Raw genomic sequence first — 142,264 nt, forward strand, 5'->3', positions numbered from 1 at the left:
TTGCTTTAAGCCAATTGATTAATGTGTTCTACTGCAAGTGTGGAAGTTATCCTCTCCCAGTGCTGTGTGTAGGGTTACATGATTGGTAATGTCAATCCTTCAGTTAATTGTTTTATCTTTCCTTTTCATGAGTATATCCTGAAAAACTCATACTTTCTTTGGAATGGACTGAGGTAACTGTATTAATCTCATTATTGTGGAGTGTGTGCATCTACTGACAGCATAAACACTGTGCTAGCTCCTGCACTGTGCAATGCCATGCATCCAAACACAAGTATTAATTTTCACTTGTGTGTGAAGAGAAACCAATAAGCCATTTAACCCACCTACTTACTAGGACTCCCTCCATAACTTGGAATACTCCTGACCAGGGTTGCCAAGTCCACCAAAAAAAAAAAAGTTTGAAGTCTTCAGATTTTTTATTAAGCTCCAAATCTCAGGTTGTCACTGACATTTGAAGCAAACAAGCGAGGAGAAGCGCATGTGAAGTCATTTACTACCAATACAGCATATAGACAGGCAACACACTTAAAGGAAAACACCAGATCCACAGCTCTGATACATCAGCCAACAGGTGTCTGTGTTGGCCAATTGGTCTCTGGTTCCAGCAGGTGATGGTGAAGCAGCATGACCCTCTGGCCAGAGTTTAAAAGTCTGCCAATTTGAGCCCATCATGTAATATTGGATTTGTTTAATGTAAAAGTACTTATTACGCTAATTAGCAATAGACACAACAGGTTAATTAAATCACAGCAGGAACGGTAAATCTATTCAGTAACACATTGTTAGCACATACCAACTTTTCATTTATTTTCTTTCTTTTCATTCTGCTTTATATTGTCCTAGTCAGCTTTGATATGGGTCCATAGCATACCTGAAACCACTGGACACAAAACATGGCATCAGCTTATCACAATTTAGCAGTTCACATACTCTCTGTGTCTTTGCATGGTGGGAGAAAACCAGAGTCGAACCAACCAAGAATTTAACCCACAACCCCAGACCACCCTGAGCACCACACGTTACCTTCAGCACCACTATTCTGCTCATGCATACCAATTTTGCCTTACGCCTTTATTCTCATATCCTACATGATTAACTAAAGCCGAAGCTGTACAAAAATATCTCCTGACATTCTACTATTTTAATGGACCGGAAAACACTAATTGAGCCAATCTTATGATTGTTGAAAAACCTATTACTCTGATGATTATCATCATATTAAATGCCTTATTACAACAGTTAACCTGCTGACCCTGCTGAGGGACTGACTTTACAATAAGATGCTGAAGGAGAAGCACGGACACATGGACACATTGTGTCTATGTATGTTTGTGGAGGAATTAAACAGGTAATAAAAATCAGTGGCCTTGAGTTAGTTCTAACTCTAACTCTAATGTGTTCACATGTCCATGCATTTGAGTTAGTTGATATTACACATACATCTAGTCCATACACACTTGTGCAAGTACAACATATATTACTGTATATATTTTGCCAAGTAAGTTAGACTTATAAGTCAATATGATATACTGTACCTAAAATGTTTCATTTTATAATATTATGAGCTTGCCTATTTAGCTTATTTGTATATTTTAGATATTTTATATGATTGTAAATACTAAGTTAGTGTTTAATATCTGAATTAGTGTCTTACTTTTGCCAGATAAATTAGCTAATTTCAGGCACAACAAAATGTGTATTTAATACAATTATCTGATAATTATGTTTTTATAAAAAAAAAATCTTTATCCCATTTTCTGCTCAATTTGGACTTCCAATTATCCAACCTTGTATTTGGGGAGGTGAATACTAGCACATTCCTCCTTCAATACATATGAAGTCAGCCACTGTCTTTTTTTTTTTTTTTTCAAATGAACAAAGGAAAGCGTAGCAACTCAGCTCTGATACTACAGCTAACAGATGCCTGTGCTGACTAACATCACATTAAGAGTGATGTGGGGAGAGAGCACCATCTATCCACCCAAAGAGAGTAAGGCAAATCATGCTGTGTCAGACTCCAGCTGCTGATGGCAAGCAGCATGATGCAAGCAGTGCCTTACACCCTGCTAAGTTTGCTTTTTTAGCTTGTTTTAGCTGGTAGTCCTGGCAAAAACATACACTATACTAGAAAGGTAGCTGGTTAACCAGCTCTTGACCAGCCTAGTGTTTGTTTAATTAGATTTTGTTTATGCTGTGTTTATGCTGGTCACCACTGTGACCAACCTTGAACATGCCGGTTGACACGCGTGTTTTTGTTTGTAGTTTTGTTAGTTACATTTTTACATTTTCATAACATGAATGTTCATCTAGCTGGGAATGTTAACTTTTTATTTTTTTTTATTTTATTTCTAATTTTTCCCCTTTTCTCCCCAATTTGCACAGCCAAATACCCAACCCACTTATTAGGACTCCCCCTATCACTAGTAATGCCCCAACACACCAGGAGGGTGAAGACTAACACATGCTTCCTCCGATACATGTGAAGCAAGCCACCGCTTCTTTTCAAGCTGCTGCTGATGCAGCATTGCCGAGCAGCATCACAGCACAGCGCGTTCGGAGGAAAGCGCAGCGACTCAGTTCTGATACTTTAGCTCACAGATGCCCAGTGCTGTGGACATCACCCTAGGAGTGATGTGGGGAGAGAGCGCCATCTACCCACGGGAATGTTAACTTTTAACTGTTATGAAAACTATTATTATGATGCTCATTTTTAGAATGCTTTCTGAAACATTATTTCTATAACATTATAGGTTAACCTTTCTGGAACCTTTTCAAAACATTGCCAAATGTTCTTATAACGTTCTCTGTTAGCTAAGATGCTAATAGACAAGCTAAACTAACTCCAACAAAAAAGACCCTATGTTCTGCAAAAAACAGCTAAACTGGTCAACCAGGCAAACTAAATAGACCTGCTTAATTTTTTTTTATTAAGGAAGTTTAAGTATTTTTTTTACTTACTGGGTATTTTTTTTGCAGTGTACATTTCAACTTTAAGTAAATATTAAATAATATGTTCACAAACCGTAGTAGAATTGCAGATCACAGAGGACCATCTGCTTTTTTGGACCTCTCAGACTTCATAGAGAAGAAAACTGCCTACACTTAATTTCAGTACATAAAAACGCCAAAGTGTAAAGGAAGTATGCAAATGTTTGAAGGCTGTTTTTCATTTGACTAAGTGCTCTTCTCTGTCGTTTCTCTGTTCCTCTCTTGTAGCAGAGACGTGATCACGCACGTAAGTAGTGACCTGTGGTGACCTGTAGTGATGCTTAGGCCAAGTGACTACAGAATAATTGACCTAATCACATGCTATTATTAACTGCAGCAATTAAGGTGGAATTATTAGGCTTAAGTAATAAAGGTGAGGCCGTGGCACTCGCTTCGCTCACCAGATCAGAGTATAAAAACCACATCTTTGATTCAAAATTTCTGAAACATCTTCTGGGTCTTCTGCTCATTCACTCATTCAACAGGCAGCATCAGAAGCTCAACAAGCAGTAAGTAACAAGGAATTATTCTTCTGGAATAAGGTGTTATTAGTTTTTTGCTGGTAGTTGGTTTCAGGTGTGTTAAGCTGGTCTTAAAATCTGGAAATCCATGGTAAAATTGATCACATATTGGAAAGCTAGCTGGTTAATCAGCTCTTAAGCAGTCTAGCATATGTTGCTTTTGATTTTGGTCACTCTGGTCAATCATTTTGGCCATGCTTGGTCAGTCAAGTTAATTTTGTTATTTAGTCAGCAAGACAATTAGCTTGATTTTGTTGGCCAACCAGGTTAGACAAGCTTGACCACACTGGTTGTCTAGCTTGCTCAAGCTTATCATGTTTGAAGACAAGCTAAACCATCTCAATTTAAACAAAGGCACATTAAATGCTGGTCAGGAGCTAAACGGATTATCCAGTCAAGCTGTAAGTAAGTACATTTATGTAGATAAAGATGTCATCAAGTCTGTACTAAGTCATTGTGTAATCTTCAATTTAAGAAGTCATTAATAACTCTTGTTCTGAATCCTGCAGCTATGTCCGGGCCCACACTGTACGTTTCCTTGCTGTGCCTTCTCTCAGTCGCCTCAGCCTGCTACATCTCTAACTGCCCAATAGGTGGCAAGAGATCCCTGATAGAGGCTCCAGCTCGTAAGGTAAGATATAGAATGTGTGACCTATAGTACATTTTACCATCAAATACCATCAGAAAACCACATACTGCATGTGATTCCACTGTTCCTAAACTGGGTTTGTAGACTAGATGTAGAGTCCTTGGGAAAAATCTTATATTGATGTAGAAATTATGTGAATGTTCTTTTACTTTTAAAAGGTTCTGTAAAGCACCATCAGCTGAGATGACTGATCTTTGGGTCAGTAGCTCTAAAAGAGCTTTTAAGAGACTAATGTTTTCTCCAAACAAACTTGCAGGAGAGAAATACAGCTAAAATGTGAACTTTTCCCAGCTAAAAATGCTTTGTTAGTAATTTTGTTACATTTTGACTTGACAATGCCCATGGACATTTCTAGAACATTTTAATTTAACTTTACATTCAATCCTTTATACGTTATATTATTATTATTATTGTAAATTTAGGGCATATTTTACTGTATGTAAAATTAAATGCTCCGATTTTTAGGTTTGGAAAACATTTTATAACACATTTGTTAAATATTAAATCTTATTAAGTTTTCATTTTTCAACTGTATTGTATTGCATTTGTTTCTTTAGATGTTTTCCTAATGTTATGAAAGTTAATGTATTTGTCTAACTGGTAATGTTGCATATGAAATGTAATAATAATGTACTATAATAAACATTCCTAAAACCTTATTTATGTAACATTACAGCTTAAAATTCTTGGAAACTTAAAAAAAAAAACATTCCTGAATGTTCCTCTGCTAGCTGGGTTTGGGGTTACAGAGGGGCAGTTTGAGAATCACTGCTTTTAGGTTAGGAAACAAAAGATATTCTAATCAGCCTGGATAAGGTGATCAAATCCTATGTTACATTTTTTTCTACCACCTTTTGAAACTTGCCATACAATGCCATTTTTTAAAAATTGTATAGGAAATTTAATTACATTGTGTAGCAGGTAAACTATTCCAATCCTTTAACTATACTTGTATCTTTATACCACAAATGAAATAGGTAAATATATCAAGGGTATATCTGACCATGGTCTTAAAGCATGGGCTGAAATGTCATGTGTTTAATTAAAAATAAAGATGTCTATTTTTGCTACAGAGCTGATGGGCTATTTGATTTTTGGTTGCACCTCATCTAAAAAGTTGGATGAAACACCTTATTTCTTTTTTTTTAATATCACAAAATATCACACATGTAATTCACATGTAATTGGTTACAGGTTACACCTGTAAGTAATTCTGTCACAATTTTAATTCATATATGATGCAGTGAATTGTACTTTATTTTATAGCATCATAGTTATTCCTGTAAAATACTACTATTTTAAAAATCGAATTGCTCTCCCCCTGCAGTGTATGCCGTGTGGTCCTGGAGACAGGGGCCGCTGCTTTGGCCCCAGTATCTGCTGTGCTGCAGAGCTGGGCTGTTACGTGGGTTCTCCGGAGGCGGCGAGCTGCGTGGAGGAGAACTACCTGCCCAGCCCGTGTGAGAGTGGAGGGAAGGCGTGTGGATCTGAGGGAGGACGCTGTGCTGCCCCGGGAATCTGCTGTCACTCAGGTGAGTGTGTGTTCATCAGGTGACTGAGATAAGGAGAGCTGTCTTTTACAACTTCTTAGAAAGCTGATTTGCTGCAACAGTTACACATTAAATTGCTGGTACAGAATGAGTGAGGTGATTTTTTTTATATAGGCTATTTCAGCCATGATTGTGCTACTGAAATGAAATGAGCTTGTATAATTAAAACTGTTAAAATGCCATGTAGCAGTAGTTTCTGAATGTAGTTTGGCACAGCTACTATTGGGTCATATACCATAAATAAGCTACATAATATCAGTCTTAAAAAAAGTGTATCACCAAAATAAAGAAGAAAAAGTGTTGACTATGCAAAATTATATAGAGTTTATACCTTATGATTTTGAATAATTGTACTTAAGTATTTATTAAGTATTATTAAACTAAAATTATCTATATTTCTACTTAATTACATAAAAAAAAATAATGTTGCTTTCATATATTTTCATTTTGGCCTTACTTGTTTTAAATCTCAAAGACCAGGAGGTCTACTTCTTTTGGATTAGGATGTATTGCTTGCATCAGACCACCATCCAAATGCTGTTTTTAGGTAAAATTGTGCTCTTAATTTCTATATTAAATTGGCCTTGCTCATTTTACCTGCAGGTACCAGTCAAATTTTTTTTCAACATTTAGTTTTCATATAATTTTGTATATTTAATTTTAATTAAAAAGATTAATTTAACTGTCAACACTATATTTATCTCGGCTAAGATCAACTAAGATTTTAACACACACATACAACACCACTTAAACATTTGGAAATTCAGTGTTTTTTCATTGTAGATTAATACTAAAGTCAAGCAAAGTATGAGGGAAAACATATGGAATTATTTAGTGAACAAAAAGTGTTAAACAAACTAGAATATGTTTGAAATATTTTTTTAGATTCTTCAAAGTAGCACCTCTTGCTAAGATAACAGATTTGCACATCTTGGCTGGATTTTCTCAGTCAGTTTTATGAGGTAGAGTCACCTGGAATGGCTTTTTCAGTTAACAGCTGTTTTGAACTTGTTAAGAGTTAATTACTTAAAATTATTGTCCTCTTAATGTATTTGAGGGCATTTGTTATGAAGTTGTGAAAAGATAGAGTTGGTATACAGTGAATAGCGCCATTTGACTAATGTTTTAATCCATTTCATAGGAAAAACTACTCAACTAAGTAGTGTTAGAAACCATCAAAGAGACCATCAAACTTTATGATGAAACTGGCACTCATCAGGACCGCCCCAGGAAAGAAATAGCAAGAGTTATGAAAGAGCAAGAATTAGTGCAATGCTAATTAGTGAAAGCTATTAAGCTTTGAGCATGCTAAGCTAAACTGGCTAGCAACATTAGCTATTTTTGTGCAAAATTAAAGACGTTTTAGATATTTGGCTATGCTTGGGGTATGCAGACAATTTGTGACAATGTTTTTTGACAAACAAAGTTACATCTAAACCAGTGATAACAGCAGCAACAGCAGCAGCTATATAGCATGTGCTTTATAGACATTTCTATTGTTCATTTTTATAGACTACAGTATATGATAGTATTAGAGAATCTGTGAGCAACTTCTGTTCGACATTTACAATAAGTGTGTGCTAATTGCTAACTGGTGTAAAGTATTCAGCTTTCAGATTGCTAAGCTAAATGTGCTAGCAGAGGCTGTAATTGAGAGAAGTGGAAAATATGTGACTATGATTTTGTCCAATTTATTTGTATATTTGATAAATTTATAAAGTTTTATTTTTTTATGGTATTTTTAAAAGGTCCTATTTTTTTGTATTTACGTATACAATTTATTCATCTATATTGAATGTGGGTTTAAAATTTGTGTTTTTCTTTTATTTATTTATTTTTCTTATTTTTTTCCTAATTATTTCTAATTTCTTATTAAATATTGTAAAAATAATGGTTAACTGATTGATTGATTGATTGATTGATTGATTGATTTGTTTAACAGAGGGTTGCAGTACCGATCAGACATGTTTGGCAGAAGATGAAGCTGAACCAGAGAATAATGAGGGTCTTGGTGGAGAGGTCCTGATGAAGCTCCTGCACCTGGCCAGACAGCACCCCTCCAGCAGAAACCACCAGTAAACCTTTGAGGAGCACTGGACTGGATTAGTGTGATCTTCACATTACTGAAGCACTGGCTCTCACGCAATGTAATGCACTCCCCTTTGACTTGACTTTCTATCAAACGTAGCTAGAATGCATGTTATGTACTGTATAATTGTGAGCACATAACATGTGTTCTGAACTTTAAGGCACTGGCTGCTAGCGTACTCTTGGAATATGGTTCTGTGTTGATAATAAACGTAGAGAAGGGATCATACTGCTGTCTGTCATCAATATCGGCCGTTTTTATCTGTGTTCCTACCTGCTTTTGATATGATGTCATTTAATCTCATGGTGGTAAAGTGATAAGCAGGACGGTCATGTCACAATTCCAATATAATTGATGAGGTCGGGCCTTTGGAGTTTTATCTCCTGAACACTTTTATCTCTTTTAATGCTTACTGAAGTGTTGAGACACACAGTTCGTCTTAGAGAGCTGACTGCTCATAATCATTGTAAACAAGGCAATTGATTCAGTAATATCTCACATTTACATACATTTACAAAGAACTACTTTATCTACTCATAACATTCATTTTAAGCCAGTGAAAAAAAGCTATCAATACCCCTGAGCTAAGATGCAAATCAGTAGACATACAAAACCAGTCATTATGAGATTTGTTTAGAGCAAGTTTAGATTTATTTAACTGCTTATCAGAGACATTAAAGGTTTTTTAAAGCTTCATTTGAAGACCACATGTGACTCCAAAGCAAAATAAGCTTAAGCCAATTAGACAAACTTGTGTGCCTGTGTCTTGTTTCTGGTAAGGCCATGCAATGACGAATTGATAATAGGCATTGATTGAGCGGAGATACCCTTAGATCAGAGTCCGAACGTTCACTTACATCAGTCTGAAGAAGCACACACTGTTAGCCTCATAGCACTCTTAGCACATGATCTTGGTCATAGAGTAGGCTAATTAGGCTACTACAGCTGTTAATATAGGGTAGCAGCTATTGACTGAGATGAAGTCTCCTAGTAGAATACTGTATGATGTACAGTATGATGTAAATCATATTCAGCTTAAGAAATTAACAATGATTATTATACACACAAATTGGTGTACTATAAAAATATGTGGAATATTCATTGATATTTTAAAAGTTTAAAAGCCATAAAATTATTACGAAAGATGTGGGAGGCTCTGTACATTATGAGGTGTTTTCTTGTGAATGTGGTGTTCATGTTAATGCATTCAAACCATTGACAGAAAAAAAAAATTCTAACAGAAATCACTCCTAAAGCCCTATCCAGACGGCATTAGTTTCTCAGGGGAACGTCTGTGAAAAATATTTCACACTTCTACTCAGTGACAAAACTGTTGCATCCGGAATACATTTGAAAAAACAGGAGGACCAGTGAGTTTTTCGGCTTTCTCGGTCACATGACATCGCGATCAGTAGCTCCTCCATTTCCGCTCACTTTTGTGTTTATGTGGATCGCCATGGAGACAGGACTAAAATTATCGCAGGACCACAGAGTTTAGTGAAAAACAGTAGGCAATGCAGCCTGTAATTTTCTCAGAGGACGTCTGAGAAAAACACGTATCTACAGCAATCTTTAACTTTTTAATGAGACAAATGGCAAAAAGTCATGGGAGACAATACTAGTTCCTGTCTCATGATATGTGGTATGTCAGTGTAAGTGTGCATATTAATGACAGTACAAATTACTTATCTTTAGGGAGAGTTTTGTGAAAACATTTTGTAAAATGTAACTTTACCTCAGTGGTGACAGGAATCAGATGTAAAACTAATACATCAAGAAAAACAAAACACCTACACCATGCAATACACAATCCAACAGAATACAGCATGAAGACAAGACAATAAATGCTCTTTTACCTTTAATCATTCACACTTGCTAAAGAAACAGAGTAAGGAGGTGATGAGATTATAGAGCAATAAAAAGTGATTTCAAGCTCTGCTCAGTGATTCATATCAGTTCATTGCCCATCAACACATAATCCAGCACCAACAAATTGAATTCAACATGCTACCTGGTTCTTAAGTTCCAACTGTAATTAAAACATGTGTTATAATAATCTGTTTAATTATTAACGATGAATAAGTACAGAGAACTGATTAAAGGTTTAAATTAAAGCTAAAGCAAGTTGAAACTATCAGCATCAGGACAAATGTATGTCTTGATCAGTTTACCCACAGAACCACATTTACTCTACAAAATGCTCATGTTCATTATGCATGAGTCATTATAAAAATACTGTGCCATTAATATTTTGTAATCTTTTTACTATTCATCATATTTATTAGACTTTAGACACAGAAATCATTTTTTTTAGCCTAATCACTTTTTATTTAATTTACTTAAATTACTAAAAATCCTAAAAACTTAAAAAAATGTGTTAATCAGTTAAAAGAATCATTCAGTTTTACAAAGTGAAAGTTTGCATTTCCATGTAGGCTATATATGTACAGTAATAATGTGTTTTAAACAGGGTAAATCAATGAAAGTACAATATATTGTTGCACAGTGTTCATATGAAATTTAAACAACTATGCCGTGGACACAAAATAATGACAGATTATACTGATATTGATCTGTAAACTGACAAGCAACTTTTGCAAGGGTCAGCAAGGGCAGAGAGCATCTCCGCCCCCTGTGGTTAATCATTACAGAGCTATAGAAACAATATAAAAAGCATTTGAGGCCGTCAGTCTTCTCCTCTCGTGTGGTCTCTTGTCACAATGTCCTTCTCTGGAAAATATCAGCTGGACAGCCAGGATGGCTTTGTGCCTTTCATGAAGGCTATTGGTAAGTGTGCTGAAAAAAATGCTTTAAATTCAAGCAGAAGTAATGCAGGAATTGGTGGATTGATGGTAATGGTTTCTCCATTGCTATTTGGGAGAAACACTGTTGAATTTAATTGAACTGATTTGTGATTATATCTGACGTTCATTGGATCCTGGATGAATGCTGTAGTTTGGTGATCTCACACCTAAACACAGCACCCATCCAAGATCCAATGAACATCAGATGCCATCACAAAGTAGTTCAATTGAATTCAACTGTGTGTCTCCAAATAGCAATGCAGAAACTGGTGGACTAGGAAATGATTGCTATTTTTAGAGATGCACATTGGAATTCAATTGATCTGATTTGTGATGGCATCTGATGATCATTGGATTATTGAATCCTGATATCAGTATAGTTTTAAACACTAGGAGAGGAGTTCTCAGACAGGAATTACATCTAGTCTTGGACTGAACAGCATTTTGAAAGCTCAATCCCAATCCCAATGTCTGGGAAACTGATTCAAGATATTGGTTTCCAGTTTCCCCAGTTCTCCAGTGACTGCTTTGTCTTATGCTTTATTTTATCAGAAATGTTATGTTCTAGAAATTTAATTGCATTGCTTTGGACTTCTTGCAGGTCTTCCCGATGACCTCATCGAGAAAGGCAAGGACATCAAGAGCACCTCAGAGATCGAGCAGAATGGAGACCACTTTAAAGTGACTGTGACCACAGGGACCAAAGTCCTGGTCAACTCCTTTACTGTGGGCCAGGAGGCTGATCTCGAGACCCTGACTGGAGAGAAGATCAAGGCAAGGCTGCTATCTTTCTGAAGGACCTTTGTCCTTTTTACACTGCTTAATGCTCTCAAAGATCAGGGCCTAATTTTTCAAACACGCCTTAGCAGTGAGAATATCTTATCATAGAGAAAGAGTGCTCCTCTTGACCACCTAAGAATCATCTCTGTGCAAAGAAGCTTTTGGGATAAAGAGCATATCATGCATCCAAAGAACAAATCAGAATCGTTTCATGTTTATAAACTAACAAAGGACCTCTTACTCTACATTTTAAGCAGTAGTTATTGGATATTTATAATTATTGTATTAAGTGTTGCTATTACTGTCAATAATACTGGACAATAGTTTTAATGCACTGTATTACATAACATATATTATTTATACTATCAAATAACAATCATAACAATAATACTAAAAGTGTCTTTTATCTTTGTTTTTTTTTTATTTCCAGTCTGTGGTGATGAAAGAGGGCAACAAGCTGAAGGTCACTCTGAAGGGCATTGAGTCAGTCACAGAGCTTGTTGATGGCAACACACTTGTCAACGTGAGTAAAAACTGGAGATATCTACAGCTAAATTCTTTAATGGCTATTAATAAATGAGGGGTGTCCAGATACGGCCTTGTGGGCCTAGGACTAACACAGAGATCCTAAAGAACCTTCAGTGAATATTTCTTTAAGAAGCATTTTTGTGGATAAAATGACTAAGTGTACTGAAAAGGTTTGTTACAAATTCTGGTTCTTTCACATTTCTATTACAAACCTGGAGTAGGATTCACGAAAGTGTCTTCAGAATTTTTTTCCTAAGGAAAAAAAATGTAAGAATTTTCCAATTTTTCATTAAATTATTTTTTCATTAAAAAAAATCTAAAATTCTGACGAACTGCTATTCTCAAAAAAGTTATTATTATTTTTTAAATATTCTTATATTATATAACCTTGCAATAGTTATATAATATAAACTTTTTAGACTGTAAGGGTTGGTTTCCCCAGGCAGGAATTGAGCCTAGTCCTAGACCACATATCGCTTTCTATGTAGTATCTCTATTTACATTGCTGGACAGTCTAGGAATAGGCCTAAGGCAGCAGTATGTGGATAAGCATTGTCATGTTGGAATAGTGCACTGGAGTGTGCATTAAGAAAAGGTAGGGCCACTGCTTGCAGGACCTCATTAATCCTTATCCAGGAAATCAGCCCTAAGGGGCAGTCTATTGAAAGGAAAATATAATCTATGACTAGGCTTAATCCCTCCCTGTCCAGGAAACCAGTCCTAAGGATTTAGAAGGTACACCTATAAAACAATCAGTTCAAATAGTCAAATTGCCAGATTTAATGTCTAATTTTAGAAGATTAAAAGTGAAGATTGTCTTAAAGTACTATAAGTGTCTACATAAAGAAAATTTACTTCTAGCTTTTTTGTACTGAAAATATTTAAAGGCTTTTAGTTCTATTCTTTTTTCAATTATTTTACTTTACACTGCACAGATTTACAGAATTGAATAACAAAATGTCTAAATACTAATTTGTTGTTCATGATAAGCTACGAAATACAGCATAAAATATCATGCTATAAATGACATAAGCAAAAAAAGGATTTAAAAAACATTCTCAGAAAGGAATTAAGTCTTTATTGTGATTATCTTAAGATTTTTTGTAAGTTTTCTTAGGAAAGACTTTGTGAGTCTGGTCCCTGGTTATTTATAAAAATCAAAAGTGGTTCTTCCAAATCAATGTAGCATCTTTATTTTTGCATGTTCATAAGTGTGGAGCTGGTACACTTTTAGATGATCGTGTTGTTTGCTTTATTGAAGTTCAATTTGACCAAAAGATGGTGCTGTGGTTTCCTTTGCAGACCCTGACTCTGGGAAACATCATCTACAAGAGGACCAGCAAGCGTGTGTGAGGAGACTGTATAATAAGGAAACAAATGAATTGGGAAAAACTGTAAAAATTGTAATAAAAAATCATTTTTACACGCTTTTGTACAATTATGTCATAATTTACTTTGGTTGTGTCATTCATGAATTCAGTTATTTATTAATTCATTAACTTATACATTAATTTATTAATAGCTTTCAGAACTGAATTAGATTAACATGTTTAACGCCTTTAAGAAAAACAGTTTTAAGCATCAGTATTTAAATGCAAACATTTATTTTAATATTTATTAAAAAACAAGAAACAGTACATTCAGATCTAAAAATAGGACCTAAAACAGTGCTACGCATTTATTGATACTTTGGAAAATTAAAAATAAAAACCCCCAAAAACTGTCCCAGGTAGGTTAAAGCAGCTGTCAGTTGCACTAGAAGCTGATCTCACAGTGATGAAATCTGGAGTTGATGATAAATAGAGTGTGGTGGAGTGGGAACTGTGTGAGGTCACTTTTTGCGGAACAGGCTCTTGATGCCCTCCTCCACTGGTTCTGCCATCATCTTCATGGGCTGGTTCTTTAGCGCTGCCTCCCGCATGGAGTGATAGACATACTCGTTCTGCTTAAACATGCGCAGCTCCATCTCTGTCTGCATGCGCATCGCCTGAGACAGAAAAACATATTTTTTAGGCTGAATTTTAGACAGAATCCTAGTTTTGATAATTAAAATAGATTCAAATTCTAAATAAAATAGATAGATTCTAAAATAGATAGATATTAAATAGATTCTAAAATAAAATAGACGAAACATGTTTGATGTCTGAAGTTTGCTTTTCTAGTATTTCTCTGAAACATCATTTTTACAATCAATGTTTTTTTTACAGTTATTATTACTAAAAAAGCTCATTTTGGGCATATATGTGACATTTTACCCGAGTCTCAAAACAGCACATATACAGCTCTGGAAAAATTATTCTGAAATTAGTTTCTCTGATTTTTCTATTTATAGGTATATGTAAAAAAAACATTGTTGTTTTATTCTATAAACTATGGACAACATTTCTCCCAAATTCCAAATACAAATATTGTCATTTAGAGCACTTATTTGCAGAAAGTAAGAAATGACTGAAATAACAAAAAAACTAGAGCTTTCAGACCTCAAATACTGCAAAGAAAACAAGTTCATATTCATAAAGTTTTAAGAGTTCAGAAATCAATATTTGGTGGAAAAACCCTGGTTTTTAATCACAGTTTTCATGCATCTTGGCATGTTCTCCTCCACCAGTCTTACACACTGCTTTTGGATAACTTTATGCCTGCACTCCTGGTGCAAAAATTCAAGCAGTTTAGCTTGGTTTGAAGGCTTGTAATCATCCATCTTCCTCTTGATTATATTCCAGAGGTTTTCAATTTGGTAAAATTGAAAAGAAAAAGAAACTAATCATTTTTAAGTGGTCTCTTATTTTTTCCCAGAGCTGTATGTATTTAAAAAAAACTTATAATAATTATAATTATATAATAATAATAATTTTTTTACACATATGACATGCCAAAAGTCATTGGACAGGAACTAGTCCATCCATCTGGCGCCCACTATCAGGCTCCCCTTAAACTCAGATCATTCACACCACCTTGCCGTGAGCACACTAGTCAGTTTTGAACCTCACTCACAAGATAACACCTTACAACGTATACAGGTATGGGTGTTCCCAAGCTATTTCCTTAAATAACACTTCATGATCAGTTTACATATTGCTATCCCTTGACTTTGGCCATGTCGTATGAAAGCTAAAGGATATGTGTGTGGGTCTCCTGCATTGAATGATAATCATAACCAGTTTTCTCTTCGCATGGACAATTCTAGCCAGATGCCACCAGTCACAATCATTACCACCCAATCTGCTAACCTGACTGTCCACTGTTGGCTTAACAGTGTTCCGAGTCACTTACAAGAAAACACCTCACAACTTACACAGAAGTGGAAGATCTGTCAATTTACATACCTCTATCCCATGACTTTTGGCATATCATTGTAATAGGCTGTACACTACTGTGCTATGAGCTTACCTCAAGGTCTTTAACGATAGGATGTGTTGGCCCATGGGTGACCATCAGAATAGCATAAGCTTTGCAGATCATGCCGTGTCCCACTTCTATGAGTCCGGCCTGCCAGTGTGTCACTCCTGCCCTCATTGTAGCCATTCCCAGCTGAGCGTTGTTCGGATGGTACAGCTTCCTGTTTCAGGGGTGTGAGACCATCTCGTAAAAAAGACCTTTTTTTAAAGGTGTGTGAAAGTTCACGTGGTTCACTCACAGTCATTCATTGACTAACAAATAAAGACTGACACTCACATGTATCCATCTACCATCTTGTGAGCAAAGTCAGCTGCCTCCTCGAAGAACTGAAGGTAGGAGAGGACTTCACTGAGCGTGCTCCACATCCTCAGCTGGTATATGTGTGTGTCAGCTAGAACATTCTCCTGCTTCTTCACACACTCGCGGCAGATCTTTACTACCTACACCAAGTGTGACAGAAAGAGAACATCAGGGTTTCGTCTAAAAACTGTAAATATAACAAAATAAGTGGAAATACATATATATTTGTATGAAATATGAAATATATAATAATATTATACAAGAAACAAGCTGTGGCTGAAGGTGGAAACCTGTTAAGCCATTTCACAATATCACAATATCACACCACTTTTTTGTTTTTCTGGTATATGTCAGGGGGGGTGCGGGAAGGACGAGGAGGCGGATGCAAACGCAAACTATACACAAATTTATTAACAAAGACAATAAACAAAAACTAAACTCAAGACAAGATACAGGAAGAGAAAGGACTACTGGAACTAACATAAATAAATTACAAAACAGAAAACAAAGAAACAGCAACCTGACTGCATGAAACACACACACAAGACCAGACAACCACATGCTCAAACACACAGGCTTAAATACACACAAGGGGAATGGAAAACACCTGTGAACACTGATGAAGGGGCGGAGCTACAAATAGAAACAGGTGGGAGCACTAAAGACATGGGCGGAGACAAGGGGAGAGCCATGTGCACATGGCTTTGAATACAAACAAAAGAAGGGAAGAACATGGAGGCTGACAGGGACAGGACAAGGACGTGATAGTATAATTCTTTCCAAGTTTCATGGGCCTATGATGACAGCAGTTAAGATGAGATAAGTGAGCCCCAGCACTCCAAAAAGTGAAAGCTAAAGTGAAAGCTTGTTTTTTTAATGCTTTCAGTGGTTTATCTCTGATAGGCTAAACATGTTTAAATATTAGAATGTACAATATAATAATTCAACTGAATTTAAGTGTGCTAGACAACTACTGTATGTATGTATGTATATCAGCTAATTAATGGTACAGAATAATAGAAGATATGATGAGACAGTGGGGTCTGGTGTGATCACCTACAGCTTTCTGCTGTACTCTGTTTTTAAATTAGACTACATAATGCACAATGTAACATGTAAACTAAACAGAGATGTACAAGATTGTAAATTGATGAAAATACAGTTTAAATAAAGATTCCTGTGGAAGAAAGATATCTAATTCCCTAAACAACCTTTAAATAAAATTTACTTTTTTGATAATGGACATCTGTACTTGTCTCTTCATTGTACTGTGGAAATATAATATGAGTGAAACATAATATGGTCAGTTAAAATACCTCATTGTAGTTTCCATCTAAACGGGCCTTCTCCATATTCTGCAGCATCTCCTTACTGTATTCTGTTACTTCCTTTACTTTATCTTCTGGCACCTTTAAAGAAAAGAGAATAGTGAGACATAGAGTGTATATTCTAAAAAAGCAAAGAAAAAGAGTTCCTTGTTTTTGAGTTAGGTTCCTCTGATAATTATTAACATGTGTGTAGATATTTGAATTAATAAATGTTTATTTTATGATGATTGGATGAATCATGGAACCCTGAATTCCACAAAGATTTATATATTTTGTATAAATGCATTAAATACACTAAATTGATATTTGGAGTAGAGACAAACAATAAGCCAGATCTTTCTTAAAAAAAATTGATAGCACTTCCTGTTAACCCTGGATTCATAATGCATTATTCCTTTCATTATGAAACTTCTTTATTATATTATGTTATGTATTTTGATGAGAGTGCATACATTATTATACAAATGGATAATGTAAGCATTATATTATGTATATGATATGTATGCTACATAATGCATTATAAATGCATTTATAATGCATTATGAATAAACTTTCCGATTGCTGCCAGTTTGCTGCATTTTTTTCTTTCATCCCTAGTGAAGAACCTAATCTAATGTACTGTACATGCAATATATCAACAGCAGTTCACTCTCCTGCTTTTATAAATGTCTCGACAAGTAGACAGGTAACACGATCTGCACTCTGTTGACTGGCAGGCCTCAAACAGCCTGGGATCCTGTTCCTCGTCTAATGAATCAGCTGCTACAACAGAATAACACTACGGTGTCTAAATATAGCCCCCCGCACAAAGGCTCCTGGACCCAAGCCCCACAGGGCTGTAAATAGCTCAGCGAGTGCTGATACCAGGCCTTTCCCCCTCTTTCAGCCTGGGAGGTCAATATGCATTTGCTCAGCTGGGGCTCTGGAACATTAATGCATGGAAGGTCCTGTACCGTGTACTAATGAGCGCAATTTGGCTCACAGAGCATCCTGACTCCATCTGAATGACACACGCATCCATACAGTCACGCTTTACTAGGAAGAAAATAAGGAAACTGCAGCTTATTTACATGTATGAGAACATTATGTCCTGTAGCTCTGGTTCTAATGATAAAAAATATGAATCTACACCTTGACATATATGTTTATATATATATATACAATATATATATATATATATATATATATATATATATATATAAAACGCTCTAACACCACGTGTGCACCATTATAAGCTACTGTTAAATATAAGTGAATATTCATACAAGCTCTGAATGTAGACATACATTCATTTCCTTTTTCACTATTATTGTGTTGAATGTTGTTGTATCTAAAATCACTTTATATTGGGTACCACAGAAATTTAAACTATTAACTATTTCTGTGTGACAAGATATTAAACTGTATGTGCTTAATTAATTACTATTATATGTAATCAATTACAGTTACATTTGATTTACATTCTGTCTCAATAGCTTAAAGCCTGTAAAGTTTTTTAATCATTTAATTTAATGTGCCGCATAATAATACAACAAAATGCTTTTAAGGTATAAACAGTATGTCATAGATTTTTGAAGGGTTAATAACTAAATAGACTGTTCTAAAGGTCTGCTGTTTAAGGTGTTAACCAATTAACATTTAACATTCTGCTTAACCTTCTGGGCCCTATCTTGCACCTTGTGCAAGGCACGCTGCAATGCTCATTGCTATTTTGCACCCCGCAAACCATCTATTTTCACACATTTTTATTGCACCTAGGTGTTCAGGTAAATATCTGGCTTATTGCTGTCTTATCAATGGAAAACACAGGTGCGCCACTGACTGAAGAAACCTAGGCAACAGTCAACAATCAGACAGTCATTCCTATCTTGGCAACGCACATACACCCCCACTCATTATACACACAAAAACATGCCGCAGTGTGCAAACCTAACTTTTACATCAACAATAAACAGAATAAAAAAATACAATAAAATTGCTGTTCCTGTAAATGATCTGCTGCTGATTGGTTTATTTCACGTTTTGCCCAAAAGAAACCCATGATTAATTTAGAAAATTGCTACATGCCTTCTGCATACCTTTTCCGTCGTTATGATGGCAAAGACACATTGACACACCCTAAATAAAGCTGGGCAATGGCCATTTGGAGACCTATCGATTGCTAAGATAGGTCCCTATATCTAAAATTTATCCTGATTGTGTCATCTTTACTAATTTCTTGTATCACATTGCAAACCAGTGCTGACTCATAGCATACCACAACAAATTAAATCAATCAAATGCCAAAATTTCATTGTAAATACAGTCATAAAAGTAAAAATGTATTCTCTCATCTTAAACATTTGGTAGAGAAGTATATTTTAAAAACTGTGTTTTCATCAGTGCCCCATACAAATAAAATTGTATTCTAAAATTGAAGCGTTCAATATGTTTTTTTAATGTGTCTAATATTTTTTTAAGAGGTTTGATAAAGTTATATGCTGTATAAATATATATATATATCCTGTATAAAGCATTAAAAGATAAATAACATCATTCTGTTCACCTTAACACCTTCCACCTCTGCACCGGCCATCTTCAGGTCATCTTTGATTTTGTTGGTGCAGTGTTCACAGGTACAGTCGAAGAAGTACTGCTGCTTCAGCATGCGTTTGCGGTCTTCTGACAGGTTCAAGAAGTCCACGTAGGCCACGGTCAACTCCTCTCCCTCGCTGATTTTACCCAAAGCTCTGAGCTCAATTCTGTGACAGAAAAAACAAGGCAGGTGATGTCCAGGTACAGCCCAGGCATACAGTGTACAGTAAGTGCAGGTCAATCCTGATCTCTTTAAAGAGTTTAAATGAAACTGTTTTTTTAATTGCTGATCACGGATCGGTATCAGATATCAATATCTATTATCCATGATCCCATTCAGTGCAGTCCCCTCAGATCAAGTAAGTAGAAAAGTAACACTCAGACATTCAGATATTTTAATAATCATACAGAATTCCGATCACCATGAGATGAGTGAGTTCTGCACGCCAGTCAAACAACTTTTGTATATTGACCTGTAGGGAAATCACAAGTTCATATATACAAGGTCTTGACTTGATCTGACATTAGTGGAGAAGAAGTAAGTAGAGGTAGGTCTTGTGAAAGAGTGTTCTTTCAGATTCATTTAGCAAAAAGAAGGAATTGTGCTCCAAACAAGTAACAAGGCCACATATAACACATACACATAGACACACACATGGGGACACTTATATATAAATACAGCATGGCCAGGACCTACTGTTCTAGGATTAAGTGATGGTTAAAGATGAGCGGTGAGAGAAAAGACAATGAAAAGACAATCGACCAACCACCCAGTGGCGTTAGCCATCCTAGTTGAATTAATTAGCCTGTGTAAGGTATGTTTAAGCAAAATGTAAAGTTATTTAATTCTGCAGTGCTGTCTTTTTGCTTTTTTCTGAACTAGATTTTAAACTTTATTTATTTAATTAACAGGGACAATACACATTAATTTCATAATGTAAATTTTGAGATTTAGCCAACAGGCTTATTTTAAGCTGAAGTCCCTGGGGACATAAAAGACTAATGGGCTGTAAAAAAAAAAAAGTGACACATTTTGTCTGGTTGAAATTGGTAAAGATATCTAATTTGGTCTAAAGTGACATGCAATTCTATTGCTGGTTATCTAAAGATGGCTGCATTTGGGTAGCTGATTGGCACAATGTGGGATTAAAGAGGTCATGGTGAAAACAGGAGATAAGACGAAGAGATTGGCTGGTGAGTTGAGGCTAAATAGACCCACCTCTTCTGAGTGTGATACAATGTATTGACAGCCGAATGACTGAAACACAAAGCAAGAAGCACATTGCAGGAACCAACCATAGAATGCCTTCTTAGAAAACCCTCATTTAAAAAGTATGCTTCACCTTTCTCCACAAAAAGATTTTAAAAGACTTTCCATTGACTAGACATTTATAGCATTTGTCTAATGCGATGGTAATTACACACACAGGTAGAGCAGGGGTCATAACACCCACCCAGAGAGAGCAAAGCCAATTTTACTCTCTTAAAATTGCATAACTTTTAATTGAACTTTGTATATCTTAAACATCAATTTAACACTTAGATAGCTGTGCCACTCGAGAACAAATGGAATTTAATCTTTTACAGACTGGATCTTACTCAAAACGTTGTGAGAGCCTCACCAACCCCAAATTAACAATCAAATATGGCTTCACTACACTTCAACGGTAGTAATAGCAGTAGAATCATGAAGTTTATCATCACTTCTTTTTATAAGTGTGTCATTAAATTAGTCGTACATACAGTACTGTCCAACTTTTATCTGTGTTCATGTTTACAAAATGTTTAGAGGCACAAAATAGCTCTGACAGCCAACATCTAGGCTGTTTTTTTGTTTTAAAAGAAATCAAATATGTATGGGTATAGGCTAATACTACATTTGTATCATTATAAATTATATGATACAAATATATATCATGCCAGCTCTACTTTAAAAATAAACTTTACATTTTAAAGCTAAGCTTTTATTTTAAAATGCATTTATAATGCTTGAATTACAAGATCTACATACATTATAAAGAAGTACAACTTGTACGCATTTGCTTATATTTTGGTTTTAAGGAAACATTATGAATAGGCAAGCATGACACAGCTAAAACAGGCTCCAGTCTGCACATGACTTAAGTAGGCCTCAGAGTTTCAGATGGTTTATATATATATATTTACCACATGAGCCATTTACTCAGCTCTAAACAAGGTTTCCTGGTAGCTTTCGCCTCACCTTTCACATCAGTCTATTCCTCCCTCAGTCTTTCACTTCAGGTTCTTACTTCCCTCAGCCATTAACTGCCTCAACCCTCACATTCACATCCATCTGCTTTTTACCTGCACTCTTTCTCGCACTTTTCATCTACCACAGACACTTTTAAACTTAAAGAATTTAAAGCACTGTTGGTCGGACTTACTTGCCGTTGTTGAGGATGACAGTGCAGTTAGGCCAGCAGTCATGGTTGACCAGACAAAGGTTGGGGAACAGACCAACTCCAACTGCCTGAAGACCCTTCTGATCACTCACCATGAAGCCGTTGCAGTTGATCTGTCAAGTAATGGACAGGAAATGTCATGATTTTTCATTTATAAAAAAAATCATATTTGGAACTATAGATAAAGACAGATAGAGCCAACACTAAAACTATAAAAAGCATGAAAATTATGAAAAGAATGTTAGCCTTATGTACCACTCCCATGATGTGTGAGATTCTTTCCACAGTGTGTTGCTTGCTAGTTCTGGGCCAAAAGTCCAGGAAGTTGTGGATGTCCACTTTGAGTTCCTTCAGGTCATCCTCAGGCATATCAGAGATGTGGTCCTCCAAGTCTTCCAGTGTGGTGAGCTGCATGTCTGAGATGACACCTCCTTCTTTGTCGAGGCGCCACATAATACGAGCAGCGAGGCTGAATAGAAGCAACAAGGCAGCACATTAGAAATTACTGTGAATTATACAGTATATATCAGTGGTTCTTAAACTTTTAAAATTATATACTACTATGACCAAACTATGGTAAACTTCTGGGAAAAGTACTGGGAATATTGTGTGGGCCTTCTCTGCTTTTGCAATCTGCAATTTTTTGATTATTAAGCCTTGTCAATGTAGCACGACTATTAAAATCTCAGAAAGTTAGAGACGGAGGGAAATAACAGTTAAGAGTGTGAGATGTGTGGGTTGACGTAGTGAACTACACTCTACACCATATCCCATTAAACCTTAGTAGAACCTTTAAATAATTAGAAATGAATACATGTGGTCATGCATAAACCATGAGGGAATATTGGAGTCCCACATGGTTCTATTCAAGTGCCTATGAGATTCATAATAATTATTATAAAAGAGCTGTAGTTGTGAGAGTAGGCTAATGGACTAAAGTAGACCATGTCATACATACAGGATCTATTAAGTTAAGCATTGAAACATAAACAAATGAGAATGTGTACCGGCAAGATGTGGGTTAAAATGTTTCTCTATTTGAAACTAGCTTCACTTTGCATTGAAGTGAAGAATATAAAATGAAATAAACCAAAATACAATTGCATGCTCTTATATCTAAAACTCAAAATGCTGTTTTAAAGATGCAACGTTTTGTTGTGACAGCAAAGTTGCATGATTTATGCAGTAAAGAGGGACCTCTCAATTCTATTCAGCCTTTCCTATTTCTGCATTCCCATTCATCCCTTCCCTTCCTCCTTCCCTTTTCCCATCACACCCTCCTGCAAGTCTTCAGGCGCTCACCGGATGTTTTCATTGGGCACTTTGCCATAGCTCTTAATGGCGGCACACTCCTGTTTGTGTTCCTCCCAGGCCGCACGCTGACATGTGCGGTCGCAGTACTGCGCAAAGCGGCACTGACCACACCGCTGCAGCTTCGGCTGCCGGCGGAAACAGCAGTGACAGACATTCGCTGCAAGACTGGCAGGATGAAAGAGAGAGAGAAAAAAAGAGAAAACAGAGAATAAGAGATTTACTTTGCAGCAAAATCCTGATTTATTTAAATAATTTGCAATCATTGTGCAATTATTCTTGCATTTATATATTTCAGCCACTTCTTTGTAGAGTTAAAGAATACATTGTTAGTATCTCCAGTAGTCTATGGTTCAGCTCAAAGAAAAATGCTGGCAAAGCCCAGTTAAAGTGACCCTTTAACAACATTTCCAGGGTTAATGGCTCATTAACTTACTTGTGACTCACTTGTATGGTGTAACACTGCATGTTCACCACTGCCAACCAGGCTTTACGGCTAAATTGGGGCCATAATTCAGTTCCAGCTGCCAACAGCAGCTCTACAGTACTCTACTGATATTCTGTAGGTTTATGAGGTAACTGTAGTTACTATTCTACTACAATATATCCTTAAAAAGAATGATTTCATATTGCTGAGTCATATTTATGTTCATGTATAAATAATTTATTTTTAATTATTTTAGTATACATACTTAGGTATAATAACAAACCAGTGTTATTTTTAATGCTGCTATTTCTATTATTGCACATTATACTAATAAAGTAATTATCAACATATCAGAAATATATTATAAACATATATTGCCCTTAACTTACAGAAATAAATATAACTAATAATAATTTATAGTTACTGTGCAGATTTTAAAGTATATTTTATTTTTATAGTTGATTGCTGAAGGCTGTGGGTGAGGTTTATTTTTCTGTGGTAAGGAAATGATGGTATGGGGTTTTTGGAGCGCAGGGCGCAGGGTGATCTGATTCAGCTCTGTGTGCGTGCCAGTGACAGGTGAATTTCGACCTTCTTTTACAGGATCAATCGCGCAATTTGTTTTCCGCCGCCAAGATAGAAACACGCCAGAAATGTACCTGAATACACCTCGTTTCCAGACCACCAGGCCCATCGGCCTTAATATATTTCAAAAGTCCATTGCTATTTTAAGGACTTGTGTAAAAACAGACTGTTGATGGGTGTACGATGGCAACGCGCCCCATGTATTACGTCACCACATAGAGGTAACCTAGCAACAATGTATTTTCTCCTCCTCTTAAACTCTTCTTTTTTTTTAGCAATTTCTAGGCAAGCCGTCAATTGCGTATGGCGCAGCTAGATTTAGGGCGTCAGTGTGTTTTTGGTATCATGATAGCGCTAAACAGCTCGAAATGTGCAAAAGGCATGAACTAATTCTTGTAATTAATCATGGGGTGTTTTGGGTGTAATGAGAAATAAACCAATCAGAGTGTCAGTTGCCATTCCCTTTATGAGACAGGTAGGCTCTGACTTTGGCGGTTAGTATCTTAGCAGCACTTTTGTGGCGCTTTTATGCGTCTCAGCAGAGGATACAGGATCTGCATGTCCAAGCTGTGAAGGTTGATTTAAACTTTGACATAAAATTTTTTGATACAGAATCCCATCCATCTGGCACCCATCAGACCTCGCTCAAGTTCTGATAATTTATGTCTCCTTGCCATGGGCACACACTGACCAGTGTTCAACCTCACTCACACGATAATACCTCACAACCTATTCACGTAGAGCAGGGGTGTCCAAACTTTTTTTGTTGGGGGCCAGAAGGAGAAATTTATTTGAAGTCACGGGCCACACTCTGTAATAAAACAAATAATGAAATAGACCACTTTAAATAATAATAATAAAAAAAATCCTGATTATTTCATTTACACACAATTTTACTTGACTAAATGTCTTTATCTTTGACAGTGTTGTGTAAACTAAGATTTTTCAAATAGATTTTTCTGCGCTAGAAATGCCCACCCTCTCCACTTTTAGGCTCTTTGGCCCGTTTTTCTGCGCTAGAAATGTGCACCCTCTCCGCTTTTAGACTCTTGTTTTGCCCCGTTTTTCTGCGCTAGAAATGCGCACTCTCTCCGCTTTTAGTTTCTTTGGCCCGTTTTTCTGCGCTAGAAATGCGCACCCTCTCCGCTTTTAGACTCTTTTGCCCCATTTTTATGCGCTAGAAATACGCACTCTCTCCGCTTTTAGACTTTTTGCCCCGTTTTTCTGCGCTAGAAATGCGCCCTCTCTCCGCTTTTACACTCTTTTGCCCCATTTTTCTGCGCTAAAAATGCGCACTCTCTCCGACTCTTTGGCCCGTTTCTGACACCTAGCGTTCAAACTTTGAATCTCACATTATAAAAACCTGCTTAACAGCGGGCCAACTTTCATTCTATTTCTGAAACACCTCGCAGGCCGTTCCAAAAAAGGAAACGGGCCGCAGTTTGGACACCCCTGGTATAATACATCTATTTTAAAGAATTATGTATTTATGTTTTTACTTTACTTATAATACAATTTTACACTATACCTGTATATAAAATCAGGTAAAGGTAGTTTTCCCAGGGCAGGAAAAATAATCAGTGCTTGTGTTTCTGACATCTAACATTATGTTAGATCAGCAAAATAAATGTAAAAATCAAGCATTTTATGAATCTTAAATTAAACTAAATCCCACAGTGCTCCAGTCTGAGATTTAGAATTTAGAATGTTTGTTTACGTCATATGGTATGTGGTGATGTGGCATTAAAAGTGCATTCCAGAACTTTATGACATCACTGCTCAGTCGTTTATTTGTGGAGTAGCACGTTTTTTGTGTGAGAACTGCTGGATTAAGAACATAATAAAAGAAACAATGAGAGGTAGAAAGAGAAAATTTGTGAAAGACTGTTGCAATGAGAGATCTACAGCACCACCTAATGTAAGTAAGAGAAAGCATTCAACAGAATAGAGAAATTATTGGTTATGTGAGTTTACAACAAATCTGCTAATTATTCTCTCATTTAAAAACAGCCCAAAAGGAAGAGAAGTGTGTCACCATCCAAAGAAAGGGAGAAAGCAGCATTTACAATCCTGTCATTGTCACCTGAAATGGTAAGATGCTTTTGGTAATTACAGTAAAAGCAGGGTTTAAAGGAACAGTTTATTGACGTATCATGTTTTCATTAGTTATGTTTAATGCCCACTGTTTGATAGTTGTATTAGCCTGTACTGCTCCTGCAAAAAATGTTATCTATCTAATGTTAGCAAGCTTGGTAAGCTATCTAACTAAATTTCTTTTATGATGGATGATAAAAAAACACACACTCTTTCACACAATAAACAAGAATGACACACATACACATATAGTACATACAATAATGTTAGCTAGTCAATCCGCAACTATACTGTTATTCTGCATAAACATTATTATTATTATAGCCGCTTTCTTCGCTGTTGTATACAGCTTTTTGATCGGACATATGTTTTTTTGCCTATTGAAAATGAATGGGGAGAATTTGCACGCCCGTGTATGTCACAATTTTTAAGATACGAATACCAAATTCGGATGTATAAAACATATCGTGTTCTTTCTGAAAATATACTGTACAAACCGATACAATACTTTCTGTTCCCTGCTCTCCAATACTGTGTGTGTATGGAGGAGCTATTTAATAAAGCAGCTATCGGTCAAAAGAAGGACAGCCCAGCGTCCATAGCCGAGCCATGTTTGCATGTACACATTATAACCCGATTTATGCAAATACATCACTTAGTACCGCCAGAGCACTGTAACAAAGTGTGCACCTATGTATTGTGTCTATCTTGTTAAGCACTTAACACACAAAAGAATGTAAAGTTATGAAAATTACAGATAAAAACTTTATTTATTTCAATTCTTGATATTTGTAATTGTAATTGCAGCGAAATTGATGAGGTAATGAAGCCTACCCTTTTGGGATGCTTCTTGTACCACTAATTGTACCAATTGTACCACTGCTTTAATGCTTTTTGAACAACATAAACCTATATTATCATTTTCCATAATCCAACATTCTCATCCCCAGATCCAGGAGATCCTCTTTAATCTCTCTGCAACAGATGTGGTTTCTTTTGGATCCACTTGCCGTTATTTTCACGAGCTGAGCCTGGGCCAGGCAGTGTGGAAGAGACTGTACTGGAGGAAATTCATTGGCCCAGCTCCAGAAGTCAATTGGAGGAGGTTCACCATCCTGAGGAGTGAGTATGAATGCGATTTGGGTTCATTGCTTTACAGAGTAGCGACGATAATAAATGGTAATCATGTCAATCACGTGAATTGTCTCATCCCTGTTGTACATAGGGAGCCAGGGCCTTGCCATGCAGCGCCTGAAAAAAGGTGTGCATCGTATTGGATTGCATCAGCAGTGTGCCAGGGCTCCGCGGCCAACAGGGGTCCAGCTGTTCAACAGTGCCCTGGCATTGGGCTTCCGTAGGGTTGAGGCCATTCTTGACCAAACCCTGCTTTGGGACTACAATGGCACTATCTTTGTGCTCTTCACCCCCGCAGGAAGAGCGTCATGGTCAAATCCATACAGCTTCTCAGTACTGTGCTACCAAGCCATAGATGTAAGTGTGTATTGGTACTAGGTGTACTAGGTGTATTCCCATCCTGATTAATATAATTATGGTTTGAATATGCAGAGATAAATATGGTAAAATTACCATTAATAATTCCTGTACTGACTTGTGGGATATGCCTGTGTGGTGTCCTTCATTGAATGTGGATGTAATTTCTGCAAGAGTAGCCACCAGTCCCGATCGTTACCACCCACTGCACTTTTTGCTGTGCGTGGTAATTTCAGCCTTTTATGACATATTCCTTGTGCACACGTGACACTGTGGATCGAGGATCCACCAACACTCTTATACAGGTGTGGACACTCCAAGGCTCTCCATCCATCCCCTGACGTAACACTTAAGAAACAATTTACTTTGTGCTATCCCATGACTTTTGGCATGTCAGTGCAGATGTTTACCACAGAAAAAAGGCTCATTGCTTTTTCAAAAGTTCTTCTTTTTCTTCATTATCTTATCTATTGTTTTGCTTCTCTCTCCAAGGGGGCTCTACTAAATCATGACCTAATTTTTCATATATTAATCAACATGTTTTTAATACACATTTCATTCCAAGACCCTCAAGAATGATCTAATTCCAGTCACAGTAACAATATCCTGTTTTCAAATATGCACTTTCTCTCTCTCTTCTTTGTCCCCTAGTTTGATGTGGACCCTCGCTGGAACCACAACCTCCGCCAGTACATCTATGTGCTAACGCTGAGAGAGAGCAGTGGCAAACCTCCAGAGTCTGTGGGAGACCCAGGCTCTGTTGGTGACACTGTGGAGGTGTACAAGTGCGACACCCATGAAAAAAATTGTTTTATGTCTTTCCACTCTACTTTATCCTTCACACAGCTCAGACTGAGTGGGTCAGAGAACCATCGCTTACTCCTGCTGCTGACAGGTCAGTTTCAGGGTGCATGACAGAATATATTCTCTGTTCTTTCTATAGTGACTGTAGAAAGACTCAGAAAAAACAGGTTTCAGAATGATGTGCTCAATCTGCTTGTCCCATCAAGGAATGAATGAATGAATGAAGTCACACTTACACACACACTATTGAGAAACAACAAGCCAATCGCACACAGCATACTCTCAACCAGAACCGACCGTCCTCGTGGAGGACTGCATTGGGCAATGAGCAAAAATACCATGCTGCCTCAAATAATTTTCTGCTCGTTTGTAAAAATGCACTTTATAAAATATTTACATTACTTCAGGTACTTTACACTGCACCGTAAACTCAATGAAGGCAGACTGAGACTTTAATGACTCTAATAGGCTTTCCTAATGAGTAAATGTGTTTAACTATGCCTCTGTTTTTTGCAGTGCACACACTCTGGTTGTAAATTTGCCAACATTGCAGACAATTTTGGCTTAATTTCCAAAGAACCTAAGGGAATGGAATCATGTTTTATACATTTTTTTCCTCACAGCATGCATGTCAAAGTAGTGTAAATGTCAGTCACTTTGATTAAAGTGATCTATTTAATGTAGCTTTCTTTTAGTCCTGCTAATCAGTTTACTTTATTGATGTCTTTTTTTCAGAGGATGGAAAACCGTATTCAATGCATGTAAATGAAACTAGGTACCGCAGGCCGATCTCCTACACCACAGAGCTGACTCCAAAGACACTTTCCTGTCAACTGCCAAACCTTCCAGTCAAACAGCTCCACACCAGTTCAAACAGCACTGTGTATATTAAAGGTAAGGTCATGCACTCCTCAACATAGTAACAAAAATGCTGTGGGCTATTACATATTACATTTTTTTACGTCATGTGTTATTAGAAAATGACAGCACACAAATGTGCATGTAGGTAAAACTTCACATCAAATGATGTTAACATTGTAATCATTTTATCAGAATCGACCGAAGGCTTTACATTTTCGATCCACCAACATAATAGTAAAATTAAATTTAAATAAGTTAATTCACCACTACAATCACAGTTTCTCTGATCTTCTCCAAAGTTACATGCAGTTAGCAGCATGCCAGGCATGAAGTATCGACAAAAACCCTTTTATTCCTTCATGCTATATATTGTTGCTTTGAAGGCCTAACAGTGGTTATTTATTACTTGTGAATTTCAGAGGTGGAGGAACCGCAGCCCCTGTCTGTCCCAGCTGACTTGCATTGGACTGATTAGGCAGCCAGCTGGGACAGGTATAAAAACCTTTAAAATAGGCAGAATGGACCCAAAACTGTGTTAAAACATACCCGACTAGAGCCCCACTGGGCTATCATTATGCTCCTTTGAGTCTGTTTGTTTGGGTGTGGCGGAGGGCATTTTTTCTAAATAAAGGTACATTTAAGTTCATATACTCCCTGTGTCTGTGTACCGGTATCTCTGTGTTTCCTGACTGCCGGGTAATGATGGCCACACCCTTATCCTCAGGGTCGCTGTCACACACTGTACATGTAGACTATATTCAAGCTACAACTACAGTACCTGAAATACAACAATTTTGCTTACCATTGTGTTTTTTTGTATAACTTCATGCATTGATGCAAAATAATCTATTTTCTATATTGACAATCTTGTCCCTTCTGTTTTTGTTGTTATTCTTTCTTCTCATAGCTGATGGCTCAGCTTTTGCAGAAGTGCATTCTCCAGGAGCGCTCCGCCAGCTGTTTGGGACTTATGAAGGTTTTAATCCCATTGGTAGTGAAATGGTTCTCCCACTGAGTCTGCCATCCAGAGTGCGTCTTTTTCTTATAAACCTCTACAGATCCTAGACAAGGGTTATCATTTCATTGTAGTTGGATGTTTTAACTGACTGAAGTGACTGCAGATAAGATTAGAGTACACTGAATGATAACATGCTCAGTGATATACAGTAAGTTTCAGTGCCCGTTTGTTTGTTTGTTTACAGGTCGTGAAATGCTCTCTGGGGCCTAACCACATCTGTCTGCTGGATAACTGTGGAAGGATCTTCATGCAAGACTGCAACCACCATGGCCAGTTAGGAACTGGAGACAAGATTGATCGTGCTGAGCCCACTCTGGTAGGGATAATGCTATATTCCATCAGCAGCTGGAGTCTGAGAGAGCACAATATTATCTTGCTCTCTCTTGATGGGTAGATGGTTTCATGTGAACTAAATTAGTTAATCCTCAAAATATCATCAACTAAAACCCAACATCTAATACTAACCTCTACCAAAACTTAATCCCGACCCTGATCTAATCCTGACCCTCAAACTAAAACCAAATCCTAAACATCTTCCTCGCATAAATCATAAACTCAACTGGAAACCTAACCCTAATCCTAGTCTTAATCCTGATTCAAACACTTACTTAAACCCCAAATCTATTTAAAAAAAATTCCTGATTAAAATGTGTGTCAAGGGGAAATAGTTATGTCTGCAGATGTATTTACCACTTCCTCACTGTTTGAATTTTCTAGTTTCTAGAAGGAAATTTTAACTGGAATGCTCCCAAAGGTCAGATTTCCTATTTGGAATGTCAGGAGAGCCTCGCCAACCCTGAGTTCAGTGCATGGACTTGGAAAAAATAAGAGACCACTTAAAAACTATAAAGGGAAAGTTTGTAAACAAACTTTAAGTTGACTTGGAAAAGTGTGCTAATAACGTTGAAAAGTTAAAATGGTTGCTATTCTGTTGACTTTCGGCTAAATGTTAAAGTCCAAAAGGTTTTGGCTAACATGGTGGAATGCTAATAATTGTTTGATATAGTATAAGTGTTGCTAAGTGGTTGCTAGGCAGTTGCTAACGTTTTCCAAGTGGTTGCTAATGTGTTGCTAAGTTGTTCCTAGGCGGTTACTAATGTTTTCTAGGTGGTTGCTAAGGCTTTATCCAGCATTCGAGCTAAATAAAGCGCAGCATTAATTTTTGTTTTGTTATACACTCTATATTACTGTTGCTGTCATGCAACACTCTTGCATCTCCAAACTGACAACTTTGCAGAAGAAAGAAATTATTTGAAATTAGAATTAAGAGTTGATTGTTGCTATCTCTTTACCCTCCAGGTTCCACGCAACGCCTCATCTCTTTACTCCTCATCGGACTGTATCTACCTTATCTGCTGCCATGACATAACTGAACCCCCTGCATGTTTCTACATACCACCTGAAGTCAATGAGAATGAGAAACTGCACATGGACCTCACTCAAATGAAGAGATGTGTCAGTACCAAAAGGGGATCAAGATGCTGCAGAGGGCTGTAAATGAACACATGACAGGCCTAAGTCCTGCCCACAAAGACTTCCTTGACTCAGCACTGTCCATAATCCTGCATGGGGAGAGCAGATCCACAGTGAAGCCAGAGCAGCAGCCTCATTCATAAACAAGACTGTCGAACAGTTTACTCTGTATGACCAGTACCTCTTTATTTCACATAAAGAATAAAGGTACCTAGCAACATAAAAGGGTGTCATAAACTGATTTATTTCAAATGTGCCAATAACAAATTATCTTAGTGATTTACATACTTTTTACAAACCTTTTTAAAATGACGTGACTTTAAGAACAGCAATTTCAGGGATAATGCTATATTCCATCAGCAGCTGGAGTCTGAGAGAGCACAATATTATCTTGCTCTCTCTTGATGGGTAGATGGTTTCATGTGAACTAAATTAGTTAATCCTCAAAATATCATCAACTAAAACCCAACATCTAATACTAACCTCTACCAAAACTTAATCCCGACCCTGATCTAATCCTGACCCTCAAACTAAAACCAAATCCTAAACATCTTCCTCGCATAAATCATAAACTCAACTGGAAACCTAACCCTAATCCTAGTCTTAATCCTGATTCAAACACTTACTTAAACCCCAAATCTAATCCTAAATCTGACCCTAACTCTAAACTCAATTTTAGCCTGAAACCTCATCCTGGTCCAATCCTGACCCTAATTTCACCTGAAACCTTAACTTAATCCTGACCCTATTCTTATCCCTAATCCTGGTCTTAACACCAACTAAAAAAAAGCATAAAACTAAAGCTAACTCTAAACATAACCATAGTCCTACTTCTACTTTCTGTTTTAATCCTACTCTTAAACTTCATCCTGGTCTTAACTGTGATCCGAACACTAACTCAAATCCTAATCCTGACCTTAAACTGAGCCAAACTTCAATCCAGTTACAGTAAATCCAGTTACAGGCTGATGTTAGCAGCATGTCTACTAGTTTGTAGACAATGTTGAGATGGTATCAGAGACTTCTCAAGTCAAAAATATGAATATGAACATTCCAAATAAGGTGGAAAAACAAGTAAAAAAAATCAGATTATAAATGATGTTCACCTCCAAAGCTCTTTAAAAATCTATTTAGATTTTATTTAAGATATTTAGATGCTTCTAGTTTCACTATATAATCTGCCTGTCACTATTAAATAATGTTTTCCATAGTATATCGTACATGGCCTTGATGTGGTCATCAAATAAATGGATCTAAAATGTTGTCTTGTGATTGACTTTATATTTGGTTTGATGGCTACACACCTTGTGTCTATAGACTTTAAATTCACATAACACACACAGACACACACGAATGGCTTTGAATCATAGCTCTGGTATCCAGAGATACAGGAGCAGCAGTTCTTCAGAACAGACAGGAGAGGTCATTCACCACAGATAAGAGCAGCAGAGCCTTATAAGGTGATGGAGACCCTCTGATAGTAAGGAATACTCACTGGTCACATTGTATGATCACTTTTGCTGCATTCACAAGTCCGTGTTTACAAGATAGTAGTGTAGACAGTTTGCTTCTCTACTGTGTTAAAAATGAACATATATCGGTAATAGAAAAAAGCAGTAAAATGCAGAGGTTGAATCTGAACATGTGCCAGTGCACACTAAACCCAGATATTTGGCTGGCATTTCAAGCCTGTGTGTATAGTTATGGAGAATATAGTTAATTATATAAAATGTTATAACTAATGAATATGTAATACATGATATATAAGAACTTTCTCTAGAGCTATTCTTTCCATGGAACATTCTAGACAAACACTTCCACATGATAAGTGCCTGATAGTAGGCAGTCTCCTTTTCATACTCCCTATTACACACTCTTCAGTCTGCATGTTCTTTTCCATTCTAGAGCAATTCATATTGGTGTAGAATTTTCTTTCTAACATTGTATAGCTACTAATGACTAATGACATGTACAATTTGGTGTTTCCAAAACAAACTGCAGTCAGATTCAGCGTGGGTCTTGAATTAATGAACTCAACTGTATAAACTGTTTGGTGGCTGCTTTACTTTGTTAAAATAATTAGCAGATCAATTTTATATAATAAGTAAAATGCTGAATATAAAAACGCACCAATTTACTCTAAACCATGACTTTTGGTTGGCGTCCAATGCCTTTGATCTAGAACAATCTTTACCAATCATAATGTGGTCAACTCTTACAATTTGCGGCAGTGTCCCAGTCACAGATATATTTATATTTTCCTTTTAATGAAAAATCTGAAAAGTGTTCAGTCTAAGACTAGCCATAATCCTTGTGTGGGAAACTGCCTCTTTATATTTTAAAAAGTGTTAGAAAGTTAGATGTTACACTAAAATATCAAAAATTGGTATTCATGCAAAGTCACTGGGAAAAAAAGAAACAATGTTGCTTTTCTAAACCGAATTTTGAGATGGAGATGGGTTCCAGTAGAGTTTTTTGATGCTCAGCTGGTTGACTGAGATTTGGGGAACTTCGAGGTATTCTAGGATTTTGATCACAAAACCATTTGTCTCTTTTTTAAGGATGTTGTAAGGATGTAATGTATTAAAATCTGGACCTTAAATCCAATTTTCAGTCCTTGACTTGCAATGTGATCTTTGTTGGGTGGGAGACTATGTGCGAAAATCCCTTTCATTAACAAATTTCTGGATTTAATGTCTAGATTTGAAGACCTAATGCCCATTAGCTGCATATGACTTACCTGTCAAACACCACAGAGGAAAAGCAAGGTTCTGCAAACAGCACGTCTCCAGCCCATAGTTCTTTGATCGCCCTGAGACCACGTCCCTTTCCTGGTGAGTCGAACACTTCCACGTTCTCCATGCCTGCAGTTAGGTTGCGTTTCAGAGTCTTCTCACTGTGCTCACTACTACACTGTCCAAGTCTTCAGTCTACGTGTCCTTTAGGTCATCAATGTTAGCAGCTGGACATTCCACCAGCACTTTCTAAAATAGCCTCCACTCTCAAGCCGTACCACTTTGGGGTCTGAAAGGGGGGGACATGTCTTTGTGGTCACTGTGACACGTTGGGTTCCACTGCCCACCAAGGCCTCAGCTTTCTCTTAGAAGTGCAAAGGTAAAGAAGAGGGGATCTTCTGCTTTGTTCTTTTGTAGGTTTGTATTATCTCAGTTGCCTTCCTGTGACTGAGCAAAATGTAACGTTCCTAGAGGTGTGAGTGGTCATTCAGGATCCTGGGTGGTATTTTTGGCCCTCAGCTGGGCCTGTCTTTCAGAGGTGGGGTGTAGGGACCAGAGACAGCTGCTCCCACCTGAACACACTTGGCTTGCTTGCTTGGTCTTTTTTCCAGCACTTTCTCAGGCAGATTTCTTGCTTCTTCTCGTGACTTCTAACAAGCTGTGAAAAGCAAAAGGTTCTTCACACTTGTCCTCTCTTTTATATGGAAATGGGGCACTTTAGAGGACATCACTCTGAGCAAGGAGGGCTCTATATAGCAGTGAAAAAGTTATATAGCTCTTAGATTAGATTAAAAACTGAATTAATTCATTTTCTTTTTGGGGACAACACTCTTAAAAAATATTATTTTTAAAGGTTTAATCAAGTAAAGGCAATGATTCTATATAGAACAATTTTAGAACAAATGTTCTAACCATTTGGTTATTGATTTTTTGCCTGCTTAATAGATATTTGGACTGATGGGAAAGCAGATCATAATAAACCTAGCAATCTTTTTTACGTTTTTTTGTTGTTTGCTTCTTACAAACTGAAGCCACTTCAAGGCTATCATTTCACAATGTCTATCTGGCACCAGATATTTACATCATGTAGAGGTTATTTAAAATGTATGCTTGCGAAATAAGAAATGACACAATAAAACAAAATTAACTAGTAACTATTTGTAACTATTTGGCTCATTTTATAGAGTGTAGATCAGGACACTTTGGTGTTTTCCTTGCTTAAGCAACATTAGATGCTTCCAGTATCTCTCAGTTTGACCCACCATCCTTCATGGCATCAATCTCCCACGGACCTATGTGTGTGGGGCCTTAGGGAATCATGCAGTAAACCTAAACATGTTAAACAAATCAAAAATACTCTGTGAAGCATTTGGGTAGGCTCTTATCTGCGGTGCTGTTAATTTTCGGTTTCTGAGGCTGGTAATTCCTTTCCTGGAGCGGCCCTGATGGGAGCCAGTTTTATCATAGCATATTTGATGGTCTTCGTGACTGCACTTTAGTTTTTGAAGTGTTTTAAGTATCTTTTTTCTTTATTTACTTGCCATAATATGTATTACACAATTATTCAAATAGAACTATTTACTGTATACCAACTCTACCTCTTAACAACACAACTGATCCTCTCAAAACTGAGTATTTAAATCCTGAGTACAATGCAGAAGCTTTCAAATAATAAAAAAACACTGAAGTTAAGGTGTGTGCAAACTTTTGAATTTTACTGTGTATTTAAAACTGAATTAAACCGAGGTTTATGTTGGCTGTGTCTAGGAGCGCCTTTTAATGTGTTTTTAATGGAACTGATGACCTCTTGTGGTGGTCAGTAAGACTGCAGGTGTGCTCAAAGAGTGCTAGTAATGGTCAGAACTCACTTTTAAAAATAAGCTTCACGGTATACACTGAATGATCAGAGTGTACTTCAAAAATATATTATAAAGAAAAAATATGAAATCACATATTTTAATTGCCGTATAGTCTGTATTTTGCTTGAATACTGAAAATTCTGTGCATATTACATATTGTGTATTACCTGTAAATGATATACACATTGTTTACACTAACCATTTTTACGGGTTCCGTATATATTCTTTCTTGGAGCATTTCCTGACCCAGTCAGAGCATTATAAAAATAACTCAAATCCTTATGCTTGCCAATTTGCTAAGAACCGCAACCAAAATCTGTGGGAATTGGGCCTATTTCATGTTGTTCATTAGATGGGACACTCCTGAAAATAAGGGTGGTACACATGGTTCTCTGAGCAACGCAATAAAAGTCCCAAATATGGTTTCACAAAAGGGGGATTTATCAGTGTAAATTGGTACAAAACCTTTGCATATCAACTGAAGGGATCAGGAGGGGTTAAACAAGGACCCCTTTGGGTGGTACACTGTCCTCAGGACCTAGATAGGACCCATGTGAGATTAAAGTGGGCTATAATAATAGGGCTCACTTGGGAAATCCAATTTTTTCCCAGTAACAAAACATTAACAAACCCACTCAAAGCCCATGCCCACCTTGAACCCACCTAACCCATGTTTCAGCCATTTGAGCCTCACAAAAGTATGTTGAATGAAATGGTTTTAGTGGTTGTTTCATGGGATCTCTCAAATAACCCATTTTTCACATTGTTATGTAATGGAAAGGAGACTGTAGAAAGAGCTGGTCGTAATATCAGTTTATAATTAATATTAATTATATATGCAGATTGAAGGTTTTTTCCAGATTGTAGGTTTCTTTACTCCATCAGCTAGTCCATATATCCCAGCCCTGTTCTGCTAACTACTTCCCTAGCTCTGTCACATGACAGCGCTGTACAGAAGGATGAGTGTTTCCATGGTAACTGCTAAGTTGATGTCAGCGGTGGATTTGTGAATGGAGTCTGAAGCCTGGAGAGCCTGTGGAAGTATGAGCACAGTGTGTAGGACACATCTTCTGGAAATAAATGATACTTAATATTTTCTCAGTTTTAAATCTGGCCGAGGTATTAAAGTTTCACACTAACCATAATGAGTCTCATTTAAATAGAGTTAAAGATTAAAATCAATACAGTTATTAGACATAGATATACAGCCACATTTTGCACTGGTAACAACAGATCTGCATACTCATATTTTCTCAGTGTCTTCATTAAGTAGAGTCACCTGCAATATTTTTCTCACAGTCTTAAATGAGTTCCTAGACGTGCTGAACAATAGTTGGCTATAGTTCGCGCTATGCTCCAGCTCATCCCAAATCACTATTTCAGTAGGGTTTAGATCAAGGGATTGTTGAGGCCAAACACTTTTTTGTTTACTATATAATTCCATATGTGTGCTTAATTGTTTTCATGTCTTTAATATTAATCTAAAATGTAGAAAATACATTAAGTATGTAATACAGAAAAACATTGAATGAGAATGTGTCCGAACATTAGACTGATACTGTACAATACAAGCATTGCTGGTCAACCAGGTCAGTTTGCCTTGTCATGCGGGTAGACCAACTTGGTCTTACTGGTGATACTGGCTGACCAGCTTGGTCTTACTGACCAACCAGCTCGCTAAGCATCTTGCTCATGCTGGTCATCCTGGTCAAACAGCTTGTTCATGCTGGTTGTGCTTGTCAATTGGCTTGGTCATTCTGGTTGACCACCATGGTCATGCTGATAAATGAGCTTGGTCTTGCTGGTCGTGTTGGCCATGTTGTTCAATCAGTGTGGTCTTGCTGGTCAACCACCATGGTCATACTGGTTGACCAGCATGGTCTTGCTGAAAAATTGTCTTGGCCATGTTGGTCATGCTGATAATGTTGGTTTACAAGATTGGCCATGTTGATCGGTAATGATGGTCATGCTGGTTCTACCAGCTTGGTAATGCTGATCATGCTGGTCTAACAGTTCAGTGATGATGATCATGCTGGTCAACCAGCTTGGTGATGCTGATTATGCTTGTAAGACCGTTTGGTAATGCTAATTATGTTGGTCTACCGGCCTCTGTTAATGCTGATCATGGTGGTTAACAAGCTTGGTTATGTTGATTATGGTGACTGACCAGCTTGGTCATGCTGATCATGCTAGTCAATGGCTTGGCCAGACCAGAGTGATCTTGCTCACCATGCTGGTCCACCAGCCAGGTAATAATGCCAATGCTGATCAACCAGTTTGATCTTGCTGGTCAACAAACGCAAACTTGCTGGTCATACCATCATACCATACCACCAGCTAAACCATCAAACGAAAAACTACCTACGGTATGCAACTCAAGAGTTAAACTAGTTAATCCGCTTAACTAGCCTGATAGCCTTGAGCAGATCAAAACAATGATTTTAACTATGTTTATCTTCTAGAAGCTTTAGTCTTCTATTTGTGAGGACACTTTTGTGGCATGTGACTACCAAAAATCTAAGCACAGTTGAGTTAAGTCGCCCAACCGGTTTATTCCACATTTTTTGCCCTCAGAAAATTACCAAAAACCATAATACTGTACTTCTTGTTTATAGCTAGCTACTAACTAGCTAAGTAGCTACTTACTCTGCGCTCTACAGTAGCCATAGTAACCCCGAGCGCGTGCGCGGTGTGCTTGGCGCCGTTGGGTTTGAGGGGCGTTCCACGCGCGCGCGGGGTGGGCGGGGCAGAGGTGGGTGTGTGGCTCAGCTGATCCACGCAGCCTCCGCGACTACCGCCGAGAGAGAAGGAGATACGCGATAAGAGACACGGTTCGGCTGCACCTCCGCCTCCCCCCGGCCCTCACGACCACCGGGGAGAGAGCTGCGAGCGCGGGGGAGAGGGGGAGAGCGGGAGCCGGAGGAGAGGCGCCTCTCTGCGGCATCTCTCTCAGCCTGACGCCGCGCCTGGCTCTTGCTGCCGCTGCTGTAAACAGTAAGTAGAGGCGGAGGTGGCGGGAATGGACGGGGGCAGATTCTTTACACGGGGTTTAGCCCTCGCTACACGACCCCCTGCTGGGTCTGAGTCGTGGGGGCTGACGGTAAGGTGAGGTGGCTGGTAAGCTAGCAATTTGTGTGCGCGCGCGTGTGTGTGTGAGTGTGTGTGAGTAGTCGTGGCTGTCTGTCGTCGAGCCTTTTACTACGAGCGGCTCGGCCGAGTGGAAGTAAAGGAGAGGAGGGGGGGGGGGGGGGGTATTAGACAGAGGCAGGCATTAGAAGGCGAATGGTGAACGATGCTCTGGGGGTAAATCCCAGAGAGAAGGGCAGATATGCAGAGTGGTGTATTAGCTATTATGTAACGCTCAGACTGAGGCTGGAAAAAGAGGAGAAGAGGGAGAAAGAGAGGCTGATGATGAAGGTGATGATGAGGATGATGCTCTCCCGATACTGCTGGGCCGATGGAGGCTCACCATTTTCACCAATCTCACTATTCTCGCCATTCTAACCGTTATGGGCTCCGTGCCTCTGTTTATGTAGGTGTGTGTGATGAACAGACAGTGTTAAGTATTAAAGCTGCTGGCTTGTGATTTTGTCATTGTGTAGATCATGGATAACAAGTGGATAATAAAAAGAGATATCTAGGTATCTATCACTGTTTTATGAATATTTTTATATATTTTTTAGTTTTTTCAATCTTTTTTTGATAACAAAAGTAGGGACAAATGAGAGAAAATCTGTGCTTTCAGCCAAATATTAAAAATTTTCATTTTGGGCCAGAAAGTTTAATTTCGCATCATCCCTACACAACATGATTGACCCCTGAACAAAGTATAATGTTAGGTACTGAGTATTCTTATTTATTTATAACACCTAAAACAAAGCATGCTGTATTTGTTACATTTAAGTAATATATTCATTTAATAAATAAGCACTTCACAATGCTCCTTAAATTACAGTGTTTCTATGGTAAAATTAACATAAGATTGTCTTCAGTTTAGTGTCTTTCCTTTAAAACCTTCTACCAAACCGTTTCCACACAAACAACCCATCCACGTTTATATTTCTTGAAATAGACACAAATCACACACACATGCCAACCTACTGTGTAATGTAACTTGTTTGATATGGTCATCTTTATATGTTGCATAAAATATTGCATTAAATATTCTAATATTTACAATATATTGCCCAGCGTAGCTGGTGAGAGACATGAAGTGGATCCAGATGTTACTGAGGTAACTGGAACAAGAACAGCAATTATCCGTTATAAATAAAGCCCTCCCTTTCTCTGTTCTGCTGTACTATGTGTTCCTTACACAGGCAGCTGAATACACAATAGTGTTGCACTCAGGCCTGAAACCTTAGCAAATCACTGGGGACAACCTTACCTCTTAACTCTAAAGAAGAGCAGGACAGGGGGTTCAGTCTGTAGATACTGTGGAGGGCAGGGGGATAGATGTGTGTGTGTTGGGGGGGGGGGTCTTTTTTGCTTTAGTCCAGACTGAGCTGAATGCCCAGACAGTGGAGTTGCTGTAAACATGGGCTACACTGTAATCATGGCAGTGTAGATTATAGAGAGGAGCACGTGCTTCTGCTGCTGCTACTGGGTCTGTAGTCAGGTAGACAGAGAGGGTCTGGTGTTTATTGTGCAAATCTGTGCAACCTATATTCACAGAAAGCAGCAGCACAATACACAAAGAGAATTCCTCATTGTCTTATATATATATTTATGTGTGTTTGTAAGAGAGAGAGAGAGAAAGAGAGAGAGAGAAAGAGGGTTTTTGGCTCACTACACTGCGCTGCACTGTCTGATGTGTGTATGTTGATGTGTGTGCGTGAGAGTTTTCAGCTGAGAGAAGAGATGAGGTAATGCCAAGGCAAGTGCTGTAGTGAGAGCCCTCTGCTGGCCAGCTCCTTGAATCACCCTGGAAAACATGACAGCCTCGTGCCTCACGTCCTCATCAGCAGAGGCGTTTCAAGAACATTACAACATGTGTACACTCTCTAAATATCTGCTATATTTAAAACACACCTTATATGATGCCTTGTGATTCCTCTCACTGGCACCTTTACGAGGTCCTCCTGCCTTTTAGGTGCAATCATTGGCCAAAATGTAGATCCTCCGCTGTTGTCATGCATAATTTTCCAGCCGCACATCAATGGTCTGTTCATCCTGTTCATCAGTGGTCATTCTCAGACCACAAGACCACCATTAATCAGATATTATTTGAGTGATGGAGGTCTCCATCTCAAAGCCGTAGTTCAGATCTAAGAGATCTGGTAGATTTTTTGTGTTTTGAGGGGTGGGGGGGGGTACGCTTGTACAAGCGAAGCCATGCCTACAGAACAATTGTCATTGTTCAGTTGAAGCAATGCTTAAATCACGTACACGAGCATCGTTATTGTCAGAATGTTGAGATGCTGGGTGTGGTGAAGATTAGGTTTTTACATATGTCCGTGTCAGTACTAGATGAACTCTTTTGTCTTTTGTGTAGTAAGTACTTTATCAAGACGGCTTGGTTGTCACTGTAGTGCCTCTTGCGGAGGTGCTCAGAACACAGCTGATGGTTGTGTTGGGTTTTGAAATGCGAAATGCGTCATGCAATGAACTATATGCAAAACCCAGTCTTTATAACGTGAAACATCTGCTTTCACATCCTTGGTTGAAGCACGTTTTGGGCCATAGTCTCCAAATTCAATATGCATGTGTTCCAAAAAAACTCTAACCTGTAGTAGAGAATATTGTTCATGTTCCTACCTGAGGATCTGGCAGATCTTGTAGTGTTTTTCAGCTGTGAACAAAACAGGTGTATTTGTTGTTCAATATTATGAGCTTCCAAAAGATTATTAGTCACTACCTGTGTTAGATGTTAGAATTGTTAGCAGTGGTTTATCAGTATTACATATATTCCTTTTAATGATTTGTTTAAGCAATTACTTGATTGCTCTCTTATTTGCAGTGCTGATCATTGATCATCCTGTGTCCAACTTTGCCAGCAGACATGTATCTAATTTCATTCCTCTTTTCTTGTTTCCCTATTTAGTGTAAGTGCCCACTACTAGCTGGTGGTACCACCCTGGCTCCAATGGCCCACATGACGGCTTGTGGCGCTGAGTGAGAAGCTGGGTTCAGGCTCCTCACAATGGGCAGCGTAGGCAGTGGTGTGGCTGGTGAACAAGAGTTTGCCATGAAGAGTGTGGGCACTCGTACCACCCTCCCCCGTGGCCCGCCACTGTCACGCCGAGGCCCCGCAGAGCGTAGCTTCAGTGCCGAACGTCTGCCTCCGCCACCCTCCACCTCTGAGGGCACAGGCTCCAGCGACGAGAGGGGGGGCAGCAGCATCACCACGGACCGGCCCCAGCTCACAGGCTGTGAGTCCACCACCATCTCCTCTAACCTAGAGAGAGTTCCCTCTGTCGGTGAGCGGCTGGAGGCCAGCGGGGGAGTGAGCCGCAGGGAAGGTCCCAGGGGGGCGGGGGGCATGGGCATGGACACCTGTGGGACTGGGATGGGGCATGCTGGTGAGAGACACAATGATGGCATGGCTCCTGTGAAGATTAGAGAGGGGAATGCTGCAAAGACAGATGGTCGCACACCGCCCAAGATTATGACCATGTCTGGGAAACTTGAACAGGTGAGAAATAATATAATATGATGTAGTTTTATGCAGTTACACTCTGCAGAATAATATGATATGTTGTCATTTTTAACAACACTGTATGGACTGTAATTAATTGAAACTAATGATTCTGTATATAATAACTTGCTCACTTTTATTTGACTAAATATGTAATGTAATAAGTTGCTAACAACTAATCAGCTTTGTCAGCTCATCATTGTATGCTAAGCTACTGTACATCACTTTTTCAAAGCCAGTTAAGGGTGCAGTAGCTATTAAAACAATAAACGAGGGCGCCGAGTGGTCTAGCCGTCTAATGCGCTGCCACTATGAGCGGGAGGTCGCAGGTTCGGACCCCAGCTCATGCAGCTTTGCCATCAGCTGCCTGCGCTCAGAGGGAGCACAATTGGCCCTGCTCCCTTCGGGTGGGTAGATGGCGCTCTCTTCCCATCACGCTTAAAGGTGGCACCGGGCGGCAAGAGGCGTCTGTGAGCAGATGTATCGAAACCTAGCCGCTGTGCTTATCTCCGAGCGTGCTGGCTGTTCAGGCAATGATTCATCAGCAGCAGCCCAAAAAAAATGGGTGACTGACTTCAGTCGGAGGAGGCATGTGCTCGTCCGCATCCTCCTAGGGTTGCAGGTGCCACTGGTGATGGGGATGCACAAAGGAGTGGAACAATTGGATAGCCAAATTGGGAGAAAATGGGGGAAAAAATGGACACACAAGCTATGTGGACAGATATATTGGGGCACCTGCTAATTCATTACTTTTTCTGAAATCATGGGCATTAAAAATATTCTCACACTTAAACATCTCTAGCCTATAACAAGATGACAAGAATCATCAGCCAAATAATACCCGCTCAGTGGGATCCTGAAAATTGAAGAATAGGCTAACAAATATGCAGAGAAACAGATAGACTACTGTGAGTTGTTTTATTATTTGTAATCCTAACCTGTAATATGTCCTTTTACACTGCCTCTCAGGACAATTCTGGATTGGTGCGGCCGTCTGCCTTCAAACCCGTAGTGCCAAAGAGCTTTCACTCAATGCAGAACCTGGTTGGACATGCTGGAAGTGGAGGGGGTGCTGGAGGTCGGTCTGCTGGAGGTACTGGAGGTTCTGATGCTCCCCAGTCACTTATAGAGCAGGAGAGTCCAGAGAGGGAACGGGCTGGAGGGAACGGAGGCCAGGGAGGCATGTCTGATTCTGGGAGGAACTCGCTCACCTCTCTGCCCACTTACACAGGACCTGGCTCGGCTTACGGCCCTCCTCCTGCCCTCGGCCCCCTTAGTGCATCAACCAGCCATATCAACAGACTGGGCACTGCTGCTGCCCCGCTAGACAAACTGGACAAGCCTAGCTACCAGAACGGTCTGAGCATTTCTGACAGTGGACGCTCATCTTCTGGAAAGAGCTGTTTGTCTTATCAGAGACTTTGTCACATGGGGGAAAGGCCTGCTGCCGTTCGTCCTTCCCCCTCCTCAGATGACATAATACAAGACTTGGAGGATCGACTGTGGGAAAAAGAGCAGGAGGTGAGTGATAGATGGTTGACCTGAGCAAGCCTTTTGGAAACTACAAATATGAACATAAAAGTTTCTAAATGAATCTAGGTTTGGATGTATGGTTCTCTGAAAAAAATAAATAGAGACAGAACCTATATGTGGAGGTTCTGTTCCATTTTAAAAGTTTTTTTTTTTTTTTTTTTACACTCCACATCCCAGCCTATAGCTATCTGTAAGGCTCCAATCCCTTTTGGGATTTGTGGCTACAGGGTAGATACAGCAACCAGATACACTGCATCTGTTTTCAGCAGGGTTACCAGGTACTTGATTTCAGACCAGTTTAAAAATTATGCATTTAGCAAATGTACTGTGGCAGACAAATGAATATACATGAATAAATGTATTATGAATGCTTTATAAATATCTTATAAATAAATATTCAGTTGTTGAATTTTTCCAAAGGGAAGATACAATAACAATGTGCAGAATAGCCTTTTTTACAAGATTAGCAAACAGCAATTTTAATTGCTTCTGTATGATCTTTAAATATTTAATTTAATTATTGGGTGTTTATAAACAAAATTAATTATTAATTAACATATATATTCCCAAATTGATGCAGCTATAGTCAATTAGATAATTCGATTAGAACCTTGGAACAAAGGAGACATCCTGGATTTAGACAGTTTGTCTAAAGAGAGTGTGTGTGCCTTGTTGACTTGTACCTAGTGTGTGATGGCATTGTGGGAGGAAATAAGCAACAAAAGTCTGCATTAACATGCATTTTGTATCCGAATAGAATTGCCATATTCTTTGCCCATTTCTGTTTATGCCAAAACACAAATCATTATAATGTCATTAGACGACCTCTGATTTTATTATCCTGGGCATAAAAAAATTTAATCCACACATTTGATTTCTGTAATCAATTATTTCTCGTTTAAGTTTTCTGCTCCAAGAGTCTGTATACACTTTAGAGTAACAGTAGTGGTTCTACAATGTGATGAAACAATAGATGTAGCAATAAACTTGCCTGCCAGTACCTGATTACAGAAAATGGGGTTCATTCACACTTTTATTAAGTTGTAGGTGATATAACTTGTTATATATACTAATATTATGATTAATTAAACATTTTACCTTTCAGTACATTAAGGGCAAAGCATTTTTCTTGAGGTACTTGCTTGAGGTAATGAGTTGGCTTGTCTTTGGGGTTGTTTCATGTTGCTTTCTTGTTTCAAACTGGAAAGGGGGTCACAATGTATGGTAGTATGTTTTAAGGGTACAGTATGTAAACACAAGATATACAATATCTTGATATCTGAGAAGTACTGGTTGATTTGCCGGTATTAGGGACCCACTATCAATATGTAGGAGACTTCCACAAGTCACAGGAGAGGTGGGATGTTTGTTTTTGTAGGTTTACAGTTAATGGCTAAAGCCCCTTGGTCAATGTACAATTTTAACTACCATTTTGTTACCGGAGAGGGATCAGATATCTTTTGGGTGGTGGTACATTCTCATCACAGCAGTTACACCAACACTGGTATGGTTGTCTCAGGCACATCAGCAGTGCTGTATAGTAGCAATCTGTATTCATTTACTGACCACTTTGCTAGCTACTGTCAGTAATTGTAGGCCTACAAAATGCACCTACTCTATGTTGTAGGTGTACCAGATGAAACGCCCATATTATGCGCTCCCTGCACATAAACCCATTATTTACTTACATAATCCTGCTAGTGGGATACTGTTATGTAAACCATTTCCCTGCTTTCCTCAAAGGTCCTCCACATGCGCCGCAACCTGGACCAGAGTGAGGCAGCCATTGTGCAGGTGTTTGAGGAGAAGCAGCGAGTGTGGGAGCGCGAGATGGAAGAGCTGAGGCAGAACTACGCTGGGCGACTGCAGCAGGTGACCCGGCGAGCGCAGCGCTCTCAGCAAGCCCTGCAGGCACAGATCACCCGGCTGCAGCAGGACAAGAACAGGCTCCAGGATGAGATTGGTGCCCTGCTGGCCCAGCGAGAAGAGCTGGAGAGAAAGTGCCTGGACTACCGCAAGGAGCAGGCTGACATCCTGCCCCGGCTGGAGGAAACCAAATGGGAGGTGAGCAGCCGTGTGGAATGGCACGTTCAGATTCTTCTTATTAGCATTTTAAAAAGTCTGAAAAACTGTCACATGACCAATTTGAGGCATATATGTTTGGCTGGTCTTTGGACACTGTTAAATGTATCCTTTATTAACAAGCATGAAAAATGTCTAAAAAAAATTAAAATGTCAAAACAGTGGGAAAAAGTTGTCTTCCCCTCTACCTCATCCCCAGAAGGTTGCCAGATTGAGGACACTGAATCTACAATGAACCGAATGAGAAGTTCAAGGATCTTAGGCATTAGCAAATATAATCACAGTAAAAGCTGAATTGAATCAATATAGAGACAAAGAGATGGTTTCTGTTGTGTTTTTCTGTCACAATGTTTTCATGTCTTGGTAGTAAACAGCTATGGCCTGTTTGCTCCTCATTTTGACTGATAGCAGTTTAAGGAAGTATGTAGTAGCCTGACATTGTTAGCCAGCAATAATCTGGATGACTTTACTTTATCTCAAATACTCACTGCCTTAAGAACCCAGCTGCACATGGATGAATATATAAATTTGAGCAATCAAATGTTAAAATTACCTTTTCCCAAAATTCCCAATCCTAGTAGTGGTTGTAATAACTTGTGTAGCTAAGCTTTACTAACTTTGGCTGAAGCTCTGTGCCTGACTGATAAGGAGATAATCAGCCAGCCTGCATCCGTCTTGTAGTCCTTCTGGGCTCTAAGATATCTCCTTTTATCCAACACATTACCAATATTTAGTATTGGTTTATTCTGTGTTTGCCTGCTGTTGTGTTTCATTCTTGGCAACCAGATGTGTGAAAATTAGAACTAAGGAATGGGCAGTGGGTGGGATCAGAGACTCACAATCAGATTTACACTCAGAAACAGACAATAAAAAAAGAACATACTGGCTAAAGCTCTGCTGTCAAGTGATGCCAGCGCTTAAATTAGCATGTTTTATTAATATCTGATCACACACCCTGATCATTTTATGGGTTAGTAAAGAAAATATGATATAATAAATATTGGTCCTTGAATGTATGAAATAGTCAAAGTAAAGTGTTACTGTATTTCTAGTATTTCTCTCATATTAAACTGAGGTGTGTGCTCCTCTGTTTTTGGCAGGTGTGTCAGAAGGTGGGCGAGATCTCCCTGCTGAAGCAGCAATTGAGGGACAGTCAGAACGAGGTGACCCAGCGAGCAGGAGAGATGGTGGCCCTGAGGGGCCAACTCAAAGAGCTCAATGCCCAGCTGAAGGAGAGGGAAGAAGCTATGCTTGGATTAAAGGACTCCTATAACAGAAAGAGTCGTGAGTTGGAGAGGTGTGAGGGAGAGCTCAAAAAGACACTGGCTGAGGTATTTTCATAATTATTAACACACACATAAAAAGAACTGAGGCTGTTTTCCAGACAGGAATTAAGCATAGACTTGGACTACATTACATTTAGAATGTAGATGTAGAATTGCCTGTTCTCCATATTACACACAATGTGATGGGAGTGTAAAGTATTTTCTCACTCTGTGGTGGCCTACACTGATCTCAGGAAAAGATACAAGACTTGTTTTTTAGCAACATACAAGCATGCTATTTAGAAACCAGAAATGACACCATATATGGTGTTAAATATCGAAATAGATGGAGCCTTCTGTCCGTAGTTTGCCTTTATTGTATTAAAATGTGTGCAAATTTTCTGACAGCTTAAGGAAACTGATTGAATGTAGTAGTGTCACTGGAATAGTGGGGACAGTGTAGCCAATAATGAAAGAGAAACCACACTGCCATATGGACTCGACAGCAAATGAGAAACTCAGGCAGAAAAGAAACTTACAACATAACTTTTTAAAACACTGATTACAGCTGTTAATCTCACTCTATTTGTTATTGTGAGAAACTTTTAACTCTAGAAAATATATTGACTAACATCCATGCTAGTAAAAAGGATGTATACAAGTATGTTGTTGGTTTGAAATGGATGTTTTAATTTTTGCTTGTAAAGGGAGTATAAATGAGCTCCAAAATGTCATCCTTTCCACACTTATTTACTGAGGCTATGGGACACAGATAAGAGAGAATCATGAAAAGCATGTACTAAACTAACTGCAAAGGCACATGAATTCTACACAGTAAAAATAACTAAAACCGTATCTTTCTTTTAGAACGTCTTATCTGTTCTTTAACAATAACTCATTTAAATGTGGTTACATCCCAATAAAAATTGCACACATGCATCAATTGATTAAATATTCTTTAAAGCCTCTCTTGATCTCTTTCTTGGCAGGTCTCGATACTACGGGACAAGCTAGTGGTGTTTGAGGCTGAAGTCCTGGGCCTGAAACGAGCTCTGGGTGAACTGAGTTACACCAGTGACCACTCGGTGGGCAGTCTGGGCAGCAGCCTCAGCGGCAGCAGCAGTCTGCCCTGGGGCGGCCTGCACTCGCCCCGCACTCCTGAGGGCCTAACACCACTGTCCCCCCTCAGTCCTGTGGTAGACACCTTGCTGAGCCTTCAGAGTGATGAAGCCAAGGCGCAGAGACAGGAAGCAGGCGAGCTGCGGCAGCAACTGGAGCGAATGCAGAGCGAGTTGCGGCTGGAGCGGCAGCAGCGCGAGCGCCAGGCTTTCACATTCGCCCAGGAGCGTCACACCTGGCAGGATGAGAAGGACCGTGTGCTGAAGTACCAGGCCCAGCTGCAGCTCAGCTACGTGGAGACATTGCAGAGGAACCAGGCTTTGGAGGAACGCGTTGGACAGCTGGGAGCCAAACTGACCACCACTCCCAGTTCACCACCTCCGAGCAGCCTGCCAGTCCACGTCCCGGTCACAGTTACTCTCACCCCGGCTGCGGATGACTCCAAGACGGCCTCCTTCAATCAGCTGACTCCGCCGTGGCCTGGACCTACTCGCCTGGAGAGAATTGAGTCTACTGAGATTTAGCGTCCCCGCTGCATATCGACTTGATACAGAGACAATCGACTTTCATTCAACTTATGTTGCTGAAAACGGTTTGTTTAAATGTGTACCACTTACAGTCCCAAATATTCACAAAGGGGCCCAACCGAGGAGACTTGCTTAGGGAACAAAGAACATGCAGTTATAAATCAATGTGCTGGAAAGATAAAGGACTCAAAAGTCTTATGTCCTACATACACACGCGTGCACACACACAAAAACACACTGACATCCTCTAAATATCTAACTCAAGGGATTGAGGTCATTAGGAAACAAAATGGGAAAGAAAGTATAAAGGTCTGAAAAATATCTACCAGGGGTCTTTGTATAAATTTAAGGGTGTACTCACACTAGGTAATCCGTACTGTGCCCAAACATGTTTCCTCCACAAAGCCTGGTTCTTTGGACTAGTACAATGAACCGTGCCTGGGCCTGCTTGAAGACCTGAAGAAGTGTGCTCACTAACTGTGCCCAAGCATGGAATGTTTATATGACATCAGTGATGCTGCCTCTTTTATAACGTGCAGCACAATTAACCGAACATTCTTGTGTTGCACAATCAACAAAGGAAAAATCTAATTAAATACAATCTGCATCAGCTGTCTGATCTGAATTGTGCCTGTTTATTCTTTTTTTTATAAATAAAACAGGAAAAACATGAGAGAAGAACAAAGCAATGGATGGGATGGTAATCCATCAATAGTTTATCCAGGGAGGATTATTGTTTTTAGTAGTAACAGTAATAGGAGTGGTATTGTTTTTATTTATTTATTAGTTTATAATTTATTTATTATAGTAGGACCAAGAACAGACATTAAGTCAAAAGAGGAGTCAGAAGAGTATTTGTAATGGGATACACATACACTTAAAAAAAGCTGGGTATAAGTTTATTAAAGTTTATTAAGTTTATAAATTAGAAATGGTAGTAGTTCTAGCTGCATTTCTGTTCTTGTTATATGAAATTAGTTCAATATTAAATCTGCCATCATTTATCGTCTTTATCGTACTTAGGTTCCGATCATAAGTGGCCAGTGCATAGTACAGGTGGAAATGATATGTGAGATCTGACCACAAGCTGTCACAGGAGATGCATTTAAAATGCTTGGTGTGAACAACTTTTCATATCACCCAGGATGTGATGCCACATGTGAACAAGGAAGATGTTTAGTTTAATGTGGTTGAAGGGGCCACCATCTTTCTGTGTAAAATTCTGTGCATACGCAGTCTGATTTAGGCAATTGATGCAGATTGTTTTCTTAAACACATAAATCATCTTTGTGAGAATGTAAGCATGCTTGGACACGGAATGTTAAGCATGATAGATGTGAAAAGGCGAAGCTGCTTCCTGGGTGGGCCATTGAAGGCTGTTCCAAAGTGAAAGATTCTGTGTGTACAGCAAAGAAATGTAGCCAATATTTGGAATTATATGAAGGATGCAACTGATGTATCCTTCGAAACCTTGATTGTGGGCATTAGAAAATGGAGAAAAGACTAGTGCAGAGTTTATTTAAAAATATTTGTGAATTATTTATGAATTATTTCTGTAAAGAAATGAAAAAGCACACAAGTTTCTGACCTTAGTGTCATCACATGATGCTCGTGCATGATGTCACTACAAAGCCTTGTTACACTGACCAAAAGGCTTTTGAGACTCCTACCACGACTACACTTTGGAATGCAGCTACTCTGAGGGGCAATTGTGCTCGGGCACAGTACAAGGCCACCAGTATGGCCTAGTATGGGTACACCCTAAGATGGAGAATGTTGTTTTAAAGGGATCTACAATCAGCTTAGAGTGTTCCAATTAGAGGAAAGGCACAGGCGTGTTTCAGTCATGTTTCAGGGATACTGGGGAACCTGGTTCTCCATCACTGCACAAAAACTTGCAGTGACTAAAAATTGATCACAAAGGGATCTAAGGTTTATCAACAAAGAATCTTTAAACAGATCCCACTCGCAAACAGAAGTACTTGAAAAAAATATATAGTTTTTCTTTAGTTTTTTTAAGTTAGAAAATGGGGAGACCTAAAACCAACTTCTAAACTGACCTAAACTTGCTTTAATTTATTCTTAAACTTGAGTTCCTTTGTAGACCAGGATTAGGAGAGTGAATATGGTTAGACAGTAAGCAAAGAGAGCTGAAAGAGCCGAAAGTCCAGGTAATGAACATTGCTCTCTCAAAGAAAGGACAAAGACAGACTTGCTGCTATGTACTAGTGTGATGTTCTGCTGTGTTATTGGAAGACTGGCTATGGATTTGGGTGTTGATCATCGCTATTTATGTAAACATGTTAATATACCAAGATACTCCGTGTGAATATTTTGAAAAAGATGATTATTATTATTACTATTAATTATTGTGAACCAATGAAGCAGACAAGTCGACATTACTTTCTCAAACATGGTACACATAGGCCTACCATTTTATCTCTTATATGATACAATGCAACAACCATATCCAAACCCATGTTCCTTTTGATGTTGTTGTAATTATGGTATTGTTTTAGAGCGCAAATGCTAACTATGTTTTTATACTCATTTTTATTGTTTGTATTTATGTTAGTGTAATGGCTTGATGAAGAGCATACCCAAGCAGAATCAGAAATAAAGACACAAGTCTTTTTGTGCAGGTTTCTTTTGTGCCCCCAAAATGAGTTCTCAACAGTAGAGGTAAGCATCAACTTTTTCAGCACTTTGTACTGCAGTAGCTCTTCTGTGGGACAGATGAAGTCATACCCATTGATTAGTAGCCCTTTCTCTATAAAAAGCATAACTTTTGGTAAGTACTGACCACTTCATATCAGCCCTGTTGTAAAAAAAATCACAAACCAAGACTAGATTTTACTCGTAGTTGGTTTCAGATGGTCTAAGCTGGTGGTTGCAAAACTGCACCTTCAGACAAAAGTATAGGCTGTGCTGGTAAGATTAATGCATAACCAGTTCTTACTGGCATAATCTATGTTTCTGTTTATGCTGGCTGACCATAGTGGTCACCTGGACATGCTTGAAGACCAGTTAAACTACCAAATCACATTTCCTATGATTATCAACCAGTTGAACCTGATTAAAACAGCCAGTTTATTTTTTCTCCAGCAGAAAATCCCAGCAAGCCCAGCCTGATATTTTGGGTATGTTCTGACCCAGTTGTCTAGCCTTCACACTCACTTTTCGAACTTGCTCCAAACTTTGTGCTTGTCCATCATACTTGCCTCCAATACACTCAGTTTAAGAACTGACCCAGAGCGGTAGGCAGTCATTGCAGCAGTGCCAAGAAAGCAGTAAGGGTAACGGGCCTTGCTGAAGGGACCAATAGTAGTAGCTCACAACCTTGTCATCTGTGACCCATCACTATGTAGGATACTAGTGCATCTAAAAAAAAAAAATAGAATATCTTACAGCACTTAATGCTTCCCACTGCTGACAACTTTTATGGAGATGCAGATTTCATTTGCAAACTTGGCACACTGCCAAAAGTACCCATTAATCTTATATAATATTCTAATTTTCTCAGACACTGATTTTTGAGTTTTCATTGGCTGTAAGCCACAATAAAAAAATAAATGCTTAAAATAGATCACTCTGTGTGTACATCTATATAATATATGAATTTCACATTTTCAACTGAATTACTGACATAAAGTAACTTTTCAATATTTTTTTTTTTGAGATGCAATAGTATATGTTTTGCGTATGCATGCTTATGGGTAGATTATCCAGTTTCTTTTTAGGCTGGAAGGATCAGGGGAAGTGTTGATAAGTGTTACATGGACCATCAAACACAGATTTTTGAGGGCTATGAGTTTCAGTGACAACTGGTGGCACAAGCAACCAAAGAAACCCACAAATCTGAGTATTTCCCCCGGCTAAAAATTACGATAACCACTATAATAGAACAGTTTAATGTGTAGTTTCAACGTATGCTAACTTTCTCGTTCCACCTAAAATGGTGCAACAGATAGCAGAGGCTGCAGCATTTATGGTGGAACAGAGAAATATATTAAATGTTAATTTCAGCTCCCCATCACTGAGGAGGTAAGGAATGGACAATAATAATTAATTGCTGAACCACCTGCCCATCTGAAATATGGCTTAAAGTTTGCTGAACTTTAGCGCTCCACTGCTTTATATCTATCTGTATATGGTGTTTGAAGAGTTCTATTTCTTAGGAGGAGGATTTCATCCCTTTCTCATGTGACTCTGTTTCAAGGGGAATGTTATACTCCAAATAAAGGGGAAAGGCTACAAAAGAGAAATGAAAGTTAAGACCACTTAAAAATTATGAGTTTCTTTAATTTTACAAAAATAAAAACTCTGGAATATAATCAAGAGGAAGATGAATGATCACAAGCCATCAAACCAAGCTGAACTGCTTGAGTTTTTGAAGCAGGAGTTATCCAAAAGCAGTGTGTAAGACTGGTGGAGGAGATGCCAAGAGGCATGAAAACTGTGATTAAAAACGCTAGTTACGTATGTAACTGTGGTTATGTGAATAGTGGATGACCGCCAGGGCGGTGCTTAATGTGAATGTATTCCCTGCCGTGCCCACGGCGAACCGAGAGTTGTATACCAACGAAGTCACTACACGTGACACAGCGTGTGACGCAAGCGGGGTATAAATGCCCCCTGGCACTCGCTGCTCCTCCTCAAAACTTGGTTCTTCTCGCAATCCGAGTGACCAAGAACCCTGGCGGTCATCCACTATTCACATAACCACAGTTACATACGTAACTAGCGTTATGTTTCATAGTTACTGACCGCCAGGGCGGTGCTTAATGTGGATGATGCATACCAGCGATGTCACGAGGAGATTCCAGACAGAACCGCCGTAGATAAGCCCTCGGCGGCTGCCACGTTCACACTGTAGTAACGAGAGAAGGTGCATGGTGACGACCATGTGGCCGCTGCACAAATCTCTAGTAGAGACACTCCTTGAAGCGCAGCCCAAGATGTGGCGATGCCTCTGACAGAATGTCCTGTAGTCGGGGCAGGCAAAGGGCGATCTGCAGCCCTGTAGGCCCCCTGAATAACCTCCACAAGCCAGTGGGATAGCCGTTGCTTCGAAAGTGGTTTCCCCAACTTCGCAGCAGAAAAACATACAAACAGCTGGTCCGTTTGACGAACAGCCGTCGTAGCAGAAACATATGCCCGTAGAGCTCTTACAGGGCATAACTTTAGCCTCCTGGTATCAGAATCGTCCCCATAGGCTGGAAGATCAATGGTTTGGTTCACAAAAGCAGGATTCAACACCTTAGGCAGAAACGCAGCGTTCGGCCTCAGTTTCACACTGCAATCATCCAAGCCCCACTGTAAACACAGGGGGCTGATAGACAGCGCATGCAGCTCACAGCTCCGCTTTGCTGTGCAAACAGCCAACAGGAAAGCAGCCTTTAGAGAGATCCATTTCAGCTCTGCCTGCTCTAGCGGTTCAAAAGGAGCCTTGCAGAGAGCGTTCAAGACTAGCGGAAGATCCCAGGGGGGATACCGCGGCTTACGAGGGGGAGCCAGTCTCCTAGCTCCCTTCAAAAAAGCAGTCACAAGCTTATGAGAGCCCAAGGAAGTACCGTCCGCCGGCATCACGTGACAGGCTAAGGCCGCCACGTATACCCTGAGCGTCGAAGCGGCCCTGCCTTCCTCCAGTAGCGTCTGGAGAAAGGACAAGACAGTCTGTAGTGTGCAGAGGTGTGGTACCACACCTTGGTTAATACACCAAGCTTCAAAAGCCTTCCACCTGCCCTCGTATAGAGCCCGCGTAGAAGGAGCTCTAGCATTATCGATCGTGCGTCTGACCTGGGCCGTGCACGAGTCTAATGTGCTGGTGGGCCTAAGGGCCACAGCCATAGCCGGAGTTGCTCCGGACGTGGGTGCCACACCTGTCCGTTCAGCTGTGAAAGCAGGTCTGCTCGACACGGAAGTTCCCATGGAACCCCATGGAGTAATGACAGCAGCGTTGGAAACCATGTTTGATACGGCCACTTCGGGGCCACCAAGAGGACCCGATGCTGTTCCAGGCGTACTCTGTCCAATACAGCCGGAATCAGAGGCAAAGGGGGAAAGGCATAGAGCAGAGTTCTCGGCCAGCTGTGAGCCAGGGCATCCTGGCCCAATGGGCTGTATAGTGCCATCTCCGAAAACCAGAGAGGGCAGTGTGTCGTGTCTGGAGAGGCAAAGAGGTCTACTCGAGCCTCCCCGAACCGTTCCCACACCAGCTGTACCACACGCGGGTGTAGCTTCCATCGTCCTGGGTGAAGAGAACGGCGAGATAGCGCATCCGCCGTGACATTGGTGGCGCCTGTCACATGAGATGCTCTCAGAGATAACACTCTGGGGTGAGCCCACGTCCAGAGTTCTTGTGCCAGCATTAATAGCCTGCGGGACCGTGTTCCGCCGAAGTGGTTTACATGATAGACTGCTGACACATTGTCCGATCTCACCAAGACATGTCTGCCGCGGAGCACCGGGAGAAAATGTCTCAGGGCGAGCACTATGGCACGTAACTCCAGGATGTTGATGTGGTCTCGCGCCTGCCGCATGGACCAAACACCCTGCACTGCGCTGTGGTTCCAGACAGCCCCCCAGCCTGTGGCTGACGCGTCTGTAGTGATCACTTCTCTGCGAGAAGGAATCTGGCCCATCGTTACCCCGGACAGCAGGAAGGGTGCAGAGTTCCAGACATCGAGGGCAGCCAAGCACTCGCTGGTAATGCGAACGCGTGTGTGCCTGTGCCGTGCCGCATCCAGTTTCAGACTGATGAGCCACATCTGAAATGGTCGGATGTGGAGCTTCCCCAGTGCCACCACCTGCGCAGCGGCGGTGAGAAGACCTTGTAGTCGCAAAAGCCTCACATACTGCACCTTGGCGCCCCACCTGAGGCTGTGAATGGCCGATAGTATAGCCGCAGCGCGAGCTGAAGGCAGGGTGGCCAACATGCGACGTGAATCCAAGACCATGCCTAAAAAGGTTATGGACTGAGCAGGAATTAAAACACTCTTGTTCCAGTTCACCGCGAGCCCCAGCGCTTGCGTGTGCTGCAGTAATCTGAGTGTGTCTGTGTGAGCTCTCTGCTCCGAGGGGGCACACAGCAGCCAGTCGTCTAGATAGGGCAAGATTTTCAGCCCCTGAGCCATAAGGGGGGACAGGGCCGCCCGCATACATCTCGTGAACACCCTTGGTGCCAGTGAAAGGCCGAACGGTAGCACTCTGAACTGGTATACCCTGTCTCGGAAGGCGAACCTGAGAAACCGTCTGTGTTCTGGAACGATTGGAACGTGAAAGTAGGCGTCTTTGAGATCCACTAGGGTGAACCACTCCGCCTCGGAAACCGCGTGGAGAACAGCCGCGGTGTGTAACATCCGGAACGGAAGAACTTTCAAAAATTTGTTCAGGCGACGGAGATCTAAGATCGGTCTCAAACCGCCGTCTTTCTTCGGAACAACAAAATAAATTGAGTAGAACCCCTCGGGGTGAACTTGAGGGTCTACTAACTCTATGGCTCCTCTGGCCAGCAGGGAGCCTATCTCCTGGGAGAGACTTGCAGCCCGAACGGGATCCCGAACTTTGGTCACCGTAGGGCGAGAACATACTGGTGGCCGGCGGCGAAACTGCAGTCTGTAACCCACTGTCATGGTGCTCAGAGCCCACGGGTCTGAGATCATCTTTGTCCAGTAGGCCAAATGTGATGGTGAGAGCAACAGCGTCACCGGCCGTAGCATGTCAGCGGCGGTCAGCAGCGGCAGCTGCACGCAGCTTGGAAGGGTGGGGGGGTCGCCTAGGCGCTCTCGGCGGGACCGTGGGGCCTGCGGGGCGCGGCGGCGGAGCTGCGGCTCCAAAGCGCCTCTCTCTATCGTGTCCTCGAGTCCGCTGTAGTGGGCGACGAAAACTCTGTGGCTGCCCGGTATTATGCAGCTTTCGAGCCTCCGTCAGGGAGGATCGTCGTTCCAGGGCTTCCTTGGCTGCTGGTCCGAAGAGAGACCCGGGTTTGAGAGGCACGGACCGCAGCGTAGCTCGGCAAGGTTCGGGCAGAGAGGATTGGGCCAGCCACACCTGGCGCCGAGCATGCAGGCTCGTAGCGACGAGCCGACCAGTATCGTGGGTCATGTAACCCGCGGTCAAGAGGGCTAGATTCAGAAGCTCCTCCGAGCTATTTGAGTCCTCCGTGGATGCGGGGGAATTCTGCAGCGCAATAAGCAGGATGCAGAGGGAATTCAGCAGTCTCCCCATCCGCGTCGCTGAGTTGTGCATTTTAACAACCAGCTCGTCCGTGCGCCTACACTCCGCGCTCGGGCAGCGAGGTTCCGGCCGTAGCGCTTCGTCTGGCGAAACCACCGTGGAAGCCACACAGGGGTCGATCGCAGGCATGGAGGCCAGTCCATAGTCAGCCGCTCCGGCCATGGATGCTAGCAAGCGCGCCGTCTCCGTCGGCCGACCTGCTTTTTCGCTCTGAAAAGCAGCCGAGAATTCAGACACGAAGTCCTGACAAGGCGGCACCGCGAAAGCACCCGCTTCCAGGCGTTTAAACAGCGCGTTAGAGCGTACGCTCCCTGCTGCTGGTGTATCCAGGCCTAGCCTAGCTAAGGCTAACTTAAGCGTCTCTTCCACTGAAGCCCTGCGAGAGGCTGCGGGGTGTGTGTCCTCACTTCCCTTGGCTCCATCCGAAGACAGGGAGTGTGGGGGTGCAGGAGAGCTATCGGTCGGAAAAGATCCGAACCCCATCTCGTGCTCGAGAGCCGACCCTTGTGTAAAGTTCGCGTTGGAGGCAGCCGTTGAGAGAACGTCAAACTCAGCCTCCCGCCTTGGCGAAACAGACTCCTTAAACTCGACCGAGGGGCTCTCACCTGCTCGGTCCTGTGTCTGGCTGTTCATAGCTAAGATCAGGTTCTTTAGCTGGTGTAACTCCGATACAACCGAGTCCACACGGTTAGAGAGAGCTCCATAGCCTTTCTTTTTTTGCGGTGGCTCTAACGAGCTATCCGCGCTCCGTTTTCCCCGAGCCTTGGGCGTTGTCGCGGGGAGGGATGCCTCGCTTCGTGCTTCCAGGCCCGCTAGCCGCTCGTGGCGGATAGCCATGGGAATCATCGCGCAGTCGATGCATGGGTCTGTGAGCGCTTCGCGCAGATGGTCCAAGCCCAGGCACGACGGGCACAGTCGGTGTCCGTCGTCGGGCTCCAGGACGGCCTGGCAGTGCATGCAGCTAATCGAGGCTAGCATAGCAGCGCTAGGTAGGCCGCGGCTCCGGGAGGGGGTCTGACAGCCGCTCGCGGTGGCCGCTGGCTCGCTTCGGGCGTCGAGCGCCTCGCTGCCCGCTAAGTCACTCGGTGTACCGAGCACCAGCTAGCTGAAGCAGATAGCTCACGAGGAGTTTGCGCTAGTTAGAGCTACGGTTGAGAGTACTCACCGTGTCAGGCTCCGGCGAAAAGGCACAGCAGTGCTGACAGCCGCTCGGCTGATAGCTACTCGTGGGGCCGCTAGCCTCTGGTTAACCCCGGCGTCGAGCGATTCGTAGCCGGCTAAATGAACTCGGTGTACCGAGCACTAGCTAGCTAGGTCAGATAGCTCGCGAGGCGTAACGCTAGTAGAGCTAAGGAGAGAGTACTCACCGTGTCGGCTCCGGCGAAGACACCACAGTGTAGATAGCCGCTCGTGGGGGCGTTAGCTGAGGCTAATCCCGGCGCCGAGCGCTTCGCTGCGGTCAAAGTGAACTCGGTGTACCGAGCGCACGATAAACTGAGGCAGCGGACGAGTACTGAAGCTAGGTTAGAACTACGGTGGGAGTCCTCACTGGTTTCGAGCTTCGACGGGAAATGCACAGTAACCCGAAGCTTGGAGCCCCAAGCTTCGTGTGGGTACTGGCGACGAGTAATCCAAATAGGAGAAGAAAAAAGGAGAAGAAAAAGATGATGAAAAAACAGCTCTAGAGGTCGGAATCCGAGCTCTGAAGCGAGCTGCACTCAATCGGTTCTGGGCGAGAAGAAAAAGAGGAGGAGCAGCGAGTGCCAGGGGGCATTTATACCCCGCTTGCGTCACACGCTGTGTCACGTGTAGTGACTTCGTTGGTATACAACTCTCGGTTCGCCGTGGGCACGGCAGGGAATACATTCACATTAAGCACCGCCCTGGCGGTCAGTAACTATGAAACATAACCAGGGTTATTCCACCAAATATTGATTTCTGAACTCTAAAAATTTTATGAATATGAATTTGTTTTATTTGCGTTATTTGAAGTCTGAAAGCTCTGCATCTTTTTTATTTCAGTCATTTCTCATTTTATGCAAATAAATGCTCTAAATAACAATATTTTTATTTGGGAGAAATGTTGTCTGTAGTTTATAGAATAAAACAACAATGTTTATTTTACTTAAACATATACCTATAAATAGCAAAGAGAAACTGATTCAGAAGTGGTCTCTTCATTGTTTCCAGAGCTGTATGTACAGATGATATATATGGTCTACCCGACACTAGGTGGTAGCAGTCTTCCTGAAATCAGCTCTGTGTTTGAGAGGAGGAGGAAATGCTCCGGTTGAACAGCTGATGGGCTCTTCCTGAAGGTTCGTGTTTCTGTTGTTTTTTTAATATAAGAATATTAAGCAGCATCCCAGAAGTTTACAAACTCATAAACTGTAAGATTGAAATCATTAGCTGCTGATATGCTTAGCTAGTTTAGAAGTGAAGAGCGATAGCGTTAGATGAACTGTGAGTTCAGTCAGTTAGCCTGCCAGCTTTAGCAGATGAGCTGTAGCTAACTAACTCTAGCTAACCTAGCTAGTTAACTAAGTTACTAATTAGCGTTAGCTAAGCTAACTAACTAGTGAGTAAAGCAGCTATTTTAACAAAGGAAATTATTAAATGTGGTGTTTTTTTTTGTAATGTATCGCCAAATTGTGGTTATATTCAGGCTAATATAGTTTCTGAGGGGTAACTTAACATAGAGCTAAATTACATAAAACAGTTAATTATTAGGTTAGCTAACTAACGTTACCTCCTTATTCGCCCACCTAAAAGTTATATTCACACTTTAGATTAGATTTAACTAATTGACATATTATCTTCACCACTTTTGCACTCTACGTTTAAATAACTAGCTTGCTATATAGGGATACACTAATGTGGGAATTCGTTATCCGATCTTACACATGTAAGCTAACGTTAGCTAGCTAGCCAACTAACCTTACCTAGATAACCTACTAGTGCATCTCGAAAAAATTGTATATCATTGAAAAAATTCTTTACTTTAGTAGTTATTTTAAAATGTGAAACTCATATATTATATAGATGTATTACACGCAGAGTGATCTATTGAAAGCGTTTTTTTGTATTGTTGATAAAACAGTGTCTCAGAAAATAAGAATCTTATTTAAGACCACTTTTGGTAGTGTGGGGAGTGTTTCCTGCTGGAAAATGAAATCCGCATCTCCATTAAAGTGCAGTAAGATTTTCCGGGAAACAGTGTACTGACTTTAGACTTGATATAACACAGTGGACCAACACCAGCAGATGACATGGTAAATGTTGCATTTCATTTGGAAATTAAGGAATATTATTATTATTAAAATATAGCTATTTTTTGTGGGTTTGCACTTAGGTTATAAGTGCTATAAAAAAGGTTTATTTAGAAAGTATTTTATATGCTTAAATCATGTTAAACTATATTAGTTTAGTAGAAAGTCATTCAAACATCATTCTTGTAGCCAAATTTACAGATGCTGACTACCTCATGAAGCCACTGAGAAAATACCAAGAGTGTGCAGATCTGTCATCAAAGCTAAATGTGGTACAGAACATATTCAGAATTGTTTAACACATTTTGTGTACAAAATAATTCCACATATTTACCTGTATTGTTGTAATGCCTTCAATATTACATTTACAATTTAAAAAATCATAAAAAGCAAACACATTGAGTGAGAAGAGGTGTGTCCAAACTTATGACTGGTACTCTACACTATGTTGCCAAAAGTATCTGCAGATAGGAATATTGTGAGGCTACAGTATTATAGATGAATAGAGTAGTTTTGTAAAAGTCATATATTTTGTCCTGTCACAATAACTTGTTTTGTTTGGATGATCTATTGCCTTAAAACAATTGCAAAAAGCACTAATATTGAGATACTATATAAAGAACGCAGTTACACTGTTTAAAAAAAAAAAGGTCATTTAAATGATTAATAATATTGTGACACAGCAGTTGGAATATAAACAGAGGTTAAATATCTTGAATTAATACAAGAGAACCATGTTTTTTTAAACAAAGTTAACATGCCTACTCATTCTTGTGAACAAATTAATCAATGCTAAAAAGTGTGCAGTATCAAGGGCAGCAAAAAATCTTTGAGGTCATGCCTGTATATTGTACAATAATTTGCTAACATAATATCAAGACAGGCCTAACCATAATGGTAATACTTTTTTTTTTCTTTTTTTTTTCCCTTATTTTGTAGGTGCTGCTATGTTGTGCCATGCATAAGTCACCATGGTTGTCAACCTCTGCCTGCCACACTTTCAAACCACGGCTCACTGCAACAAGGTAACTTGAGCCTGTTACATCCTGTACTAGAGTAGCTCTGTTACATAACACTGCTCTAGAGCTGGAGGCTGTGAGCATCATGTCACCATCTGGATTTCATTCAGAAAATAATTTAGCCTTTTTCACAACAATTGTCTGTAATGTATTATTTACAACAATTTTCCTGTATTTAAGGGAGGGTGACAACATTAATTGTTTAGTTTGGTATTCCTGGCAAACTGATTAGAGTCTTTGTTTTACTGTATTATAATATCTCTAGATTGTTTTGATTCTTTATAAATAAGTCATATAATTTGCTGAGTAAATGTTTAATAGAGGTTTAGCATCAACCACAAGTAACCCTGGTTAATTAAAAAAAAAAGTATGCTTTACATTGTCCAGATTAATCACATGCATTAACATGGACTGCTCTAGATAATGTATTTTATTGTGTCATGTTTAGTATACCTCATTGTCTACAAATCAGGACCTTTGCAGACAGTTGTGTTCTGGCACAGTTTGTCCATATTACCACACGTGCAACAGATATCAAACACCATGTGACCATTTAAATTCTAATCCAGAGGTACAGAAGTGTCCAGTGGAGGTCATCTTGTTTTTTCGTCATTGTGTTGAAGCGGGAAAGAAATAGACCGTGTGGGGGTGGTGATTCTCCAGTGACCTTGTAATGTTCTTTTTCTTGATGTCTGAGATGTGTGATGTGCGCATTTGATATTGTTATCATGTCAGAGGTCTTCAAGCCTCTGTTCCTCTTTTTCCCAGCTATGCGCAGATGGCTATGATGTTTCCAACCTCCTGGCATGCGACCCTTCTGCTCGACGGAGAGGTTTTAAGCTGGAGTACTTCCTGCGTCCTCCACTGCACGTAACTCTGCACTTTCGAGTGAGAGTTGAGCTGTGTCGTGTGGATGTTGAGCTTTGGCCTTGTGGTATGGACCAGGGAAGTGTCTCCAGGAAGCTCGAGATTCTTACCTGCTCTGATCCTGTCTCTGAAATATCAAAAGGTTCCCAGGAAGACAGTAGACAGTTTAAACTTGTGGGACGTTGTGAGCTAAGGGAGGATGTGCTTGCATGTTTTAATCATCGCAATTTCAAACATAGAATTCCTTTTCTTGAGGCACCACCTGAGCTTCCAGTGCAGGCTAAGCAACAAGAGCTCTGGAGTCGGGGCCTGGAGTCTCTGAACTCGGTGGCCCAACTTCGTATTAGTATACCCTTTGGTGGAGCTGGTTCTGCACTGGGAATAAAGTCGTTAGCAGTGTGGGGAGTTCCGGCTCGCTCTTGTCCTTCTGAGGAGCTTGCGAAGGTCCAAAAAGCACATTTTGACAGTTTGAAAGTGAAAATAAGACCTCCCTCTATATCACCAGTCTCATATCTTTCTACCTCAGACAAATCTTCTAGGCCAAACCCTGCACCCTCAGAAACCCCTATTCCAGACGAGTTTCTGGATCCTTTGACTCAGGAGCTCATGGTTCTACCATTGATCTTGCCCAGTGGCATGGTTATAGATAGTAGCACGTTAGAGGAGTACCAGAAACATGAAGCCACTTGGGGACGTTTGCCAAATGACCCGTTCACCGGAGTTCCATTTACACAAGACTCTAAACCACTTCCTAACCCTGTGCTTAAAAGACGCATTGACAGTCTGATACTGCAGACAGGATGCACAAGAGTCGGAAGCAGGAATGGTCAGCTGAACAAACCTCACACTTCCAAACTTGTTGATCCTCCACATGCTGAAAGACCCACTTGCTCGAAAGACTTGGTTTGCATTGGAAACTTACAAGCTGGACCCAGTGAGACTGGCATCCAGCAAAGCCAATCAGCAGGTATTGAAAGTGAAACAAAACTGCAAAAAGATATTTATGTCAATAAAAATAAGACACGTAATGGATTTACTGACTCCAAGCTAAAGGGAACTAAAAGGAAATGTGAGTCAAACCTTCCGACCAGAACAAATTGGACACCACCTTATTCATCCCCCTTGACCAAAATGCCCAAAATGGATGCAAGCCTCACATCCCTCACAGGTTAGTTCTGTGCACACATGTGACTCATAATGCCTAATAAAAGTTGTCATAAGCTTCTCCTATCATTATTATTCCATGTCTAATATATTTCCTGTTTGCCTTCAAAAACAGACTCCAGCCAAACCTCTCATGAGCAGCGTCTGTCAGACAGTTTAGACCAAGCACTAAGTTCTGCTCTGCAGGGTTTACCAACATATACCTCACAAAGCCAACTGAAGCCGGAGACAACATCAGGTAGATATAATAGACATCCTCAATTAAATATTTTCTATATATGTTTAATGGTTTATTGATAGAGAAAAGCTGCTTTGAGCTAAAAAAAAAAAAAAAACCACGTCAGATTTCAGTAGTTCAGTAATTTAGCTCTACATTAGGGCTGCCACAAACGATTATTTTTATAGTCGACTAATCACCGATTATTTTTTATGATTAGTCGACTAATCGGATCATACGTTAATTGAATATAAAACACAGTTTATCACAATAGAATGCAGCTGCTATTATACAACCAACATTAGATTTCAGCTATATGCTAACTAAAAATAAAAACAATTAAAATCATAGTTCATTAAACCTTTAATGAAATATGCAGCTTGTTGTAACAGACAATTATTTTACTGTTTAGCATAAAGTGTAAACAACTGTGTAAAATAAGGATAAGGCACTGGCATTTATGAAACATCTCAACCGTGAGGTTGTTTGAACTATTATGAAAAAAAAGTATATTAATAAAAAATGCCTCTCTGTCCAGATATTGTGTACATTACCGTACACAGGGCAGCGGTCTGCACAGATCTGATTGGCAGAGGAGAGCGTTTGGTGATTTTACACCACACATGACTGATCTGTGAGTTTACTGCACCGAAAAGCACTGAAAACAGAAGCCACTGTCAGAATGAAATTCTTCTCTGTAGTTACCGGTTTGGGACGGCATTTGTGACTACGTCTGGGTCCGGATCCGGATCGCGGTCCGCCTATTAGTGACCTCTGTTTTAAAGCTATCAAGATGAGTAAGTTAAGTACTAAGTTAACGCTCTGTTTACGCTAATTTTAGCAGCTAAATAGCAATTTAGCTTCTTCGTCATTTAATCAGCCACAACATGCCTCCTTTTCAGGTGCTCGTGCATCACGGTTGTGCTGCCGAGGAAGGCAAGTTCTTCTTTGCAGATATTGCATTGCACGCGTTTCACTTTTATTTTCTTGATGATCCCACACTTTTGAGTTCTGTAGCGGGGTAGCCATGAAACCAGAGCCTGTCTGTATAATGTCCTGAGATGTCGTCCACTACCTACCCCGGTTTCCACTACTGCGCATGTGCGTCCAGGACAGAAAGGCAGTCGCAGCAGTTTGGAGAGAAAAACAAAGAAAAAAAAAAAAAACGACTAATCGACTATTAAATTAGTCGTCGACTATTTTAATAGTCGACATAATCGTGACTAGTCGACTAAACGTGGCAGCCCTACTCTACATAATAAAAAAAATATTAAATTGGATTTAACAAAGGCACAGTTGAATCAGAACATATGTGTTACATAAAAAATAATCCTTTTAGAGAATACAAGACATATAATTCTGTTAAGTAAATCCAGTTGAAGACATCATGATCCTGCATACTAATTTTCTTGTTCCTGTCTGTGGCCCTGTTTCTTTTTTAGGACCGAGCAGATGTGGGTCATGTTCTTGTTCCTTGACTGTTTATTCTGCAAGCTCACCAGCTTACTCTTTACCTTGCGGTCACCTGCTGTGTCGAACATGTCTGCGGAATGTACATCGTCCCGGCTCACAAAGACTGCCAATCACCTGCCCCACATGTAAAACCTCTGCCTCACCCAGTACAATCACACGAGTGCATCATTAATGTGTCAGTCCTGATTGTGAAGGGAAATAATCTTCTGGTTTTGATGTAATAAGCTAATGTTATGTTCATGTTTTGCTCTTTTGTCATTTGTAATACATGAAATATCAATAAACAGGCAAGCAAAGCAAAATTGAGAGTGTGTTGGCTGCCTTACATACAAAAATGTATGATAGTTTTCAGGAATTAAAAAATAAATATTTAGGGTTGCTTTCACAGACAGAGAGTTAAGTCTATTTATAGACTATATTTCAATAGAACATTTCCATTCATAATGCTGTGCAGTTCCCTTTCTGGGAAACATTTAATTTATAGAATATCTTTTTATAAGTAAAACACAGATTGACACTCCAGTAGGGAAATTGTGGGCCAGTGCAGATTTGTCTGGAGACATTAACTTTTAGCATTATAGAGAAAATTTACTATGAATTTCATATTATTTTAGTAATGTAAAACATTATTTCTTGAAGCATTACTTTATTTACTGCGTATAAGCCCATGGCCTTAGCCTGCACCTTTTGAGACCCATGTTAGACTGAAAATAATGCAGTATAGGGCTCAACCAAATTAGGAGTGATGGTGATACTTCAGCTTTATTGCACCAGTCATGTTGCTCCATATGTTTGACCTAACATGGTTTTCATGTAATAAATTTGATGTTTTCTAAAATCTTATTGAATGATATATAATTCAATTCGCTGGCCCAAGCTTTCTTTGAGAAGTCTAACATGAGAGAGTAGAATGGTGGTTTGGGGGAAGAGTAGCTGAGAAATTCTCAGAAGGTGAAATTCTATGTTTTAGATGGAAAGCTTGGTATGGCAACCTATAGTGCCTGGAAAAAACAATCAGTTGAGTGGCTTTTTTGAGCTCATAGTTGGTTTGCTAAGGTTGTAGTCACTTGGCAAGTTTGTAAACATGGCGAAATACCACATCTTACAACTGAGCTACCATATTATGTAGGAGACTGGGGTTCAAATCCAATGATGGGTTACACCAGTAAAACTCTTTGAGCAAGACATCCAACACTACTCTTATCTTCCTTTGTAATGCGAGTAACCTTGTAGTCGTTTTTTTTAATATAAAGAGAAACGGAGCATTTCTCAGTTTGATTTGTTGTGTTTTTACATAGAAAAAAATCAAGTAGCAGCAAGAGTGTAAAGACAGAAAAAAGCTCTTGTGTTCTTGACTAGTTTAACACTAAACAAAGATGTAATTTATTAATTAATGCTATTTTTATCTTAATATGGTAATAATATATACCATGTTTAACTGCAACTACACAGCCATTTAGCTTAAACGTGTGGAGTGCACCTAATAATTGGTTCGGATTGAGGTTGGATCACGTTCTCACCACAAACTAACTGCTCTAGAATTTAACATTGGACCTAGACCACTTCCTCTCAAGGATATTGGTGTGTTTGCTTCGGTCCCCATCCGAGAGGGATTACTGTATACCCACGTGCGTGAATTAATCACACAAAAGATAAAAAAAAAACATTTTATTTAGTCTGGTTGAAATGGAATTGGTTTTATGTTTTAAAAAGTAAAATTGACTAGGGGTAATTATATAATGACAGCTTCTGCATATAACCACAGTGAGAAGATGTCAGGGAGTGCATCACCAGGAATGGCCCATCTCCAGCGAGTTTAAGATCTGACACTTGGAACAGGCACGCTTTTAATCAAACAAGTTTTGTAAGACCAATAAAATGACAACTTTATTGCACCAACCTGCTCGAAAACGGCTGCAGGCATGTAAACGGAGAGTTTTTGGGATAGAAACTAGAGATTGATTGACGCACTCAGCCATTGACAAACAGTAGCTTCTGGCTCTCGAGTAATTTTCTCATTCATGTGAAAACGAAGCGTTGGTGATTTCTTGGTATCTTTAGGCTTAAGATATGTTGAATGGCAAAAGTTCAAAGCTGGCAGCTTTGCCATTACATAACCACTTCTGGTTTCCCAAGGATCCTCCCAGAGCACATGTTTTCATAACTGATTTTGTAATAGAAACATGTGCAATTGAGTAGATAAAACGATACATCCAGTTTAAGAATTGTTTAGGAGTGAGAAAATAGATAACATGTTGATCAAGATTTACAGGAGGCCCATTCATGTTCCTTTTTGTTTTCTTTCACTCTTATTTCTTGCTCCCTATTCTTAGCATATGAGAAACAAGTGCTAAATCCATAAGAACCTGTAGCTGTGCAAGTACCCGTAGCTGTATTCTTTTGAACGAATAAAGCTACAAAACAGTCCACCTTCTTCCACGTCTGCTGTGTCCCCTACATGGATGACTTATGGCTTGCTTTCAAAAGGGCTTTCTTTCTGCCACTTTTTTTTCATAAAAGGCTTGATTTGTGAAGAATAATACTTTTTAAGGCACTGTATGTGGAGCAAGTTTTGTAGTGACTGCAGCTAAATCCATCATGACCTGCAGCTGTGCAAGACAAAGAAAAAGGATAAATGCTATTAAATTAGCTGGGTATTCTAAAAATGCAAGATCAAGGTTCCCTCTAGAAGTATTGGTCATTATTGGAGAACTGTTGCCAAAATATTTTAAACATTTCAGTAATCTTGGCATTTTTGTAGCTGTTAATAAAATCAACAAAAAATCTTACAATGCAGTGAGAGATTCCTATAAAGGTGTCTTTTTTTTTAAAGATTAGTCATAACTGATTTCCACATTTTTTTGTATACATTTTTAATGGGGTTTACATTATTTTAGTCCTAATTTTCAGTAATGACCTCTATGCTATTTATATTGTCTTGTTAAAATACAGCTCTGGAAAAAAATAAGAGACCACGTCAGTTTCTCTGATTTTCCTATTTATAGGTATATGTTTAAGTAAAATTAACATTGTTGTTTTATTCTATAAACTACAAAAAACATTTCTCCCAAATTCCATTTAGAGCATTTATTTGCAGAAAATGAGAAATGGCTGAAATAACAAAAAAGATGCAGAGCTTTCAGGCCTCAAATAATGCAAAGAAAACAAGTTCATATTCATAAAGTTATCAATATTTTTAATCACAGTTTTCATGCATCTTGGCATATTCTCCTCCACCAGTCTTACACACTGATTTTGGATTAATGCCACCTCTCCTTGTGCAAATATTCAAGCAGTTCAGCTTGGTTTGATGGCTTGTGGTCATCCATCTGCCTCTTGATTATAATCCAGAAGTTTTCAATTTGGTAAAATCAAAGAAACTCATAATTTTAAGTGGTCTCTTAATTTTTTCCAGAGCTGTATATACGTGATTTGTTGTGGTTTTGCATGTTTTACATAAATCTGTCTTATCAATCATGTAGTATCTCTTTTTTAAATCTTACAGAAGGGGAGGATTATTATGTATGGAGGCAGCGAGTGCCGCATGGCATTGTTCAGTGTGCAAAAGCAGGGGAACATGAGCAGCAGTGACGCAGCATATAAGGACCCAAGGCTGAGGGGCCTTTGTGTAAGCATGAACAGTGGGACCTGACTGCTGAAGGCAATTATAGCACGAGCAATCTTCCTTCTTCTTTTCACACAATAGCCCTTCCTGCAAAAAGAACACACTTACTGAAGCAAAGAGTGGAGAGCATTGTCTACACTGTCTATAGACAATACACTATACAGTGAGTACTTAAGTCAATTACTACTATTACTACTGCTACGTACCTACACCAAACATACCACATGCAGATCTAAACAATGTCAAACGCCGTAATTGTTAAACATAAACAGCCTGTTTATTTGATACATTTTGTAATACTGTATAATACTGTTTGTATTATTTTATATGGAGTGAGATCTGCTGAATTATCAATTGATTAGCAAGCCTAAATACAGCTCTGGGAAAAAATAAAAGCCCACCTAAAAATTATGAATTTCTTTGATTTTACTAAGTAAAAAAAAACTGCTTGAATTTTTGCACCAGTAGTGACATAGATGCATGGCCAACATGCATGAAAACTGTGATTAAAACCAGGGTTATTCCACCAAATATTAATTTCTGAACTCTTAAAACTTTATGAATATTAACTTTTTTTCTTTGCATTATTTGAGGTCTGAAAGCTCTGCATCTGCCATTTCTCAATGCTTAGGGGTTTGTTAAAGCTAGGCCTGTCATAATAATTACCTTATTGAGTTGTCATACATTATACAGTACCAGTAATGTATTTAATTTATGTTCTGGATTGTAGATTAATAATAAAGAGACACATTTAGATTTATGTAGTAAATAAAAAAGTTTTTGTCCTCCACAATCCCCTGATTTAAACCGGTGTGAGGTAGTGATTTGTGATGAGCTGGAGATACACAGTCTGAAGGAAAAGCAGTAACTATTGTTCAGCACCTCCAGGAACTCCTTCAAGACGCTAAGAAACTATTCCAGGTGACTGTACCTCATGAAGCCAATATTAAATTTACAATGTAAGATATTATAAAAAAGAAAGAAAACAAATTGAATAAATTGAAAGGCTTTCTACTAGATTTTTCGACTGATTTGACTGAAATTGACATTAGTGTGGGGTCAGTATGTTGACTGATCACCACCCCACCTTACCCCCAACTCCATCTCCATCATTCCTGAGCAGACAGTTCCACCGCTCCACTGTTCAATGCTTTATCTGCTCTGGAGCGTCCTATTGGCAGTACATCTCTACAGGATCAAGACAAGCTGTGTGTATGTGCATTTGCACATCTGTGTCAGCAATGTCTCCTTGATAAAGTAGCTGAATGCATTAATAAGAAGAGGATGTCTGCAAACAATCAAACATATAGTCTATAAACATAATGATAGAAGAAACAGTAAGGCATTAGTTTGAGGAGCCTAGGCATGTCAAATAAAAGCACACGCCAGTTAGACAAGAAAGGCAAAGGACTGGAAGCAACATGCCTCCAAAGTGCTCAGCATGTCATTAACTCAACCAACAGAATCACACATGAATGACTTCTGCACGGCTTGTTCCAGGCTTGTTGTGTCATGAACTAATCAGAAGTTTAGAGAAACTACTTAAGAGACGTGTGATTAACTCTGCTGGCATCTCCTCTGGAAATAGTGATGTTTTTTCTGACAATTAGTCACCCATTGAAGACCTGGAGCAGAAGGAAGATGCTTCTCACGATCTCTTGCCTAATTAAAAAAAAACAAGATGTGCCTTATTACAACCCCAATTCCAAAAATGTTGGGACGCTGTGTAAAATACAAATTAATGTCAGTAAAACAGAATTATCTATGTTTTGTTCACAAAAGAACACTTATCAGATGTTGAAAGTGAGACATTTTTATCATTTTCTGAAAAAACATTAACTCATTCAGAACTCGATAGCAGAAATGCATCTCAAAAAAGTTGTGATGCAGCAACAAAAGGCTGGAAAAGTAAATAATAAAATTCAGCTGCAATTAGAGCAAATTGCAACCAACTCACATAACTGGGTATAAAAGAGCATTTTAAGGGGTGCCGAGTGGTCCAGCAGTCTTGCGTGCTGCCACCATGATTTGGTGATTCCTGGTTCGAATCCTGGTCATGCAGCTCTCCATCAACTGCTGGAGCTCTGAGAGAGAGCACAATTGTCCTTGCTCTCTCTGGGTGGGTGGATGGCACTCTTTTTTCCCCTTATCACTACTAGGGTGATGTCGATCAGCACAAGCCGCCTGTGAGCTTATGTATCGGAACTGACTCGCTGCGCTTTTCTCTGAATGCGCTTTGATGCTACTCGGCAATGCTGCATTAGCAGCAGTTCGAAAAGAGGCGGTGGGTGACTTCTTTCTTTCTGTATGGCTTTGCAAACTAAGAGTCTTAATGCTGTTCTGCATTTTGACTTTTTGTTTTTCAATGAAGATAAACCAACATGAACAGAAAAGCTAAGTCAGAAACCACTGGAGTACTGAAAAACAGACACCAACAGTTCGGCCAAGGTAAGCAACAGCGGTTGATGACAGATTTACTGTAAGAGCTGTGATCAAAAACCTTAAAACAACAGTTAGTGTTATCGTCATACACGTCCGCAGGGCAGGGCTGAAATTAATCCACTGTAAAGATAAGCATATATATAGAGGCCATACCATGAAATTCAAACCACAGTAAGAAGAGTCACAAAGATATGAAGTTTGAATTTGCAAAGACATACAATAAGGAGGAATAAATGTTTTATGGAATAAAGCTTATAGACCGATGAGACCAAGACTAATCTACATCAAAAAGATTTAAAGGGCAATGTGTAAGCCAAGACATGCAAGCTAGGGCATGCATAGTGCCACTCAAACTGGCTCATTAATTGTTAATAATTTGTTGCTGTCATGCTAAAAACTTGTATCTCTGTCTGTTTTTTTCCACTTTGTGACATAAGAATGTAAGTCTGACAAGTTTTTTTTTTTTACATTACATGCAAGATTGCATAAAGACAAAGCAAAATCTTTTAATGTTGACTGTAAACTAAGAAGATGGCTATTCTTAAGATACAAGGTTTTTGTACCTCATGATGTTCAGGGCTCGCAGCAGCACACATTCAGACATCTACAGTCACATTCTGTCTGCCTTTTTTATAAAAATTAAAAAATGCACCCAATTCAACTGAGTGGAACTTTATCGTGACAACAACCCAAAACAAATGGAAAAGTTTTATCTTCATAGTCAGATATTAAAGCTAGGAATGACATCTCATAAAGTCGATGGAGTTCCAGTTAACCATTAAAAAAATGCCTATTGTTTAAAATCATCTTAACAACAGTTAGCAGTTAGTTAAATACTTTGGAATTGGACAACCAGTGTTTTAATAGAGAATACAACCAAAATGTGTCTCACTTTTAAAAGAAAATGGGTTAGCACTGTCAGCAATCAGTTTATAACAATGAACGATGCAGTCTTTACCCATCCAAACTCCATGGAATTGTGTCCACATATGGAAGTTGAACAGTACTGTGTGCTTTTACTACTGTTGATGTGCAGTGCCGCCATATTGGATTTTAAAAAGGTTGTTTGAGGAGTAAACCTGACTTGTGGGGACATTTTTCTTCTCGTGCTTTAAAAATAGGGAAATATGCTTTAACCAGCTGTTTGTTGAGGTACAACCAAAACTCTAAAGTGATTTTCATGATAAAAATAATGTAACACTCACTTTGTACCAAAATTGAACATTTTAGCCCATTCTTCAAGGCCTTTGTTGGATGTGTATTTAGAACTTAGAATTTCCAACATTCCCAAATCAACCAATAACTCAATATTCTGCAGTTATTACATTAAAACATAAAAAAGAGGAATTCTACAGTTTGTAATCATTTTTTTGATCAAAGGTTGCAAAGCTGGTGGGCACAATACCCCCTCTGGCTCCTATGTGGCACTGGGCCTAAATAGACACTCAGCTCAACATCCAGGCATTGCCTCCATTATTAAAGTTTGTGCACATTAGCGTTCATTAGTTTAAGAGATATGCAGCCAACATACCATCTTGAAATAAAGTGAAATTAAATAAGCACATCAAATGCACAGCCTGTCAGAGACGTTTAGGATCAGAGTGTTTTGGGAGTCGTGTATCCCTCACGGGTAAATTGTTTTTGATGGTTCTGAATTGATATAACATCGGCGATTGAAGTGTTTGAACCTGTGTCATAATGGAAAATCAGCATAATTAATCTGAGCTGTGTCAGAACACCCTAATGTTGTGGCACAGATTGTTCTGTGTGATTTAGACGACTAAAACATAATTAAAGAATAAATAACCGAAATACCACTCCACCAAAATAACAGAAATTTAATTAAATGATGAAATTCAGATAACATAATTTATTATTAAAATATGTTTCAGATATCTTTTGCATCAGGCTTTTTAAGTCTGTTTTGCTCTGGTCGTCACCTTGCATGTCCACGAATGATTTGAGGATATTATTGCAGATTAGTGCTGATGCTGTTTTGAATGCAGAGTAGGCATTTCCGTTGTTTTCCTCCTAGCTGTGTTTTGTGCAGATGAATAAGATATTTGTGATTCTCAGTGAGTGACCTTTCTCCTCACTCTGTCTTTCTCAGTCTTCTTCACGTGGATTAACCCTTTCACTGCTGTATACCATCCCTTTTCCTTCTTTAGACTTGATTCCAATCAGATAAGATTTTTAATGTTTTCATTTATCAGTCAACATAAAATTTTTACTTTGAAGACAGAAAATTTGTTATTAACTCAACTTATTTTAGAGGTTAATAATATGATGGAAAATGCAACAGTTTGGTAAATTCCTATCACATATACATTGATATGTCACGCCATGCCACATGTTGTGGGACAGGAACTGTTCTTGTCCAATTACTTGTATTGAATGTCGATTTGATTTCTGCCAAAGTTGCTTGTCTGTTCATACCCACAATTCTAGCCAAACACTATAAATAACAAACCCACTGCACTGCCCACTGAGAGTGAAGGTAATGACTTTTATGACATATGCCCACTACACACATGAAAGTCATTACCCACAAGTCTCCAAAAGTTAAAATGTATTTATTATTTATTAATTCTAAAAACAGTCAGGTCTGGTAGGTTTTCCTTGTAGATTTTCTGGCCATGGCATGTGTTTTTCCAACAGATTTTACTGCTTACTTGAGCAACTGTGATATTGCTAATGGTGCTGATATAAGAGCTACTACAAACATGGAGATATCTGCAATAATATCCTCAATTCATTCGTAGACACACGAGGTGACAACCAGAGCAAAACAGTCTCAAACGGCTGATGCAAAAGATACCTAAAACCTATTTTATTAATTTATTTTTTTCATCATTTAAACTCATTGAACTTGGAGAGAGCTGGCAAACTGAAAGAAAGCACAACATAGTCCTTGCTAAAGTAACCAGATTAATCCAAATTGAAAGGTGACTGCACCACAAAGCACATTTTAAAAGTACTTTCCCCCATTCTTGGTGTAATTATAAAAAGACACATTCTCACTTATGAGATTTCGCTCATGTGACTGTTGCTTTAAATATAAAAATGCTAATTTCAGTCACAGTATGCTCTACTTATTTGAAGTCCATTGATGTGATGGACTAGATAGAGTAACATTGCACAATTTGTGTCAAAGTCCAAATACTGATGGATCAGACTGTATTCGAAAATAAAGCTGTTCTGCTGATTGATGGATGTTGTTAGTCCTTTTTCAGCCTCTGTGTCCACTCTAAAGGCAACAAAAGAAATTAAATGAACAGCAACATGTTTTCTGCCCTTTAAGCCATGAAGGTCAGACCATTCTCCCTCTCAAATTCTATTTCTATTCAGAAGTACAAAGAACAGATTGAAGGATATGAAGTGACCTTGAGGAGTGCATGAAATTCACTACTGTTGTGGTGAACAAACATATGGCATTATGTCACGCACTACCTCAGCATTATACAGATGTAAAAAAAAGATAAAAAAATCAAACAAACAATGAACAAACAGCTACAGAGTGTCCACAAATAGCTGTTTGTCGTATAGAGCATCCTTCAGGTCACTGCTGAGGGACAAACGAACAAAAGTGCCATGTGTTGAAGACCCAGGTGGGAGGGGATGCAGGAGATGTTCTGACGTGTGACATAACACTGATGTGAAGATGAGCTCGGGGTGTATATAAAGAGAGGGTGCTGGACACAGGCACAGGTGTACTGACCACTGTGAAATGGCCATGTCTGAGTCTTCGCTGGCAGTGTGTGTCCTCTGTCTACTGGCGCTGTCCGCACTCTCCTCAGCCTGCTACATCCAGAACTGTCCGCGAGGAGGGAAGCGTTCCTTTCCAGACAGTGCTGTGGTCAGACAGGTGAGTGGCTGAGTGGCTTCAGCATTTTAAATTTACATTCTAAATGGATTTGCATTGTCATTTGTAATTGTGTTGTGATTAATTTAATCAGGTAAGAGATTTTTTGAGTTATTTTTGCATGTTTATATTTGGCATATTGTTACAGTCTACTAAAATGGACTGTATCTCCACAAAAGTGACTTCACAGGAAAAAGATTTTGAGGATTTTAGAGCATTCCTATTGGTCTATTAATCTAAGATTATTTACACAGTGTAAAGAGCAGCTGCAGGGTTAAATGAAATTGGACAGCAGCAGTGATATGTTTCTGTTATACAGTATGTCAGTATTTTGAATGTATTTATCATATTTTTAAAATGTATTTTTTTTTATGAATTACCACTTTTCATTTTTTTTTTAAGTAAATACCAGTGTTTTCCCATATCAGCATTTTTTATTTTGTTCGACAAAAATGTTTGAAATAAATGTTTGTGCACATAATTTTAGTTTTAAATATATCAAATTACTTACACACACTATATGCCTTGCTATATGCTATATTGCATTCAGCTACTTTAATTGAATTGTTTACATCACTGACACTCACATGTGCAATTATACACGCATACAGCTTGTTTAGTACCTGTAGAGCAAAGTATTACCAATTTAATAGGATTCATGAACCTGTTGGCACCATGCCTAATGCCAGATGTGGTGCCGTGGAACTGTGTTACCTGGAATGCTGGAGCTCCATCCAAAATCAATCACCTCTTCACTCACCTCATCTAACGAATGCTTTTGTCACCAAATTCAAAATCAAATCCTCACAGCAGTACACTTTAAACCATTTTTTTTATTCTATTTTAATTTAGGAAGAAACAATAAATGAGCAGATCCCAAATATTGTATAATTGTATATCTTCCCCCTGCAGTGTATGGCATGTGGTCCTGGAGACAGGGGCCGCTGCTTTGGCCCCAGTATCTGCTGTGCTGCAGAGCTGGGCTGTTACGTGGGTTCTCCGGAGGCGGCGAGCTGCGTGGAGGAGAACTACCTGCCCAGCCCGTGTGAGAGTGGAGGGAAGGCGTGTGGATCTGAGGGAGGACGCTGTGCTGCCCGGGGAATCTGCTGCGACTCCGGTCAGTAACCAGCTGCTCGGTGTGCTGGGATGTTTTAATGATTGTAATTATATGATTATACAGTATGCATTTACTAGGGGTGTACAATATTGGCCCTGAAATAATATGTTGATATTTTTTTAATATTTCTGCAATAACAGTATTCTTGTCAAAATAAAAGTCAAAATAAAAGTTTAAGACTATATTATTGAAGCAAAATAAAAAAGGAGGTTTCCTTTCAGCTTTAAACATTCAGTACAAACAAAAAAGCCTAATTTTGTAAATAACATTAACATATCATACCCACAATAATAATAATAATAATAATAATAATAATAATAATAATAATAATAATAATAATAATAATAATACAAATCTAACATAAAAATAATGTAATGGAACAAAAAATCTACCACAATACTAAAGTGTAGTAGAATAGGTATTGCATTCATATAAACTGCTAACATAAACAATTATATAAAAATACCCTAAAAGCTTCACAGTACATGCAAATATACCAAATATAAAATAGACAAGGCAAATGAGAACTATTAAAATATGTATTTTTTGTATCATTTAAAAAATAATATTAGTATTATCATGAATGACATAATATGATTTACACTAGAATTTACATTATAATAACAGCCAATATTATTATAAAACATTTTTACTTTAAATTATTCATAGTTTCTAGAACATTTATAGGTCATTAGGTTATTATTGCAGTGTATTTGTTGCTGCAATCCTTGACTTGACCACGATAGGACCACATCAGCTACTTTTTTTTTTTTTTGCCTGATGGACAATTCTTTTGGACAGCGGTCCCACCATTACATTATATTTACATTTATGGCATTTAGCTGACGCTCTTATCCAGAGCAACTTCTAAGTTTATTCCTATTACAGAGTTTGGCTAATGTAGTGTTAGGTGTCTTGCCCAAGGACTCTTATTGGTGTAGCACAGCTTTGTCACCCAGACCTGGAATTGAACCCCAGTCTCCCTCATAGTACTTCACTGGCAAGCAGGGGGTTATCCACTGCACCACACCAATCACCAGCATAGTGGCATGAGTTGTCTTGATAGAAAGCATTTAAAAACAGCAATAAACGATTTTTACCAAATTGAAAACATCTGGAATATAATCAAAATAAAGATGGATGATCACAAGCCTTCAAACCAAGCTGAACTGCTTGAATGTTTGCACCAGGAGTATTATAAAGTTATCCAAAAGCAGCTTGTAAGACTGGTGGAGGAGAACATGCCAAGATGCATGAAAACTGTGATCAAAAACCAGGGTTATTCCACCAAATATTGATTTCTGAACTTTATGATTATGAACTTGTTTTCTTTGCATTATTTGCGGTCTGAAAGCTCTGCATTTTTTTTGTTTTTCATTTTCTGCAAATAAATGCTCTAAATGACAATATTTTTATTAGGAATTTGGGAGAAATGTTGTCTGTAGTTTATAGAATAAAACAACAGGGTTCATTTTACTCAAACATATATCTATAAATAGCAAAATCAGAGAAACTGAAGTGGTCTCTTTTTTTCCAGAGCTGTATATAGACCATAAGCACCACTTGGAAGGTTGCAAAGAAAGACTACGAACTTATTTGATTGTTAAGTGCTACTTGGGATCTTGAACATTAGTAAATTCAAGCTGAGAACATTAAAGGTCTGTTTCCTCTGAAATCCACTTTTTCTTGTTCTTTGTGAAATACAATAGGTCTCTCTGGGTTATATATATGGATGCTGCATATGAAACTGTTCCTCAGCCCCCCTTGTCTACAATAGCTAGTAAAAAAAAGTGTCTACGTTAACTTGTGAGTTCATGGCCTTGCCCACATTGGACCACCCACAGGCAGCGCCAAACCCGGGCTGCAGCAGAGCCGACACTGTCTACAGCTCACTTTACACCAGTTAGTTAAAGTTAGCTATCTTGTGTAAGGTACTATATGTTTAAATTGGATCTCCGGTTGATTTTGGGTTTTACCGATACTTTAAATACACACTAAGGAAGCACGGTTTGACAAGGTAGCTCAACTCGACAGAACACTGATAAAAAGTGTGCACCACTCTCATCAGATTTTATGATATGGAGCGAACTCTGGGGTTTTGACGTGGTGAAACTGCCCAAACACCGAATCACCAAGTCAAAGCTAAGTTTAGCTGAAAGAAATGTTATTAATGCCGTTGGGTGACCAGCGCCGCTCTGCCATGGGTGGGGTAGGGGTTGCGGGGATCTAAAGAGCCGCTTGGCCGCATGGAAAGATGTGCTGCTCATCCCCCCAAGGGACAAAGACTTAAGGAAAACACCTTAGCTAAGAATAACTGAATAGAAAGAGTTAGACAATGAAAAGATATGGCTAATGTCACATCAAGTTTCACAATCCAAAACTCACTCAACTGTAACAATAATTGCACAAAATATATATTTTTTAAAGGAACATTTTACAAGAAACATGTTTGGTTTCCCAGAAAAGGTGTGCCCTCTATGCATTGCATCAGTGAGACAAGTCATCTAGCCATCATAGTTTTGACTCGTGCCCAATTTTCCTGCCTCCAACACATCTATGGGGTCAAAAAAGGGTCATAAAGATTTTGAGTTTGTAAAACAGAAGTCACAAATGTACTGAAACTTGTAACTGCGTTTAAACAACTGCATGCACGAAAATCCAAATCCACAAATTAATTGGAATGTGCAAGCTTGAAACAGAAAGTAATATTAATAATAATTCAAATGTACAAATGTGAAAAAAATATTTTAATTATATATAAACATATATTTTTTTATTTGTAAATCCAATCTCTTCAATGTGTGAATCAGTACTGCTCAAATGGCTTAAGCTGGGTCAGACCAGAAATCACATGGAATTTGTGAGGTTGTAAATGTGACAGTGGGCGTTTTTCACTGTGGAGCTAAAAATCCTCTCATTCATCTTCTCTGCTGCGTGTGCGAAGCTCTAGCTGCAGTTGCGAATTTTGACCCTGTTTTGACGCCTGATTGATGGACCAATAGGAAAGCTTTATCCGGACCAATCAGATTACGGGGTTTGTTTAACCAATCAGAACAATGGGTGGGTCTCTGCAGGTCGGAGTACTGGGCATGTCGAAAGGTGTGGGCGTGTCGAAAGTGTGGCCGCCATTTTGGAGTCGGCCACCATGCGCCCCCCAGTGGATTAATTTACACTGAGGAAGGAGTTTAATAAACCGATAATATTCATAACTCTACCAAGTTTTACCCGATTTACACACGGTTTGGTTTGTTACAAAAAGCAGAGATGTAGTAATGATACAGGACGCTGTCACACATTACAAATATGTGCTTTCATGCTGAAATACTTTACATTATGCTCTTTATCAAAGACAGACATATGGTATAGCATATTAATTAGTACATAAATTAATTAATTTATTAATATAAATATATATATATATATATATATATGTGTGTGTGTGTGTGTGAGTGTGCATCTATGTACATAAATATAAAATTAATTCATATTATTAGAACATAATATAAAGTATTTCAGCATGAAAGCACGTATTTGTAATGTGTAAATCGGGTAAAAAATGGTAGAGTTATGAATATTATTGTTTTATTAAACTCCTTCCTCAGTGTAAATTGATCCACTGGGGGCGCATGGTGGCCGACTCCAAAATGGCGGCCACACTTTCGACACGCCCAGTACTCCGACCTGCAGAGACCCACCCATTGTTCTGATTGGTTAAACAAACCCCGTAATCTGATTGGTCCGGATAAAGCTTTCCTATTGGTCCATCAATCAGGCGTCAAAACAGGGTCAAAATTCGCAACTGCAGCTAGAGCTTCGCACACGCAGCAGAGAAGATGAATGAGAGGATTTTTAGCTCCACAGTGAAAAACGCCCACTGTCACATTTACAACCTCACAAATTCCATGTGATTTCTGGTCTGACCCAGCTTAAGCCATTTGAGCAGTACTGATTCACACATTGAAGAGATTGGATTTACAAATATAAAAAAAATATATATTTATATATAATTAAAATATTTTTTTCACATTCGTACATTTGAATTGTTATTAATATTACTTTCTGTTTCAAGCTTGCACATTCCAATTAATTTGTGGATTTGGATTTTCGTGCATGCAGTTGTTTAAACGCAGTTACAAGTTTCAGTACATTTGTGACTTCTGTTTTACAAACTCAAAATCTTTATGACCCTTTTTTGACTCCATACACATCCCATTCATGATCCGCATGTTCACTTACCTCCTAATGTGTATATACAACCTCTTGACAGGTGGAAATAAAGAGCCTGATAATCAGCCTGTCTGTGGTTTAAATGTTATGGTTGACTGGTGCACATTGATTTGCCACAAGAAAAGTCATGGCAGAGCATTGTACTGTATACATTGTTCATAAAGTGTTACCTCATAGGACAATTTAAGAACAGCCTAGGTTGAAAATGAGGTTTACCATTGGCCAAAGTGCTCATGGCAAGGCGACTTAAATTATTGGAGTTCGGCTGAGGTCTGAAAGTTGGTGCCAGATGGATGGAACATTCCATTTCTGAAATTCTGCAATCTTTTAATGTTCACAGACAATGTTCGCATTGTCTCTTGTGTACTGAGAAAACTTCACATACGGCATTACCACTCACAGTAGACAGCGCAGTGGATGGTCATGATCGTGAAATCTGGCTTGAATTTTCCATGCCAACAGACAAGCGACTGGCAAAAACGTCATCCACATTCAAAGCTTGTCAGTGCAGCTTTCTTTAGCTTTCATGGGACATGACAAAAGGGATACAAAACTAGGTCATGTTCCATACCAAATGGCACGACACTGTGTGTAGAGTATGCCTACATATAATGCACCCATGACTCATCTAATCAACAGTGTTTCTTTTTTTTTTTTTTCATTTTAAATCTATGATGTTCTTTTGTCCTCCTCTGTTACAGAAAGCTGTGTTCTGGATCCAGACTGTTCAGAAGACAGCAGGTACCAGCGTCCCGCAGAAGAAAGCACCGGACTGAACAGCGGATCAACAGGAGAGATGCTGTTACATCTCCTCAACCTGGCCACTCGAGGACAGAGACAGTTTTGAGACAGTCTTTACCCTCTCTTACCCATAAACACCCCTCAAAACAAGAAATATTGAAAGTAGCACATACCCTCTTATTAAATACTGAGATATGTGTTATTTTACTGTCTCACTATTAACTATAATGCCTCAAAACTCTGACATTTACATTGACATGCACAGTCCTTCATAGGATCCAGTGTGTAAATATGCAGTAAATAAAGCTTCTCTTGCACTAGCTCATGTCTGATACTGATGCTAAGAGGGAATATTGCCAGTGCCAATGACATGCTGAAAAGAATATTAAATAAATATTAAATAAATACTGAATTATGGTTGCTTTACATCTTTTAAAGAAACAATCCATAAGATGTTTTATTTTACACTCAATGTGCAATTACACATTCTCACCAGAGAGGTCTCTAAATCCCCAAATCAACCAAACCTATGGACTAATGCTTTAAAGCTACAGGTGATGGAAAAAAAAAATCTTTATTTAACATTACTTCGTAGGCATTGGTTTTTCCTGAGATTCTGACATTGACTTGACACTCATCAATGCTTTAAAGGGTTATGTTTCCTGTATGATCTGATCTCAATGCTTTTGGCCGAAAGTTGCGTCCTACAAATAATAATAATATTATTAATAAAAACTAAAGCATGCAATTCATTAATTTGGAACAAAATTAATCAAAACACATTGTTTACAGAGCCTGATGACATTTGTTTTATTTATCAGTGTAAATGTAGTGTCTCTAGTCATTTAGTTCAATACAATTTTTAATTTATATAGAGCTTTTTACAATTGTTGTCACACAGCAGCTTTCCAGAGATACTGGTCTAATCCTGTTTCACAGTACACAATTGTATTTGTCTTTTTCACATAAATTCAGGGAAATAATAAGATTACATTTTTATCATTATTTTCAATCATTATTAATCACAGAATATTGTTGTAATTAATACATTTCTTTTTAATTATCCACTATTATAATATGAATATAATTCAATTTTGTCAATCTTACATTCACTATTTTACACACATTTAAATATACATTATGAAACACTTAAGTCTTAAGTGACACCAGTAATTATTATTATTATTTAAAAGTTTCTGTTCTACATTGCAAGAACACATAATACAAACAAAACATTCAATATCTGACAGAAGTGAGTACACCCCTCTCATTTTTGTAAATATTTTATTAGATAATTTCATGGGACAACACTTTGCAACAAGGTAAAGTAGTCAGTGTACAGCTTGTATACAACGGTGTAAAAAGTGAGTACACTCCTAAGTAGAAATGGCAAAATTTTGCCCAAATGTCAATGTTTTGTTTGGCCACCATTATTTTCCAGCGCTGCCTTAACTTTGTTGGGCATGGAGTTCACTAGAGCTTCACAGGTTGCAACTGGAATCATCATCCACTCCTCAATGACTGGTGGATGTTAGAGACCTTGCGCTCCTTCACCTTACGTTTGAGGATGCCCAAAAGATGCTCAATATGATTTAGGTCTGGAGATATGCACAGTCCAAAAACATGAAGATCAGGTACATTGGATACTCTAAATTGCCCAGCAAAATGGAAAAATTTAAATTGATTTGGTGTGTATATATATATGTGTGTGGTATGTATGTAAGTTTGTGCGTGTGTGTAAAATGTATGCATGACTGCGCCCAGGTATAGATGGCACTCTGTCCTGGGTAAAATGCCCAGTACAGTCCTCCAGGTGGACGGTCATTTCCGGTTGAGAGTACGCTGTGCACTATTGGCTGCAGCTTCTCACAGGTGTGTGGATGAGTGCTGCATATGAATGATTGTGTGTAAAATGTGTAAATTCTAAAGCGTTCTTGGGTTTCTAGAAAGTCGCTATATAAGTGTAACTCTTACTGACATTCATTCATGTCATTCAGTGAGTGTGTGACTTCATTCTTGACCTTTTTTCTGGTTCTGTCCTTCCTCAAGCTGCTCTTCTTTCTCTTTTCTCTGCTTATTTGGCTTGAGGTGCTTTCTCACTGAACGTTACTCAATATTTATTGTTCCAGAAACAAGATTAACCACTACTGGTGTTGAATCACTCTAGTGTCCCAGGCTTCTTCTCAGGCAATTATGCCTGTCATTGAGATAATACTCCTGCTTTTACTAACAAAAGACTGATGCTCTCACTGTAGCCTCCATTCTGTCTTTTGTCCCTGCCAGCTCCAGTGAGACCGTTTTTTTAATGGTCAATAGCCATTCAAAACATGTAATTTAGGCCTACAAATCAGTTAGATTTTACAGTGTTTTGTCAATTTTGGAACAATCATTTAAAATGAAATAAATACAAAACTCTGTGAATCTTCTTAAGTACTACAGACTTATATGTATGTGTATATATTCTTGACATTGAAAAATGAAATGGATGAAAAGAAAACCCTGGGATTAATCTCCGTGCAAAACATGAGGATGTGAAGCAGAACAGAGGCAGCGATGTTTACACTGCTGTCAGTCTCAGTGAAAAGACGTTTTAAAAAAGATGTTTTTAATTTTCAGGCAGAACTAAATCCCTTTATTATTTCTCTACACAATAGTCTTTTATCTACCTACTGAAAAGTATCTGATTCCATTTTTGGTCTATTGACATTACTTTAAAAACACTGTACAGTGTATTTTCCAGTTGAGTCAGGTGTGTCCTGTAGCCTTAACCCATTTTTCACTTCAGCTAAGAGGCTTAAGGAAAGGAAACTAAAAGAAAAAAAAACTAGAAAAACAAAAATCTCTGCTTATAAAATGACTTGCATGCAAATACAAGTCAGAATAAAATGGTTAAAGTATGAAAAATGCTATTAAAAATACTTGTATTTTATTACAGACAGTACAAACCAATGATATTTCAGTTTTGTCTGCATGGTCAGCTTTATTCCATTTGTGAATATACATACATTACTCCATGCAACACATTCCATATCGTCCAGCAGTTTGTAAGTTGTTAATAATGGGTAACCTCTGGGGATGGCTTAGAAACACCCTTACCTGTATAAGTTGTAAGGTGTTATCTTGTAAGTGATGCTGAATGCTGGTCAGCATGCTCTTGGACTCTCTGTTGTTGGGAGGTTATGGGAGCAAGTTTTCATTTTCTGGACTGTGTGAACTGGGTTAACTATTTCATTACCACAAGTTCATACTAACAGTGTAGATTATATTGGTTAATTTTGGTGGATAAATAATAATCAATTAAGGAATCAAAGATTTAAAATAAACTTTAAATAGATTTTTTTTTTTTAAATATATATATTTTTTAAATACAAGGTTATTCTCCTTCAGTGGAAATGTTGGGTTACCTCAAAGGGTTCAGTTACAGTATTAAAACTTTATGACTTTAATTATGTTCTTTCAGACCAACTTTGTTGGAAACACAGAAGCCCCCTCTCACTCCTACTGATTTTCAGTAGTGGATCAAATACACAAATCACATACTTGAGTTAAAATAGAGACACCCAGGTTAAAGTATTACTCCAGTAAAAGTAATGTAAAAAGTAAAATCATAAAAATAATTTACCCATAAATATACTTAAGCAATAAATGTAAAAGTACCATAATAATTATTATGTCTCTAAAGTTCTATTATAATTTTAATAACAATAGCTCATTTTAAGGTTAAAGTCTCTGGTGTCATTATTGCCTTCTCAAACATTTAATACAATGACACTAATGCACTGACTATTAAAATTATCATAAACTGGCTTTAAACACAGATTATACATATATATATATATATAAGTAGACATATGCCCCTCAAAACTTTTTTGACGTGTTTATGTTTTTATGCACATATAAACCAAAAGAACAACAGATTTTGCACAATGTATTGGAGTAAAAAGTAAGATGATGTAATTAAAGTAAATATCCCCCAAACTGGAAATACTTCATTAAAGACTTCACAAAAAATACTTAAGTACAGTAACAAATTACATTTACTTCAGTTCTGCTCTCCACTACTGATTATCTGATCAGTGAAACTTTAGAAAACCACTTTTTCATGTTTTTTTTTTTATTCTATATAACAAGTTGCATTCTCTCAACATTTACACACCTGTTTAGACATTCAACTGAGTGGAAGATTTTATTTTCTCTTTGCTTTGAATTCCATCAGAGCCATCTGAGTTACTATTTGTCCCCAGGCTTCCAATAAAAGTGCACGCAAGCAGGAGGCTGAAAGCTGGGCGTGGACGGTTGTGTGCAGCTTATAACTGAGACCTGCATCTATACACTTTCACTCTTATTATCATCATGGAGACCCGAACAGTGAGCATGTTGCTGCTGATTGTGTGTGCAGTCATCATCTTCACCGCCACCACCACAGAGGGTAAGAAATCATCTTGCGAGGAAAGAATAACATGGTGCTAAAATATATATATATATTTGTGAAATATTATTTATTTTTGAAAGTGTTTAAAGACATGTTAATACTGTAGGGACACATTTGTGCTGATTTTTAAAAAAATTATGCACTCATTAGTTCCAACTTGTACATTATTTCTGAGTATATAAAATGCAAAACTTTGGTGATTAACTGGAATTTCATACAAATGTAATATATTCCACTGCATTTTACTGCTACTTTGTGAGTTAATGCTTAGGTTATTACTTTCACAAATCTTAAAGATTAATAGTGTAGTACACATGGTATAGTATAGTATTATCAGTTTAGCACAGTTTTCTTTTGGCTGCTGTATCAGAGCTGGGAATTCAGCACGTACCAGCCTAGTGATGATGCATTGGTGGCAGTTCAAAAAGAGGTTATTGCTGACTTCACATGTATCGCAGGAGGCATGCACTTGTCCTGACCGTTCTATAGGGGGAGTCTTAGTGTGTATCGCACAGATGCACTAAAATAAACCTTTTTGGCTGAAACTGAATCCCAACAAAGCAAAACATTTGACAGAAAGCTGAATACTAAATGCCGAACACATTTTTTGCAGGAATTTGTTAGTTTTACAACTTTTACAACAGCCTGAAATATTTGTCTTGCTTTTCAAAGAAGACGAGAAAATCTACAATTGAAAAATATTAACTGAATACTGAACATTTAAATCATTTTTATTTAGTGCATCACTAGTGGGTGGGTTAACAAATTTGGTAAATATTCAAGAAAGAAAGGAATGTTAGTGTACATATTCCTACACTGGGACAGTTTAGACCTCAAGTGTGTATCAGTTTGAACTGCCATTCACAGAGTTATTCAGGTCAATGGTTAATTAGCACAGCATTCAAACTGGTTTCAGCATAAGTGCGCATGCGTTCCTCCTCCAACATACTTGTTTGTGTGGTGGCGAATGATGGACATTTGTTTTCACTTGCATCGCCCAAAGGCACTGCACTGTACCTGAACATTATAAAGGAATTCGATTCAATTGATACACGCCTTACTTAAATGCAGCTCTTTCTTTAAAGGCAAGCCAAAATCTTCCTCACGTGTTTTGGTTGTAAAAAAAAAAACGTGACCACTTTTTGGAACATTGATCTAAAGGTGGTTGATTGTGGATTGGTTCTGGATCTCAAATGCCACTTCAACTCATTGCAAATATATTAAATGATGCTCCATTACATTCTAAAAAAAAGATTTTTAGAATTTCAGGAATTCCAGACCCCTCCAAGTGAAGCTACAAGAAATACCTCATAAAGACCACCATTAATAGGCTAATACATGACTACGTGTGCCGCAAATGGGTGCATCATAACTTTTTGAAATTAATCAAAGGCTAAATATTTTACCTTTTGAACACATCTGCATCAATTCTGTTTTAATAAATTACACTGTTTTCCACCAGGAAGCATCCCAGCATGCTGTGTGGAACTTTCAAGGAACATTTCCTGCAAGATGTTAAAAAAAGTCAAAAAATATGACATTCAGAATGCTGGAGGCTCCTGTGATAGCCGTGCCTTAATGTGAGTCTATACACCATTCTTTACATTTCACAAATTTTGCAAACATATCATTAATATCCATTGGTTTTGTTTGTTTGTTTTTTACTCTTAACCTATTTTACTGTGGTGCAGTTTTTGGAATTTTACTATAGATTTTTTCACTCCTCTTTTCAGACTCTATTTGAAAAACAAGCCGTACTGCGCAGATCCCAAGTTTCTTCCCATCTTAGAGCTTCCAAAAAAGAACAGTCGCAACTGGCTCAAGCGCTGCAAAAAACTAATGAGCAAAATGTAAAGAGACACACATATCCTAATCATCACATTAATCTCTGTATGTGATGATTCTCCAGGTTAACTTGTTCTTTAAGCTTTTGTAAATTACACAAATAAATATTATAACCACTGCATGCTTCATTGCAAAGGCATGTTGATTTCTGTGTTTAGGTGTGCAGGAGTCTTCAGATGTTCTTCATGTACTTAGTAAATATCAGAAAGCACTTCTATATTTGGCATTCCAGTTTTTGGTGATGAATCAACAACGGCTGTAAAATAATGGCACACCCTGAAATGCCCTTTTTGTAAATGTATTTGATGTATGTACATATTTCCACTTAAAGTTTTCCGTGTTGTGCCAAGAACTCTGTTATCTGAGCAAGATGTGAATAAATGGACAAATGATACACTGTGATTATCAATTTACATGTTCTCTGTCAAAATGTCTTAAGATTGACTTTAGATTTCATTTGTATGTTTAAAATATGATATGAAATGTGGTCAGTCACAAATTCTGGATAAAACATTCACTGTTTAGCTTTTATATTTAAGAATTTCGTACAGTCCTGTTAATCAGATCATATTTATTTCCTTTTAATGTCTAAGTGCCTTGTGTTCTGCCAACTGTATACACATTTTAAACCACCTATAATATAAAGAACCAGTACAAAATCAGCTTCCAGTAAAACTGCTCTTGAGCTGGATTTGTCAGCAGTGTGGTCATACTTAACTACCTTTATCAGGTTGGTCAACATTTTGGCTGATTGGCTTTGTCAAGGTAGGGTTGGCTCATAACAGCTGAACCAGCAAACTTAAACAAAAACTTACCCTAGGCTGGTCAAGAGCTAAACTGTTTAACCAGTACAAACATTTAACCAGTTCAACCAGCTTGAGCAGGCTGTTTTTAGCAGGGTAACTTACAGTCAATCTTACAGTAAATTACTCTTCAAGTGTTTTCACAGTCTCAGACAATTTTTTCCTGTGGTGATTCTCTGAAGTGAGTGCCTTCTAAACTTACTTTAAAGAACCATTAAGGATTTTTTGCAGGTGCATCATCAGATATTAAAGAAACATGATAAGTTAAAGCACTGGCAGCTCTTGTCATTAGAGCTTCAGCCTCTGAACCTGCCCACTGCCATTCCCCCAGTCCCATTTTTACATGAGGGTTGGCAGGTATAGAACACAACAACACACAATCAGTGTGCTGTAGCCATGGAAACGGCAGAGCTAGCTACTTTTCTTCTGAACAGGTAATCACTGACCTTCAGTCAGGTTTGCAGCTGTTTACTACCATCTGCAGTGACCAGTGAGACAGAATTGTTTGGAATAATAGACTTAACTCTCATTTAGTTCTGATTGTTCCTATACATATTTTTGATTAATGGAAACCACAAAGTGCATTTTAAAGTCATAATTTATAAATCTATGCATTATGCATTCTGAGGTAAAACTTTTCTTTTTTTAATGTGTTGTCTAGTAAGTTATTCTAGCCTTTTGTTTTATTGGGCAAAAATGCTAACAGCTAATGACAACACAGCTAAACACTCATATTCAGCAGTTAGCTATCTCAAAATAAGGACGTATCTCAAAAAAACGACTTAGAATCTTAAAATCATGATATAGCATCAGTGGCGGATGCTGGTCTTGCAAGGAGGGGAAGCTCAATTTCAGCCTACATCTTAACATATGTAGTTTTATTTATATGTAAATTCTACTCTCCCTAAGATTTTTTTTTGTAAACAAAAGGCATTATTTTCAAGTTTTCACTACACAACAAAAAGGTACCCATTCTTTACATTGAACAATTAAATAAAAATAAAAAACGCTATGACATGAATAAACATAAAATGATCAGTAAAAAAAAACATTACGCAAAATCTTTAAAGTTGGTAAAGGAAAAATTGCAGGTAAATTTATTTCCTTTTTGGACAGTTTTAATTTCCTTAAATAATCCCTTTATTAATTTAAATTTAATTAATTTATTTTTTTAATGATAACACAATACTTACTACTGGCCCCTGTTCATTTATGTTCTGAGATGGTTTCATCAAGAGGCATGGACAACAGTACATTTTATTTGTTTACAGCACTTCCAGTCAGCCAGCTCACTTTATCATACCAGGACAGCTGAAAAGACCTGTTACTTTTCCCCACCTTTTACACCAAATTAATCTGAGCAGTTGATCTGCCCTCCTGTTTAACTCTTAAGTTTTTCTTTGTGAGGAAGACTATCAAATGGCTTCGCCAAAATTCGTCCACAACATTAAAACTGTCTGACATTATGTGCAGCTTGCACTGGCGCGAGGTTAGTGTGAAGTGTGTCCGTCTGTGAGTGCTTTGTGACAGGCTCAGCCGCACCCGCTGGACAGAAACTGTGATAGAAAAGAGTGATAGAAGTCAGAAAGAGTGATAGAAGTCAGAAAGAGTGATAGAAGTCAGTCTCCAAACCCAAGCAGCTACAGAAAAGCACCAGAAATAGAAGCTCGATTTGTCGCTAGTCGTTTTTAATAAAGAAAACGCCGCTATAAGGATTAGGAAAGTCTCCGGTTCAACTCAGAACAGAATGAAAATTCTCCCTGATCGCTGATTCGCTCATTTCGCTGTCAATCAAAAAGGGTCTCTGCATATTTAATCAGTGACATGTACACACAACAGTATATATTTAGTCACTTATTTTTTTACATTTTAGAGGGAAGCTGAGCTTCCCTTGCAGTCTTAGAGCAATCGCCACTGTATAGCATCTAAAAACAACAACTTTTTAAAATAACAACTTAGTATCTTAAAATAATGACTTAGTGTTTCACAATAAGGACTTAGTATCTCAAAAATAACGACTTAGTATCTTAAAGTAATAACTTCTCAAACTAACGACTTAGTATCTAAAAAAATGAGATAGCATCTCAAAATAACGACTTAGTATCTTAAAATAATGACTTAGTGTTTCACAATAATGACTTAGTATCTCAAACTAACGACTTAGTATCTAAAAAAATGAGATAGCATCTCAAAATAACGACTTAGTATCTTAACGTAATGACTTTAAAAGTAACGAGTATCTCAGAATGATTTACTCTCTTAAAGCGCCACTAGGTAGGATTGAGATTTTGTGCTTGTGTTCTCCCCCTACAATTGGAGAGTGTAATAAATGTTTCAGGTGGATTAGTTTCTCTTTCTCGTTTTCTGGCTATCACAGACATATTCGGTCTCATTCCAGCTTCTGCCAAAGTGTCTGTATGTTAGTTTGTAAAGAATGAACCAGTAGTCCTTGTAGAACTGTTAGAACTAAAGGTCGGAAAGCAGGTTGCAGTTTTCGCGAGCGTTGGTCGCAGCCACCTCGGAAAAACGTACAGAGTCTGGTTTGAGCTCAGAGGAGCCCGGCAAAGACACGAGAGCACCGCTGTTCCTCCTATTACGCTGCAGTGAGTTTTAATCTGTAATTTTACTTCCTTAAAAAGATAAAAAATCAAGGAAATCCTACCCAGTGCTGCTTTAATTTCTTAAAATAATAACTCAGTATATAATAATGACGTAGTATCTCAAAATAATGAGACAAAAGGGTAAAAGTGACACATTACATGCATTACAGACAGAAAACATTCTTATATATTTTCATGACTGGAACATAACTCAGGTGTGAACACAGTTCAGGTGTGAAAGGGTTAAGCTATAGTTGAGTGTGGTTAAATTTGATAGGCCTAAAATGAACCGGCTCTCGTGCCCCACCTAGCGGAGGATAACGCTTCATACCCATCTGAGTGTAACTGTGGGGCTCAGGCTAACTTCCTGCACACAGCAGTACCGTGTTTACCAGTGTTAAATAAACCCTCTCAGGGTTCAGTAACCGCCGGGCTCAGCTTCCTGAAACACGGGGGGATGTATCTCTGTACACCCGCTCTTCAGCAGGGCAGAACCAGCGGAACAGCTGCGCTCTGTACACAACATTAACCCGAGCTACAGGTTACCGGAAGAGCCGCGCTGTAGATCCAGGAGCACCATGTCCAGAAGAACCTCTTCCTTCACTTCTTCTCCTCCGTCTCCCTCTCCCTCTCCTTCTGCCTCCTTTCCTTTATTCAGTCCTGCTCACAGAGACGGGAGACTGCTAAAGCTCGTTTCTGCTGTTTTTTATGCTGTCAGTTCATTTCTAATCATCGTTATCAACAAGACTGTTCTCACCAACTACAGGTACGTATTATATTCACCTGTAGAAGAGGGTAGTACAATTCCGCCCCAGGATTTTGTTCCAACTGCCTGGTCGGCTCTGAGCTGCACTAAAGCCGAAAACGCAGTTGGAACAAAATCCTGGGACGGATTTTTACTCAAACCTTACTTCAGTTAATATTATTACTTATACATAGTTTAGTTATTGTACCTTATAAAGTAAAAGTGACTAAGTCATTGGAGTGTTCAAGAAATAAACACTTCACCCTTCTGACTGATCATTTAGAATTATTAGAGTGTAGAATGTATTCTGTCTATAAATAAAGACTCCAGATCCATACCTGATCCATTTTTCTGGTAGCAGGTTTGAACTGATGCTGATACTTTTTGATGCTCAGGGTCGTTGAAAACTGATCATCCTGGTAATCCAAAAACGATGTTGGCAGTTATGTCACATTAACTCACCTCAACATGCCTTTTGCAATCATTTAGTCCCCCATTGGCAATGCTAAAATCATGGAATTTAGTTTTTTCCTGCAAGAAAACTAAAGAGTGACTTAGGCCTGTCACGATAAGACTTTTTTTGTGGACGATATATTGTCCCAGAAATGATTGCGATACACAATATTTTTGTCATTTTAAGACTATTAAATGCCACTGATATAATGAAAAGAGAATAGCATACAAAAGCAAATTTTAACTTTTTAAAGACAGCTAAATTTGAATGAATCATTAATTATAATTAGTTTTTAGAGAATTATATACTTATTTCTTAACATGCTTTAGTCCACACTGTGTGTATGTGATGGAGTCACAGTTATTGAAGCATGACTGGCTAAAATACTGTTCACTGTTATATATGTGAACAAACATACAAATAAACACAATAGACGATATTACAATTGTCAAAAATGATTGAGGTCATGTTCATTTACTGTACAATAAATCGATATTGCAATTATTGTGACAGGCATAGAGTGACTCAAAAAAGCTTCCTTTCGCAGTTTAATATGGAAATATTGTATAATATTTTATTGTAAAGCTGAGTGTATAAACAAAGATATGTAGACCGAAGAGACTCCTGACATTGGGTCCATGGGTCAATATAAATATAAACTTGTGAGCCCGAAAAAAGAACTACCAAACTAATGATTACCAAACATAATAGTTAAAAAAGAGTTAAACTCCAAACCTTAATGGAGAAAAGCTGATATCAGAAGGATGTTATGATTATACAACTTTACCCAATATATTTACTGTAATATTGTATTTCTAAAATAAAATATGAGGGTCCATGGATATTTTTTGAGAGCCCCAGAGGTACAGGACTAAACACAGGATGTGCATAGGGTGTTGGATTATAAGTAAAATATTTGTGTCTTGGTAATAAATTCCTGGTGTTTCTACATGTATAATGCTTTTGTGGGCTAACAACAAAATTATTGTCTTTTATTAGATTTCCTTCATACACATTCCTTGGGATTGGACAGGTGAGTTTTCTAATATGCATTTTGTAATAAGCATGTTTTGTTTATGAGTACTGTGAGCTGTAAAAGCACTGATGTAATTAAATCCTGTCTGTTTGCCTACTCAGATGGCATTCACCATCATCATTCTCTATTTAGCTAAATCATTCAAAGCTGTCAGTTTTCAGGACTTTGACAAAAGCATACCTGTAAAGGTGAATCCTATTATTTAAAGCATTGGCTTTGGAAATTATTTCTGCATGTGTTTGGCTGTTATGGTTAATCTTTTTTTAATGTTTACTTTTTTCTAGATGTTTCCTTTACCGTTACTCTACGTTGGAAATCATGTCACAGGTCTGGGAAGCACAAAGAAATTAAGGTATATTTTTTAATTATTATGCTTAAATGTATTAAATATTCTTTCACTCCTAAAGTAAAGTGTTTTCTCTTGTGTTGATTCAGACACAATGCATTAATAAAGTTCTATAAAAAAAAACACTTAGGAGAATGTTTGTTGTTGTCACTAAAGTATTCCTTCTTGTCTGTAGTTTAAGTTATTACTCATTTAAATAGGTAATGAGAATTCTTTGAGAGGACACAGCTATTAATTATGCTAAGTTGTAGCTTCATTGCTGCTTCATTAGCAAACCATTTAAAGCTATATAGTACAATTTCTTTCAGAAATTCCAAAACTCATTTCAACAATTCAGGCTCAGAGGGGTCTAGCAGACTAATGCACTGTCACTAAAATCCTTGAGGACTGCCAGTTTAAATTCAGGGCCATGCTACTTGGAGAGCACATTCTCTTATACCTCACATCAACAGATGCCTGTATTTGAGCACTGGCATCTGTTGGCTGATGCATCAGAGCTGGGTTGCTGTGCTTTCCTCTGAGTCTGCTGACTGTCTAGTGCTGCTGCATCAGCAGCAGTTGGGAAAGAGGCAGTGGCTGACCTAACATGAATTTGAGGAGGCTTATCCCATATAAAATATGGATAATTGGCTTTCCAAACTGAATAGAAATTGGGGTAAATTTTGTAATATCTACTTTTATAATTATTTCTGCTTTGCAGCTTACCCATGTTCACCGTGCTCAGAAAATTCACTATTCTCCTCACAATGATAATGGAGACCAAAATATTAAGGTATGTACTGATAAACAGAAACGATTCTTCCTATCTGCCTAAACTGTTTTGGAACTGTTACTAATAATACTTTCATATCAAGGATACGAGAACAGTTCACAGGGACATCAAATTTTTTTATTTAACATGTTTAGTAACATGTATTTTTGTGAAGTAGTTTACAGTAGTTAAGTAAATGATACTGTTCAGATTTGATCTGCATCTGGTAGATAAATCATGGAAAATTAAAACAAAAAAAATGCACATCTTGCAATGTGACTATTACACATAAATAAATACATTAATATATATTGTACAGTTCAAATATAAAGGTCATCAAAACTCTTTTAATGACTTTTGTTTTGGTATGCAGGCTAGATCTGTAAAACCTGTTTAACCTTACAGAAAGACGTTTTCACCTCAGCTGGTGTGCAGTGTACTGGCCATTGTGTTCGGGGCTCTGATCGCTGCAAGGTAACGAGTACAGTAACCTTGCACTCATCAGCACAGAAAGTTAACCTTAGAAATATATATAAAAAAAAAAAAATTACATCCCTGTAATGAAAACAATAATCATCATATCTTATCAGTCTGGTTGTGTTTTTATATTCCACAGCTCTGACCTTGCTTTTGATGCAGAGGGATACACTTTTGTTCTCCTCAATGATGTCTTTACAGCTGCCAGCGGCGTTTATACGAAGAAGAAATTAGGAATAGAGGTATGTGCCTAATAAGGATATATGGATAAATTAAATTGGTTGACCTAGAGTTGCAAACATGTTGAATTGTTTATGGAGACCATGTTCTGTTTCAAAGATACATGTAATTTTTTTTTAACTTACAAGATTTTTGTTTTAGTTTAGGGTAAATCTAGTTTAATACATTGTTGCACTGTGTTTTTGTGAAATTTAAACAACTACACTGCAAAAAACTAAGTCTTAGCAAGTGATTTTTTTTATTTAAGGCAATAAATCTTATTTTCTTCTCTGATAAGACTTTTTGTCTTACTAAGTGATTATTTTGCTTATTTTAGGGATAATTATCTTAATCATTCTTACTCAGAATTTGTACCTTATTTTAAGTCATTTGAACTCAAAAAATGGGCACAATCAAGCAGGAATCAAGTTATTCTGATTCTTGTGTCCAAAAACAGTGACTTTTTTGCTTGATTTAGGTGTTGCTTCAATCATTTTGAGACTGTCATTGCTTTTTGTAAGAAATCTTACTAAGAAAATTTTGCTTACCCCATTGGCAGATTTATTTTACTTAATATACATATATTTGTCTTAATTTGCCTGTATTTTGTCTAGTTTTTGCCAATTGATTTTTGCAGTGTATGCTGTGGACACAAAAGGCACATTATATTAATATTAATCTATATAATAATTCATCCTGAGTATTCAGCATCATCCTTCGAAATCATTAACTGTTTACATAATATGAGCTAATTCCCAATACATGGGCCTGTAGGAACAGTCCAAAGGACCTTTAAATAGAACATTGTTAGATTAATGTACACATAAGATTAGGTTAAACTACTATTTGTACTATTTTTACTGTATCTTAGGCCAATCTGATTGGCTCTATTCTGCAGATATTTCCATGTCCTTGTTTTATTGTAAATTTATTTATTATGGTTGAATATTGCAAAGCATATTGTTTTCCAATTTATGTTCTTCTTCTTTCGTTTTCTGATTCTTCTTGTTCTTATTTTTCTTCTGGATTTTCGCCACGTAACTCAAAACACAGCTCACGAGGTACTGACACTATTCCAACTCAAGATTTTTCTATTTGAGTGTGGGATTTGGGCTTAGACTCATTCACCTGCAGCATTCATTTTCACCCCTTCATAGCATCACTTTTTTATGGCCATCTCCTGTAATTGTGCTGGTACTTTTTACTTTCATTCGCCCCCATTCCACAACCCCCCCCCAGTGCCGACGGCCTAGAGATTTATTTGCCAAGCAGACACCAAACTGCATATACTCCTTCAGGATAAGTCTCTAAGCTTTAATTCTCAGCTGTACTTACCTGCACTCCTCTGTTTATCATTTCTCTTGTTTGGTCTATGTTGTGTAAATTTTTTTTTAAATATATGGAAGAAATATAAAAGTAGGAAAAGTCAGGAAACGCACAGATGTACAAAAAACTTGGCAGTGATCATATATTCGATCAGCCACTCAAAGACCAAATTTAATTGGTGGAAACATTTTATATGTAGATGGTTCTCTTTGAAACTTAAAAAAAAAAAAGATTCTTTATAACACTAAAACAGATTTCACTATCGCTACGAGGTAAACAGCGCCATTTGCTTAGAGTGCTGGGAATGTAAAAACCAGTGGAAACAGGTCCTGAAAGCATGTAGGGCCTTTCCCATTAAGTAAACACTGGATTTATCTGTCACCTATTAACTCTGCCGTTACATCGGGTTGATGTATTTCTCTGCTTTCAATAGGGCCTTGGCAAGTACGGGCTTTTGTTCTATAATGCGTTCATCATCATTATACCCACTATTTTGGCAAGTGCCTACACCGGAGACTTGGAAAAGGTAAATGCCTGAACAGATAAAAGGAGGATTAGTTGAATAAATCAATGAAAAATAGTGCTGCAGCTGTGCAACATGAAAAGATTCAATTACGTGTGTTTTCTTTTCTAGGCCATCATGTTTAAAGGCTGGTTGTCTCTGAGTTTTATTGTATATTTTATGATGTCTTGTGCCATGGGGTATGTTACACTTCCTTCTGTAATTTTATCTTTCTGTAAATCACTTTAAACTTAGTGACTCAGTGATTCGAACAGAGAAAGAAAGTAATATTGTGGATATAACTCTTTTAACAGGTTTGTATTGATGTACTCCATTGTTCTGTGCAGTCATTACAACAGTGCCTTAACCACCACAGTCATTGGGGCAATTAAGGTTTGTAGTATGCCTTTTCTTTACATTTTCTATTTGCTTTCTCTTTTACTTTATTTTAATCCTCATTGAACTTTGTTCTTTAGTTTTGTGTACATGGAGATATTCTTGCAGTGACATTTGCTATCAACATGATCACAAGTCATTTAAAAACAGAGTCGGTTCAGAGCCTTAAAGCGAAGAGGGACAGTCACAGTTCAAAGTAGTTCAACTGTAGGTCGTGGTTTGGGTGTAGTTCCAGAGGTCCCAATGGCTTGTCCTTCACCAGATATGGGTTAGGGTTAGGGTTAGGTTTAACTGTAAAAGTGTTTAAAAGAGATCATGTGTTTAAAAGCACAATGGATCATTTGAGCATTGTCATTGCAGTGTGCGTATGCAATGTATATAGCTGAGGCAGGTTATATATGCTCAATATTGGTTATTTTACTCTTATCTTGGAAACACAGAGTTGATTGTTCAGTTCTAGCAACTAGGGGTGTCACGATCTCGATATTTTATCGAAATCGAATCGAAATGAGGTCATGGTCTCGAGTATCGAAGTCAAAAAGAGGATCGACGATCCCTCCCGCGCGCGCTACGCAAATAGCGCAGCGCGCTACGTAAATGGCGCGGCACCAACACAGCGCATCCTATTCATTTAATAGCGCAGCCCCGCCCTCAGTTCTGCTGTGTGAGAGACAGCTGCCTTTCAACCACGGAGGAGAAACTGAAAACGGATTTATAGAAATATAGACAGGGCTCTCAAGTTTTGAGTGTCGGCGGGAGTGTGATCACTGTTTTTTATCTGTCCAACGGGGGAGGGGGGGCGGGGGTTGGGCGCGCAGGTTTTGTATCTGTATCTAACGGAGGGGTGGGTGCGCGCAGGTGAGAGCGTGTGAACTCGCTGAAATGCGTGTGTCAGTCTGACTTGAGAACACTGACTATAGATCACAGTGAGGTGGATTAAAAATCTTAAACTTATAATTGACTACACCTGTTGCTTTCCACTGAATTAAAAAAACATTTTTCTCTCAGATAAAGTAAACACAAGCGTGTTTCTGACTAAAATAAAAGCTTTTCAGGAGAGATATAAGTTATGTGTAAATATTTATAAGACAATACCTGACAAAATCTGTTTTAATGACGTTAATAAACATCACTGTGACAGCGCTAGTCACAGTTTCACCACATCACTTATCTAACCAGCCTGTACTGATTTCTGCCCCCCAATAATGCTTTCAATAACCTCTAATAGCCTTTAATAGTCTTCAGTAGCCTTTAAAAGACTTACCTGGCGGCCGTGGTGTGTCCACTAAACTCCGTAGTTATAAACATCCTGAGGTTAGCAGCGCGCTAACTGACCTGTTTATAATGTAATCCGAGCAGTGACTCCGTGTGGGCTGTTCTACTGTTAGCTGCTTGGGCTGAAAGATGAACTGTAGTGAGCTGTATTATCCGGTTAGTGGGGTTAAAACCTTTATTTGTTTACAGAAACAGTAAAAACGGACTGGCTGAGCTCTGTAGCCCGTGGCTGGGCTGTACTGAAGTAGTGACTGAGTGAAGAGAGCGGGGCTTGTGCTGCTGCAGCTCCGACTAGTGGTTAGATGAAGAACTGCAGCTTCATGTAAGTGAGCAGTTTCACCAGCCATCCACACACAGCTCTGATAAACTGCTTGTTTTAATAGTGCACACTGTTGCTACCAAAATAAGTCACTAGATGGCATTACCATATATATCTTAATAAATAATAATAATAATATTTATAATATTTATAATAATAAATATATTATTTAAATTTTATGAGGCATAGAATAATAACAAGAAAAAAAAACAAGAAAATCGAGAATCGAATCGAATCGTGACCCTCAAATCGAAAATGAAATCGAATCGAGGATTTAGAGAATCGTGACACCCCTACTAGCAACTGGTGCAATCCGGGGAAAGTCCCTCTATTAAATCTCTATTCAAATACATAATTATTTAATTATCTACCACCTAAGACTGAGCAATAAACAAAAACAATATATAAAAAAACTGTTATTTTAGATATAAGCAATTCTTTATTATGATTTATGGTTCTTACATAACAACTGAAAAAGTGTTTTATCCTGTTTTTCTTTTATTGGATGTGTGCCCAGTAATAACCAACAGCACAGTTTAGACCAGACCGGTGGTCTACCCCCACCACACACCTAAAACACTTACAGAACTGAACACACACACACACACACAGCACAGAGACTGAAATGTCTCTATCCCCTATCAGCAGCAATATTGCTTATATGCTGCTTCCATACAAGAAGTTTAAGAACTAAACTCTCTACCTCAGTAACTACTGTGACTCATGTATATTCTATATGTCACAGTATGTTACCTCTGCACCTTATTCTAATCAGCACATTTCATTGTACCGTATCGGTACTGCACTGTCTTATCTGTTAAACTGTCTTGTCTGTTGTATTTATTATATTTATTGTAGTGATATAATTCTATGCTGCACATTCGTTACACATTTGCTCTTTATGTTTGTCTATTGTTGTTTCAAGTTGCACTGTGGTTACCCTGTGTTTCTCTTTCCTCAGATGTAATGATAAAAAAGCCTTTTGACTTGACTTTAAATTAAAATGGGATTCATCGCTTTGGTTAAAAAGACATATTTTTAGGAACTTTGTTTATAAAAGTGTGTGAATGGATGTTACTAAAATGTGCCAGATGAGAGTAAAATGATTTTTGTAAGACTGAGAAGTATTTTTGTGCTTGTTTTTCTCACTTCTCATACTTGCTGAATGGTACAGTGTTTTTTTATCCTGTGTATGACAGCCCTCTAGTGGGGCACCGTGGTACTGTAAGGAGGCCCCTGGCTGTCAGGTTGTTTGTACATGGACATTCCAAAAGTCAAGGGGCAGCACACAGTGTTATGTAAAGGGCTTGGGAACAACCACACTGCTATAAGGTGTGTGGTGTTATCTTGTTGAATAAGGTTAAACACAAACAGATGCACGAAGTTCTTTACTTTTATATTTTATTTTATTGTTGTCTTTATCCTTGTACTGTAACTCATGTCTGCTGTATGCAATGTGGGTCTGCTACTAAATGCATTGAATTTTCCACTGGGATTATTACCAAAAGGCTTTTTAAATAGAGATTTTTCTATTGAAAGGAAATGTACAATGTCAGTCAAACCATTTAAAAGCACCTTAAATTCAGTCTGTTTTTTTTTTTTCATAAATTTAAAATGATCTACATTGTAGATTAATAAATTATTCCTTGTGTGGTTCTTCATAATCTGGATGATCAATGTATTAATTTACAATGTAGGAGAAGCTGTGTCCAAACTTGTACTGGTATTGTAGTCTGCAACTAGGCAATAGGACTGATGTTAATTATTTTATTTTATGTTATGTGTGTGTAATAGTTTTCAATTGAATTTATTCCTAAACATAATTGATGCCATTTTTTGCAGAATGTTGCTGTAGCCTACATCGGGATGTTCATTGGTGGAGACTACGTCTTCTCATGGCCAAACTTTGTTGGACTGAATATATGGTATGAAACTCTTTTAACTTTATTTCAGCTTTTATAAAATGGGGGTAAAAATATTCATTTTTGCAAAGTAAAAAAAAAATTATGTAATGATAATAATAATAATTAATCAATAATTTACTCTCTCTTTTTAACCCCTTCAGTATCTCTGGTGGCTTGGTGTACTCATATCTGACCTTTCATGGTGGGTCTTCTGCACAAACAGCAACCCAGGAAGAGAGCAGACTGAGAGTTCATGTGGTAGAAGAAAACACAGAAGAGAAAAGCCAGTTCTCAGATATACTAACACTACAGTCTGTTAAACCTCCAATCTGAGAGTGGATCATTACAGGGTATGAAGTTACTATCAGGGATTGTATTGTTTACAGTAAATGTGTAGTTTTTCCCCTGTGTAGATGAAGAATTTCTGCTAACTTATTTTGAACCAAATGCAATATTGTCAAGCTTCAGAAAATTGATATACGAATATTCGATATATGAAGGTAAAGTGTTAACTTATTAGTTTAAGTTTATTGTGTCCAATCCATGTGACCAATCTAGCAATAACAGATATTTTTATACACAGTAGCTTCATTACGGGGACGAACAGAAAAGTACAGTATATTTTACTGTACATTAAGGGACAGTTCCCCTGACAGAGATTATGCCTAGTCTTGGACTGTACTGTATTTCTAATGTAGATTTCTACTGAAAATAAAATATAATCTAGATTAGATTAGCCCTAGTTTTTGTCCAGGAACCTGACTCAAAGTGAAGTAAAATTGAGCAAAAAATGCACAAGCGAAAATGGAAGGACCTTGACACTGAAACATATTTAAGTTTTTAAGGTGCTATATTTGTGGACTAATGGGTATGGTAATATGGTAATTAATTGGTTGTACTGATCCTAACAGAAAGATTAAGTTGCTTAATTGTTGGTGATATTATTTTAATCCTCCTATTATGTTCTGGGTCAAATTGACCTGTTTTAAGATCAGTTTAAAGATCTAGTAAAAACAGTTAAAAGTATTTGTTCTGTATGAAACTTCTTCTGTTTGCCTTAATTAGTGTAATCAACATATAGCAGGAATATGGTTCATCTCATATTCACAACCAACTAAAACAAAATTGCAATGTTATGTTTCATTGTTATGTAAAACTATAGATTTTTATATGTTGGTCTTTTAAAAGTAAAAACGTAGTGAAATGTCAAAAAACATTTTAAAAAGTATTGTTTTTATGAAAAACGAGTTAAAAATCCTAACTGAACTATTACCTGTTAGAGGTAAGAAACTCCAAATAATGATTAACAATATTTACACTGCTTGGTGCTGGTTTCACACACCACTGCTGTTCCTGACAAATGAATGTACAAGTAGGGTTAAATAGTATAAATTTAAATTGGCGTTATTATAGTTATAATTAATCTAACTTGTAACTTATTGGCAGGAGAAAAGAAACATCTCCTGGTACTTTGAATGTTTAAATGAAGGTCAATAAAAGTATTTAATTTTAATAATACTTTGTTTTAATATTATAGAAACAAAGGTATAAATAATTATATTAGTAGTTACATGGTTCTTGGTTGGTTGTGTGTTGCAGAATTAGTGATCCTATTTTTGACGTCTGCTGTTGTCTCTCAATCACACCTTTAACATTTGTTTAACATTGTTGGCTTGTATTTTAACCTAGCATGGGCATGTGGATCAGGCCTCGCTCCAGCTCATATCATTGATATCACCTTGATAGTAATACACTGGCCAGTGTTCAGCCTCACTCTGAATGTAAACACTCACACATCAGGTGTGAATTTACATGCTGCTTTTGGCATATCAGTGTGCATGTGTCAGATACTACATAAAATAAAATGCCTTTACTAAATAACTACATGTTTATATGTTAACTGCTTAGATTTAATAAAAATGGCCGGTCCATTAGCTTATAGCACAATCACCGCTAACAATACTAAAGCAAATATACAGAATTTTAAAGCCAAAAATGGACTGCTTTTGTATGGTTAAGTCTATATGACTGTAGGGAAATCAGATCTGGATGTTCTTGGACTCCCACATTTCTGTTACACTGGATTTGAAGAGGTTGTTGTTTTGTTGTGAGTGCCGCCAAAGATGCGTTGCAGATTTTATTGAACTTGCACTTAAAACCTCCAAATGTGATTATCGTCATTTCAGTTCAACCTGGAAACAATGTAAATATACCAAAAATCAGATTTGGTCTGGCAGTGTGAACATAGCCAAAAACACTGGACTCTGGAATGTTCACATATCTCCCCTACGGGAGCAGGAATGAGCATCCCTAGCTTATAGTTACTGAAACCAGAAAACACCATCTGTTGACAGTGCAGATATTTGATACACAGGGTGAGTCAAAAGTCACATTTTTTTTTTAAGAAACAAAAGGGAATTATATATCTGAATACTCTAACAAGTATGACATCTTGAAAGCCACCAATTTGTTTTATTAAATGGTGTCCTGCGAACAGACCCTGTCTGTTGATGTAAGTGAAGCAGTTAGTAAAAATAAACGTGTAATCCAATTATTAACATGAATTAAGATTTTTTTTTAATGTGAACATTGCCTTTGCCTATTTTGTTTTTTGTCATTTCAATCAATTCCAAATGTTTTAGACAAATTGTATAATTAATGTAAAACCATGTTTTTTGTGTCATAAGAAAATAAGAACGTATATAAATATAACGTGGTCGAAGACTTGTGTACTTGTTCTATGTATTTTGATTTATTGATTTATAAAAGAAAAGTAACAAAGCACAGTTGTCGTCAGTCATTTATGGCATTTAATGAAAACCAGCAGTTCTTACACTAAATTTTTTCTATGGGAAAATACCTGCTTTACACATTTACAATGCCATTTCCACACTGCAAACTTTCCATGATACAGATCGAACAACCTGATTTACATTCTGTTGTCACAAAAAAAACAAAGACAATCACAAAGAATGCTTTAAGAAGTCACCTTAAAGGTATACCTTGTGCAGCTTTTTCAAATGACTTTGTGAATATATTATTTATATATATAAGGAAACATACAAGAATTAGGATTACTTAATAAAAGTACTTCTGATTGGATGTTTAATAGAAAAAAATGCTTTCCAGTTTCATGGGGCTTTTATAAAAATTATCTTATTAGAACATTGATTAATTCATTAATTCCTCAGAGTTCATGTGATAAGTACGTGTTCACTGTAATAACCACCATCCAATTCTAACCAAGGAGGGTTATTTTTTTTTTGAGAAAGCTGAAACTCTTAATGTAGTGTCGCAGACTGTGTATATGTCCTATTGAGCACAGAGCAAAAAAACTCTTTGCATGGCCAAAACAAGTGCTATCTGTTGGCTTTAAGTGAGAACTGTGGGATGGGAATATAGTCTTTGTTCTGTCACACTTTCCAAACTGACACAACCACCACTGACGTATCCAGCGACCCTCTGCTGAACTGCTGATGTAGAAAAAAGTAACACTAAATGTAAATGATTCTGAACAGCCTGTCACCATGAAGCAGCATCACCTGCTATAACCAATATATGTGTGTATATATGCTTACACTGTACGTCAGATAAAGGTATATGGTGCATTCTAGAGTTTTTCTGTGCGAGAGTTAGTCAATGTCACTGCTATTCCCAAACCTCGCAACCACAGGATGATAATAGGTAACAGAAAGGTTTAAAAACATACAGTGGTGTTAGATATGACGGAAGAGTGGACTGAAGCAACAACGAAGGCCTACGTGCAGCAAGTCATGCTAAAACATACTGTTAAATTTCAGGTGCAACTTATATAAAATAATATAAAAAGAGAGAAGGAAAACAGCCTTTCTTTTGCTTGGTCATCTCAGAGCACTGAGCCTATACTGGTTTCATCTTGACTGGACAGGTTATACCTTCGCCAAACATTTGAGTGCTTATCTGGTATCGTATAGCACTCGGTATCACAACCACACACATACACACACACACCAAAGTCCACCTATGTACACAATAAACATAAACATGTTCACAACTTACACACACAAACAAACAAGTATGAAGAAGAAAAAAAAAAAAGAAAAGGGAAAAAAAAACTCGTTACCAAAAAAAGTGCACAACACAACCAAAAATAAAACATGACAATGATCGTCTTTCTCTTTCTCTCGCTTTCTCTCTCTCTTTGATAAGCAGAAGAAAAAAAGAACATTCTTCATATAAAGAAATCTAACATGGTAGCAGCCTAACATTAAAATGGAAGCAAAAATAAGGTGCTTTTAGCTTATACCAACCCCACAGGTGCACTGCTAGGCTGGAAACCCTAGGGTTGCAAAACATGGGTAAAATCGCTAGTAATGTGAATGGGACGTTAGGAGATCTCGTTTGCAACACTTTGCTGAATTACACTGGATATTACTCACTATAGTGCAACCCTAGGCATTAGTTTACACTGGTGAATTCAGGCAGACAGGTTGTTGGCCAGCTCGATGAGAGCCAGGGCCCCATGGAGGCGCTCCCTCTGTTCCTGGAGGCGTCGCCGGGCGGCTCCGCCCCCACTGCTGCTCTTCCCCTCCTCTGGTTCCTCTTCTTCTCCTTCATCTGAAGGCAGGAAGTCCATGGGGTCCTGCTGCTCCTGGTCCTCCATAGCAACATTGTTTAGGGGTTTTCCTTTACTTGGAGCAGGAGCTCGTTGTTCTCTTGTCTGCCAGTACCTGAAGATGAAGCATTGTTAGGAACTGGGGTTACCACCGAGCATTTTCTTTAAAAACGTTTGCTTAACCAATATAAATTATAAAATATAAAATGTTCATGTTTTTGTGGTCTGTGCGTATGAGTCAATAAAAAAGCCAAACACTTACTTTGCTAACCACTCAGCAACAGCCTTGTTGTCAGCCCCCTGGGATTTCCCTGGCTCTGCAATTGGCTCTTCTCTTTTCAGCCTGGCATATGGGTGCTTAGGGCAGTGTCGATTAGCGTGAGTGAAGCGGCTACCGCAGCCTGGATAAAATAACAAAAAGCAAAAAGTCTGTTAACACCTTTATTAACGTGTTTTGTTACCCACAAGTAACCAGAACAATTTTTTTATATATTAAGTTATATATCTCTAAAAATCATCATTATATCATTTATAATAATTATACAAATTGATCCAAGTCACTTTATTAGCCGTGATTTTTTTTCCCCTCACCTTTCTCTGAGCAAACGAAGGGCTTCTCTCCAGTGTGAAGGCGCTGGTGAGTTTTCAGTTGACCACTCTGGACGAAGGCCTTCCCACACTCCGGGAAATCACACAGGTAGGGCCTCTCACCTGAGATAGAAAGAAGCAAACAGGTGAGTTTCCACATTCCAACTCATTTCTATCTGCACAGATTACAGTGATTCTGGTGCTAGAGCCTTACTTACCTGTGTGTGTTCGTTTGTGCGCCTGCAGCGACTTCTCTCTGGGGAAGACCCGATTGCAGATGTTGCAGCGGATGCGGCTGGTGGAGTTCTCCCCTTCATTGATCAGCTCGCGGACGGTGTCGGCCCGTGGACGGCCACGACGGATTCCATCCTGTAACAGAACATGAGATTTGAGTATCTGTGTCTTGATTTCTTGAAAGGCTGTGTTTTTGTTTTTAAAAAAGTAGTAATAACAACTCTATACACCTAAACATCTACAGTACATAACTGTACATTACTCCATTTGTGAACATGAAAAGTAAGATTATTTTCAGCCATGAAGAAAAAGTATGTCCGTATTTAATAATCCAGATCATGGAGGACCACTGCCCTGCACATTTCAGTGGTTCACCTGTTCCCAGCACACCTGATGAAACTAATCAACTTTCATTGGCAGATACATTATAAAAAAGTTATAAAAGTGGTTGTGGTTAATCAGAAGCACACTTCCATCCTGAGAGAGGACATGGTATTTAATTATTAACATCTTGAAAGGCTGTGTTTAGCAAAAAAACAAAACCTGTTAAACTATTAAACTAGCAATACCACATGTATATACACACCCTCTATATAGCCTCTAGTTTATCTGTGTCTACTGTGAGATACATAACCATATACATAATACTTAATACTAAATAAGAAGAAGAAAGTACTGTACATGTATTATACATTTAAAAACAAAAGTGCAAATGTATCCTTATCAAGGTAAAGTATTATCCTTCGGGTCCAACTGTGTCCCTTAAAACACATATAATATACGATATGTATAACCACATAATAATATGTACACTACTATGTATACCCACACACACCACACTATGATTATACGCCCCATATAAACCAAAACTAAGTAAGTTTTGTGAACACGCTGTGCTGCTCTTTTTTTCCTTCACAGCTTTCTTAGAATGTCCGCTGCTGGGTTTTGGCGCGCAAAGCTGGCGTCATTCGACAGGCCAGCTGCTCCTGTATGAAGAGGGTTTAAAATCCAGTCTAAAGGCGGGTCTTTTTACAATGTAACAGATTGTTTCCCGAAAGAATAAGGTACAGACACATTTTACAACACTGGAACATACAGCTAACTAACTTACAAATAAGAGACACTCTCTATATAGCCACTGTTTCTATACTGTACTTAATTTAACTCATTTATTCTCATTTTAATACACATAGCTAGCTTAGCTAACTGACTGAGGTGCTAGTTATGTGCTATAACCTAGTATAAACACATAGTGTTAGGTTAGTGTTTTTAGGGCTTGTAAAAGAGAGCAGTTCATATCTATCTCCTACACATATTTGAAAGTTGTTAAAATTTTATAACCTAGCTAATATTTCCCTCCAAACATAGTATTCGTGATAAACAGCATTTTACACATGACTTTAAAAAAAAATAATATATAGATTATAATAATACTATTAATACAGCACTGCATTTACTGTACATGTTTTTCATTCCATATTTTATTTTTCCAATGTATTTCCTTGTTTTACCATGTAGCTAACTAACTGTGCTATTTATCCTAGACCCAAGTCAGCTTTATGTATTAATTTATTTTTTATTTGCTAAAATAGATCTATTAGCTACTAAAACCAGCATTTCTCACCTTTAAGTGCTCTGCAGAGGCTAGGTCCGATTCTGTAGCTGAGGGGTTTCTGGTGGGAGAGGCAGCCCCGCTCCCTGACCCTGATCCCGGACTCAGAGTCACGTTGTGCGCGTTCTCCCCCCACCTCCAGGGGTACACCATAAAGTCGCTGAAGCCCGGGCTGGTGGGCATCACTGAATCCACAGTTTTTGGTTTGATCGGGGTGGTCTTGATGACGGACACCAGGACCCTTTTTGGCGAGTCGTTGCAGAAAATCACTTGGGGGTGTTTGCTGTCAGCCATGGCCGGAATGATAATAATTAATAAAAAAAACCCTAAAAATATATAAATAGTTCTATATGTTGATATAAAATAGTATAGGGTAATAAAACACTAAAAAATGTGTATTAATATATATTATAGATTATAGCAATATAAAAAACTCCACTGCAGCCCAAGACAAAAAGTATCCAGTACAGAAGAAAGTTGTCCTTGTTAAGTGAGTATCTCCAGCTCAGTCCTCTCCCTGCTGCTGCTGTTCAGGAGATCTCAGATGATCCTCTAATACAGTTTTCATTTCCAACAGCATTAAAAATAGTATAAAATAATAAAAAATCTATAGTAATGTTCTGCTGTTTCAGAGTTAAAGAAGCTCAGGTACTTTCCGTCCTTCCCGAGGCTGTCAGGCTCGTTAGATACAGTGACCCGACCTCTCTGCCTCTCTTTTCCCGCGTTAGAAATCGCGCCTGAGCAGGACTCGGCCAATCAGCAGCCAGAATATTACAGCGCGCGCAAGTGTCACTGAGGAATTAGCCAATAACAGGCAGCAAAAGTCAGAGCGAGCGAGATCCAACCACTAAGAGAATTCCAAACCCAGCCTCAGCGCTGATTGGCCAGAAGAGATTCGACCAATCCGATTTAAACAGTTCAGAGCGCGCCCCTGCTGACTGGCGGCTGTGTCAGCCAATCAAGGTGCGCCGTTTGCCTCCCGCGCGCTGCAACGGATGTTTACGCGGCTGTTTAAAGGGAAAGGGGAAGGAGGCGCGAAGGCTCCGGTTATATAAGCGAAACCGCCAAAAAGCGGTTTACATCATTTACATGATTTATACCCTTTACTCTAAAACAGAGGATTAAAACACGACAAAATTCACTCTAAAATACCCTCTATATACAGTGTACCGGATAGAGTGAGAATATACCGGGCTGCTTTTAGAACCGAGTTTTAGATCAGGGCTACATGCCTGATACCGCGAGCACTGATGATGAAAGTCATACTGTAACCAGGCCGGTTTAAACATCCTGTGTGTTAATATTTAACCTGCGGCAGAAAACAGCTAAAGTCTGCTACCTCAGATTATTACACGTGTTACAGCTCACAGATAGTCAGGAAATACTTTAGAAAGAGTGATAAGGGTTTTTAAAAAATGAGTGATTAAGAAATTAAGTGAGAAAATATAGTAAGAAATTGTGAGTAAGAAAAAAAATGTAAGTTAGAAAGTAAGAAAGAATGAGACAATAAAGCAAAAGTGAAAGTAAGAGTAAGAAAGTAGGGAAAATAAAGCAAGAAATGTGAGTGAGAAAGAAAGAGTGCGAGAAAGTGAGAGGATAAAGAAAGAGTAGTGTGAAAAGATAAGAAAAAAAGACTGAAAAAGTAAGAAAAGAGCAAGAGTGAGAGAGTAAAAAAAGAGTGAGACAATAAAGCAAGGGTAAGTGAGAAAGTAAAAAAAAAAAAGAGTTACAAGCAAAGTGAGACAATAAAGCAAGAAATGTGAGTGAGAAATAAAGAAAGAGTAAGAAGACAAAGCAAGAAAGGTCTGTAAGAAAGTAAGACAGAGAGAGAAAGTGAGTGACAAAATAAAGCACTTAGCTTGTTTTTCTGTAAGAAAAGATAGCTACAGTTAGATTAACATGTAAAACCTCTGATGGGAAACAATTTAGGTTTCTTTCAATTTATGCTATATGCAGTTAATTTGCTTGCTCCCGTACAATTTGCTTCTCGATAAATATCTGTTTGAGTTGAACCATTGAGAAACACACCCAACCAGTCATGCTGTAAAATTCAGTCTTAAATCAGTCAGAGGGTTAAAGCTAGAGTAGATTATATATTTTAGAAATTATTTTAGACTTTATTTTTTGAATACCCTTTGCATCCCAGTATCAATATAAACATTTTGAAAAAGTATGTATGTTTGGAAGCTGCAGGGCTGTAAAAACCTGGTCCAGTCCATCCACCAAGTGATTGGAGATTTGAAACCAAACGAAACGTCTACTTACCTGCCTAGCTGAGCTAGGTATGTAAAGAATGATAGAGAAAGATACAGTGATTGGACAAATCAAGATGAATAAATGTATGATTTCTACATAATCAACCATCTTAATATAACATCCTTCCCACTAAAACCAGCCATTTTAAGCGTGAAAATTCAGCAGTTTTTCCCCAGTTATGATTTTCAAACACAGAAGAAAATAACGACTTCACAACTTTGTTACAGAACAAAGGATTTACTTTTAAAAGCATGTGATGATTCAGATCCTTTTCAAGGTTAGTACATAATATATATAAATGTGCTAAGGAAATAAAAAGCATTGTAAGACATGGACAAACTCTTTGAAATAAAAGGTTATAAACTATTTACAGGTAAAAATTTACAACAGCTCTTTTACACGTATCAAACAGTTGCGTATATACAGCCTTCAGCTGCCAAATACAGGTAAACTTGAAAAGAAAGACAAAAAAAAAAGTTTCACATTTGTTTACACCGTTTAGTCGGCCACAGAGTGGTATATAATAGAAATAGAAAGTTACTGAACGCTTGTTAGGATACATTGAAATCTCTCGCTATGAACACTGAAATAAAAGATTTTACTTCACATAAAATGTTAGCATGTCAAAGCTCCCTTTGTTTCCAAATTAGTACTTCTTTCCTAATGTATCCGTTCTCATCCCATATGGTTCTGTTTTGCAGACACGGGCAGGTTTAGTCCATAAGCAAACTCCTGTAGACTTTATGAAGATGTTACTTTCTGTATCTTGAATCTTCAAAAACAGTTTAGCGGAGTAGAGGTGCTCTAGCTTTAGGGATGGCATGGCTGTGAGAAGAGAGAAAGAGAGAGATTTTATTAATTAGCATGTAGAAACATATTTTACAGCATTTCATCAAAATTAGCATTTTGTAACAGTTAAGTGAAGGGTGAAGGAACAGCAGGAAGCCAAAATGGTAGAGAGAGAAGGTGAAAGAGGTGAAATACCATAGTCTTGTAAAGCGCATTGATTGCAAAGAGTGTAGAGTTTTCCTTCTCCTGGACACTGCTCTTCTGTTAACGGGGGAGTTGTTAGAGTGAAGAGAAGAAACACATATATACACATGCCGGTTAAAACTACAGGTAATTTGATCACATTAAGCAGAACACTGCAGTAGCATTCACTACAAACTATTAAAAGAATGATTCAATGAAGAGCCACAAGGCACAAAATCATTCATTTTGTTAAAGAGTTGTCTAGCAAGAGAGAAAGTAAATTTATATGATTGTATGCCACAAGAGTGAACTGCTGAAGTGCCCTCAGGAAAAATGCACAGTCAGACTAAGCAGGCAGGACAGTGTGCAAAGCCGAATAGAGGGGAGCTAGACAGCCATATTCCTGCTAGAGACATGCAGGAAGTAAAGTATGCTCAGCCTATAGGGGGCTGCTTTACACTTACTAAGTTGAGGAGACTGCTGTGTTGAGGAGGAAATGGAAGCTGCTCACTGCTGAAAGGGCTTGTGCACTTTAAATGTGTCTGGTTGCTCAGGCTATCTGCAGCCAGAAGGTCTGGACTGACTTCAGAGAACTCGCGGTTCTTTTCACTGGTCATTACATGCAAGCTGCCTAAAGACCTTGCCAGTCTGGAATGTAATAATGGGCTGTCAAAGGGAAGGTAATAATAGATCATTTGCACAGAAAGACTGAGAACTGAATGTAACTCTACCAAGCTTGCTAGTTTTAACATGTCAAGATAATAGGGACTTTAAGCAGCAATGGTGGCAGTGTAAAGCTGGCTGTTTATTTCTAACAAGCACAAAGTGAAAATATTAAAACATTTTATATTATTTATTAATTTGAAGGATTTTTCTACATTTACATATTGTGTTGCATTCACTGGATTGGTTAACCACCCACTGAAACAGAGACCCATGCCACAAGATATTATGAAGGGACCCCGGTCTCCTGTAGAAATATAGACCTGTACTTTAGATGATGGGATTCTAGTTAATTTTCATGTTGTTCTCTAACTTCACTTTCAAATAAACAAATAAATAATGAATCTGTACAACCTTCTGTGCTGTAAAGTCCCTATTCAGTCACAACATTCCATGCATTTGCTTTGGCGTCTTAAAAATACCAACCTGTTAGCTCTGTTGGATCCAAGTGAGGTTCTGGTTCTTTTCCGAACATCCACATTATCTGAAGGATTTTGAGATTTTGCAGATTTACAGCGTTGTGCACTGGATTGTAGAATAATTCTGTGTGAAACAACACAATACCAAAACAGGTCAGGAAAATTAATAATAAAAAAAAAATCATCATCATTTAAAAAACAATAAAAAAATACCTTAAAGAGTTTGATGTAGACCTGGTGTGAATTTTATTCTCCTCTAACCTGCAGCAAAAAGACAACTATGTGTGAGAAAAGGCAGAACACACAGTCATGAATGTGACAAAGCCAGCTGCAGGAGCCATGTCATTAAAATGTTACAGCCTTGTGATGCACTCCTGCAGAGCAAGCAGACAGGGATGCAGTGTCATCCCCATACAAAACAAACAGAGCAATGCTTCGCAGAATGAGTCCTGTGCCTCACCACCACCCCCTCTATGTCAGCAAACTTCTTGGTAAATTGAGGTTTGGGGGAGGTCTCCCCAAAATACTGGTAACAGGAGAAGAGCATGCATCTCTGAGCAATACTAGCAACTGAGCAAAACTAAAAAGCAATAATTCTGTATAATTTTGTGGCTGAATATTTTCATACAATACTTTATACAAACAGCCTTAGACCCAATCCCATTTCTCATTCTTGTACCCCTACCCCTTGTTCGCAAGTGTCACTCTTTCCGAGGAACCAAATTACTAATTGGAATAGTTATTATTCTCCACTAAGAAATGAGAACATTAAAGAAAGAATACAGCTTCAATACCAGTCTAATAGCAATGTCTTCACTATTGTACTTGTCATTAAGAAAAGGGCCAGAAAACACTGAAACTAAATGAAAGATAATGCAATGTTCAATCACTTTTTTACAACAACTGAGCAGATTAATTAAATCAATTGTTTTGGGAGAAGAAAAAGACATAAATTGCAGGGAGAGCTTTGCCTTAACCCTAGACAGGAATACGCAAGACGGAGGGATAGGGCTAGGTGGAGAGGGGGCAAAATGGGAAATTAGATTGGTTTCAATAACAACTTTGTGTTAACTGCCCTATGAACAAATAGCAGTGCATAAACAAGACAGTTTGCCTTGAGAGATTACTGACAGAACCTGTAAGGAACCTTGTTGAGACTGCAAAGGGGGAATCATTGAGACAGATAAGATGTGAGCACACTTACAGCAATCCAAGTCCAGAGAGGGGTAAGTGGTACAGGCAGGAGAGATCACTTACAATCCTAACCCGTCTATACAGTAATGGAGGATGGAAGAGGGGAAGCCAAATAACAGCCACCACAGGACAAGGCTACAAAGTGAAGAAACCAGCATAGCTACCAGCCATCTAGACATGGGGGGACATTTTAAGTCAAACAAAATAACAAGGAAGGAAAGACAACAGATTTCCAGACAAGAGACTTCCTCTTTTCTCCACTAGAGTGTGCAGACTAGATCAAGCTTAAGGCTCACCACTTAATATCACCATTTTAGGGAAGGACCATCTACAGCAGAAATAGAAGTGCACCAAATTTGGCATCAAAGCCAAGTCTTTATACTTTTCTCCAAAGTTTTCAAACTATCTATAAAATGTGGTTCAGATGGCTGACTTGAGCTTATCCAGCCTGCAGAGGTGTGAAGAAAAGGGGGATGCCTGAGGCAAAACTGCCTGCAGCTTGCCTCAGGTACCAAACAATAAAGAGCCATGCATTCAAGATGTTAAATGCCATCCATCATGCAAAGGAAACTGAAGCTTGAGAATACCCACAAAACCCAATACATCAAGTTATCATGCAAGTCAAACAATATGGTTAGAACTCAGGTCTGGTTTGATGTGGAAAAGGCAATGCTTGTTAATGTTATATACAGAATGTAAACTGTTAGAAAAAGGGAAAATATAAGGCATGGTTCTGTGCTATGAGGCTTCTTCTCTTTAGGCCTAAATCTACCTCCATCCACTCTCTGAACTTGGTAAGATACAATACTATCCAGTGCAGACAGGGGTTTGTCAAATTTTGTCCATACTGGTGTTGTTATTAGAGATGCACCAAATTTAAGAAAATTCTAGGACAAAACTGGCAAAAAAATAAGTTTTGGTGTTCGGCCAGATAAATGAAAAGACACAATAATTCATACTGAACAATCATAAATGGAATATTCGTTTACACACAAATTGTGATTGATATTTGTTTACTACCCGGTGTTCAGCTAAAAGGTACAAGCTGTATATGGCTAAAAACCTTTCTTTGTTTACCAAAAGACTTGCTGCCTTCACTATTTACATTCCACTCACACTGCTGAACTACAGATATGGTTAAAGTAGCACTACTGAAGTACACTCATGATTTGAATAGCACTACAGAGGTTTAAGTATTGTGCTTTATTGGTTTGCCAGCTGAGATATTAAAAAAATCATCAGCGCTCAATATGTTTTTGGTATTGTAGTTGTAATTGCTTTGTAAAAGCAAGACAGAATACGTTTAAGCTCATTCAGTTCATTCAGTGGTGAAACAAGTGGCAAAACGAATGTGTTCTGTACTCAGCCAAATGTTTAGTGTCATCAGTATTATCATCATTATCATCAGTATCCCTAATTATGATAGAAAAACCCCTATCAAAAATGCATAATACTGCAGTTTCTCCCATATTGTATTGCATGATTGCAACAAATGGCTACAGAGCAACTACACAGCAAGCACAAACTTAATGTCTACAAAAGCATTTAATTCAGGCCAGAATCATTTTAACTAGAAAGCTTCAACTAAAACATTTTAAGAGCCACTGCTGAACAGTGATACGTGTGTCCTCCAAATGCCAAAGCTGCTTGCTAGGTGCACTAAAACAAATATACTAAGCAGCATCTTCGCAAATTAAAAAAATAATCAATAATCAAGCAAACAGTAGGGCAGCCATACATTCACTGCTTATTTCGAATAAAGACATCACAAACTAGGCAGTACTTACCTCCAAGATACAAAACCCACTCAGAGACTCCTAGTGCCCCATGTCTCTGCTACCTTTGCAATGCCAGACAACACTCAGGCCACAAAGAGCCCAGCAGACTGCAGCATTTTACTACCGTTTGCCTGCCGTGCGATAAAAGGCTTTTGGAATCTCTCTCCTTTTACGTTGCAGTTTTTACACTATTCAGAATAGGTGGATGGGGTTGAATACACTCTATTAAATCTAGATATTTTATGATCACTGATTTGAACCATGCAAAAACATTTTAAATTAAAATGTAACAATTCTAGTATGCAAACTAAACAGGACAGGGGCAAGATGAAATGAAACCACTGAAATGACTTGCTTTTCTGTCTTGAAATCCATATAAAAAAATAGCCCTATTGGACTGAGTGACTAAATGTGTACTAAAAGAACTATCCATAGGGAAGATGGAGGTACTTACGATAAAGACCCTGTGGATGCTCTTGATTGTCTTTTACTCTTCAGTGCCCTCAGTTTGTCACCTTGTGTGAGGCCACTGTGCTGCTGCTCCTCCTCCTCCTCATCAACGTCATCATACTGAAGAGAAATTAAAGAACAGAATGTACTGTACATCTTCTGGTGCACTTTGTAAAAGCATGGGAAGAGGTGCAAAGCAGAATGGAGGGAAATTTGAATATATATATATATATATATATATATATATATATATTATACTATACTATAATATGTTGATATTTTATTGTATTGTGATAAAATGTCTTAAAGAACGCTGACTCAACTATACAATTCATTACAGAGAATATAAAAATCTATTTATTGGATGATTTGCAGCAAAAATCTGAATAGCAGTTTTGAGAATCTGCCAGTTTGAAGTTTGTCTGCATGTCAAAATGCACATTGGAATAAATATTGTGTTTCATAAAAATGTCTTTAAATATTAGGATTTTCACATTTTGCCATACAGCCAAGTTTTACCGCCATCCACAGTTGACAGTAAACAATGGCTATTAATGATAGTGACCGGCGGTGTCTGGCTAGAATTTTCCGTGCAAACAGACAAGCAACTCTTGCAGAATTTACATCAACATACATTGCTAGAAGCCCTACACACATATCCTGCAGGTCAGTGCAGTGTCTTTCTACTTCAGATTTATTTGATTCATTATTAATTGTGCTGAACAAGTTTAAAACTGTATTGATTTAGGTCCTTCATTTTGAGATCTAGTGATCCACCTTCCAGTATTTCTAACCCCAACTTTAATAACTTATTCTACTTCAACCATCTAGCTATAGTCTTTAAAAGAACTGGATTTGCTGAATAGGTGGTGGCAGATTTGTGTCAATTTTACATTTTCAACCACTGTTTGGCATGGTCTTGACAGCTGCTTACCATGTTGGTCTTCCTGGGTGAAATGTTCTTGTTTGTCCCATTGATAGAGATGTCATCTACTCCTGACAGTATTCCTGTCACTGCTGTTTTGCTACAACCATTTTCCAGCTCATTTAGTTTCTGACGATGTAGATCACCTTCTGCCCACAGGCTGGACTGCTTACTGTTGGAAAAGGCCAAACAATATAACATAGTGTTAATTTTGCCTTCTATCACATACACACACCAAGTGTTTGACATCAAAATTTACAAGAGTAGTTCTGGAAATTTCATGAAGCACACAATTAACACTCTTTGCAGTCAGATTACTCACTCTTCAATGAAGTTCTGCTGTGGACCAATCACAGAACCCGGTCTGCAGATCCTGATCCAGCCAATGGCCTCAGCTGCAGTCAGTCTGAAGTGTTTCATCATGTAGCAGGCGATCAGCGTTCCAGTGCGTCCCAGACCGGCTAAAACCCACAAAACAGACCACTTACAATAAATGACTCCGCCAAGGTCATACACTGTAGCCCTATAACATTTTACAGAATTTGTACAAGCTAAATTATTTGAAACTCTATTTAAGAACTATTTAAGAAAATAAAAGTTACCTTTACAGTGGACGGCTATGGCACCATCAACATTCTCACAGATGTTCAAGAACTTGGTAACGATGGCATCGTTAGGTGTGCTCCCATCAACAAAGAACAAGTCATGGTGGTCAAACCCCACATCTGTGAAGCGTTTGGCATCGTACATTTTTTTGTTGAGACGTATGATGGTGGTTACATTGTGCTTCCTGAAGTATGGAAAGTATGCCTCAGGAGCGTGGAGTGGGTAACCTGTGGAAAACAGTAATTGGGAGCATTACAAAGTGGAACCAAAAATACCAAATGTGCACATTTATCATTGCTAAGCAAATCATAAAAAAAACATAAATTGTAGCACATGGCACCAAATCAAACATCTTGCCACATTTTTTCTAGAAATGTAACCCTTGTGCAGTTGTGTGAAAAAATATACAGTAGTTAAACACTTCCTCCTATTTATTTATATCTGTAAGGATGATTGTACCCATATAAATTGTAATATATGCTCCTATTGTAATTTACTTGACTACAATATTGGATATAAGGAGAGCTTTATTCACACATATTAAGAGTTTTTTTTAATTACTGAGTAGAACTTTTTTGTAGTTTTTTTACTACTATAACTGACTGTATATTAAAACAAATAAAACACTTTAAAATATTTTTACCCACAATATCATGCAGCCCTACACATCGTGCTATAATAAAATGTACTGTATTAAATGACACCAACAACATACCGTTCTCAATTTTGCTCTTTGGGTGTGGACCACTAAAGGCCAAGAACTTCCCAGGAATGATCCAGTTGAAATCTCCATTTTCTGCTCTCTGCAGAACAGAGGTGTACACACACAGAACACACATCTTCAGCAAACAGCAAAGGTTTTATTTGAAATGTATTATTATTTATTTTTACTTCCGTTTAGGATATCAAAAAACACACTACCTCATAATGCTCATATTCCCCCACGTCAAAGTTGGAGAAATCAAGCCATCCAAAATGCAGAGCCTAATAAACAGAAAATGAAACATTTACAGTGAGGAGGTCCAGCAGACTACTCTGTGTGAGGAAATGCTAAATTTACCCAAGAAATTTGTTTACCTTGTGTACAGCACGTAAACAATCAAGGATGTTCAGATGGTACATGGAAGTTCCAAACGATGCATCTCTAGGACATTAAAGAAAAGAGGGAACGTTAATACATACCATAACAAAATACACAAGTTTATCAGTGAACAAATATATGCTCATAACTCCCATTTGACAATATGTAACAGTAATTACCGGAAAGGAATATAATGGGTGTTTCTGGACATTAGCAGGCTATAAGCTTCCTCTGGTGTTTTCTGGAGATGCATTACCTTGAGAAAAAGAAAAAAAAAAGGCAAATTAGAATAGATAGAGTTTTAGCATTGTCTCAGACAGGTTTCACAAACATAAGTATACAGTATTCTTGTTGTCCTTTCACCTGTATTACAAAAGAGGTACAAGTGTGGCAGATACAGCCAAGTTTTCTAATTCTTCTGCATGCTGTTATAATAATTATATTATATTCATAAATATAAGAGAAGGACCTCAATTTTTACTGACCACAACATTGATTGCCCACTGTGTTTACTTTGCAAGAAGAGTCCACTAACATAAATAAGTTGCTATGTCGATTTTGTTTCTTTTATCTATTTATGAGGATGTCCCAAATATATGCCCGCTGCAATTATTTGGTTGAAAATGGCAAAAAGGCACTTTTAGTGTTGAAGAAAATATTATACTAAACAGTGAGGTTTGCTTTGAAAAGCAAGACAAAAATACTTTTAAATTAATGCAATAGTTTAAAAAAAAAAAAAAAAGGACAAGTCAAATCAAAATCTGCAAAAAGATGTGTTCAGTTTTCGGCATTCAGCCAAATGCTTGGTTTTGGTTTCAGCCACAAATTTTCATTTTGGTTGTTCTCTGTTCATTAAGAATTTGTTCATAATATGCTTGTTCCAGTTCCAATGCAAGATTATTCATATAACATGGAGGGAATAATTTTTTTAAAGAAAGTATGTGACTGCATGAATGTGCTTTTTATTTTGTTTTATCATTAGATGGTTAGATGGATCCATAGGTTTTAACGTCTTACAATGAGAATATTATAATTTCTCTCAATTATTTCTAGACAAATACACAAAATGATAGGCCTACCCATTAACTACTGAGCTTACAAAGCACAAGGATTCTACTCTGAGAGATGAGGAACGACCAATGCTAGTCATCTGGGAATACAGCCAAATGTTTTACCCTTGATCCAGAGACCTCAGATCTCAGCACGTGGCAACCCTGTTACATTTACCCGACTTGTACACATTTCAAATAACCCCATACTCACCGCATACGATCCTATTAAATAAGCAGCATTTGCTTGTTTCTTTTTGTCACCACACGTGAAGAAGACAATTTTCTTTTTGGCAAGGGAAAAAGTCTGTTTTAGAAGGAAAAACAAAATAAGAATTATACAGAAATATTGACAATAATAACTTATTAACTTCTATTTGACCCATCTATAAGAAGATTCTATGTAAAGGCTGTATGCTTAAGTAAACATTACATAAGTGATTGCGCAACTCTGTGCCAACATGATAAATCTCCATTACCTTCAACTTTTTGTTGAGCTTGCAACAGAAGCGATAAAACATCGCCAGGTTGAGTGGGCCAAAGTCCGCGTAAAAGCTACAATAGAACAATGGGAGATTATTATAAATGCTGTAATACCTACTGACAGTGTAAACATTCTATTATCAAACTGAAGCATGTGTACACACAGAGGTGACACAAAAATAAACTTTATTCATTCATTTCATGAGCAAGCTGTTCAATTACATAAGCATTTCCCTGAGACAGATAGCAGAAACAAGTGTGCTGCCTTGTACTCCACTTACCCCTGACCTAAAGAGCATCTCTAAAATTAGTGAGTCTATGAAAACTCCCTTCATGCAGCTTTCCATTTAGATTTGAATGTCAGACGTCCTGAGCTCCACTTAGATAATTGCACACATTTTCAAAAACATTTCCTAAGTATTTCACCTTCAGTAAAGTCGATTTCCAACTCTGAAAGGCCTCATGAACTCAAAGATGCATCTTATTAAATCATACAAACAGTGCTGTTCAACTTTTAAACAGTGCATGAATGTGCAAAATTCTGCAGATTGTGTTCACAACTGGAATTGCTAACAATGCTTTTTAGTTGCATTCACCAGAAAACACTGCTGAAGTATTATTAAAGCAGTTTTTTGGTGTCCAAAGACTTTAGCTTACTGTTTTAAGAAAAGTTCTAAATATGGAAGGATGTCTTTCTACGTACTGTTAAGTAAAGTGTGAGTTAAGGGGAAAAAAGATATTATCAGAATGGTCTGGTGAGAAAAACATACCCAGTGTGACAGGTTTTTAATAGTTTTGCCTTAAATATAGTCTCAGAAAAAACAATTAATACCCAAACTAACAACAAAAACAACAACAATAAATGTTTCTCTATTGCATCACTAACAACATAAGAAAACACTATAGCCAAGTTAGCGATAGTACCCAACAATGGTCACAGGCATACTCAGCTAACAGTAACCCAAAAGAACCCATGGTGGCGTATGTCTGTAACTCATTAAGAACCTAGGGGACACATACTAAACATCCTGATTGCTTTAATAGAACAGTGCTTATAATTGCGCTACTGAACCTTTCGCACCTTTGTCACATATTTTTTGCTGATGTAGATAATGCTTTTACTTACATACTCCCCATTTCACATATTACTGTAATTATGTACAGATTGCTATTCTTGGTGTGAATTTAATACAATTTAATATTTATATTTAGTTAGGTTTTTCCTGCTTTATTGTATTTTTGTACTTTTCTTTTCAGGTGGGATACATGTTGGGGAGAAAATAAATAATTTCATTGTAGAAGGAAACTTGTTTCCTTACTGTGCAGGTAATAAACTCCTTGAATTTAATTTAGCTCTGTTCCAACCATTTAACATTTTTAATCCAAATGCTTTAAGTAACATTACATTTGAGTTACTTGTTCTGACACGATTTAAGGTACAACTTAAAATACAATATTTTACATTGTTGTTTTATCATTTAACTAGCTACATTACACCTTTAGAAAATATTTGCCACATTTATTTCTGTAATTCTAAATGCACTGTAGTGATGTACACAGAGAGTGCGAGATGTTTAATGTTTTCACTCATGAGGAAGAGGATGAATGTTTTCAACTTTAAATTCAAATACAACTTTAAACATTCAGCTTTAATTATATATAAATATATATATATTTTTTTAACCCAACATCATCTTACTTTTCATACGAGAGCTCTTCATCTATACAGAAGCAGTGCCTCTCGTGTGTGCTCCGGATCTTCTGCTTGAGGACAGCAAAATAGAGCTGATCTAAAAAAAAAAAAAAAACAATACAAAAAGAACACATCGTCTTGCATTCGTGCATTAACTAAAAAATTACACTGGCTTTCCCGACGCGCTACATTGTGTGCAAAATGTAACAAACACGGTGCTTAAGAGTAAAATAATCAGAGTTAAACACGTGTCACAGGCAAATCAGCAGCGAGCAGAAAACAGGCAGCAGATTTGAATTCGCGTCCCGGAAGTTAGCTTTTACCACTGAGACTGGCGAGCACTCCTCACTCCACTCAGACAATGCAGCGCTAACTTGTTTACAGAGCGAGATTTAAAAAAGAGAATCACGATAAAAAACATCAAACACTCACCTTTGATGAACTCAATGCCGCGGAGAGGGTCGCTGTTTTCTTTGGACATTTTGATTTTTTTGGGTTGATTATTTTCTAAAACGTTTTTAAAGCTTTTTGTTGTGTTTATATATATATATATGTGTGTGTGTGAGTGTGTGTGATTGTTTTGTTAAGCTACACTCATTTCTCAAACAAACAAAAAGTACAGATCCAGTTTACATTCACTAAGCTAGTATTAAGGCCTAAACGTCCAGACTAAACCTCTGCACTAAACTTAAACTAACCTACCTGAAAAAAATATTTATATATTTAAAAAAATAACGTTAAACTAAATGTTGTCCCAATTCGAGAGGTCAGTTCAGATCCTACGTGAACAAAAATTCTGACTTTTTAAAAAAGACGCAGACAAATCCAGTAGGTTAAATCATTTAAAGCTCCTCAAAAACAGAACAACACATCCAGACAGCAGCTTTTTAAATCTCGCCTCCTCCAGCCCACACCACTGAACTGAACTCTTGTCTTTTTCTTCTTTCTTTTTTCTTTTTTTTGGCTCACACGGCTGCAACTTTGTACCACACTGCGCAACTGTAGCCCGCTCCTCAAACGCCATTGGCTGAAACGCTCAGGCTCAGGCGCGTCAATCACTTTAGGTCCCGCCCACCCGAATTTTAAGTTCGCCAAACGGGGGTAATAGAGGCGATTCTATTTGGAACGTTGCCTGAGCCGTTGCTAGGAGAGAAGCTGCTGCTACTGTCCAATAGGATGGAAGAAGAGCGCTGGACTGAAAGCTTTGATCTTTGGTTTTGTCGCTTTTAGTCATTTCTTAAGGTATCGCCCAGTGATTAATGCGGGAAGCGCAATATAGCGAGAGCTAGAAGAGATAAATGGGTCATTATGAGGTTGAATTGTATAAAATTGTAGAGGAATAATGGTAGGCTAAAGTTTTACTGTGAGCATTATAACTTGATTTTACAGCCTACAATGCTGATGCAAATCCAAATCCAAAAAGTCAAAATCCACCCCAGGATTTTTGTGTTCCATCTGCTTAACCCTTTTAAACTTAAATTATTTTCAAGTGATGGAAAAATATATAAAATAATGCTGTTTTCTTTCTGCAATGCACAGAAAATACGAATCTATATAAAATCAAATCCAATTAACATTTTTCCCCTAAACATGATAAAGTGTCCTAAATAAAAAAAAACAATAAGTAACAATGAGCTTGAATTACTTTATTTTATTTGTAACATCAAACTAAAGACACTTTTTTAAATTCTGGCAACTCTGGTTACTCATTGGACACAGCCTCCGATTTGTCCTATTATAATAGTTTGTATAGTTTTACCCTAATCTGCACTACTAGTTTATTTATTGTCCGCTGTTAACATCTTTACAAATGTGCACTGCTAAATTATTATTATATAACTGCATTCTTGCACTGTCTGTATGGCTGACATCAGTCATCTTTTCAATATGCACAACAACTGGTGTTTATTGTTGTTTTACTGTGTTTATTTACACTGCTTCCATTACACACCCACTAAAAGACTCTACTTTTGTACATTATTTTTATTGTATTTTTATCTGTATAATTCTATATTATCCTTCTTTTTAAAGTCCTATGTACTATGTATGCTAATTTGCCCCTGGAAACAATAAAGTATCCATCTATTTCCATCTAATGTCTGTGTTGTTGATTTTTTTGTCCAGTGCAGTGGGCGGGCCTAAGCCACTTTTGTATTGGATGGTTTATGATCTTTTCCGATCTACAGCTTTATCAATTAGTGTTCTGTGCAAAAAAAAAAAAAAAAACATTTGAAAAAAGGAAAACTACATGATGCTCAGTGTCATTGACGCAGGGTCTGAAAGGGTTAAGCAGCCAAGCTCAGTTGGAACAAAAACAGAGATGGATTTTTTTTTACTTTCAGGATCTGGATTGGCCAGCTCTCGAGATATAGCCTGTGTGTGCGTGTACTGTTAGGTGTAGAACCGGTATAACCAGTGTAGCATACTGTACTAATGTTTGGAAAACACTCAAGAGTGGTAAGGATAGTCAGTTGTAATACCCAGTGATAACAGCCCCCTCCAATACTAAGGTGTTTACCTGTTATAGGGATGTAAATATAAGTCCTCGGCTCCGCCTCCTCCCTCTTCGCAGCGCATAGCCGTTTTCTGGACTCGGGTCGTCGCTCGCTCTTGCGCTTCATGCTGGGTGGGCTTGTTTACGCGCTCACAACTGGCGTTCCGCGCCCGCGCTGCCGAAACTCGCTAGTGAGACGCTGGGATCGTGGCGGCGGCGCGTGTCCTGCATGCTCCATTCGGGCCCAGTGCAGTACAGTGCAGTAACAGTGCAGTGTCGTCCTGAGAGCTGGCGCTAATTGGAGCTGTTTCTATCGTGGCTTTTCTTCCACTGACGTCCGTCCGCAGGGCAAGTTTCTGAATCCCCTCGGTGTGACGTCAGCTGCGCCATCCACTCAGCCTCGCGCAGGCAGATATTGGGGGGAAGGCGAGCTGAACTCACGGCCAAAAGTTCCTTTTAGGTAAATTAGCAGCAGCAGCAGAATAGCATGCAGCTAATGCTTACAGGGAGACTCCACCCAATTTTTGAATATTTCTACATAATGTGATCATTGTAAGCACAGTCATCCAGAGTTAGGCCTGTCACCATATCTATATACTAGTGCATCTAAAAAAATAGAATATGTTTGAAAAGTTACTTTATTTCAGTAATTCAGTTCAAATTGATATATATATATATATATATATATATATATATATATATATATATATATATATATTCTTTAAGACAGTTGGTACCTTTGGCTGTGTGGGCAGTATGCCAAGTCCTGCTGGAAAATGAAATAAAAAGGAGGGAAAAAAAGGAAAAGAAGAGAGACTAAAGTAAGCTACAGTATTCAACCTAATTGTCATTTATATTATCTAGGTATTCTAAAAAGGGATATTACAAATGAATCTGGCATATTTTTTTAAATTCTTCAAAATACCAGACAATATATATCGAAGCCTCTTAGTATGCAGCATATTTGCAACTTCTGTAAGCCACATTTTAAATATTGGTGGGGTATCCAAAACTTCCTATTTGATAGGAGTTAGGGCAACTGGAAATACACAGAACAGGGAATCTATTCTTAATGTAAATTCCTTAAATGAGAAACTCGTCTTGCTCCGCCCAATGCCGCTCTCTACTGGCGCATCACAGGTATTTCAACTTTCAGGAAAAATCTGAATAAGACGCTGGAGAATAAGAACTTCAGCCTCGTAAGATTTTTCGGGAAAACACTGCAGTGACTTTACTTGATATAACACAGTGGACCAACAACAGCAGATGACATTTCTCTCTTTCATCACTGATCATCAGAATATTTTGCATTTCATTTGGAAATCAAGGTATCTGGGCTGTTGTTGTTGTTTGACCTTAAATTTTGCCACCAATGTCATTACTTGGTTTGGAAAAAACAAAAATAAACAAAAGAAAGTTTTCTGTAATTATTTCATTGAGCAATCCTTCATTTCAGCTTTTGACGCCTACTGTGTTGTACCCTTATGCTGGTTCAAATGAACAGGAACGAACTATTTGGTAGGGAATTACTAATTCATAACAGCATTAAATACATATCAGTATCTTTAGTATATGCACAGTCATTAATTACAGATAAAGTTATGAACAGAACCAACACTAAACATTTAAACATCAAAATAATGAAAACAGAAACATAAAAAAAGAAAGAAAAATATAACAATAAATTACCATGCACCCCTCTAACATGGACTAGCCCGTTTAGTCCACACTGGGCATGCTCCAATTTACCCAGGGACTATAAAAAACAGCTGAGAAGGTTAGCACTCTTTTGTGCCTTTGTAAGCTGAAATTCTTTCCCGTGGTAAGTAGAGGTGGTTAGAACATAGAAAATATTTGCTTTTGACTAACAAACCTTGGAGAGAAGAGAGAGTACTTTTATGTTCAGATGATCAAGTTTACCCATCATGTCTTAACCTAGATGCCAAATGATTGAAGTCCCATATTAACAATTAAACATTGTGGTTAGAATATTCTGTTAATTATGTTTTCACTTCATTTAATATTTAAAATGCATGCTCCAGGAGATCCTGCAATAGGTTAAAATGGGTGTCTGTTTTTTGCTTGTTAAAGTAGTATAATTCCACCTAATAAATTGCTACATAGAATTTAGAATGGGTATGTGGTTTTGGAGGTTTGAGTGGGGATGTCTGTAATAAAGTATTCAAGATCACTCCCTAAATAAGGAAATCTCATTTCTAAAGTTTCAGTTGAGTCAGTTGGTGTGTCTAACTTATGTCCAACAGCTTGTGTTTGAGCTTTAAGTATTTGTTCATTTCTTTTGAATTAAGCTTGTGAATTTCAAACAGTGATAAAAATATTTTGATGCATGTTCATCTTTTATTGTGCTTTCATTATTTTTCCAAGTTAAAATTATGATTGCAATGCAGATTTTCCATTTCCAGTCAGTCAGACTGTTCTCCTGAAGCACAGTCACCTAAAGCACTGTCAGGTTTGTGTGACTGACTTGCCCTGCCTTTTTTTTTTTTTTGCTGGAATGAAAACCTGTGGTTTCACCAAACTTGTAAGATTTTTGTTCTACCATGGGTGTTCATGTGTGTACACTCATTCATGCATTTATTTTCTCAGTTTAGTAGCAGCAATGCAATCCAGGACATCACTGAAATCTGCTGGTCTGTATTTTTTTTCCCTGTTAAAATTAGGTTTAAAGTGATGTAGTGTTGAAGGCAAGAAATAAACTGTTTTGTAAGTTTTGTCTTTAATAAATTGTCTGTTTGCAAGTTTTCAGTAAAGAAACTAAACAGATTCAACTAGCCAATCTGCACATCTGAGTAGTTTTAAAAATGCTTTATAGGATTCAGCAGCCACATAAATGGTCATGAAACAAATGACTACAAGTGTTTTGGCCATGATGCCTACTCTAGAAAATGCTTAAATGAATAACTTTGCATTCTAAACAATTGACTATAGCATGGGTTTCTTAAAAAAAAAAATAAAGCCTGTATTGTGTCCATGTCATTAATCATATCATCTAATCCACTTCCTTGTTTCACAATCTTTCTTCACAGGGAGCAAAATTAACATGGCCAGCTGACAAAGGTCCATTAAAAAGATCAGAGAAGCAACCTTTATTTAAAAAAAAAAATAATAAAATAAAAAAACTTGGATGACTTGTTTAGAAAATTATGAATTCCTTTATTACAAAAAACACCACTTGTCTCTTGTGGATAAGATTGGACACCGTTTAGCCTCAGTTGAGAAGGAAAGGGGTTTAAAATTCTTAGAAAGCTGATTAAGTTTTGGGATTTTGTGAGCATGCAGAAGAATCATTTTAAACTGTGCAGGTGTGATGCGGTCTCCTGTCAGAGCACATAAATCCGATTCCAGGTTATGTTCAGCGAGCCTTTTCAGGTCACAAAGCTCTCTGCACTGTCCCAACCCCAATCCTCTATTAATCCTATTTTTTGCACAGCCTCTATTGCGTTCCTATTTGGCTTCGTGGCTTGCTTCACTTTTTTTGTTTTTACTCTGGGTGAATGAGCTTCTGAGGTCTCCATTGCTCTACCAGCAGCTTACCTTCAGTAAAACTGAGCTGGATCCTCTTTTAGAGGCTGTACATGTTTCAGTTTAAGCACTCTTCAGTCTGCAATGAATATACTTTGTATTGCATGAACTTAAACAAAATGTCAAAATTAATTTACTGAACTCAACTGGGTTGAGTTGTCGTTGAGGTGTGAATAAAATACTGGTAATACATGATAACTGAATAGCTTAAGCTATGGGTTAATTGTTTAAATAAATTTGTGATTCCTAGTCTTTTCACAATCATGTCTTTTCTTAGATGTCAATAACTTTGGGATGTCTGTTAAAGTCCACCATCTGCATTCCAGCCAGCTCTAGTAATTGGTTGATGGGTGCTTGATCAAATCGATTCATGTCAAAATGTGCAAAATGAACATCAGAACCTGCAAACATAAGAGAACAGAACAATTATTACAGTTAATACACTATTACATTACGAGAACAATGATAAAGAGTACATCTTGAAGTGCCTTCTTAAATTAGGCACCTGGACCAACAACGATAGCTCCTCCTTGCTGGAGAGGATCTCCTTGGAAATCAAACACAGGGCTGGTCATGGCACGCCACATGCTCTTCAAACTGCCAACAAGCATACTGGATTTGACATGTGGACTCTTGGAGGCTGGGGACACGAACAGGAATTCATCCTTATTACATGCAATGTGCCATAATTACTTAAACCTAGCATTAATTTCTCTTCAACACAGTTATATGAACACAAGCATCAATTTCACTGCAGTGATGTTGGATTGTCAAACAATTATAATATAACAGAAACTCAGTTATAATATTCAATTCTAACACTGTGTTAATGTAAAGACACGACACATTTCATGGGACAGGACCTTGTATCCTGTCCACTGGAAGCTAACAAATGCTGTACTGACTTGCCGATTACGCGTGTGGGCTTTCTGCATTAAATGTGGATGTAATTTCAGAGTCATTTTTCTGTTTACACAGACAATTCTAGCCAGATGCTGCCGGTCATGATCATTACAACCCACTGCACTGTCCACTATAGGTGGTAATGCCTCCAATGATGTATTGCTGGTACACACATGACACCGTGAATCAAGAAACTTTAAATGCCTGCACAACTTCAGAAATGTTACGTCCAATTTATCTGGTATTCCCCATCAATCAAACTCCAACTCTGCTCACAAAACAGCATCTCACAACCTATACTGGTATTCTTAAGCAATCCCCTGAGGTAACATTTTATGGCCAGTTTACATACTACTGTCCCATGACTTCTACTCCAACTTGTCCATTAACTGAATTTTAAAAACTTGGTATTTTTCATTATAATCCATTTATGTTGTGAATTTTGCCAAATTTATCTAATTTAATAATGTGATAGAATTGGCACAAATATTAGTCTTAAATAATACCATATTAAAATCTGGATTTACACTGTACATAAACTCAAACTGAAATATCCATTTAAAACTAAATCTGTTTTCTGGGATTATTCCAGTCAATGACAGTTGGCAGGTTTTTACCTGTTTCCATAAACGTCTCTCCTCTTTTCATGCCAAGTTTTTTATAGATTTGTCTTTCTGGATCAACATATATTTCATGCTGATATCCTGTCAGAGAGCAGAATGCCTACAGGACAGGGAATAAATATTGCAGCTTGACATTTCATTATGTACAGCACAAGGTCTGAAATAGATCAAACTGCTCTATAACTGTCTCACCTCTATATGAGAACAAGAGGCCTGGCCAATGACAACCAACCGGACGCCAGCATCCTGCATCAGCAACACAGACAAATTATTCTCATTCAACTGCAAACTCTGCAAATTATCATTACTGATCATTAGTGTTGTATTTGTACTCACCAGTAATGCCTTCTGTGATATCTTGCTTAGATCTTCAACATATTCTTTACATGCGAAGCACAAGAAATTCTGTCAGAAACCCAAAACACAATTTTGGTATGGTTTGATACTGTTGTTTTCATAAAAAAAAAAAAAAAAACACTCACTGATCACAAGCCATCAAACCAAGCTACCAAGCTGAACTGCTTGAATTTTTGCACCAGGATTGGCATAAAGTTATCCAAAAGAAGTGTGTAAGACTGGTGGAGGAGAACATACCGGGGGTTGTCCGTATAGAATAAAACAACAATACTCATTTTAGTCAAACATATAACTATTAATAGCAAAATCAGAGAAACTGATGCAGAAACTGAAGTGGTCTTTTAATTTTTTCCAGAGATGTATGTTTTAATTATACTTTTTTTTTTTGAAAGTCAGAAAATTCTGAATCATCTAGTTCTTGACACATTTTCAGTGGATGATAATATATATGATAATATTTACTGGTGTTGTAGCTCAATATAAAGTACAGCCCCAGAGGAAAGCTTTGTACTCTGTACTTACTATTTTTCCTAGTGTGTGTGTGTGTGTGTGTGTGTGTGTGTGTGTGTGTGTGTGTGTGTGTGAATCAGATGTAAACTGATTAACCACATTAAACTCTCAGTTGTAAATGCATGTGATTAAACTACAAAATACAAAATACAATCCAGAAACTTTGGAACCTGAAGGGACCACAGGTCTAAACAGGGCCCACCAGTTTCTCAGAGCTCTGCTATATAAACATGGTTTTATTAGCTGGTCTAAGTTTAAATACAATTTAAACTTTAAAACAAGTACAAACAGCCTATTCTTCATATTCTAGAACCTATCAAACCAACTTCAGCCAAATTCAGTAGAATTTTAACTTTAAAACATGTAGATAGTTTATTTTTCGTATTAGGAGAAACAGAGGAAACGCTCTCTTACTCTTACAAAAATGATGATAGCTCTGCTGCTCTGGAATAAACTCCTAAAAGGAGCCGGAGCTCCGTGCCGGTCATATATCAGACAGTCCTCCGCCTCGCTGACACTGAGCTGGGCCGCGGCTCGGCTGCTCTGCGGGGCTGAACTGGAGATCTGCTGGGTTATTGGGAAAACGGCAGCCATTGCTCCGCTGCTGTGTGTGCAGTGTGTTTTTCCGGAGGGTAAACCGCCAGGCCCGGGCTATTTTTGGCGTTTTCTTGACGGATGAAGGGACTCAGCACGCCCAGCCCTGCTGAGGCTTGTGCTGAACAGAGCTTTCAGTTCTGAGACCTGCAGAAAGTTCTCCTCCTCCACATAAAGGGCATGTAATAAAATATCACGGTTAGATTGCATTCAGACACTCTAGACCGAGTTTCAGATTATCTCTATTTATTACAGCAAGCGCGATAACAAAAAAAAACGTTACTTATGTGTTTCTGATGATTAAACTAGTTATTATAGAGTTGTGATGTGTGTTACAGTTATTCACCGCTCACAGTTCAGAGACTCCACTATCAGGACTGTAGCGCCCTTACTGGCCAATCCGAGAACACTACACAGTGACGCGAAGCCCAGCCAATCACAACCAGCGAGGGGTTGTTTGATTCATTGTACAGAACCGACTCTTTCGAATGAACTGATTCAATTAACCGAATTCTCACAAATCAACTGAGAATGCCTGACCAACTGACACACAATCGCCCTTAACATTGAAATGTGGTTAAAATGTTGAAACAGCGTTGAAACAACTTTAATATTAAATGGTTGAACAAACGCTGAAGTTTGTTCTGTCTTTTGAATTAGCATTTTACATTTTATCACCATACAATTTCAAATAACAGATCTTTTTACTTCAATTTGCTGTAATTGCTTTTTAATTTGGCACCAATTCTTCACCATGCCTGGGGGTATGGTCATATTCTTCTTGTTTTACTGTTGTGTTTTTAAGATCAAATGTCCAAACAGATTGGTAATAGTGGGTAATGTTCAGCTTTGAGTACCTTGCTACGTTTTTTTTTAGTATTTATTTGCTTTAATATTCTCTAATATTATTGTTTTTAGATTTAAATTAATTTGTATTATCTTGTAATTTTGTTTATTTAGATAATATTACTTATTTATTTACATTACATAAAGTAACTGTTTACACTCTAAAACCTGAACCAAATGGGTTAAATGTAAGTGGATGGAGCTTAATGGTTAGTCTCGCAAATGAATTTGGTTTACACTAAATTAATTTGCATTTAACACTCGCGGTTAAATGTGAACATAATGGTGCAAATTGGAAATTAAATAGATTTACGCTGAATCAGCATAAAATAACCACAAAACGAGCAGCAGTTGAATGAGTCATTCAGTTGAATCGACTCGAACGACTTGTTGATTCATAATTTGTAATTTGGTAGAATTGTCTTTAACAAAGCGGTTAAATGTGTTAAAATGTGAGGAGCATAACGATGCAAATTGGAAATAAATTTGTTTCAACAAAAAATAACAATAAAACGAACAGCAGTTAAATGAGTCATTCAGTTGAATCGACTCAAACGACTTGTTGAAAAGAGCCGGTTTAAAAAATGATTCACGCGAACGGCACGGGGCGGGACTTCCTTTATAGTAGCAGAGATTCCCGGATGTGTTTTCAAACTGTAAAGAGACTGAAGTAGCTAAGCAAGTTGCCTCTGCCTGCAGGCTGGTTTATGGCTCCGGCTCGGCTCTCTGCCTCCCAGCACTAACCTGCTTCTGCCCGGATTATGAGAGCGCGGGACAGGGGCGGGTCACGCCGCGCGGACTGCTGGTGAGGAGACCCCGCTGGTTTTGCGGACAGGATTCCAGGATTGCAGGAGTCGGGGATGTTGATTAGCACACTTAGCTAGCTAACCTAGCAGCTCCCCCGCTATCATAGCAACGAGACAGCGCTTCAGGGATGTTCCCCAGTCTTAGCTAAAACAACAACAACACGAGCAACAGCAGTAACACCGCCATGGAGCAAAAACTCCAACCTGTTGATAAACACTGGGCTAGACTTACAGACCACCCAGGGCTTTACTTAGCTAGTTAAGGTTAGCTGTCCAGGTTTCCCCCAGTGTATAGTCTTTTAATTAAAGGAATTTATCTAACCTAGCTGTTAGGTTAGTAAGGTTAACCTAGCATAGCAGGGGTTGAGCTTCTCTGAACTCTTAGTTAGTTAGTTATTTAACTTAGTTACAATTGTTGACAGCCAACAGTCCAGGGCTAAAAAATATTGTGATATTAAACATGTACAGCTCTGGAAAAATTAAGAGACCACTTCAGTTTCTGAATCAATTGATCTGATTTTGCTATTTAAAGGTAAATGTTTGAGTAAAATGAACATTGTTGTTTTATTCTATAAACTATGGAAAACATTTCTTCCAAACACCAAATAAAAATATTGTCATTTAGAGCATTTATTTGCAGAGACTGAGAATAACTGAAATGGCTAAAATAACAAAATAGATGCAGAGCTTTCAGACCTTAAATAATGCAAAGAAAAAAAGTTCATGTTTTAGTTTTCCGAACAATTCAGATGCTTGTTAAAGCAATTCATTCAAGTATCACAGCATATTCCCCAATGACGCCTCCCTGAGTCTGACCAAAGCTTCACAAACTATGTGATCTAGCCAGAAGTAAAGTTGTTAGCTTCAGGGAAGATCGCTGTAATTTAGGCCTCACCGTTTGTTATTGTTATGGTGGTGATGTAAAAGAATGGTGTGCTTCCCTGTATAGTTGTGTGAGTCAGATAACTTCATGGTTATCTGGTTGTTTATGTGTCTGACAGGCTATTTTAGTGCAACTTTAATTATTGTGTCCAGATACATCAGAACCTAGGAGATGTTATGGGTAGTTGTATTTGAAGATAATTGATTAGTAATATAAAGCCAGGGGCCAACTGCATGCTTCAGAAATGGCTGGAGTATTTTGCTTGTACTGTCCCTCACATCTCACTTCATGCATTGTCCACTGAAAATAGAATCCAACTCGATTAGAACAGTTGCTACATAAGCGAGAGAATCCAGAGGTCAGCTTGAAGGATTGCGATAGTTGTTTGAATGGTAAAATCCATTCCATAAAATCATAGGATTATAAAGTCTCATAATGTGGCAGCCAATTAATCTGTGACAGTGAAGCTGTTTGGGTGGAATGGTTGTTGGTGGTTTTTAATCATGTTTAACTTGCAGCACTGGGGTATTGGGTTCAATTCCCTTTATGAGTTAAGTTTCAGTGTTTTCCTCTTGTTGCCTCCTACAGTACAAAAACATGGTGAACGGGTGGGTTGATTGCTCTCAGTAAATCTTGAATTGGTGAATCTAAATTGCCCTGGTTTGTGTGTACGAGTGTGTATTTGTGTGAACTTGTGTCTGTATAAGGTTTGGCATTCCATTCTGGGTCTGTGCCCTTAGTGCTTGATGCAGTCCTGGTTGAGAGTTGTTTCAGGTTTCATTAGTTGATTGCCACTTCTCTTTTGCCACTTGATTGAGTGTCGAGTGTAAAGGCTTGTGTAGAGGGTTGATTGTAAAGCGTCCTTGGGCTCTAGAGAGGCAATATATAAGCATAACTACTGTATTCATTCATGCTTTTGCTTTTGCTTCTTGTCACCAGAGTCACCGTGAGTCATCTATATGGGCCATCTTCTCTCGAAAAATGGTTACTGCCTGAAGAAGAAAACTCGGAAGCTGCGCAAGAAGAAGAAGAGGAGGAACTGCTTCCTACGGGGCCCCTGCATGCTCTGCTTCATCGTCCGCAGCACCAGTGAAAGTCTTGAGGACGAGTGCCCCTACGAGAGCACCGGTGGTGCGGCTGTGGCTGCCTCCAAGCTTGCTGAACGGTACGTGTCGTTAAGCACGCCTGAGGACTGTGCCAGGTTCCTGCTGTCTCCAGGGGAGTTGGCCGTTGGCTGGGAGGGCCAGGGCCGGAGGAGCTTGCTGTCCGCCGTGCCGGCCAAGCTGATCGGAGCCCCTCCGTTGTTCCGCTGCTCCACGGAATACTCCGAGATGGTCTGCAAGCGCAAGAGTGGCGAGCCACGCCGATGCACGGCTCCCTGCAAGCAGCCGCGTTGTGCTTTTCACGAGGCTGCTCAGGACGAGGAGGCGGCAGAGGAGACGAATACCCCTCCCTCAGCCGGCCAACGCCTGCTGCCCCAACTCTGCCCACTTCCATCCTCTTCCTCCTCATCTGCCTCATCCTCAGAGGAAGAGAGCTCGGGCGTGGGCCTGCAGGCAACAGACTCGGGTGAAAGTCCCAGCAGTAGTGCTGCCACTCCAGAAAGCTCCTCCTTCTCCTGCCCACTTTCTAACAGCGACGGGTCAGAGGATGGCAAGAACTCGGAGAGCACAGATACGTCCCGCATTAACCACCTGCCATCCTCCATACTGCTCAAGGTATGTGCACTGATTGGTATAGGGGGCATGCTCTCTGTTCAACATGGTGCTATTGGTCAGATATACTGGTAATGCCTGTTAAAGGAAAAGCAACAAAAATGAATGTATATTGCCTTGAAAGTTCCCATTATGTCCATAATGAGTTTGTGTAAAGATAAAAATGTATCCAATATGATTTAAAACAACATAAGTTTTGTGTTTAAACAACTGTGAAAAGAAGCTAATCTGTGTCAAATTAAAACAAAAAGTCAGATATGTGCCACCTTAATCCTGTAATGTAAATGGCTGGTTGGATTTAGAACACCAATGAGCATATGATGTTTCAGTCAAATCAATGATTTTAGGCTACGTTCACGTTGCCAGGCTGAAGTGACTCAAATCAGATTTTTTGCTCAATGTAACTCAGATCAGATTTTTTCATCAGACAAAATCATGGACATGCGACATGAATGTGAACAGACAAATCGGATTTCATGCATCTTTTTACTTTTAAGCATGCGCTACATGCTTCTCTCTCGTACCCACACATCTCTTGTTGCAGCTGTGCAGCTATAGCTACAATACCTATACCTTGACCTATACCTTGAGCATGTATTTCTGATAAGCTGTTTGCTCTCCGTTGAGCAAAGGATGCTCCACATTTAAGCTGCTAATTCATCCATTTCACCTTTATAAAGTGAGTCGTCTCTCAAATATGCCGTTTTTTGGTGGTGACCAGAGTCTGATTTCTACGGATAAAAAGAAACCAAAATACATTTAAAGTTCATTTAAATAATTGCTAAAATCTGATTCAAATCTCATGGAAAAGATTACGTTTTACTAGCATCCTGATTGCGCTCACGTGGTAACCTGCATCCTGATTGGCTCCTTTTTTTAAAGAGTGGGACATTTATAATGGACATCTCATTGAGCATTTCCATCAGTTACATTTTCCTATATATCCTGTGGCCAGGGCCTTTATTAATAACGTGGAGAAAGCCAAAGATAGCCAAATCTAATCTGAGCAATAAATTGGAATTGATTAATGAGGCTTTTAATGTGAATGTAGTCATTAGGGCGTTGTTATTGGATTACCCATAGATATAGCTTGAGGTTATTATGATCTATATCTTTCAGTGCAGTTAATGTTATATTAGCACTATCCAGCATAAAAAAGATTCCAGCTATAATAGAATATCATTGGTGTCTGAACCTTGTATCTGCATTTTTGTTGTTTTCCTTTTTCTTTAAAGCAATCTGATTTTTATACATTGTGTCTAGAAGTCCACAATGAATTGATCAGTAAATCAAGTAATCCAAAATGTGTTTTATGTTGACATCCATTGAAAGTTAAGAAGCTTTTTGGCTTCTCCTGCAAAGTTGCCATGTTTGGATATACATGTTTGTTTGTGACAGTGACTATATACTAGTCAGTGTATTGTAAGGCATATCTGAAAAACTGTCCTTGAGGAAGTAAATGAATCAGTCCTTCTGAAAACTGGACAGTTCACATTTACTCTGTCTAATGTGCCATGGTATGTTTACTTTTTTTCAAGTTGGCTTCATAAAGCTGATCTAATATTTATGATGTGTTTACACCAGAGAAAACGTCTGTGTTTGTTTTTTAGAATGGCTATTGAACTGTACATTTGCAGCCGATATTGCTGTGGATTTACTGTGATATTGTAATATAAACTTCCTTTTTTCATTAAAATGATGATCATTATTTAAATTTTGCTCATATATCACAGAGGTCAAATTTCAATGTATTATTGGGAAGCTATAGTAAAACTTCACATTTTGTTACATTACTGCTCTATGAAGATCTGAAATCATCTTTGATCATCATTAACTACTGCTGGTGAATTAATTAGGGTGGATTTACCATCACATAGCATAATGGGTAAATCCAAGGAGTTTAGATCTAAGAAGGATGTTTCTAAACAACTACAGAATCCATGAAAATCAGTTTATACAAGTATATGTACAGTGTTTTGCTACAGTGACTAGGGTTGTAGTGGAAGGAAAAGGTAAAGGTAAATCACTCAACAAAAAAAAACAACAAAAAAAAACTGTACCATCTGTGAAACATGGTGCTGGTAGCATCATGCTCTATGGCTGTTTTGTTGCAGAAAGATAAACAAAGTGGATTAAAAAATGATAATCTCTTTACCATAACATCAAACTATCAATAATACCTATGATAAACATAGGATATTTAATCCAGTTTGTTTTAAATTACACATTTCAGTAAAATGTCTGTTTTGTTTTCTTTCCTAGATTTTTTCCCATTTGTCAGTGAAGGAACGTTGTCTCTGTGCTTCCCTGGTCTGCAAGTACTGGCGGGACCTCTGCTTAGACTTCCAGTTCTGGAAGCAAATCGATCTCAGTGGTCTCCAACAAGTTAGTACTTTTAGTCATATGTATGTGTATATGTATTTACATATATTAATGTTGTATAAATAGCTAAAGTTTGCTAACTATCCTAATGTGTATATAGCACTCTACCAAAAAATGACATACATTTTCTGTGACATAATATCTTATGTGTAATGATCCATTAATTTATTAACATTTACAGTCATTTTTTCATATTAGAACATTTTATAATAAATGTTATTTATATAGATTACTCCTGAAGAAGAAGGATCATCTCCAGTCAGTAATTTGATCCTCTCTGTGTCCTTCAGGTGAAAGATGACCTCCTGGTGAAGATAGCGTCACGGAGACAGAATGTAACCGAGATCAACATCTCCGACTGTCGGAACGTTCAGGACCATGGCGTGTGCATTCTGGCCTCTAACTGTTCAGGCCTGGTTAAATACACAGCGTACCGCTGTAAGCAGCTCAGTGACCTGTCTCTCTGCACTGTGGCCTCCCACTGCCCGCTACTGCAGAAAGTTCATGTGGGCAACCAGGACAAACTCACTGACAATGCACTTAAAAAGGTCAGTATCCTGTATCCTGTATCTTAGCTAAGTGTCCAGTCCTGATTTAAGCTTCTAAAATGATGATGATTATGGATTGCTTTGGGGGATATCAGGGAGTTTCACAAAATGTCACTGTGTTTTCATACCACTCCAAGAATGTGTCAAAAGTTTTTACTCTGATGTGGGAGATAAATGAACTATTATGTGTTTTTTTTTTAAACTGAAGGAAACCACACCCTTAGTAAAACCTAAATACTGATTTTTTTTTTTTTTTTTTCAAGCCATAGCTGTTCTTTGATACAGTACATTTGAAACCCAGGTTTTTTGCATTGTATCTTAAATACAATGACATGCCACATATCATGGGACAAAAAAATAGCATAGTGTCCCATGACTTTTGCCATGTCCCACAGAAGGTAAAGAACACTGCTCTGCTTTGAATGTAGATATAAATTCTAGCTGGATGCCACCTGTCATTATGACCTCTACAAATGCAAGGAAAGCAACGATACATCAGCTCACAGATGTCTTGTGCTGACCGACATCATGTTAGGAGTGATTTAGGGAGAGAAAGCACTATCTACACACCCAGAGGGAGCAAGGAGAGTTTTGCTCTCTCGGGGCTCCGGCAGCTGAGGATTCGAACCAGCAATCTCCCACTCATAGTGGCAGCACCCAGAGCCCCAAAGTAGAATGTTTTCAGTTAGGAAAAAATAATGCTGTTGTGGAACTTTCACATCAATTTTAATTAATTGAACTCTGATTAGAGCTTAGATTGGGCCAATAAAGATCAAGCCCACCATGCATGTTCTGTCCTAGCCTGACCAGGCCCACCCTATAAGCTGTCAGTATGAACATGGGCCTGATTTAAACATGACATTTTTTAAGAGGAGTGATATAAAAAAAATGAAAAAATTGCATGAAAAAATGCAGGCCTGCCTCACAGATCATTTTCTTGAGCCCGACCCAAAAAAGCCAGAGGAAAGGATGGGAAATCCCATCCCAACCCCATCCAGAGAATCTAATCTCTAACCTTAATCCTTAATTGGTCAGCCTGATTTTAATGCAGCTCTTACCGCAGATAATAAAGCAGATCTGACTGAAAAAATCATGCAAAGTTGTAGTAGATTTGTGCCCAGCACAAATATGGTATATGTTTGTCTTGTCTTGTCTTGTCTACAGTATATATTCATGCACTTAAACATTTAGCACTTTAGTATTTTGGTAGAATTGTTTGCTACATTAATTTTTTTTTCAGTGTTAAATTGTTAATGTTTTATACAAAATCACATTACAGTTACAGTTGTTTACAAACAACAGGTTTACAGATTTGTTTTGTTTGTGTTGGATGTTTGGAACTGTTATCTGTCAAACTTCAATATTTATTTTGTTGCATTATTAAATTAATGTTTCTTAATTTGGCCAAGAATATCATTATCTTAGAAATAAACTGAAATATTTTAATATTTAGTTTTTTTTGTTGCAATATCGCCCATTTTGTATAAAATGTAACTGATGCATTGCTCTGTTTGCTTGCTTTGTCTCTATAGCTGGGTGAACACTGTCCAGAGCTGAAGGATATCCACTTCGGCCAGTGCTATAACGTCAGCGACGAGGGCTTGATAGCGCTGGCGAAGGGCTGCCCTAAACTGCAGAGAATCTACATGCAGGAGAACAAAATGGTATGTGCTGCTTGTCTGTGTTAAGCTTCTTGTGGGTTTACCTCGTATCACCTTTCCTGTCTCTTGGCGTTCACCGAACTGGCGCGTCTGTTTTAAATGGAAAAGTAAGTCTGTATTAAAGTATGAGAGGCCTGGAGAGCCAGGCTCAGTGGCGTGAGACTGTAGGTGGTAGGTAAGGCATGGCTGGAGGGAACTCAAGGAGGACTTCACGGGTGAAAGACGAAACCTCTGTAACTAAATGAAACATGGGGTCTGGATTAACACAGTCGGGGCCTCTGGGTTTGTACCCAGCTTTGTGCCAGCTATAAACTACCCTTCACACACACTTGTGCATGCACACACATACACACATACACACACACACACGCACACTGGTGCTGCTTGTCCTCCCAGGACAAAACAAAAGCAGATGTCCTGGTAATAGATTTCTGATCCCCCCCCCCTCTCTCTCTCTCTCTCTCTCTCTCTCGCTCTATCTCTCTCTTTTTTTTTTTTTTTTCTTCCTTCTTTTTGTCTGATTCTGTTCTTCTCTCATCCTATTTCCCATCTCAGTATCTCTCATATATATCTGTCTTTTTCTCTTTGTCATCTCTTTGATTTAGAAGTGGCTATTTTTTTAACCACTCCTTAAAGTTTGTAGGACCTACTGTGGGCACTTCTTTTAAATAACATGTGGATCCTATTTTAAATCTGTTTTTGCTTTTGGCCAGTGTTTTAGAAGAATTTACTGATTATTAGCAATAGCTCTAAGCTAGCAAAGGGGTACATAAAAAGGATGGTGGTCACATTGGGTCGTCTCTTTTCTGTGGTGTAAATTTTTTTTTTTTTGCTTTTTATTCTTGTGGTCCAATGAGAAGTTTCAAATGCCATCGGATATTGAGCTCTGTGGTCTGCGAATCATGATTTGCACTTGCACCAAAAATAGCCCAGACGCAGATGTGTCCCGAGGGAGTCGATGCCACCAATTAGTCAGGGTTGTCAAAAGTTCCTAATTGCATTCAGCTCCTTCTTGTAAATACCACTCCTTAAAAGCTAGGCCTCTGTCAGTGCTGCTGTGCTGCCACCAGGGGGCAGTGGTGCTCCTTTTATAAACCGTGTAAAATAATCAGTCTGTTCTAAAGTGGTCTCTGTTCATATATAATCCATATATATATAGTCCTTGGAGGTTCTTTTTTAATATACCGGTAAATGGATGGAATAACAGCTTACAGTGGAGGAAGCATGGGGATTTGGCTGTACTCAACACCTCGTAATTATCCTCAGATCAATTAAACATAATTCCATAAAGAAGTTAAGTTAGTTTATGTGTCCCATACATAATCATACTTGCAACAACTAACAGTGAAATGCTATGATGACTGTCTGATTACATCAAATAAGTAATAAGATGAGATAAAAAGCTAATAGAATGTAGAAAACACAAATCGCAAGTAAGCTCAAATGTAAAAAAGAATTGACAGAATATGTAAAATAAAAAGCCTAAGCAAATGTAATGTCCTAAAAATATATCATTATTGTTTTTGCAATAAAGATATTCTTAGTAAAATTAAATAAACGCTGAATTTTTTAATGTATTTTTTTTTTTATAAACTGGCATCATAACGTTTAACAAAAAAAACATTCAGCAGAACAAAATACTTATTGTGTAAAGAACAGTAACTTACCAAGACTCCTAGAAAGCCAATAATAATAATAATAATAATAATAATAATAATAATAATAAAAATAAGATAATTACAATTTTGTACAAATTACAATTGTCGTACTATAAATGTACATGACCTTGATATATTTATATTTATTCTGCTGACCTCCATATATTTTTCTCAGCAGGGAGAGTTCATTAACATGAATGAGCTGGTATTAAAAGTAGCATTTTCATTTAATTTAAGTTTTATTCATTTAGGATTTAAAAAATATATATTTATATTCTAGATCCATTTGCAAAATGTTCCTATTTAATAAAACTTTTTTTAAAGTGTGTATTTGAATTGTCATGCAATTATTTTATCTTTGTCATTGGCATAAAATTGTCTCAATATTAGAATAATATTGTAAAATAGTACAGTAGTTATTGTAAAACAGTTATCGTGACAGGCCTTTATTAAAATAATGTAATATAGCAAAAAAAAAATAATAATAATAAAGTGCAGAATATTTGGTACATGCATATAATCCATAAGAATAAACAATTGTATTAGAAGAGATTTTTTATCATATCATCACTATGTTTTTTATCACAGAATATTGTGTAAGATACAATAAGGCACCTTTCAAGTTAGGTGGTAGCT

At 38.2% G+C, this 142,264-nt stretch overlaps 12 protein-coding genes across 24 annotated transcripts in view; 8 read left to right on the forward strand and 4 right to left on the reverse strand.

Annotated features, from left to right (window-relative positions):
• Nucleotides 1–2,974: 2,974 nt before the first annotated feature.
• On the forward strand, nt 2,975–8,028 carry avp (arginine vasopressin). The gene is made up of 4 exons (XM_007254072.4): nt 2,975–3,500; nt 4,022–4,143; nt 5,489–5,693; nt 7,654–8,028. The coding sequence occupies exons 2-4, from the start codon at nt 4,024–4,026 to the stop codon at nt 7,788–7,790; spliced, it is 462 nt and encodes a 153-aa protein (XP_007254134.1). The 5' UTR covers nt 2,975–3,500; nt 4,022–4,023; the 3' UTR covers nt 7,791–8,028.
• A 2,459-nt stretch (nt 8,029–10,487) lies between these two features.
• On the forward strand, nt 10,488–13,337 carry LOC103043953 (fatty acid binding protein 1-B.1). The gene is made up of 4 exons (XM_007254073.4): nt 10,488–10,587; nt 11,206–11,378; nt 11,815–11,907; nt 13,215–13,337. Exons 1-4 carry the CDS (start codon nt 10,521–10,523, stop codon nt 13,263–13,265), a joined length of 384 nt encoding a protein of 127 aa, XP_007254135.2. The 5' UTR covers nt 10,488–10,520; the 3' UTR covers nt 13,266–13,337.
• Nucleotides 13,338–13,497: 160 nt separating this feature from the next.
• Nucleotides 13,498–34,980, reverse strand: smyd1b (SET and MYND domain containing 1b). Of its 2 annotated transcripts, XM_007254074.4 has the most exons (10): nt 34,741–34,980; nt 23,239–23,415; nt 22,192–22,405; nt 21,919–22,049; nt 20,733–20,771; nt 19,485–19,680; nt 16,928–17,020; nt 15,588–15,751; nt 15,303–15,471; nt 13,498–13,899 (listed from the first exon to the last, which is right to left on the reverse strand). In XM_007254074.4, exons 1-10 carry the CDS (start codon nt 34,860–34,862, stop codon nt 13,744–13,746), a joined length of 1,461 nt encoding a protein of 486 aa, XP_007254136.3. In that variant the 5' UTR covers nt 34,863–34,980; the 3' UTR covers nt 13,498–13,743. The 2 variants fall into 2 exon arrangements, with proteins under 2 accessions (XP_007254136.3, XP_007254137.3); XM_007254075.4 differs by lacking the exon at nt 20,733–20,771.
• A 4,342-nt stretch (nt 34,981–39,322) lies between these two features.
• Nucleotides 39,323–52,394, forward strand: lzts3b (leucine zipper, putative tumor suppressor family member 3b). The gene is made up of 6 exons (XM_007254076.4): nt 39,323–39,588; nt 42,638–43,228; nt 44,201–44,752; nt 46,508–46,828; nt 47,947–48,177; nt 49,101–52,394. Exons 2-6 carry the CDS (start codon nt 42,737–42,739, stop codon nt 49,752–49,754), a joined length of 2,250 nt encoding a protein of 749 aa, XP_007254138.3. The 5' UTR covers nt 39,323–39,588; nt 42,638–42,736; the 3' UTR covers nt 49,755–52,394.
• A 7,807-nt stretch (nt 52,395–60,201) lies between these two features.
• On the forward strand, nt 60,202–66,306 carry ubox5 (U-box domain containing 5). Of its 5 annotated transcripts, none has more exons than XM_049485897.1 (6): nt 60,202–60,313; nt 61,466–61,536; nt 62,204–62,289; nt 63,019–64,318; nt 64,430–64,552; nt 65,974–66,306. In XM_049485897.1, the coding sequence occupies exons 3-6, from the start codon at nt 62,236–62,238 to the stop codon at nt 66,174–66,176; spliced, it is 1,680 nt and encodes a 559-aa protein (XP_049341854.1). In that variant the 5' UTR covers nt 60,202–60,313; nt 61,466–61,536; nt 62,204–62,235; the 3' UTR covers nt 66,177–66,306. The 5 variants fall into 5 exon arrangements, with proteins under 5 accessions (XP_049341854.1, XP_049341856.1, XP_007254132.3 ...); XM_049485899.1 differs by having other exon boundaries at nt 60,203–60,313; nt 63,052–64,318; XM_049485898.1 differs by having other exon boundaries at nt 60,245–60,313; nt 61,454–61,536.
• Nucleotides 66,307–75,710: 9,404 nt separating this feature from the next.
• LOC103042813 (arginine vasopressin) lies at nt 75,711–82,338 on the forward strand. Its single transcript, XM_049485900.1, has 3 exons — nt 75,711–75,936; nt 76,846–77,050; nt 81,979–82,338. The coding sequence occupies exons 1-3, from the start codon at nt 75,799–75,801 to the stop codon at nt 82,122–82,124; spliced, it is 489 nt and encodes a 162-aa protein (XP_049341857.1). The 5' UTR covers nt 75,711–75,798; the 3' UTR covers nt 82,125–82,338.
• Nucleotides 82,339–83,481: 1,143 nt separating this feature from the next.
• ccl27a (chemokine (C-C motif) ligand 27a) lies at nt 83,482–88,689 on the forward strand. The gene is made up of 4 exons (XM_022670413.2): nt 83,482–83,548; nt 86,337–86,447; nt 87,913–88,030; nt 88,184–88,689. The coding sequence occupies exons 1-4, from the start codon at nt 83,482–83,484 to the stop codon at nt 88,302–88,304; spliced, it is 417 nt and encodes a 138-aa protein (XP_022526134.2). The 3' UTR covers nt 88,305–88,689.
• Nucleotides 88,690–92,023: 3,334 nt separating this feature from the next.
• slc35d2 (solute carrier family 35 member D2) lies at nt 92,024–104,230 on the forward strand. The gene is made up of 12 exons (XM_007254067.4): nt 92,024–92,464; nt 93,897–93,930; nt 94,035–94,121; nt 94,218–94,285; nt 94,980–95,051; nt 95,436–95,504; nt 95,647–95,749; nt 97,486–97,578; nt 97,687–97,754; nt 97,869–97,947; nt 101,387–101,469; nt 101,610–104,230. Exons 1-12 carry the CDS (start codon nt 92,277–92,279, stop codon nt 101,779–101,781), a joined length of 1,116 nt encoding a protein of 371 aa, XP_007254129.3. The 5' UTR covers nt 92,024–92,276; the 3' UTR covers nt 101,782–104,230.
• A 14-nt stretch (nt 104,231–104,244) lies between these two features.
• Nucleotides 104,245–109,223, reverse strand: znf367 (zinc finger protein 367). The gene is made up of 5 exons (XM_007254066.4): nt 108,489–109,223; nt 106,849–106,999; nt 106,634–106,753; nt 106,305–106,443; nt 104,245–106,157 (listed from the first exon to the last, which is right to left on the reverse strand). Exons 1-5 carry the CDS (start codon nt 108,768–108,770, stop codon nt 105,905–105,907), a joined length of 945 nt encoding a protein of 314 aa, XP_007254128.3. The 5' UTR covers nt 108,771–109,223; the 3' UTR covers nt 104,245–105,904.
• Nucleotides 109,224–110,959: 1,736 nt separating this feature from the next.
• Nucleotides 110,960–125,039, reverse strand: cdc14b (cell division cycle 14B). Of its 7 annotated transcripts, none has more exons than XM_015607075.3 (17): nt 124,624–125,039; nt 122,112–122,202; nt 120,409–120,484; nt 120,144–120,236; nt 119,060–119,136; nt 118,877–118,943; nt 118,721–118,783; nt 118,515–118,602; nt 117,796–118,026; nt 117,516–117,654; nt 117,203–117,365; nt 116,273–116,388; nt 113,060–113,107; nt 112,854–112,970; nt 112,169–112,352; nt 111,717–111,782; nt 110,960–111,557 (listed from the first exon to the last, which is right to left on the reverse strand). In XM_015607075.3, exons 1-17 carry the CDS (start codon nt 124,724–124,726, stop codon nt 111,543–111,545), a joined length of 1,737 nt encoding a protein of 578 aa, XP_015462561.3. In that variant the 5' UTR covers nt 124,727–125,039; the 3' UTR covers nt 110,960–111,542. The 7 variants fall into 7 exon arrangements, with proteins under 7 accessions (XP_015462561.3, XP_007254122.3, XP_007254125.3 ...); XM_007254060.4 differs by having other exon boundaries at nt 112,169–112,370; nt 124,624–125,038; XM_007254061.4 differs by lacking the exon at nt 124,624–125,039 and adding an exon at nt 122,538–123,050 and having other exon boundaries at nt 110,961–111,557; nt 112,169–112,370.
• Nucleotides 125,040–127,319: 2,280 nt separating this feature from the next.
• On the reverse strand, nt 127,320–131,512 carry prxl2c (peroxiredoxin like 2C). 2 transcript variants are annotated; one of them, XM_007254057.4, is made up of 6 exons: nt 130,956–131,512; nt 130,005–130,073; nt 129,861–129,914; nt 129,663–129,768; nt 128,648–128,782; nt 127,320–128,543 (listed from the first exon to the last, which is right to left on the reverse strand). In XM_007254057.4, exons 1-6 carry the CDS (start codon nt 131,127–131,129, stop codon nt 128,416–128,418), a joined length of 666 nt encoding a protein of 221 aa, XP_007254119.2. In that variant the 5' UTR covers nt 131,130–131,512; the 3' UTR covers nt 127,320–128,415. The 2 variants fall into 2 exon arrangements, with proteins under 2 accessions (XP_007254119.2, XP_007254118.2); XM_007254056.4 differs by having other exon boundaries at nt 130,950–131,507.
• Nucleotides 131,513–132,611: 1,099 nt separating this feature from the next.
• Nucleotides 132,612–142,264, forward strand: part of fbxl17 (F-box and leucine-rich repeat protein 17) — a 426,729-nt gene continuing 417,076 nt past the window's right edge. The window contains exons 1-5 of the mRNA XM_007254053.4: nt 132,612–132,780; nt 134,604–135,382; nt 137,642–137,764; nt 138,052–138,309; nt 139,842–139,973. Of these exons, the coding sequence (XP_007254115.3) occupies nt 134,624–135,382; nt 137,642–137,764; nt 138,052–138,309; nt 139,842–139,973 (1,272 nt within the window). The 5' untranslated portion in view covers nt 132,612–132,780; nt 134,604–134,623. The remainder of the gene's footprint in view (nt 132,781–134,603; nt 135,383–137,641; nt 137,765–138,051; nt 138,310–139,841; nt 139,974–142,264) is intronic.

This window comes from Astyanax mexicanus, chromosome 12 (assembly GCF_023375975.1).
Source record: "Astyanax mexicanus isolate ESR-SI-001 chromosome 12, AstMex3_surface, whole genome shotgun sequence".
Taxonomy (NCBI): Eukaryota; Metazoa; Chordata; class Actinopteri; order Characiformes; family Acestrorhamphidae; genus Astyanax; species Astyanax mexicanus.

Coding starts and splice junctions, on each gene's coding strand:
- lzts3b (XM_007254076.4), top strand. CDS start 42,737: ATGGGCAGCGTAGGCAGTGGTGTGGCTGGTGAACAAGAGTTTGCCATG. Junction 43,229..44,200: donor TGTCTGGGAAACTTGAACAG/GTGAGAAATAAT, acceptor ACTGCCTCTCAG/GACAATTCTGGATTGGTGCG. Junction 46,829..47,946: donor TGGAGGAAACCAAATGGGAG/GTGAGCAGCCGT, acceptor TGTTTTTGGCAG/GTGTGTCAGAAGGTGGGCGA.
- ubox5 (XM_049485897.1), top strand. CDS start 62,236: ATGGTTGTCAACCTCTGCCTGCCACACTTTCAAACCACGGCTCACTGC. Junction 62,290..63,018: donor CCACGGCTCACTGCAACAAG/GTAACTTGAGCC, acceptor TTATCATGTCAG/AGGTCTTCAAGCCTCTGTTC. Junction 64,319..64,429: donor AAGCCTCACATCCCTCACAG/GTTAGTTCTGTG, acceptor CTTCAAAAACAG/ACTCCAGCCAAACCTCTCAT.
- ccl27a (XM_022670413.2), top strand. CDS start 83,482: ATGGAGTTCACTAGAGCTTCACAGGTTGCAACTGGAATCATCATCCAC. Junction 86,448..87,912: donor CACCGCCACCACCACAGAGG/GTAAGAAATCAT, acceptor GTTTTCCACCAG/GAAGCATCCCAGCATGCTGT. Junction 88,031..88,183: donor TGTGATAGCCGTGCCTTAAT/GTGAGTCTATAC, acceptor TCCTCTTTTCAG/ACTCTATTTGAAAAACAAGC.
- znf367 (XM_007254066.4), bottom strand. CDS start 108,770: ATGGCTGACAGCAAACACCCCCAAGTGATTTTCTGCAACGACTCGCCA. Junction 107,000..108,488: donor CCTCTGCAGAGCACTTAAAG/GTGAGAAATGCT, acceptor GTTCTGTTACAG/GATGGAATCCGTCGTGGCCG. Junction 106,444..106,633: donor CTTCGTTTGCTCAGAGAAAG/GTGAGGGGAAAA, acceptor TATTTTATCCAG/GCTGCGGTAGCCGCTTCACT.
- cdc14b (XM_007254060.4), bottom strand. CDS start 124,726: ATGAAGCGCAAGAGCGAGCGACGACCCGAGTCCAGAAAACGGCTATGC. Junction 118,944..119,059: donor ACCCATTATATTCCTTTCCG/GTAATTACTGTT, acceptor TTAATGTCCTAG/AGATGCATCGTTTGGAACTT. Junction 116,389..117,202: donor CACCCAGGAAGACCAACATG/GTAAGCAGCTGT, acceptor ATTTCTCTTCAG/TATGATGACGTTGATGAGGA.
- avp (XM_007254072.4), top strand. CDS start 4,024: ATGTCCGGGCCCACACTGTACGTTTCCTTGCTGTGCCTTCTCTCAGTC. Junction 4,144..5,488: donor TAGAGGCTCCAGCTCGTAAG/GTAAGATATAGA, acceptor CTCCCCCTGCAG/TGTATGCCGTGTGGTCCTGG. Junction 5,694..7,653: donor GGGAATCTGCTGTCACTCAG/GTGAGTGTGTGT, acceptor TTTGTTTAACAG/AGGGTTGCAGTACCGATCAG.
- slc35d2 (XM_007254067.4), top strand. CDS start 92,277: ATGTCCAGAAGAACCTCTTCCTTCACTTCTTCTCCTCCGTCTCCCTCT. Junction 97,579..97,686: donor ACACCGGAGACTTGGAAAAG/GTAAATGCCTGA, acceptor TTTCTTTTCTAG/GCCATCATGTTTAAAGGCTG. Junction 97,755..97,868: donor ATGATGTCTTGTGCCATGGG/GTATGTTACACT, acceptor CTCTTTTAACAG/GTTTGTATTGATGTACTCCA.
- smyd1b (XM_007254074.4), bottom strand. CDS start 34,862: ATGGAGAACGTGGAAGTGTTCGACTCACCAGGAAAGGGACGTGGTCTC. Junction 20,772..21,918: donor GTCATCCTCAACAACGGCAA/GTAAGTCCGACC, acceptor TTTGTGTTTCAG/TCATTCGGCTGTCAATACAT. Junction 13,900..15,302: donor CTATCGTTAAAGACCTTGAG/GTAAGCTCATAG, acceptor TTTCTGTCTCAG/GCGATGCGCATGCAGACAGA.
- prxl2c (XM_007254056.4), bottom strand. CDS start 131,129: ATGGCTGCCGTTTTCCCAATAACCCAGCAGATCTCCAGTTCAGCCCCG. Junction 130,074..130,949: donor CTATCATCATTTTTGTAAGA/GTAAGAGAGCGT, acceptor GGTTTCTGACAG/AATTTCTTGTGCTTCGCATG. Junction 129,915..130,004: donor TATCACAGAAGGCATTACTG/GTGAGTACAAAT, acceptor TTGCTGATGCAG/GATGCTGGCGTCCGGTTGGT.
- LOC103043953 (XM_007254073.4), top strand. CDS start 10,521: ATGTCCTTCTCTGGAAAATATCAGCTGGACAGCCAGGATGGCTTTGTG. Junction 11,379..11,814: donor TGACTGGAGAGAAGATCAAG/GCAAGGCTGCTA, acceptor TTTTATTTCCAG/TCTGTGGTGATGAAAGAGGG. Junction 11,908..13,214: donor ATGGCAACACACTTGTCAAC/GTGAGTAAAAAC, acceptor TTTCCTTTGCAG/ACCCTGACTCTGGGAAACAT.
- LOC103042813 (XM_049485900.1), top strand. CDS start 75,799: ATGGCCATGTCTGAGTCTTCGCTGGCAGTGTGTGTCCTCTGTCTACTG. Junction 75,937..76,845: donor ACAGTGCTGTGGTCAGACAG/GTGAGTGGCTGA, acceptor TTCCCCCTGCAG/TGTATGGCATGTGGTCCTGG. Junction 77,051..81,978: donor GGGAATCTGCTGCGACTCCG/GTCAGTAACCAG, acceptor CCTCTGTTACAG/AAAGCTGTGTTCTGGATCCA.